We start from the raw sequence: 144,179 nt of genomic DNA on the forward strand, positions 1-144,179 counted from the left end.
TGTATAGCAATCTCCTGTAAAGAAATAGCCATGTGATAACAATCGATAATCTGATTTAATGTTATTGAGGACGACCCTTCCTGCTGTGTACAGAATAGTACCACAGTGCCCATTATGTCCATGTGCATTTAATTTAATTTTTTATTTTAATCATTTAATTAAGCAGCATCTCTGAGTCTCCCCCGAATGCTCAGCCTTTATTTTGTGCAGATGTTGGAAATCGTAAATAAACAAAACAAAATGCACTGGATATTCACACCAGGTCAAGCAACATCTATTTCATACTCTCTCATGATAGAGAGGAAGGCCAATCCGCCCATTGAGTCCACAATGTAATTCTGTGCGCGGAGCACAAGTGGTGATGGGGAGAACATGCAAATTCCACAGAAACAGCACCAGAACTCAGAGTCAGTCCCATGAGGCAGCACCATTAACTTCTGTGAAGAGAGAGAGAGAGAGGTGAGAAAGGGGGAAAGGGATGGACTTAAAGAGAGAGAGTGAAAGAGGGGGGAGAGAGTGAGAGATGAAGAAAGGGGGAGAGGGAAGAGAGGAGAGAAAGAGAAAGATAGAGAGGGAGAGATGAATGGATAGAGAGAGTGTGGGAGGGAGGGGAGAGAGAGAGGGAGGGAGAGAGTGAGAGAGGGTTAACCTGTTGGAGTTAGTTTCTTAAAGAGTTATTGACCCAAAATGTTTAAAGAGCTTTTCCTATTTAAATTTTTGGTGCTCAGTCCCTGGAGTGAACTGAACCAAGAACCATTGACCCTGAGATGGGCTCGTTGCCCACCTACTCACACCTGAGTCTCATCGGCGATTGGCCAGAGGGGGACATTCCTGTTTGAAAGGGTGGCCAGGTTGGTGCAAAAGGCAGCCGGGAGGTGGCAAAGCCAGAGGGATTATGGTGAGACACAGGTGCGATGGAAACCAGGATGGGGCAGGGACAGGCAAGGGAATGAGGTGGAGAGGGATGTAGGAGAGATGGAAGGAAAAGAGAATTGGGTCATGTGACTGCTTGAGGCCAAACAGAAGTGGCAGCATCCAGCCCAAGATCCATGGAAAGTCATTGACCTGATTCTTTTTCTGTCTCTGCAGATGTCCACGGTACTCAAGACCACCCAAGGAGGTGCAGATCAATGGGTTATTTGGTCACAGTAAATTGCCCCTAACGTGGGGGTGAGTGGTAGAATCTGCGATAAGATACAATTTATGGTAGTTAAGAGGTATTTACATGGTCATTTTAAAGAGGTGACGAAGGAGACAGTTCTAACATGGGCTGCAATGCAGTAATGTAAATGTGATAGTAGTATTAACGGACATAAAGGTCAGTATGGACTAGATGAGCCAAATGGCCTGTTTCTGTGCTATACACACTGACTCAAATATTAATAGATGATTGAAGGCCAGTATGGAATCAATGAGCTGAAGGGCCTGTTTCTATGTTGTCTTTCATTCTGACTTTTCCATTGGGGGAGCAGGTTTGAGGAATCCATGGGCCAGCTCCTAATTCACCTGTTCCACCTGTCCTTTTCTCCCTCATTCTCTGAATGGACCTTGCACAAATATTTCAGCTCAGGCATGTGGGGAAAGCAATGGAAGTGAATAGTGGGCAGTGAAGAAAAGCCACCACACAGCCCCTTCCCTGCTCTGAGCTCAGATCTGTGACAGCAGATCGTGATGCAATCCAGACAGTGCTCATTAGAGCTTGCAAAGGGAATCATCTTCGAATGTTCAATTAGTTGCTGTTGTTTCCCTGATCCCTGGAGGGAGGGAGGGGTGGGGGGTGGTATCCCAGTGTTTGGTTTACGGGTTCCTCGGCTCTTTGTCCCTGGAGACCTCAGTCTCGAGTGACAGCGTGTTAGGTCAGTGCTTTATAATTGCAGTCACGTCCCCAGTGCTTATGGCCCCAGTGACTGAGTGAATGAAAGCACCAGGCTTTATTTAGCAGCTTGCACATTTTCATAATCGATCTTGTGTGTGAAGTCACCTGTCTCCTGCAGGACAAACACAGCGTTTGTTTTTATCACTCTCCACCCCAGAACTCTGAAAGCTGTCAAAATCATGGAATAGACCCATTATAGCACAGAAGCAGGCCATTTGGCCCATTGAGGCCATACCTACACTAATATAGACTTCTCTGGTTTTCGTTAACCTCCCCCTCCACCCACTTCTTCCCCCCCCCCCCCTCCCCATGTTATCTGTCCTTTCCTTGTCTCCTTTTATGATAAATTCTATCTAGTCCTTTATCTTATCCAATTAACACCTTTGGTTGGACTGGATTCCTCCCCCATTGTTTGAATTCTTTCTGATAGATCTTGCTTCCACCTTTTCTGAATTTTCCTTGAAGAAGGACTCAGGCCCAAAACATCAGCAATATTATCTTTGTCTCCTACAGATGCTGAAATGACCAGCTGAGTTCCTCCAGCATTTTGGTGTGTTTAATATTAATCACTTAACCTGAACCACTACAATGGATGTGGTTGCTTATGGGAGCTTAGAACATGGAAGAGTGTAGCACAGGAATGGGCTCTTCACCCGGCCTACCTGCGCCCGGCAGGATGCCAAAATTAAACTCAAACTCTGCTGCATGGTTGAAGGCGTTATACCTGGATGTGATCTTTAAACCATCCAAACAAACCATCCACAACTGAAAAAACCTGCCCTCTGTAGTGATATCATTTTGTTGCACTCCCTTTAGTCTGGTGTATGAAGAAAGAATGGGTAGATTAGGAATATAACACCATCATCCCCTCAAAACTGATCAGCAAACTCCAAGACCTGGGAATCAACACCCTACTGTGTAATTGGATCATGATTTCCTCACCTCCAGACAACAATCTGTGAAGACTGCTAAGAAGATCTCCACAGTATTGGAGCATCACAGGGCTGTGTTCTTAGCCCCCTGCTCTACTCACTTTACACCTACAACTGTGTGGTTCGGTACAACAATAACACCATCTACAAATTTGCCGATGATAACACCGTAGTGGGTTGTATAAAGGAAGGGGATGAGTCAAGATAATGGATGGAGAATGAAAACTTGGCTGAATGGTGCACCAACAACAACCTTATATTCAATGTCACCAAAACTAAGGAGCTGATTGCTGACTTTAAGAAAGGAAAGCCAGAGATTTACAGTCCAGTCATCATTGAGGGGATCAGAGGGGGAGAGGGTGAGCAAATAACACACTAATAGCATTGTGAAGAATGGCTGCCAGCACTTCTACTTGCTCGGGAGTTTTCAAAGGTTTGGAATGACACCAGAAACCTTGGCAAATTTCTACAGATATATGGTGGAAAGTGCGCTGACCAGCTGCATCATGGTCTGGTATGGGGACACCATTACCCCTGACCTCCAAAAGGTAGTAGACACAGCCCATGACATCACAGGCAAAATCCTCCCAACCATCAAGAACATTCACAGGGAACCCTGCTGTCAGAGAGCAGCAGCAATCATCAAGGATCCACACCACCCAGCACACTCTCTGTTCTCACTGCTGCCATCAGGAAAGAGGTGTAGGTGCCACAAGACTCGCACCACCAGGTTCAGGAACAGCTGCTACCTCTCCACCATCAGACTCCTCAACAACAAACACAACCAGGGACTCATTTAAGGACTCTTACTTGTGCACTTTATTGATTTTTAAAATTCTCTCTGTATTGCATTTACATTCATAATCTCTTTACAGTTCTTTATTTGTTTACATGGATTCGCTGTGTACAGATATTTTACATTACCAATGAGTGATAATTCTACCTTGTGCGCAGGGAAAAGAATCCAGGGTTGTATGTGATGTCATGTATGTACTCTGACAATAAATCTGAATTTAGAAGATTGAGAAGGAATCTCATTGAGACATAAAATCTTGTCAGGACTGGACAGGTTAGAAACAGGAAGAAAGTTCATGATGTTGGGCAAGTCCAGAACAAGGGGTCACAATTTAAGAAGAGGGTAAGTCATTTCAGACAGAGATGAGGAGGAACTTTTCCCTTCACTGAGTTGTAAACTTGAGGTACTCCCCACCACACAAAGTTGATGAGGCCGATCCATTAGATATATTCACAAGGGAGATGGATGTGGCCTTTTTGGCTGAAGGGATTAAATTGTTGGGAGAGAAAGCAGGAATAGGGCACAGAAGTCGTTTGATCCGCCATGATGGTACCAAATGGTGGAGTGTGCTTGAAGGGCTGAAGGGCCTTCTCAAGCCTGATTTTCAGTGTTTGGCACAAGATTGATAGCCTAACAAAAAGTCTCCTGACAGTTGGAGGTGGTAGAGGTTAGTGCAATGCTTTTACAGTGCCAGCATTGGGACTAGGGGTCGAATCCCGGGCTGTCTGTCATTAGTTGGTACATTTTCCCAGTGTCTGCGTGTGTTTTCCCAGGGGGCTCCAGTTCCCTCCCCCTGTTCCAAACATACTGGGCGGTGTAGGTTAATTGGGTGTAAATTGGATGGCACGGACTAGTGGGCTGAAATGGCCTGTTACCATGCTGCACGTCTGAATTTAAATTTTTAAAAGTTAATTTTCTTTTGATGCTGAAGTGAACTTGGGAACAAAAGACAACTTTTCCCTTCTGGATTTTGACATGACATCTGTCTTTTTGCTTTCACCACCACTGAAGTCCTGCTTATATTTATGATGTAGCAAGTCACAAGGAAAAGATGCTACCCACGGCGAGCAGTCATTTCATCACAGTCATTGATGATCCAGAGGGATTGTCCTGACTGAAGGCATTGTCCTCCCCTCCTTCTAACACATCTACACTTCGATTGATCACGTCACCTTCCAGGCTACAAAGAGCTGAGTGAAAACTATCGACAGCGGCTGAGAAGCTGGATCTTGTCAAGCTCTTCGTTCAGCACATCCGGACTTAAAATTGACTGGGAGCTGACAAAATGACAGCTGCCACGAGTTTTGGATACTGTGATAGAAATTCGACCCATTGTTGCTGCCTTGTTCCTCTACCCCCCCACCCCTCCACTCTCTACTTCAACGTGTCATTTCGTGTCAGGGGAGGAAGTGAACGAGGTTCTGCGAGTGATCACTAATTGATGGGCGATGCTTGCTCCTGGAACAGCTGTGCTTTATTATCAAAAGTGCTGGAGAAACTCAGCAGGTCACGCAGTGTCTATAGGAAGTAAAGGGTAACTGGCATTTCGGGCCTGGATCCTTCGACAAGGTAGGAATGAAAACCAGGCCGCGTCTGAATAAAAAGGTGGAGGGAGGAGTGGTGAGGATGGAAGAAGGGGCAGGGAGAGGAAGGGGCAGGGGGAAGAGGACAGGCTAACAGGTAAGAAGTCGTAGGTGGTTATGGGTGGGAGAGTAGAAGAGAAAACTGAGGTGCGAGGAGAAGGGGATAGCTCTCTGAATGGAAAGAGAAGGGAAGGGAATGGGGAGCTAGAGGAAAGGACACAGAGGGATAGAGAGCGATTCGAGGAAGGGGTTTAATGGAAACATGAAAATCGGTTAATGCCGTCTGTTTGGAGATTGCCCAGACAGAAAATTAGGTGTTGTTCCTCCAATTTGCTGGTAGCCTCAGTTTAGTAGTTAGACAGGTCGGTGTGGGGAGGTTATTATTGCAGCGGACAGTGCGAAGGTGCTCAATGAAATGATCTGCCGGTCTGTGTCCAGCCTCCAATGTGGGGGAGACCACTATGGGGAGCACCAGATGCAGTACACGGCCCCTGCAGTTTCACAAGTGAACAGTTGCTTCACTTAGAATTTCTTTCTTGGGCCCCGAATGGCGATGCTGGTCCCCGAAGATGGCAGCGTCCAAGGTGGCAGCCCTCATGGCCCGCACATAGTAGTGCTGGGTAGAGGTGGTTTGGACTTACACACCCTCGTGTAGCGTCTTTTCCCGCAGCTGGAGCAAACCGTGTCCTTCGCTGTGCAGCGTTTCCTTGGATGCTTGCCCAGGCCACAGAAGTAGCACTTTGGGTGGTCACGAGTACAGCAGCCGTGGCAGTAGTGGTGTTTGGTGCTCATGGAATGTGGCTGCCGTGGTCTGATTGCTGGTGGGACGCGATAGTGGTCCCAAGATGGCGGCGTCTGGGGTAAATCACGAGGTGGCCACGTTGTCGGCCGAGTAGGCCTCCATATTCTCGAAGGCCACCTCCAGTGTGCCTGCCATTTCAACCACCCTCTGCAGGTTGAGCTCACTTTGTTCCGGCAGTCTCTGCCAGATGTAGTTTGACCTAATGCCTGCGACATGCGCAACACTAATCAGGTCCTCGATGTTCTCTGTGGCCGTCACAGACAGCCTTGCATTCGCAGGCCTGTCCGAGGATTCACAGGGCCCAGAAGTACCCTGCGCTGCATTCCCCGGGTCGTTGTCTTCAGGTTAACAGGAGGTGTCTTGCATAGACCTCGTTTACCTTCCTCAGGTACTGTGCTGGCCTTTCAAGATGTCCATAGCCTCCGGATATGACGCGGTGTCCCTGATCATTGAGTAGACCAGGCGCCCTACTCGGTGAGTGCAGTACCTGTAGCTTGTCATTCACTGTTCAAACGATGACCAATGATGCCTGTAGAATTCAAAGCCACACAGCCAGAATTCGATGTTGATAGAAGCCTCAGGTGATTGAGGGTCAAGTTCCAGCTTTCTTCGGCTTCAGGGTTTGCTCCATCGTCAAAATTTATTGCGAATACAATTGATGCAATGTAGCGGCCCGCGGCAACCAGCAGTACCTCACACGGGCTGAGACGCCCGTTTCCATAGGCCGCTAGTGGAGCAGTGAAACTGGCGGATTGCAGGGGGCCCAATCGGGACCTGGATACTGGAACCGACCAATCAGTGGCCGGCCAGCTCCAGCCATGATGTGGTGATGCAGCCAAGCTCACTATAAAAGGCAGAGCTGCCCCTTGAATAAACTCAGGGTCGAACACACTCTACCGGCGTGCGTGTCTTCTTTCCTCTCCAATTTTTGTGCTACAGCCCAGGAGCTATAACCACTGGCTGTAGCAGGAGAAACCCTGCTACAGTAACTCCAACAGACTAGATGTTATGCAAAACTGAGAGGCTTTTATTCACAATAGAATGGAGTCATGTTCATACTGGTCGAATGTTCTGAACTGGGGAGGGGCCTGTGGAACAGTCACCTTTATTCAGGAGTCTGTGGGAGGGGCCACAGGTACAGTTTGCCCATGGGGGTGCCCAGTCACACAAATATACAATGGTTTACCACACTCCTTACATACAGTGCAGAATTCGAATCCCAGTCCCGATCGCCGGTGCTGTAAAGGTGTTCCACTAACCGCTATACCAACTGTGTTGCCCATCCATGCATCCATCCCAAATGTTTCTTTGATGTTTGGATAGTACTTGCCTCAAGATTCAAATATTGTCATGTAATGATACAGAACATGTAATATTACACAAAATTGCTTTCTGCTTGCTGTGAGGCAGGCAAAGGGTCACCATGAATGTTGCTTGGCACTTCTTACAGTACGAGAGAGAGAAGCAAGAGAGAGTCCCTTCAGTTACTGAGTGCCCGTGGATTTGCCTCCAGAGCCCCCGCAAAGACTCCTGATTGATCCATCGGTAACCCGAGATCCATATTCAAACCTCCAAACTGGGGGGCGTGGCAAGATGACGTAAGGATCAGACTTCCCTTCCAGTCCTCTCCTGACTCTATCTTATTGTTTTGTCTAGAAATGCCCGTTAAAATTCTTTAAAAGTTTAGATAATTTCAGTGCTGTTAATTTAACTTATGATGGTACAATTGGTGGAAAAGAGCAAAAAAAAAACGACAACAGATCATCAAAAAACTACATTTTCCAAAAGTTCAAGTTTTGGAGCCTACCTACAGGAAAGACACCGGGACTCAGCGTGAAATGGATCCCAGGAGAGAGGTACAGTGTTCGGATGTAGAGCTCTATGTTACATCGGTAGAGCCCCCTAAAGAAGGCGCCAAACGGCCTTTAGAACAAAGAGTTACTCAAAGGCATTTGTCAACTGTAGAGGTGGTGCTGCAAACTGCATCTCTTGAGATAGAAAAACCTATACAACTTGATGTACTGGGAGAACTTAATACATTATGGACTGGGGAAAACCCCGGCCAGCGACCTCCAGTCATTGCTGGAGAGGCTGTGGCTGGGGTTTCCACACGCAGTCATACTATAAGGAAGGCAACCAGAATGAAGGAAGGAACAGAAGATCCTTTGGTTATGCAGAAGAAGCAGGAATTTGTTGAGCCAAAATCTCTTCCAATTGAAAAGATTTTTGTGAATCTTGAATCTAAGATTATTGGTTTGCCGGAAGGTATGGAGGGACCAGACCCAAGAAAATTTTTTACTGAATGGATTCCGCAGGTGCTGGGTCAAGAACATTTCCTGGAAGGTATAATACTGGAACGTGCTCACAGAGCCTTGCGTAGAAGACCTATTTCAGGTCAAAGTCCAAGACCTGTTTTGGTTCGTTGCTTGAATTATTATGACAGAGAAATAATTTTACGAGTGGCTATTAGAAATGCACAACAGAGAAAATCATCCTTGATGATTCAAAATAATCGAGTTTTCTTCTATGCGGATTTGAGTCAAGAAGTTATGTTCCAACGACGGGAATTCAATCCTGCTAAAGAGTTGTTGTGGAAGAAAGGTTACAAGGCAACCTTTAGATATCCAGCTGTTTTGAAGGTTTTTCAAGATGGTTGCCAACCAAAGTTCTTTGATTCTCCAAAGGAAGCTATAGCATTTGCTCAAGATCTGCCAATTACTCAGTTTCAACAGAGACATAGTCCGCCGCGATCTCTAAGGAGACAAGAGATGAAAGAAAAGAGCCGTGCTCCAAAAAGGAATGGTTGTAATGGTGACTCGGCAGTTGGAGCTGATTAAAAGAAGAGTTGTCCTTTTTTTTCTAATTTTTTTTAAAAAAAAGGGATATTAAATAATGATGATGTTAGTTTAAGATGAAGTGAGAGTTGGGGGAGAGAACTGGATAGGCACTATTTCCTGAAAGTCATCTGCTACGTGTGAGTTATCTCACACCCATTTTTTTATTTGGGAGTTACCGCATTGCGCGGTTTAGACGGGAGGGGGTATTTTTAACCTCCTACCCATTTTTTTTCCTTTTTTTTGTATTATTAGATTAAAGAGTGAAGGGTTTTTTTTATAAAAAAAAGCATAAGAAAGTATTTGATTGTTTAAAAAACTAAAAATTGATGTGGTTTTTTTTGTAAAGTTTATTCAGTAGATAAGGAATATTTGAAATTTAAATGTGAATGGGATGGATAAGTTTTTTTTTATATTTTTTCTTTAACTTTAAGGTGAAAAGAGTGGTAATTCTGGTGTATATTATTTTGCTATTTTAGTTATAGAATGAATTTTTTTCATTTTTTTTCATGCTACAATTTTGTTTAAGAATTGATTATTGTTTAAGAATTTTTGATAGATAATGTTACTAACTTTACTAATTTTTTATATTAAGTTTGAGTTAAATATATGTTTCATCTTAACTCCGTTTGTTAAATATATGCATTTAAGTTTGATTTAAATATGTTTTTTAAGTCTGATATTTTAGTATTAATTACTTTTCTTTTTGTTAGTATTTTAATCGGTTATGTTTTTGTTTTTTTTGTAAGTGGGTTTTTTTTCTCACATATATTAACTTTATTAATTCTTCACTCTTTATTTTGGGGGGGAAAGGGGGGGTTGGACTAATTTGAGTTGGGTTATTAATGTGTAATAATTATTGGGGAGGGTATAGTTTATTTAGATTACTGATATTGTATTGTAATTTTATTATTTTATTCTTAATTTTAAAAAAAATTTAATCCTATATGTTATTCATGTTATAAAATCTTAAATAAAGTTTAAAAAAAACCTCCAAACTGATCAGGAAGCCTTCAGTGCCAGAGGCCCTGTACGAGTCCCTCAGCCGCTGAGCTCCTTGAATGCTGCAATCCCGGTGGAGCAGCTGGCACTAGGACCAGGCGGTTGAACCCTTCAGAGAAGGGCAGTACCTCCTCTCTCCTGGGTCCACACCTGCGTAATTACCTACTCCGTCGGCTTGCCTACCACCTTCTGTGTTAAAAAAAACCCCACAGGTTCCTGTCCACTCTCACCTAAAACCTATCCCCTCTAGTTACCAATTCCCCTACTCTTGGCCAAAGACTCTGTGTTCACCTGATCTCCAACTCTGTACACTCTGCGAGATCACCCCTCATGCTCCTGGGCTCCAAGGAATAAGCCCTGACCTGCTCAGCTCAGTCTGAGTGATAGGTGGAACCAGATTGGGTGAGGATGGTGAGCAGATTGAAACAGGTGGGGAAGGGGATGGGAGAACTGGGCAAAGGGCACAGGAAGCTTAGTGAACAGGTGAGTATGTGTGAAAGGAGAGCACCAGGGATGTTGGGCATCTGAAATTGGAAAATCTATTCATACCACTGGGTTGTACTATCCAAGTGGAATTTGACACCTACATTCCAAGTTGGTTCTGTCTGCCCATCTTCTCCTTCTTGTTTGGTTCCACCCATCACCAACAAGCAGGAAGGGTCCTTGCAAAGAATTGCAAAACATTATTCACATTATTAAACACATTATTCTAAAATCCGAAAAAAATCCAAAATCAGAAACACTCTGGTCCCATGCATTTCGGATAAGGGTACTCAACCTGTACAAACAAACATATGATACACTTCAATTTTTGTCTGCTGTAAGGCAAATAAAAGCCCCTTTTCCACTGGCACCCTGTCCCAGGAGTTAACTGGGAATTTACTGAGGCAGGGTCCAATGGAAAAGGAACACTGTCCGAACGCTGGGGTCAAATGATGTCATTTCATGCTGGGGATTAACTCCCTTTACCCTTACTCCTATCCCCGGCGTTTGCTGACGCCGGGATGCTGATAAAACCAGTGGAAAAGGGACAGCAGAAAGTCACCCGTTTCCATTTGAAGGTAGAACACTCTGATCCCCAGGGATGAATGTGTTCAGTTGAAAAGCAATTAGTGTCCCAGTTAAGGGTGGCCCCAGCGAAATGGCACAAAGGGCTTCCTATCCTGGGACACTGCAAGCCCAATTAACTGGGATGCCAGTGGAAAAGGGGCTTGAGAGTTGCCATGAGCACCTAACAATAGGAGAAAGAGAAACAAGAATCCCTTCAGAGACTCTGAGTGTCCATGGATTTATCTCCTGCACTCCCGCAGACTATTGGCAACCTGAGCTCCAGATTCAAACCTCCAACACTATCAGGAAGCCTTCAGCGCCCGAGGCCCTTCAGGAACCCTTCTTGCCCTCAGCACCCTCTCGAATCCTGGCTCCGGTGACTGGTTCCCGGTGCAATGGTCAGAATTTTCCACCTGCTTCAAAGGGCCATCCATCATTCTGGTGCCCAAGAGCAAGGTGACCTGCCTCAGTGACTGCCAGCTGGTGGGAGAGGCTGGCAGGTGACAAGAAAAAGGTTCAGTTATTGTGGGCAGTCGGCCATCCATCAGTCAGCCATGGGTTTCATACCCTGCTTTGCCCTGCCCCTCAGTGGACAACCTTGGAATTACAGGCTCATTGTTGACGGTGAAAAACAAGTTCTTGTGGCGGCTCACCACAAGGCAGGCGAACCGGTGGGGCAGCTGGCCAAAATGGTGCCGTCGGGGTTTCTCTTTCTTCCAGCACAGGGCTCAGAAACCCACGCTGGGGGACCACATGATGCCCTGGTGACATCAGCGCCCTCCAGTGCTGTTCTCAGCCAGGTCCGGACTGAGAGTATAAGTACAGCCCAGCAGCCTGCAATAAACCAGTCTGCTCACTGAGCTCAACCCGTCTGGTTGTGTGTGTTATTGCAGGAGCAGTGTAGCTGCCGCTACAATTGGTGACCCCGATTGGTTCAAACGTCTTTGAAACCATCATGAGCGAGCCTGGGATCAGCGCTATAGGGGTGAAACTGCCTGAATTCTGGGTTCAGGAGCTGGAGACCTGGTTCGGCCACACGGAGGCTCAGTTTCACCTCCGCCACATTTCATCCGACACGACCAAATTCTATATGTGGTTGCTGCCCTGGACCAGGCCACTGCCAGACATGTGCTGCACCTTGTGCAGCACCCACCCACCGAGGACAAAAACGAGACCATCAAGTGAGTGCTTACCGGGTCCCTCAGACTATCCAGACATCAGCGTGCCGATCGGATGCTGCACCTCAACGCCCTGGGGGACCGGTCCCTGATGGAGCTGATGGACGAGATGCTCGCACTCATGGGTGAGAGCTCCAACTGCCCACTCTTTGAGTGCATCTTCTTCCCAGCCTGGACCTGGTTGAGAACTGCGCTGGAGGGCGGCGCTGACGTCACCGGGCGTCACGTGGTCCCCCAGCATGGGTTTCTGAGCCCCGTGCTGGAAGGAAGGGAAACCCCTGACGGCGCCATTTTAGCCGGCTGCCCCACTGGTTCGCCTGGTGAGCCGCCGCAAGAACTTGTTTTTCACTGTCAACAATGATCCTGTAATTCCAAGGTTGGCCACTGAGGGGCAGGGCAGAGCAAGGTATGAAACCCATGGCTGACTGATGGATGGCCGACTGCCCACAATAACTGAACCTTTTTCTTCTCACCCGCCAGCCTCTCCCACCAGCTGGCAGTCATTGAGGCAGGTCACCTTGCTCTTGGGCACCAGAATGATGGATGGCCCTTTGAAGCAGGTGGGAAACTCTGACCACTGCACCGGGAAGATGCCTGGGGACATCTGGCCGCTGTTAATCCAGGAGAGCTTCACCGACCCTTGGAAGGTTTACCAGAAGGCCCAAGAGCTATGGCTCACATAATTCCCGTGGTCCAGCAGGTCATGAGGCATGGGCACGACCACGCCAAGGCTGCCCCTAGCACTGCGGTAGAGCAACCGGCCCCTTCAGGGGCCCCCAAGAACGTAACCAAAGCCACAGCATCTGTTCCAGACCTTTGCTTCTACCACCAGTGCTGGGAAGCCAAGATTCGGAAGTGTCATCAGCCCTGCTCGTTCCAGGGAAACGACCAGGCTGGCTGCTATTAATGGCTGTGGCGACTGGCCAACGACACAGCCTCCTCTAACTGCGGGACTCAGTCAGCGGCCGGCGGTTCCTCATTGACACTGGAGCCCAGATTAGTGTCATCCCGGCCACGGCCGTCGAGTCCAGGAACCGACCTCATGGACTTCCCCTCCATGTGGCCAAAGCAACGGCAATACGGACGTACAGAGACAAGACAGTCCACTTCCAGATCGGCCAACGGAATTTTGCGTGGAGGTTCACCATATCGACCCTCCCAACTGCCATCCTGGGTGCAGACTTCCTCCTCGCACATGGGCTTCTGGTGGGCATTCGAGGTAGGCGCCTGGTGGACGCCCGTACCTTACAGGCCATTCACCTCGACACCTCCTGCTCAGAGCAAACACAAGTAGCCACAATATGCCCAGAGATGAGTTCCAGCAAATCCTGGACGAGTTCCCGACTCTCCTCAAGCCACAGTTCTCTGCTGTCTCGCCGCGCCATGGAGTGTTCCACCACATCCCCACCCAGGGCCCACCAGTTCACGCCAAGGCATGCCGTCTCCCGCCTGACAAGCTCCAGCTAATGAAGGAGGAGTTTTCACACCTGTTGGAGATGGGGATTATTCGGTGGTCCGACAGCCCGTGGGCCTCGCCACTCCACCTGGTCCTGAAAGCCTCTGGCGGCTGGTGTCCCTGCAGAGACTATTGACGGTTCAATGAGGCAACAATTCCTGACCGTTACCCCATCCCTCACATCCAAGACTTTATGGCCAACCTGTATGGTGCGAGGGTTTTCTCCAAGGTTGAACTGGTGTGCGGATATCACCAGATCCCAGTGCACCCTGAGGACATACACAAGACAGCCATCATCACCCCCTTTGGCTCGTTCGAATTTCTGTGCATACTGTTCAGGCTCAAGAATGCCACTCAGACCTAGGTCGAGGTGGGATCATTGGTTACATTTAAGGAAAGACTGGATAGTTACATGGATAGGAGAGGACTGGAGGGGTATGGACCAGGTGCTGGTCAGTGGGACTAGGAGGGTGGGGATTTGTTATGGCATGGTCTAGTAGGGCCGAACTGGCCTGTTCTGTGCTGTAAGTGGTTATATGGTTATATGGTTATATGGTTATTTGGATAACATCCTCATTGCCAGCAAGGACCAGGCACAACACAAGGCCCACCTACGTGCCCTTTTCTCCCGCTGGCCGACTTCAGCCTTACCATCAACCCGGGCAAGTGCCAGTTCGGGAAAGAGTCCATGCAGTTCTTGGGCCATACCATCATGACTGAAGGAACCACGCCCGCCGCTGTGAAGGTCACCGCTATCAAGGAGTTCCCACGCCCGGACAGCCTCAAGGGGCTGCAGGAGTTCGTGGGTATGGTCAACTTTTACAACCGCTTCATCCCGGGAGCTGCGAACATCATGCAGCCGCTATTCACCCTCATCGGGGCCAAACACAAGACGCTCGCTTGGAACCCAGAAGCCTGTACTGCATTCGAGGCCACCAAGGACGCCCTCGCGAAGGCCACCATGCTCACCCACCTGCACACCGACCTGCATATGGCATTCTCTGTCGATGCCTCTGCCACAGCTGATGGTGCCATCCTGGAGCAGCAGGTAAATGGACATTGGAAGCCACTGGCATTCTTCAGTCGCCTGCCGGAACGCAAGTATAGTGCCTTCGACCGCGAATTACTGGGCATGTACCTGGAGGTGCAGCATTTCCGCTATTTTTTGGAGGGGAGGACTTTTACCATCTTCACCAACCACAAACCCCTTACCCAGCCGATTGTGATGGCAAAGGATCCCTGGTCGGACCACCAGCAGCGTCACCTCTCCTTCATGTTGGAGTTTACCACTGACATTCGGCACAAGGCGGGGAAGGACAATATGGTTGCCGATGCACTCTCTCGACTGGCCATCTGCGTGCTGACGCCCAGCCTCGACTTCGACCAGCTTGCTTGGGACCAGGAATCTGATGAGGAGATGAGGGCCTTCAAGACCGCCATCACGGGCCAGCAGTTCCGAGACCCCCCGACTCCGAGCGGCGAAGGCACCATCCTGAGCGATGTCTCTTTGTGCTCCCCGTGGCCAGTGGATCCCCAGCAGTGGCACAGGCAGGTCTTCCGTCACATCCATGACCTTTCACATCCATCCATCAGGTCCACAGTCCGGATGGTGGCAGAACGGTTCATATGGCATGGGCTGCCGAAACAGATCACGGGCTAAGCCAGAACAAGCACCAATTGCCAGATGTCCAAGGTGCACAGGCACACCAGGGTGCCCGTACAGGAGTTTGAGCACGTCCAGGAACGGTTCAGCCACATTCACGTGGACATCGTCGGGCCCTTTCACATTTCCTGGGGAAACCATTACCTGTTTACAGTAGTGGACCGCACCACTCGCTGGCCCGAGGTGATCCCGATGCCAGATGCCTCCACCGACTCCTGTTCCTGAGCACTGTGGCATGGTTGGGTCACCCAGTTCGGTGTCCCGGGTCACTTCACCAGCGATCAGGGCACCCAGTTCACATCTGCGCTCTGGGCACTGCTCGCCAACAGGTTGGGGATCCAGCTGCACCACACCACAGCCTACCACCCACAGGCCAATGGACTGGTCAAATGTCTGCACCACCACCTTAAGTTGGCGCTCATGGCCCGCCTCACCGGTCCTGACTGGGCGGACAAACTGCCTTGGGTGCTCCTGGGCATCTGCTCCACTCCCAAGGAAGATCTGCAGGCGTCATCAGCTGAGCTGGCACTACCTGGTGAGTTTGTCAACGCACCTCACAATCCCCAGCGGTCGCCGCATGAAGTACTTCCTCATCTCATGGCACGCTTGGACTTGTTTGAACCCCCACTGCCGCCCAGGCATGGCACCCACCCGACTCACGTTCCCGGCGAACTGCTTTCCACGGAGTACATTTTCGTTCGATGGGGACCAACTGTGGCACCTTTGCAGCGACCATGCGAGGGGCCATACAGGGTTTTACAGCATTCCAGCACGACGTTCACGCTGGATATTGGCGGCAGGCGGGAGCTGTTTACCATGGATAGGTGAAGCCAGCGCACCTCAATCCCACTGAGCCCGTGGTTGTTGCCCAGCCCAAGAAGCGAGGCTGCCCAGCGAAAAAGGACATTGGCGCCGGTTCTGGGGGGGACTGTGTGGTGGCTCACCACAAGGCAGGTGAACCGGCCCTGCTTGTAAGTCACGTGGCAGGGCCCCCGGCCTAAATGATGCCATCGGGGGTTTCCCTTCCTTCCAGCATGGGGCTCAGAAACCCACGTTGGGGGACCACGTGACACCCGGTTGACATCAGCGCCCTCCAGTGCGTTTCTCAGCCAGGTCCGGCTGGGAGTATAAGTGCAGCCCAGCAGCCTGCAATAAACCAGTCTGCTCACTGAGCTCAACCCGTCTGGTTGTGTGTGTGTTATTGCTACATTCTGCCCATACTTTCTACAAAGCCAAATGTCATGCTGCTTGTACCTGGCATATAATTCACTCCTGGTGGAATATTAATAGTCAGAAAACCAAAAACCTTTCTGATCAGTAAAAAGGTAAGAAATAGGTGTAGGGCCTTGATTTAAGGTGAGAGGTGAACATTTTAAAAGGGTCCCCTTGATGGAGCACATGTGGAATTAGCTGCCTGAGGGAGTGGAGGGAAGCACAATTATAACACTTAAGACAGGTATGTGGATAGGAGAGTTTTAAAGGGATATTGGCCAAACACAGCATGGTGATATGTAATTACATCACATGGTCACCAGGGGTCACCCCGGTGACCTTGTATATAAAGCAGTCCAGAGCTACAGTCTCGCCTTCCAGGTTCGTCTTGCAGGGAGACAAGACCTCTTAGTGTACATATTAGTTTATTAAAGCTGTCTTATACTCGCACTGGTGGTGTGGTTATTTTCAGTACACACAGGCAAATGGCAGACAACATGGACAAGATGGGCTGAAGGGCCTGCTTCTGTGCTGCATTCAGTGGACTGGTTCATTCTTTTGTAAGATCACAATGAAGGAGAGTGTCCCATCCACCAGGTCGTCAGAGCCCTCACTGCTGGTCGTTCTCAGGTGGCTTACAGTTCCCCAGCTGGGGATGACCCCTTCAGTATCAGGTTGCTTGGAACTGCAGGATGAGAACAATGGACAAGCATCACTGCTGTTTAAACAAGGCACTGCACAATCGTTTGACAGGAAACAGGATGCGGTAAACCGTGAGACTACCTGCTAGTGAACGGGGTGAGAGTGGCCCACAGAAATGCAGCATGGAGGCAATCAGCCCCTCAAAAGCAAACTATGCAATCGTTCACATGCTCTCGATGAGGAGTTCATTCACAGGCCAACCAAGTTCAGATGAGTTCCATGTCTCTTACACAAATACCTCTTGGAGCGTAACAGTCATAACATGGGAAACTCTGCTTTGTGTTGGACAACGAGCTAATAACGACGAGTAAGTGTTAAATATCGGACAGGACAAAGATAACTCATCTTAGCATAATGTGGAGTTTTTGTATCCACCGATGATCCTGATAAGGCCTCAGTTCGATGACTCAGCTCAATGAAAGAGCAACTCCCTCCACCATCTCAGGAAACTGTTCACACACACACACACACACACACACACACACACACACACACACACACACACACACACACACACACACACACACACACACACACACACTCACTCATATACATACGCCCCACTGTGGTGCACTACAGTGAGAAAGGTGTATTCTTATACGCTTACACCTGCAGCTGACGTGGACATTTACCCCCTCCATAAATCTTCGTCCGCGAAGCCAAGCCAAAGAAAGAAACAAAATAGTTCACATTATCCTGATTAAAGACAGCCATCACAGTGGTACCTTACTCCCGGCTCTATTGTGCCTCATGTCAGCCCCTCAATGCCTGGTAATGGAAGGACTCTAGACTGTGGTCCCTCAAGCACCAACCCTAAGTTATTTGGTAGCATGGCCAACATTCAGCAGCACCAAGACTCAGGACTAAGTCAGGCAGTACTCCAAGTGCCAGAGAAACTCAGCAGGTCACACAGCATCCCCAGAAAGTAAAAGGCCTGAGCCCTTCCTTAGGAATGTGCAAAATCAGGCCTGACGAAAAAGTTGGGGAGGTATGGAGGAGAGGAGAAGAAAGGGGAGGGGGGAACCACAGACTAATAGGTAAGAAGTAGATACAGGTGAAGTGGGGGGGGGGGGGGGTGTGGAAGAGATAGAGGCTGATAGGGGGAGAGGGGACAGACTGAGAAAGATAGAAGGGGTGGGAGCTGGAGGAAGGGAGTCAGAGGGATGAGGGAAAGAGAGAGACTGGGGAGGGGGGGTTTAAAGGAAGCTGTACGTCGATATTTATGCCGTCTGGTTGGAGACCGCTGAGATGGAATGCAAGGTGTTGTTCCTCCATTTTGTGGGTGGCCTCCATTTGAAAGTACCAGGCCACGGACAGACATGTCAGCGTGGCAATTGTACACAACAGTCTCAGTATCTTCGCTGGCTCCACATGTCTGACTGTCCCCGAAGGGGCCGGCTCGAGTCTTTATACGGGCCGGTGATTGACAGCGACAGGTGGGGCCAGCCTCCTGGGTTGCTTTCCTGCAGGAACAGTGGTTGCCCCCTGCAGTAGGTTGGTGGGAGTATGGCCAGTGTAGTGGTTGTATCACCACATCAATGAACCGATCTCCCAATCTGAGTCTCAGGGCTGTATGTGATGTCAAGTATGTACTCTGACAATAAATCTGAATCTAAACGCTGCTTCATTTGGAAGGACTATTTATGTCCTGACTTCCAAAATCTTGTTTACCCAGTCTCACATTTTGCAAATAAGTTTTAAACTATCTGTAAAGTCTAGTCAAGTTGTGAAGTTGGAAGAGTGATTATACAATCACATTTACAGAATTCTCCAGAAGATGATGGAAGTGTTCTGTTAATGGTTCTCGAATTCCAATGAGTTAGGGTCTCTGCCACTCAGATCCTGACCACAAGGGGGCAACACTGAGGATTGTTAGCAGCTCGGTAGCACTACTCACAGGACCACAGTGGAACTGCAGCTCTTTCACCTGCCTGGAGAGTTCCTCGGGAGTGGAAGTTAATGTGATATTTCTTCTATTTTGATAAAGAAACTTGGATTCTTTATTATCAACTCACGACCTTGTGAGACACATCCATTTTATGCATCTAACATAAGGTTTGGCGCATTCTGTCTGCGATGCCCTCTAGTGGTCAGGAGGATCACTAACTCTCGATCACCACATCCCTTTCCTTAAGATGTTCAATCAAGCAACACTACACGGTAATACAGTAAAATTAAACACAAGCTGAAAGACAAACATCAAACAACACAAATTTTTTAAGTGTGCAGTTCTTTTTCTTTTAGAGATTCAGCCTGTCAGGTGCTTTGATTATGCCTGTGGATTTTCTCAACACAGGTGCATGTGCCAGCTCCACTGGTCCACTACTGTCTGGCACTGGTGGTGTTTCCTTTGTTGCTGCACAGGCTGGATCATCTGCATTTGTCTGTTCCTGCAGTGCCCCTTGCGCTTTCAGCAAGCTCTTTTGATTCCTCCTCAGTATTTGAGCCTCCTCTGTTCTGAGACAGTGAAGGATTTTGGATTTACTTCCTCTGGAACAGTGGCCTTCTTGTCCCAGGTTTTGGAACCTCTGAGTCTCACTGTGTTGTGTTGTGCCAGTGGCCCTGAGCTTCTTGCTGACTTGTCATAGTTTGCTTTTTGTCTCCATTGCAGATACTTTTGATTCTGTTTGACATCTCTGCTCTTGTTTGGGTCTGCAGAGTAGGGATGTCCCATCAGGAGTTCAGCAGGTGACATGCCATGTTCAAGTGCTGAAGTTCAGTAACTCAACAGAGCTAGATACGGATCAGAGCCACTGTCTAGTGCTTTCTTGAGCAGCGGTTTCTCCTTTCCATCCGCTTCCTAGGTATAAAGGGGCTCGCGTGATCTTCCAGTTCCCACCGCTTTCAGCTGCGGTGGTGGAAAGAACCAGCGAGGAGGACACAGACAGAGAGAATGGGATTCACCAAGGCTGAGAACCCAGGGCTGAAGAAGTCAGTGGGTCATGACGGAAGGGACAGCGGAGCGGACAAGGCGACTGGGAGCAGGAGGAAGCAGCACTGACTGCTCCCGGGGGGGGGGGGGGGGGGACGGAGGGGAGGGGGTGTGGCACCACCCACTTTGGGAATGACTGCTGTAGACCATTTGAGGAATTCCATGTCTTGCAAAGATCGATTGACGTATCTGATCACGCAAGCTGCAGTCACGTTGGGAAGCAGTGTCAGCTCAGGATAGTTCAATAGATAGTCAATAGCCACAGGTAATTCTTTCCACCCAGGTGGAACAGATCAGTCCCAACTTTCGGCCATGGCTCTTCTGGTGTGTCAGTTATAGTCATGGGTTCCTTTTCCTGCTTTGCATGATGATTCAGACAGGGCTTACATCTTGAGTCCATCCTGTCACCGTTTCTCTTTGGCCAATAAACAGCAGTTCTGGCCCTCCTCTTGCATTTTTCCATTCCCAGGTGTCCCTTATGCACCCTTTTCAGCATCTCTTGTCACAGCGATTGAGGTATGATGATTCTGCTCTATCTGAGTAGATGCCCATCGACAACACTCAGCTCAGCTCTGATGTTGTAGTGTGGCTGACATTCACCTCTAGACCATCCTTCATTCAGATTCTTGATGACCTTCTGTAGGACTGTGTCCTTTTCTGTTTCAGCTGTGATCTGCTTGGGTTTCATGTCAGATGTGGAAAAGATTCAGTGATCAGGTTCACATGGAGATTCACATCTGTCTCTGTGGAACTCTCATTGTGTGCTTCACTCTGCATCATTGCCCTGGATAACGCATCAGCCAACACAATAAGTTTCCCTGGTGTGTACAACAATTCCAAGTCATAATGTTGTAGCCTCATCATCAGTCTTTGGATTCATAGCAACATTTCACTGAAGTTTTTCTTGATTATCGCTATTAATGGGTTGTGGTCTGTTTCTGCCATGAATGTTGGTAGATCAAACACATAGCTGTGGAATTTCTGGCACTCTTTTTCTATCTGCGCATATTAACCTTCAGATGTGGTCATTGTCCTTGATCCTTGATGTGTTTGCAACTGGCATCCAATCTTCTCCCACAGCCTGAAGTAGTATGGCACCAATTCCATCTTTTGAAGGATAAGTGGATATTTTCGTCCATCTGGATGGGTCAAAGAACATCAAAAGCACCAGATCTGTAGTTAGAATGGTCTTCAGTCCATTCTTCCTTGTGGTTGGCTGTCCACTTGAATTCACATTTGTCCTGTAACAACTTCCTCAGGTACATTGTTTTGGAAGATGGGTTTGGAATGAATTTCCCAATAAAATTGAAAATTCCCAGCACTCTCAATATGCCTTTTCTGTCTGTGGGTCTGGGCATCTCTAAAATTGTTTTCACTTGCTCTTGTCTGGCTCCACACCTGCTTCCAACAGCTTATCTCCCAGAAAGGTGATTTCCTTCACATCAAACTGACATTTTCCTCTGTTTAACTTTAATCCATACTTCTAGATGTGTTGTAGCATCCTGTGTGAATCCCTATAGGATCATGTCATTCATGTACACACATACCCCATTTATGCCTTCTGTGATGTGCTCCATTGTCCTGCAGAACACTTCCAGAACTGAGGAGATTCCAAAAGGCATCCTCAGACAGGAGTATCGGCCAAACGATGTACTAAATGTACAGTATTTTGTGCTATCTTCATGCAGTTTTGTTTGCCAGAAGCCCTGGGATGCATCCAATTTAGTGAAAAAATTTTGCACCGGCCGTCTCACTTGTAATTTCAACCCTTGTTGGAATCTGATAATGTCCCCTCTTTATATTGGCATTCAGGACTTTTAGGTCCACGCACACGCATGGTAGGTCACCGTTATTCTTTTTGACACACACCATTGAATTCACCCATTCTGTGGGCTCCTCCACTCTCTTTATGACCCCCTAGTGATGTCATTTGGTTGAGTTCCTGTTTGAGCTATTCTTTTAGTGGTGCTGGAACCCACCTAGGGCATGAACTACTGGCTGAGCATCCTCCTTTAACTGTTTCTTATAGGTGAATGGTAGAACTCCAAACCCCTTGAAGATGTCTGGGAATTGATCCAGTATTTCCTCTACACTGTTCTGAGCATGGCCTCTGTTAATGCAATACACCCTCTTGACTAGACCCAAATTTTCACAGGCTTTGTCACCAAGCTGTCATGCCAATCTGGGACTACTGCAAACATGAGCCAATGCTCTTTACCTTTACCTTTCACCTTGAGTGTATATGTGCCTTTTGTGTCAATGCGCTGTCCATTGTAGGCTTTAAACTTTACACTCACAGATTAAATTGGCCTTTGCTCCTGTGTCCAGCTTGAAAAGAATATCAGCTCCATCTGCATACAATGGCATCATCCACTTTGTCCTGTTCAACTCTGTTCACTCTTGGCTGTTCAGTGTCAGTTGGTTTGAAACCTTCCAGCGCTACCATGCCCACAAAAAATGTATCACTGAGGCCTGATTCTTCTATGGTGCACGTTTTCATTTCTGTTTTGTTTCCCTTTGGAAAAACATTGCTTTATCTAGTGATTCTGCACTTTGCACTTATTACAGACTTTTCCATCGGCTGGGCATTGTTTTGGTAGATGTTGAGCACCACGTTGTTTACAATTGACTATCTCTCTGTCTTTTTGTTGTTTCCTGTGTCTCATTCTCTATTTATGTGTTCATCCAGACACTGTGGCTATGGCTGTGCCTTCATTTTCACCGGCCCTTGGACTCTCACCAAACGTTTTTCGCCTGATGTTTCTTCTATTATGATAAAGAAACTTGGGTTTTTTGTATTACTTATATTTTATTATCATCAACTTACAACTTTGTGGTTCACATCCATTTCATGCATCTAACCCAAAGTGGGACATTCCATCTCCAATGCCCTCTAGTGTTCAGGAGGATCACCAACTCCCAATCACCTCAGTTAATCCACAATTTGTTTTAATGACAGGTTAACATTTATTTCACTTAAGGGTGGAATGCAGGAACTTTAACAGAAATGAGTGTGTGACCTCTTGCCATGTATTCTTCACTGGAATCTCGTAGCGACCCCACTGAGTTTCCATATGAACATCAGCATCTCTGGTCACAAGCTAGGTGTTGTGTTGGGAAGAATATCAAGTTTTTGGTGGGTACACAGAGAGATGCGTTTGGACATGTGTTACAATGACATGTAACTTTAATTTACACACGGGAGACAAACATGGGAAAACATTAAATGGTATTCGATTACTATTTCACTTAAGCAACAATATAGACATTCACCTTGGACCTAGGTTGGACTCCGACAATAGTGAACCTATACTTGACATACTCACACTTGAGTACACACACTGCAGACAGTGACTCTTACATACACCCTGTTCCTTGTTGCTCTCTGCAAGTATTGATCTATCGCAATATTACAGCTCAGGTTCAGTGCAGTGCACACCTTTCCCACAACACTTCCAGCGATGTCCACAGTAGCGTCCTGGTGTGGAGCGAAGTCTGGGGCTTGGATCACGAGGCAGAGAGAAAGAAATGTGCTATGCATCAATGTTTTATACAGTTTTGATCTGGACATCTAGCCAATAATGACCCCAGGTGATTTAAATTAGCTAACGGCAAGGTATGCACTAATGGGTGGTCTGAGTCCAACCTTGATTGACAGGTGATGGTACTTCCATATAAGTTTCAGATGGGGAGGACACGTGACCACCCACAATATACACATTCCTGACAGGCAGTAAGGCCATGTTTCCCCCACACACAACACTAGATCACTGACCTGAAATGCTAACTCCACAGACGCTGCCCAACTTGCTGAGTTTCTCCAGCACCTTCTGTTTTTATTTCAATAATATTAATGCAGCATTTCCTTCTTCATTTTATGCAGTTACCTCTACCTTGCCTGTGGCTCAGTGATATCTCTTGAGTCTGAAGGATATAGGTTTAAGCCAGAGCAGGGGTGCATCTACGCAAAATAGTGCCTATGGCAGGGGTGGCCAATGCTTCAAAATAAATGGCGACAAGGAGGTCTCTCAAGAGCTGGCCTTGGTGGCCGCCATGTTGTATTTGGCGTTATACAAGTTGAGAGCGAATGCTAGGACAAGGAAGGAGGATGAGTGGATTGAGCATAGAAGAAACAGGGTTTCGGCAATGGCAACACGGGAGGGGGGTCCTCAAGTGGCGCCCCCTTCAAATGGCACCCCCCTTCAAGTGGCACCCCCTTCAAATGGCACCCCCTTCGAGTGGCAACCTCTTCAAGTGGTGCCCCCTTCAAATGGCGCGCCTTTTCAAATGGAACGCCCCTTCTAGTGGAACCCCCAGCATGTGTCATGCCTCCCATACCCTAGATTCCCTAGAGATACCCTAGAGATAGACTCAGAAAACCCAGGCGGCGTCTCCAGCGCAAAAGTAAATACAGGTCGTGTGGAAACAAGGGCTGCCCTGAAGGAGAACTGGGAACTGCTTACTGTTACCCCGGCCTCTGATACTCAGCCAATGGGATCTTCTCTGCATACACTGGTTTCCACTCATCCAACAACAACCTACTTCAAATAACTTTGCTGGCTGTTACAGTCTAAGAAACAACTATAGTCGTTGGCTGGGTGTGTCCCCGAAATCATGGCACCTGGTTAAAAATGAATCAAGCTCAGAAAGTTCAGGTTCAAGTTCCTTTATTGTCCTGTATGTAACACACATTTGTTTCCTTTTTTTTTGCCCACAGAGGCACCTCTAGCCCAGTGCTCCTTCCGAGAAGAGAAAGAGAACCAGAAGAGAGCTGGAGACGATCAGCAATGATCAAATTCTCGCTGCAGGCAGTTAAGGAAAGAAGTGACTAAATACTACAACTCAAGAAAAAGGAGTTGATTGAAGCTTGGAAGTAGGGTGTTTGGGCCAATAAATAACAGTGATGTGGCCTGGGGAGTTAATGTATTGAGGAAATTCCCCTGACTGGCAACAGCATCACTCCTCTCTACTTCAGATTTCAGTGCATTTTTTGGTTTTTATGTAAAATAAAATCGTATCGCCTGCTGTTTGCTCAGGTTCGGAAGCACGAGAAAGCATGCGGTGCAGTTGGCCGAGTTTCTGCCAAACAGGCAAAGGAATTACTGGACCCCACCATCTGCAGACCTTCGTGTCCAACTCCCGTTTTAAGCCATGCCCTTCACCACTACCAGTGTAGCTCCAGTGTGCTTTTGCTCAACTTCAGCAGGTTCTCAAGATCTGGAAAACCATGTCCCACCCAAAACAACAAACTCACAGCCTGTGGGTTTTTTTTTCTTAAAGCAGAAATTTATGTGCAAGTCTGGAGTCAGTGTCATTGTTTTCCCATTGGACATGCTTCATTGTTAGAATATTTCCATATCCCTGCATAGCAAACCTAATTGTCCTAGAGAAGGTAGTGGTGATCCGCCCCCTCGAACTGCTTCAGTTCTGCTGGCGAAGCTACCTCCACAGTTGGAATGGACAGGAACTCCCAGGATTGGGGTCTAGAGTGGGGAAGAGCCAGCCCTCTACCTCCAGGTCAAGAGAGTGGGTGGCCTGGAGGGGAATCTGCAGGTAGTGGTGCTCCCAAGCACTTGCTGCGATTATCCATCTGAAAGAGTGGAGGAGGAGGGTTCACAAGATGCTGTCAGAGAAACCTGGGCAAGTAACTGCAGGATGTTTCATTTTGTTGCAGGTCCACACTGCAGTCAGTGCGGCCCATGGTGAAGGGAATGAAGTGGAATGGGTGGGAGACCAAGCGAACAGGCTGTTTTGTTCCTGGGTGGTGTTGAGCTTCTTCAGAGTTGCTGGAACCGTACTCATACAGGCAGGGGGAAGTATTCCGTCACCCTCCTGACTTCTGTCTTGTCAATGGAGAAGATCCATTGGGGTGTCAGGAGTTGAGATACCTGCCTCTAGATACTCAGTCCCTGAGCAGTGTCGGTCAGTCTTTAGTCAGTGGTGAACCCTAGGATCCAGCAGTGATGACAGGATGTAGCACAGAGGTGAACTGGAGGTTGTAGACCTTCAGTGGGTTGTTGGAAGTGGGGGTATCTGATGTTCGAGTCCTGCAGGTCAGCACCAGAAATAATTCCCGGCGGAAAGGCTTGCTGACAACGCAGTAGAGGAGGAAATTAATGGCGGAGTTGAGCCACTGCAGCATAATGGCAATGTCAGCGAAGATGTTGATAAGCTGGCTGTAGTCATCGCGATCGTGCTCTGGCCGGTTGTAGGCCGTTCTCAGGATGCAGTAGGTGACAAAGCGAGGGAGGGTGAGCAGTACGAAGGTGAAAGAGATGGTGAAGAGGATGAGGATCGACTTCCTCATCAGGGCCCGGGTGGTGACGCCATTTATTGACTTCAGCTGCTCCTGGGTGAACATCTTGGAGGCTGCGTAAAGCTGGTGGCCAATGAGGACGTTGAAGAGGATGAGGAGGACGTAGGGGATTCCTCCCGAGACCAGGGTGTGAAACCAAACCACAGCAGTGGAAAAGAAACTGCGGTTGTAAACACAGACGTGGACCTGCTCGGTCTGGTTGGGCAGGGTGGAGTTTTGCAGCTTGGAGCCATAGATCCAGTAGGCTGGGATAGCCACCAAGTGGGAGACAAGGGCGATGCTCAGAATGACCCCGACGGTAACTCTGGTCTGGGAGCAGGGCTGCCTGGGTCGGGTTCTGCTGAGCACCAGGTAACGTTCCAAGGTGAAGACGATGACGATCCACGTGGAAGTGAAGACAGAGCCGAACTCGAGCACCGTGAGCAACTCGCACCAGGGTGAGCTGGACCAGAAGGGGTTGGGGTCCCACCACAGCAGGCTCAGGTCGATCAGTGAGCCCCAGAACAGGCACAGTGTGTCTGCGATGGCCAGGGAAATCAGGTAGAGCCTGGCAATGGTGGACATCCCACAGCGTCGACTGTAGATGGTGTAGGCAGTGAGGAGGTTGGCTGCGGTGAAACAGAGAATACACAATGTTAGGCATCTTGCAGCCACACAGATTCAATAAACATCCAGCCACTATCATAAAACAAGGGGGCGTGGCAAGATGGCGTAAGGATCAGACGTGCCTTCCAGTCCTCTCCTGACTCTATCTTATTGTCTAGAAATGCCCGTCAAAATTCTTTAAAAGTTTAGATAACTTCAGTGCTGTTAATTTAACTTCTGATGGTACAATTGGTGAAAAAGAGCAAAAAAAAAACGACAACAGATCATCAAAAAACTACATTTTCCATAAGTTCAAGTTTTGGAGCCTACCTACAGAAAAAACATCGGGACTCAGCCTGAAATGGATCCCAGGAGAGAGGTACAGCTTTCGGATGTAGAGATCAATGTTACATCGGTAGAGCCCCCTAAAGAGGGCGCCAAACAGCCTTTAGAACAAAGAGTTACTCAGGTTCGCACATGTGCAGTAGCATCTGACGGCAATGTTATGAATGAACCACTTGTAGTAACATCAGTTGAAGTACCGGCTGGGGAAGGACATTTGTCAACTGTAGCGGTGGCACTGCAAACTGCACCTCTTGAGATAAAAGAACCTATACAACTTGATGTACTGGGAGAAATTAATACACTATGGACTGGGGAAAATCCCGGCCAGCGTCCTCCAGTCACTGCTGGAAAGGCTGTGGCTGGGGTTTCCACACACAGTTATACTACAAGGAAGGCAACTAGAATGAAGGAAGCAACAGAAGACCCTTTGGTTATGCAGAAGAAGCAGGAATCTGTTGAGCCAGAATTTCTTCCAATTGAAAAGATTCTTGTGAATCTTGAATCTAAATTATCTTATACAATGCAGGGATTATCTAAGATTATGACTGAACTTGGTACTAGGTTCAATACTCTGATGGAAATAAATTCTCAACAAATGGCTGAGTTTGGAGCTTTTAAGCTTGAAGTGAGAGATAAATTTAATTCGTGTGAAGAAGATATAGACGAAATATGAGATCAAGTTTCAGATGTGACCAAAATGGTCGAAGACTTACAAATTCAAAATAAAAATTTGGTGAAAAAGATTGATTATTTGGAAAACCAATTCAGACGGAACAATATAAAGATTATTGGTTTGCCGGAAGGAATGGAGGGACCAGACCCAAGAAAATTTTTTACTGAATGGATTCCGCAGGTGCTGGGTCAAGAACATTTCCCGGAAGGTATAAAACTGGAACGTGCTCACAGAGCCTTGCGTAGAAGACCTATTTCAGGTCAAAGTCCAAGACCTGTTTTGGTTCGTTGCTTGAATTATTACGACAGAGAAATAATTTTACGAGTGGCTATTAGAAATGCACAACAGAGAAAATCACCCTTGATGATTCAAAATAATCGAGTTTTCTTCTATGCGGATTTGAGTCAAGAAGTTATGTTCCAACGACGGGAATTCAACCCTGCTAAAGAGTTGTTGTGGAAGAAAGGTTATAAGGCAACCTTTAGATATCCAGCTGTTTTAAAGGTTTTTCAAGATGGTTACCAACCAAAGTTCTTTGATTCTCCAAAGGAAGCTATAGCATTTGCTCAAGAGCTACCAATCACTGTTTCAACAGAGACATAGTCCGCCGCAATCTCCAAGGAGACAAGAGATGAAAGAAAAGAGCCGTGCTCCAAGAAGGAATGGTCGTAACGGTGACTCGGCAGTTGGAGCTGATTAAAAGAAGAGTTGTCCTTTTTTCTTTTCTAATGCTTTTTTTTTAAAAAAGGGATATTAAATAATGATGATGTTAGTTTAAGATGAAGTGAGAGTTGGGGGAGAGAACTGGATAGGCACTATTTTCTGAAAGTCATCTGCTACGTGTGAGTTATCTCACACCCATTTTTTTTTGGGAGTTACTGCATTGTGCGGTTTAGATGGGAGGGGGTATTTTTAACCTCCTACCCGTTTTTTTCTTTTTTTTTGTATTATTAGATTAAAGAGTGAAGGGTTTTTTTTTGTTAATATAATTTTTTTTTTCTTTTTCTTTCTCCTTTCCTTTTTTTTCTCTTCTTTCTTTTTTTTTCTTTTTTTTGTTGTATTAAGAGAGGGTAAGGGGGTAAGAGTTTGGGTTTTTTTTTTCCTAATTGTTGTAAGACATGTTGAAATTTAAATTTGCTTCTCTTAATGTTCAGGGTTTGAATAATCCTATAAAGCGTAAGAAAGTACTTGCTTATTTAAAAAAAATTAAAGTAGATGTGGCCTTTTTACAGGAAACTCATTTGACGGATAAAGAACACTTGAAACTTAAGCGGGACTGGGTTGGACAAGTCTTCTATTCTTCATTTAATTCAAAGGCAAAAGGAATTGCGGTTTTGGTACATAAGAATTTACCGTTTCAATTGCAAGATGAGGAGAAAAATGGAGGAAGACTACTTAAGTTGAATTGTATGATTTCTAATGAAGCCTGGACTTTGATTGATGTTTATGCTCCAAATGTTGAAGACACTGCTTTTATTACAGAAATATCTTTATTATTGGGACAAGCTAATTCCAATGTGATGATTGGGGGGGATTTAAATATGGTATTAGAACCGTTATTGGATAAGTATCTTGGTGTGAGCAAGACACAAGAGAAACTTGTCCGTGAACTACTCTTTGCAGATGATGCCGCTTTAGTTGCCCATTCAGAGCCAGCTCTTCAGCGCTTGACGTCCTGCTTTGCGGAAACTGCCAAAATGTTTGGCCTGGAAGTCAGCCTGAAGAAAACTGAGGTCCTCCATCAGCCAGCTCCCCACCATGACTACCAGCCCCCCCACATCTCCATCGGGCACACAAAACTCAAAACGGTCAACCAGTTTACCTATCTCGGCTGCACCATTTCATCAGATGCAAGGATCGACAATGAGATAGACAACAGACTCGCCAAGGCAAATAGCGCCTTTGGAAGACTACACAAAAGAGTCTGGAAAAACAACCAACTGAAAAACCTCACAAAGATAAGCGTATACAGAGCCGTTGTCATACCCACACTCCTGTTCGGCTCCGAATCATGGGTCCTCTACCGGCACCACCTACGGCTCCTAGAACGCTTCCACCAGCGTTGTCTCCGCTCCATCCTCAACATCCATTGGAGCGCTCACACCCCTAACGTCGAGGTACTCAAGAGGGCAGAGGTCGACAGCATCGAGTCCACGCTGCTGAAGATCCAGCTGCGCTGGATGGGTCACGTCTCCAGAATGGAGGACCATCGCCTTCCCAAGATCGTATTATATGGCGAGCTTTCCACTGGCCACCGTGACAGAGGTGCACCAAAGAAAAGGTACAAGGACTGCCTAAAGAAATCTCTTGGTGCCTGCCACATTGACCACCGCCAGTGGGCTGATAACGCCTCAAACCGTGCATCTTGGCGCCTCACAGTTTGGCGGGCAGCAGCCTCCTTTGAAGAAGACCGCAGAGCCCACCTCACTGACAAAAGGCAAAGGAGGAAAAACCCAACACCCAACCCCAACCAACCAATTTTCCCTTGCAACCGCTGCAATCGTGTCTGCCTGTCCCGCATCGGACTGGTCAGCCACAAACGAGCCTGCAGCTGACGTGGACTTTTTACCCCCTCCATAAATCTTCGTCCGCGAAGCCAAGCCAAAGAAAAGAAGGATAAGTATCCAAAGGTAATTAAGAAATCTAAGATGGCGATACATATGGCTAATATGATGAAAGATTTGAATTTAGTTGATATTTGGCGTAGATTTAACCCTACACAGAAAGACTTTTCTTTTAATTCTTCTCGACATAATTCTTTTTCAAGACTTGATTATTTTTTAATTTCGGCACATTTACAGGATAAGGTTATATCTGTGGATATAAGGTTATATCTGTGGCAAGGTTAGTTTCGGATCATTCATTGTTATTATTGGAATATCAAAGTTCTCAAGTTACACAACATACTTTAAGATGGAGATTTAATGCTATGTTATTACAAAAGCCAGAATTTATTTTTTATTTGAGAAAACAAATTGAGGATTTCATTGCTAATAATGTTCACTCTGTTTCTGATCAGTTTGTTTTGTGGGATGCAATGAAAGCTTTTTTACGAGGTCAAATGATCAGTTATGCTTCTAAACTGAAGAAAGAGAGAGTTAGAGAAATTGAGGATTTGGAGAAGAAAATAACAATCTGTGAAAAAGAATTTCAAAAGAAAGCTACTGAATTCCAAAAGATCCAAATAACTAATTTAAAGTTGAAGTATAATAAGTTCCAGTCATATCGATTTGAATGTTTGTTGAATCGTTCAAAAAATAAATTTTATGAATGGGTTGAGAAAGCTCATAAAGTATTAGCTTGGCAGTTAAAAAAAAGAACAGTTATCTAGGATTATACCAGCTATTAGAAATAAATCGGGTATTACTTTTAGTCAAAAAGAAATTAACGATGAATTTTGTAATTTTTATAAAAAACTTTATTTGATTGAATGTAAAGAGATAAAAGAAGATGCAATAGACTCTTTTTTGAAAAATATTAATTTACCACTGTTATCTCAAGAAGATACACAAGAGTTAGATAAACTTTTTACGGATAGTGAAATTGAAATGGCTATAAAAGATATGCCAAATGGAAAAGCGCCTGGTGGAGATGGTTTTTCTATTGAGTTTTACAAGACTTTTTATGTTGATATATCTTCTTTATTTAAGAATGTAATACAACAACTTTATGATACTTTTCAATTACCTGAGTCTTGTTCTAATGCTATAATTACAGTTATACCAAAAAAAGATAAAGATCCTTTACAGGTAGCTTCTTATCGTCCTATATCTTTGTTAAATGTAGATTATAAAATAGTGGCTAAAGTTATGGCTAATAGGTTGGGTCAGTATTTACCAAAGATAATACATTGTGATCAAACAGGTTTTATAAAAAAATAGGTATGCTTCGGATAATATTCTACGATTAATTACTTTGATAAATAGATCTAAATCTCAGAAGAATTATCCAATGGTGGTTTCATTGGATGCAGAAAAGGCATTCGATAGAGTAGAATGGAAGTTTTTATTTAAAGTACTTGAAAAGTTTTTGTTTGGTCTCTCATTTATTGGTATGATTAGGGCTTTGTATAATGGTCTGAAAGCTAGAGTTGTTACTAATGGTTTGCTTTCAGAATCCTTTAATTTAACAAGGTCTACTAGACAAGGATGTCCATTATCACCTGCCTTGTTTGCTTTAGTTATTGAACCTTTAGCACAATTAATACGTCAGAATGATAGTATTAAAGGCATGAGAGTCTTGAATGAAGTTTATAAAATAAATTTATTTGCGGATGATGTTTTGCTGTATTTGGTGGATCCTGATGTTTCTCTGCCAGCACTTCAAGATTCCTTAGAGATTTATGGTCAATTATCTGGTTATAAGGTTAATTGGACTAAAAGTGAAATTTTATCAATTAGTAAAGATGATTATTCAATGTTTAGAAATATTACGAATTTGAAGTGGACGAAACAAATTAAATATTTGGGAATTAATGTTAATACTGACAACCAAAATTTATATTCACTTAATTATCTTCCTTTAATGAAGAAGATTAAGGCAGATTTAGTTAAATGGAAAGATTTACCTTTGGGTTTATTAGGAAGAATTAATACTATAAAAATGAATATTTTTCCTCGTATACAATATTTATTTCAATCAATTCCCTATTGTTTACAAAAAAGATTTTTAAAGGATCTATATAAAGTAATTAGGGATTTTTTGTGGAAAGGAAAATTTCCTAGGGTGGCGTTGAAAAAATTGATGTGGGATTTTCAATTTGGAGGGTTACGGCTACCTAACTTTCAATTTTATTATGAAGCAGCTCAATTTAGATTTCTTAGCACATTAATGGCCACACAAGATACGCCTAGTTGGGCACAGATAGAATTGGCAGTTATTTCTGAAAAATTTTTGAATGAATTTTTATTTCGATGGAATAAAAATTTGTTACGAACTTATGATGTACCAATATTGAAACATTTAATGAACTTATGGACAAGTAAATTACACAAAATGGGATTGAAAAATAAGTGGTCGGGAAGATTACCATTATATAATAATCAACTTGTTCCTTTCACAGTATCTAATACTATTTTGAAACAATGGGAGGAGAAAGGAATACATAATTTATCTGACTGTTTTTTAGAAGATCATTTTTGTTCTTTTGTAGAATTGCAAAAGAGATTTGATATAAGTGGTCATTCTATATTTGTGTATTATCAGTTAAGATCTTTTGTAAAACAGGTATGCGGTCGTCAAATGAATTTACTGTCTGAAACTGATTTTGAGAAATACGTGTTCTCATTTCCAAAAAAGGGTTATATATCAGGTTTGTATCGTATTTTGTTGGAAAATGAAAGTAAAATAGATTGGGATAAAGATAAAATGAAATGGGAAAAAGATTTAAATTTAACAATAACTGAAGAAGATTGGTCTGAAATTTGCCGTAATAGTGTTCGAAAATTGATTAATGCTAGATTGGCGATGATTAATTATAGTTTTATACATCAATTATATTTAACACCTGAAAAATTTAAAAAAATTGGTTTTAGTAAGTCAGATCTTTGTTTTCGTTGTGATCAGGTTTCTGGTACTTTTTTTACATGCTGTTTGGTTGTGTGATCGGTTACAACAATTTTGGAAAGGTATTCAATCTGTATTTAATAATCTATATAATCTTCATATTGTATTAGACCCTGATATATTTTTATTAGGGAATATGCAACCATTGATTGATTTAGAATTAGGTAATTACCAGATCTCTTTTATTTACTTAGCGCTGGCAGTGGCCAAGAAATGTATAGCGATTACTTGGAAGAATAGAAATGTATTGTCTTTAGATAGGTGGTATTCAGAGATGAAGTTTTGTTTGGTTATGGAAAGAATATCTTTTTCTATAGAAGATAAGATGTCTTTTTATGAGGTAAAGAGGATCCCATTTATTGATTATATACAATTTAAATAAGTTTGAATTAATTATTTTCGTTTAAGTTCTTTTTGTTTTTGTTTTTTCATATATATTTTTATATAATAAAAAAAATTTGGATTAATAATTAATACTTAATTAATGCCTTTTTTTGTTTTTTTTTGTTTGTTTTTATATATATATTGATCTTTTTTTAAAGATATATATTTTTTATTTTTTTTATTATTATACTAATAGTATTAATTCTTCACTCTTTATCATGGGGATGGGGAGGGGGGGTTTAGGGGTTAAAAATAGTTTTTTTTTCTTAGTCTTAGTTTTTAGTTGTTAGGGGGAAGATGCCGAGATTGGTATTGTATTAACTATGTTATTTTATACTTGTATTACTTTATTTTGTATTTTTTCTGTACGTGTATTACTTACTTTCTTTATATGTTAAAATTAATAAATAAAGTTTCGAAAAAAAAAAACTATCATAAAACAAGGGAGACTACCCACTGAGAGAAAAAACATCAAATGACACACAATATTCAGCACTGAAAATAAGAAAAAGGAGCAGGAGTTGGCCCATCTGGTCCGTCAAGCCTGTACCGCCATTCAATGAGGTCATGGCTGATCGGATAATGGGCTCATCTCCACCGACCTGCCTTTTCTCCATATTCCTTAATTTCCCTTCTACATAAAAATCTATCCAACCTAGTCTTAAATGTGAAGTAAAACATGAAAGTCTGCAGACACCATGGTTGAAATAAAAACACAAAGCTGGAGAAACTCAGCAGGCCTTTATACAGCAAAGGTAAAAGCTTGTCACCGATGTTTCGGCTTCAGCTCTTCATCAAGGTTTGGGAAAATGCCGGCAGGCATTGAACAAAAGGCAGGAGTTGATAGATGGAGAAGGGAGGGTGGGGACAGCAGAGATCAAGAGGAGGAGGGATGGCTAGGGGAAGGGAAGGGGTGAGGGGGAAGAGGGAGAACAGGTTAGCAAAAACCAGAAAAGTCGATGTTAATGCCTCGCGGCTGGAGAGGGCCCAGACGGAAAATCAGGTGTTGTTCCTCCAATTTACAGGTGGTCTTGGTGGGATGGTACATGAGGCCATGGACTGATATGTGAGTGTGGGAGTGTGACGCAGAACAGAAACGGTTGGCCACTAGGAAATCTCTATTACTGGTGCGGGCAGAGTGAAGGTGATTGCTTCTCTGAGCCCCTTCTCTCCGCCTGCGCCAGTAACAGAGACTTCCCAGTGGCCAACCATTTCAGTTCTGCGTCATACTCCCACACTCACATGCCTTTCATAATTTCATAATTTTATACATTTTTACGGGCCATACTTGTGCTCTATACCATCTAATGTCTTCTTGCCCCGACTGGAAATCCTTCAGATTCCTTTCTCCCGAATGTGCTTCCCTGAATTCCCATACCTCTGCTCTGCCTGATAGCTAATCCATCCAGCATTCCACATTCCCTCTGTAGTTACAGTATTACAACATAGAAACAGGCCTTTGGCCCATGCATTCCATGCCCATCAATTACCCTTGTCTCATTTTATTCTCCCTTATCAACTTCTCCTGGGATATTTTTTTCAAAATATATTTATTATGCATCTAAACAACTTCATACACATAATACAGATGTATTTTATGCTCCTTTTTTTTTAAGCAGAAAAACCAACACACCTATACACAAATGCTCACATACACCCTCAGGTACATGCCTGGACACCCCTCCCCCCACCCCAACTCCCTGACCACCTTGGCACCTTTGGTGACAGTATCATCGGAGTATTACTGATTGTACTGGTACAACCGTTTCACCACTGGTCTCCTACTCCATAAGCACTCGTAATGGAGAAACAAACACACACAAAGGCTTGCCATTTATGGGCAAATTTTCAAGGTGGACCCTCTTAATGTGTATTTGGTTTTCTCCAGTTTAATAAATAAACTGATATCCTAAATCCAATGTGTAACAGAAGGACCTCGATCAGACTTCCAGTGTAACAAGATGAGACACTTGGCTAATAGGGATGTAAATGCTATTGCATCTTTCTGCAGGGAACTTAGGGCATTGTTGGGGGATTCTGAATATTGCAGACAACTGGCAAGGTTACAAATTAAATTTAAATATTTTGGTTAGTGTGCTAAAGGCTTCGCTCCTTGTATTTTGGGGCACTGATAAAACATTTGACTTTGGTGGCAAGTGGAGCCATTACACCGATTGCATTTGTCTTCTATTCCAGGATAAATGGCTGTCAGTCTGGATTTGGAAAAGTGGACCCTGTGCAGCAACTTGAACTGAATTCCCCCTGATTCTATGACTTACGGTTATCTGTTAATCTACTAATTTCTCCCAAATTCTTACGTCATGGATTTTGTTTGTGCCAGCTTCCTGGGTTCAGAATTTCCAATTCAGTCATGATTCACAGAGCTTTCAGTTACATCAATTTGTACTCACAATAATGCAGGTGTATAATCCAATAGAGGGCCTCTGTGTCCTCATAAGGATCCACAGTTCAGCAATTCAGCTTTAAAGAAGTTCTTCTGGAAACGGGGTTAACAATAACAGGATTCTAATCAAGTTCCAAGTGAATCAAGTCAGTCAATCGAGGTTCATTTGAACTGTCTGCTGCTAAGTATTTGCTGTCGAAAACTTACTGAGGTCATCCATACCAGTACTGAGCAAATCCCCTCCTTTGCTTGTTCAGGTGTGCACCGTATATGCACGTGTAATAGTCGATACCATGTAAAAGTTGACCCCTATATTCTTGGCCCCAAAATCTGGTATTTTCCATATATGGGATGTAAAAGATGACCCCACTAATTTTGGCCACAGCTTCCTGCTCACTGGAGACTCTCACCTTGGTCACGGCTGCCTGCCCATCCAAGCTCCTGACCCCTTGACTGCGGACTCACTAAGGCTCCGGATGGCTGCCCATCCAAGCCCCTAATGCGGGCTCTCGCTGAGGAACAGGCTGTCCGGCTGCAGGAACTCTCACCTCGGCCCCGGCCAACCACCCATCTGAGCTCCCAAAGCCCCAAGTGGAGATTCTCGCCCAGACCCCAGCCGCATGCCCAACTGAGCTCCTGACACGCTGACCATGGACTCTCTCATAGGCCCGGGCTACATGCCCATCTGAGCTCTCTACGCACAAGCTTTCCTTTTAAAGTCTCAATGAGAATGTGCATATACATTTATTTTAGTTAGCTTCCTAATTCTCCTGGTTTGGAGATGCTGGAATGGCCAGCCTTCTTGCTTAATCTGAGGTGATCCATCTTATAAATGCCATAATCTCAATGCCACACTGCAACATCGGATTTGCTCAACTGTAAAATTTATCTAACTCATCTGTTGGGCAGAACGGGAAACGTGTTAATGGAGCTGACTAATCTTGATAAATTACTTCTGTCACATCTCAACCAACAAATTAGGTGCCACATTTTATTTATATAAAATACATTAAAGCCCTTGGAACAGATTTAACCTGGATTTGTGAATATTATGGAATGAATGCTGGAGTCAATGTCAAGTGAGTCACTGAAAGGGTGTTGAAGAGTGTTTAAGTCCCCGGGTGACATGACTCACTGAGGCAAGGATTGAATTCTAAGCAGATGATTAGCACAATTCATTACATTTGGAATGTTAATTTTTGTTCAAAAAATAATTTGCCACATTTGTTTCAACCCAAAGACCATCAGGCCAAATACAGTAACTGAGCATTTGAGGTTTCATCAGTGGATTTGTGTGTTAGTGAATCGTTGCACTTTTTATTCATTGAGACTTTAACCCCTTCTTTTTTATTCAATTGAACCTTGGCTCGGTGATCGCTGGTTTTGCTTTCAGTGAGTTTACAGCTTTGCCTGGGATCTCTGCAGAGTTACCAATGCACTACTGGGTAAGGCAGGACATGCTTGTCCACTCTTGATGCAAACAGCAGGAGTTCCAGAACCATTGACCTAAAGACATTGGTTTGAGTGCCACAAAAGCGATGGAGCAATTTAAGTTCAAGCATTTAAATAAAGCTGGATTACAGAGTTGTGGAGTTAAACGGCAGGGATATAAGCCCATCTAACCACAAAGTCAGTGCCACCATCAAGCTCCCAATTACACCAATCCAATTTTAATTATAAAAAAGCTTGCTTTGAGAAAGGATTGTTGGGCACTCCATAATATTCACGAGTCCAGGTTAAATCTGTTTTAATGCATTTTACATAAATAAATTGCGACATCTAATTTGTTAGTTAAGTTGTGGCATAAGTAATTTATCAAGATTAGTCAACTCCATTAGCACGGTTTTCCATTCCAGAAACATGAGAAATATGAGGAGGAGGAGGCCATCCAGCCCATCGAGCTTGTTTTGCCGTTCAATGTGATCTTGGCTGATCAAACTCCTTAACAACAAACTCAATCAGGGACGTATTCAAGGCCTCTTACTTTTGCACCTTATTGATTTATTTTCTCCTCTCTGTATTGCAGTTTGTTTACATTTCTTTATTTGTATACATGTGTTCTTTGAGTCAGTTTTTTTTGCATTATCAATAAGTGGTAATTCTGCCTCGCCCACAGGAAAAAGAATCTCAGGGTTGTATGTGATGCCATGTATGTACTCTGACAATAAATCTGAAATCTCCACCTACCAGCCTTTTCCCCACATCCCTTAATTCTCCTATTATGTAAAAATCTATCCAACCTTGTCTTAAATATATTTACTGAGATACCCTCCACTACATCACTGGGTAGCGAATTCCACAGAATCAGAATATATTGTCATTGAAGAAGGTTCATTACTTCATGTTTTGTTCATGTTCCTTGCTTTCCAATTATTGGGAAAGTATCTTCCATACCTTAGCAGTGTGGCCGCTGGTATGGATCCACGGGAAGCGAGGGAACAGAGATGCAGCGCTCCTGTGGGGTCCAGCCACCCAGTTGACTGCCGTCAGCTCCACAAGGGCTTCAAATGGCCCGCTGAAGGAGCCGATGGTGGTTTTAGTTGAAATCCTGTGACTGCGCGTCTGCGCCAAAGATGGTGGCACCTATTAATCGACAGCAGCCACGAGGGGGTGCAGACTTTGGGGAAGCGGAAGGCTGGAGCAGGGCACCAGAGGACGGGAAGATCACTCACCATCTGAGAGGGAGAAGCGGAGGAGACGACCCACGGGGACGGTGACCATGGCAGCACACCAGTAAGGGGACTCTGAGGGACCATTGCATGTGGCAGCCTGCTGGCGTCTTGCGGTGAGGAACCCATAGAAGCTGTGGGCCGCTGGAGACTGATGTTGAGAGACTCACATCGGGCTGGGACTGCAAGAGACTGCCTCGAACTGGCTGGAAGGGCACCAGATATCGGAACCGGGATGGGAGGAGGTGCCGACGGTTCTGAAGGGATCCTGACCGTGTCGGAGGTTTGGATCTGGGGCTCAGATTACCAAAGGTTTGGACTGGTGTGGCTGCGGGGGCTGTGGAAGCACTGGAAGTGAATCTACAGACACTCAGTGACTCTGAGGGGGACTCACTTTTGCTTCTCCCTCTCTCTGACTGTAACAGGTGCTTAGGCAATTCCTGCCAGTGGCGAATCTGTCTGTCTTTCAGCTGGCAAAAGAAATATATGACACTGTTTTATTATTATGACAACAAATTTAATCTTGAATCTTAATATTAATTTGGCTTTTCTTGCCCTATTTGGAGGAAGTAAATCAGCTGATTTAATTTTGTCTGGGCTACAATCCCATGCAGTTGCCAGAGGAGCAGTACTAATGAGACAGATAGATGCTGTCTCTCCTACACACACTCAATGCTTAACTGATGTGATGGCATGGTTGACTCTGGAAAAAAATTAGGTGCTCTACTAATGTAATGAACCTTAATTTTCTAAATTTATGGGGTCCTTTCCTTGATTATTTTCAGAATTTTAAAATAGTTTTTGTTTTAAAAACATTTTGTTTCTTTTTGTCTCTTTCATAGGTTGTTTACAGCTATTTGTTAATATGCTTTTACTTTGTTGGATTTATATTCTTGTTTTATATATATAACTCAATAAAAATATTGGGAGGAGTTTTATTGTCATGAACAAATCACAGAATTCATTGTCTGTGGCTGCATCACGGTAAAAACGTTCATATAAACTCGCTTAGAAAATAAATAAAAATCGTGCACAACCCTCTGAGAAAAGCAGTTCCTCCCCAATCTTCTACCCTGAATCTTGAGGCGATGTCCTCTAGTTCTGGTCTCCCCCATCAATAGAAACTTACCAGTACCTACCTCTATCTTATCTACACCTTTCATGATTTTATAGGTTTCTATAAGATCCCCTCTTATTCTTCCAGTGAGTACAGTCCTCAGACGACTCAATCTCTCCTCATAAGCCAACTCCCCATCTCTGGAATCAACCTGGTGAACCTCCTCTGCCTTCAAAGCCAGTACATCCATCCTCAAGTAAGGAGATCAGAACTTCACTCAGATGTGGTCTCACCTGTGCCTTGTTCAGTTGCAACATAATCCCTCTAGCAATGAAGGCCAACATTTAATTCCCTTTCTTGATAGCCTTGGAAGGAGATTGGCTGTCCTACTGCTAACCCCTTCAGGGTATATCTTACCATCCTGAGACTCATTCAGATGAGCTTTTGTTGCACTTCCTCAATGATGTGCATTCTTTGGACAGGATAATGATGATGGGAATGAGATTATTGACATACACAAAAGTACAACACGCGGATGTACTGAAATCCTTACTTGCTGCAGCCAAATAGGTACTTATTTTGTTCCGGCCCCTGCTGACATTTTTCCGTACCTTGATGAAGGGCTCAAGCCTGAAACGTTGGTTATATATCTTTATCTTTGCTACGTGAAGTGCACTGTTTGACCTGCTGAGTTTCTCCAGCTTTCTGTTAGGTACTTCTAAAATAAAAAAAAACCTATAATGGTGTACATTAAATTGCCCCAGCATAGAAAGAGATGATAAACAAAAAGAGATATGTAAATAAGTATTCACGGTTTCTGTTAGTCCAGAAAATAAGTGATGTTTCAATGACATGGACATGTCTTTTTGTGGTGCCTGAGTAGTTTATGGTTAGCTAAGTAGGGGAGGTTCAAGAGTCTGATAGAAACCAGAGTTCCATGTTAATGCCATCTGGTTGGAGGGTTCCCAGACAGAATTTGCAGGTGGCCTTGGTTTGACAGTGCACGAGGCCATACATAGAAATATCGGCATAATTGAAATGGTTGGCCACTGGGAAGACCCCACTATTGCAGCAGACAGAGTGAAGGTGTTCATCGAAGCCATCTCTCAGTCTGCGTCCAGTCTCTCCGATGTAGAGTAGGCCACAGTGGAAGCACCAGATGCAGATGGCCCCCCCCGCAGATTCGCAAGTTGCTTCACTTGGAAGGAATGTTTGGGACCGCAAAAGGTGGCGAGGGAGGAGGTGTGGGCACAAGTGGAGCAGTTCCAGTGCCACAGGGTAGGTACCAAGGTGGGAAGGGATGAGTGGATGTGGGAGTCATGGAGGGAGATAGGTGCAGCAAGGGAACTTTGAAGAGCCTGATAGCTGTTGGAAAGAAAATGTTCTTCAACCTAGAGATGCTGGACTTCAGGCTTCTGCCCAAAGGTAGAAGTGAGAAGAGCTTGTGACCAAGGTGATAGGGGTCCTTTATGATGTGGCTGCCTTCTTAAGGCAGCGCCTTCTATAAATGTCTTCAATGGCTTGGAGATGGGAGCCTGTGATGGACCTGGCTATGTTTACTATATTCTGCAGCTCTCTGAATTCCTGGGCACTCAAATGACCAAACAATTCTCTTCCTTCATCCAACTCCTGATAGAATGAATATTTGAGGCCCAAATGTTGACCACCACAATGCCTCATTAATTAACATTGATAACCCACTTATTTCTATCTTCTCTTTCTTGCTTGTCAACCAATCTTCAACACACACCATTGAAAACCAAAAGATCTGCAGATGTTGGAGTTCTGACAAAGGGCCTGCAACAGAGCAGGACACACTCTGTTCTCGCTGCTGCCATCAGAAAAAAAGGCACAGGTGCTACAAGACTCTCTGACTGGAGGCCTGTGACTAGTGGTAGGTTTCAAGTCTTTGTCCTTTGTTGTTTGTCATAGAAAATAGATGTAGGAGTAGGCCATTTGGCCCTTCAAGCCTACACCACCATTCATTTTGATCATGGCTGATCATCCACTCAGTATCCTGTTCCAGCTCTCTCTCCATACCCCCTGATCCCCTAGTCACAAGTACTAAATCTAACTCTCTCTTAAATATAGCTATGGAACCGGCCTCAATCACTTCCTGTGGCAGAGAATTCCATAAATTCACCACCCTCTGAGTGAAAAAATTCTTCCTCATCTCAGTCCTAAAGGACTTCCCCTTTATCCTTAAACTGTGACCCCTGGTTCTAGACTTGCTCAACATTGGGAACAATCTATAACAATGATCTCGATGATAATGTGTGCAAATGATACAAAGATTGGAGGGGTAGTGGACAGTGAAGTAAGGTTTCAAAGCTTGCAAAGGGATCTGAATCAAATTTTTCCACCTGGGCTGCAAAATAGCAGATAGAATTTAATGCGGACAAGAGCGAGGTGTTGCGTTTTGGATGGACAAACCAAGGCAGGCCATACATAGTTAACTGTAGGGCACTGAGGAGTGCAGTAGAACAGAGGGATCTGGGAATACAGACACATAATTCCCTGAAAGTGGCATCACAGGATCGTAAAGAGAACTTTTGGCCCATTGGTCTTCATATTGGAATGGTAAAGTTGTATGAGACATTGGTGAGGCCAAATTTGTGTGCAGTTTTGGTCACTTAACTGCAGGAATGATATCATTAAAATATAAAAGGTGCAGAGAAGATTTACTAGGATGTTGCTGAGACTTGAGGAACTGAGTTACAGTGAAAGATTAGACAGGTTAGGACTTTAGTCACTGGAAAGTAGAAGAATGAAGAGAGATTCAATAGAGGTATACAAAATTCTGAGGGGATATATGTATAGAGTAAATGCAAGTAGGCTTTTTCCACTGAGGGTAGGTGAGATACAAATCAGAGAACATGCTAAGGGTGAAAGGAGAGGAGATTAGGGGTAACAATTGGGTGAATTTCTTCAGAGAGTGGTGGGACTGTGGAACGAGCTGCAGCTGAAGTGGTGAAAGGTGACTCAATTTTAACATTAAAAAAATGTGGACAGGCATATGGACAGGAGTAGTATGGAGGGATATGGTCCAGGTAAAGGTCAGTGGGACTAGGCAGAATAATAGTTTGGCACAGACTAGAAAGGACAAAGGGCCTGTTTTCTATGCTTTAATGTTCTATGGTTCATGTATGTACTAATGACGATACATTTGAACTAGAAATGCCAAGTTTGTTTCTTATTCCTTGGTGCTGCCTGACCTCCTAAGTGTTTCTAGTATTTTCAGTGCATGTGAATATATTACCTCAACAATGAAGACTCTGTTTACATCCGGTACTGCACGGATGGCAGTCTCTTCAATCTGAGGCGCCTGCAAGCTCACACCAAGACACAAGAGCAACTTGTCCGTGAACTACTCTTTGCAGACGATGCCGCTTTAGTTGCCCATTCAGAGCCAGCTCTTCAGCGCTTGACGTTCTGTTTTGCGGAAACTGCCAAAATGTTTGACCTGGAAGGCAGCCTGAAGAAAACTGAGGTCCTCCATCAGCCAGCTCCCCACCATGACTACCAGCCCCCCCACATCTCCATTGGGCACACAAAACTCAAAACGGTCAACCAGTTTACCTATCTCGGCTGCACCATTTCATCGGATGCAAGGATCGACAACGAGATAGACAACAGACTTGCCAAGGCAAATAGCGCCTTTGGAAGACTACACAAAAGAGTCTGGAAAAACAACCAACTGAAAAACCTCACAAAGATTAGCGTATACAGAGCCATTGTCATACCCACACTCCTGTTCGGCTCCGAATCATGGGTCCTCTACCGGCATCACCTACAGCTCCTAGAAAGCTTCCATCAGCTTTGTCTCCACTCCATCCTCAACATTCATTGGAGCGACTTCATCTCCAACATCGAAGTACTCGAGATGGCAGAGGCATCGAATCCACGCTGCTGAAGATCCAACTGCGCTGGGTAGGTCATGTCTCCAGAATGGAGGACCATCACCTTCCCAAGATCGTATTATATGGCGAGCTCTCCACTGGCCACCGAGACAGAGGTGCATCAAAGAAGAGGTGCAAGGACTGCCTAAAGAAATCTCTTGGTGCCTGTCACATTGACCACCGCCAGTGGGCTGATATCGCCTCAAACCGTGCATCTTGGCGCCTCACAGTTCGGCGGGCAGCAACCTCCTTTGAAGAAGACTGCAGAGCCCACCTCACTGACAAAAGACAAAGGAGGAAAAACCCAACACCCAACCCCAACCAACCAATTTTCCCTTGCAACCGCTGCAACCGTATCTGCCTGTCCTGCATCGGACTTGTCAGCCACAAACAAGCCTGCAGCTGACGTGGACATTACCCCTCCATAAATCTTCATCCGCGAAGCCAAGCCAAAGAAAGAAAGAAGAAAGAAGAATGTAATTTGTTTGTTTTGCATGCTAGTGTTTGGCAGGGAACTTTATCAAAGGTTTATCTACACCATATCCACTGGTTTCTCCTTATCTCTTCTACCAGTTACATTCTCACAATAAACTACAGTGGGTTTATCAAGCCTTGCCCTGCTGCATGGTGCTGCACCAGGTAGAGTTGCCTGGGTCCAGGGACCCAATTTCAATGCTGACCTCTGGTTCTGTGTATGTGGAGCTCGTAAGTTCACTCCATGAACATTGGGTCAGATACCTGGCCATTCTTCTTGCTCCTCCCCATCCTGAACTGCCATTCTTGTGACTATCCCCTTGTGCCAACCTCCTTCCAATAGTCCTTTCCCATCTCCCAGGACCACCCTGCTCTCAAGTCTTGCCAATTCATTCTTGATCATCTTTCTCCATCTCTCCTACTTTGAAGTGACCCCTTCTTTGTGCTTCCTTGCCTTTCTCCACAACCCAGCGTTCCAACCTCAATTTCCCATCTCCTTTAACCTTGCCACATCACTTTCACTTATATTAATCAATAGCAGTCATCCTGCAAGTACCGTATTTCCCTCCCTTGATCAAATGAAAGATATATTACCCACAGGACACTTAACATTTTCACATGAAACATTATTACTTACATTACAGTAGAAGCCAATTTCATCAATTTAAACCCGTGCCACCAAAATGCCCCCATTAACCTACAACCCTGTACGTTTTGGAAGGTGGGAGGAAACTGAAGCATACAAGTCATGGGGAGAACGTACAAACTCCTTTCAGACAGCGCTGGATTCGAACCCAAGTCACTGGCACTGGAATGGTGTTATTAGTGCTCTTGCTCACACCAAACAATTTTTCTTGAATGTTAGTTTATCAGTGCCTATCTCTTTGACTCTCCTCTGATTCTTTCTCCCTCTCCATCATCTATGACACTCCCACCCTTGATGCTGGCAGATCACACCCAACACTTGCTAAAAACTGTTGCATCATTTTTAGCTAAAAGTGCTGAATAAATTATGTATTTCAGCTGCCTTCTGTGGTTCATCCTGCCCTCACAGCAGCGACCCTCAACTGATTCCAGTGACTACATGTAATTCCACAAATATTCATCTGGTCCAGAAAGCACTGTTTCATCGGGTTGTACTTGATACCCTACAAGGGCAGAGAACTGCACTCCTTATACAGACTGGCCTACACGTGACCACAGACCTTGGTACAGACTGGTTGATATGTGACTGCACACCCTTACGCATGCCAGTCGCCATGTAACTCCAGACCACCAGCACAGTTGTCTCCTTCGTTCAGAGACAATTAAGTAGTGGTATGACCAGCAGTGTCCCTCAATGTAATAAAGCAGTAGATATAAATGACTCACTCACTGACACTCTATATTTTCCTTACATCCATGTGTCTGCCTAATAGTCTTTTAAATGTCCCTCTTGTACCAGCTTCCAACCCTGGCATTACATTCCAGGCACCCACTTCTTCTTCTTTCTTCTTTGGCTTGGCTTCGCGGACGAAGATTTATGGAGGGGGTAAAAGTCCACGTCAGCTGCAGGCTCGTTTGTGGCTGACAAGTCCGATGCGGGACAGGCAGACACGGTTGCAGGGGAAAATTGGTTGGTTGGGGTTGGGTGTTGGGTTTTTCCTCCTTTGCCTTTTGTCAGTGAGGTGGGCTCTGCGGTCTTCTTCAAAGGAGGTTGCTGCCCGCCAAACTGTGAGGCGCCAAGATGCACGGTTTGAGGCGTTATCAGCCCACTGGCGGTGGTCAATGTGGCAGGCACCAAGAGATTTCTTTAGGCAGTCCTTGTACCTTTTCTTTGGTGCACCTCTGTCACGGTGGCCAGTGGAGAGCTCGCCATATAACACGATCTTGGGAAGGCGATGGTCCTCCGCCCTGCTCCAGCTCCCTCAACAGCCCCTAAGGCTAGAGCTGGATGAGGTTCCCACCCTGGATGAGACATATAAGGCACCCACTACCCACCACTGAAATGTACCTCTGACTTCTCCCTTAAATTTTCCTCCCCTCACTTTGTACAGATGTCCTCTGGTATTTGCACTTTATTATTGTGAAGTGTCACTTAACAACTTCTACAACTCAACAGCATTGACAATAATCTGTTAGGGTGCAAAGGTCGGGAACTGCACCTCTCAGGACTACAACAACTGAGGAGGGTGGTCACACAACATCCACAGAAAGTAAAAGGCACTCAATGTTTCAGGCCTGAGCACTTCCTCGGGAATGACGTTCTCAGGTAATGCTGCCTGATCTGCTGAGTTTCTCCAGCACTTTTGCTTGCTCCATTAGACCCCAGCATCTGCCGATCTTCTTGGTTAACTATAATTATGTTATTTTTTCTCTGCACCAACTCTGTAACTCTGCGCTTCCCATACTTGGTGTACAATGTATGGGATGTCCAGATGGAGTGCTCACAAAACGACCTCTGTCACTGCACACGTAGTATGTGACAATAAACTTGAACTTGAAGCTACTTCGAAGAGAAGTACAGCCTCCACATTAAAAGTTGGCCCGTCTTCCTGCTCTCACATTAGTAACATTCTCTTTACACCTCTGGTCTTAATCAAAATAATCATATGGCTTAACTAAAACAAAGATGCATAGAGAGGATTAAATCCACCAATCATTATTCATCCTGCATTGTCTGTGCAAGGCCAGAACTGGAGACAGTTACTTCATCATCCATGAGGAGAGTTTAAAAAATATTCCTGGTTTATGGTAGTCAGGAACATAGAAAAGCATTTCCTAAGAATATACAGTTTTGCAAGAGATGAGAGGCTGTAACTGGCATCTAGGCTTCTGACTAGAGAGTACCCAGGTGTCACTTCTCACTGACGAATAACCAGGTGTCACTTCTCACTAATGAATAACCAGGTGTCACGTTTCACTAATGTGGAACCAGGTGTCACTTCTCACTATAGTGTAACCAGGTGTCACTTCTCACTGACGAATAACCAGGTGTCACTTCTCACTGACGAATAACCAGGTGTCACGTTTCACTAATGTGGAACCAGGTGTCACTTCTCACAAACGAATAACCAGGTGTCACGTTTCACTAATGTGGAACCAGGTGTCACTTCTCACTATCGTGTAACCAGGTGTCACTTCTCACAAACAAATAATCAGGTGTCATGTTTCACTAATGTGGAACCAGGTGTCATTTCTCACAAACGAATAACCAGGTGTCACTTTTCACTAATGTGCAACCAGGTGTCACTTCTCACTATCGTGTAACCAGGTGTCACTTCTCACTATCGTGTAACCAGGTGTCACTTCTCACTAATGCGTAAACAGGTGTCACTTCGCACTAACGTGTAACCAGGTGTGACTTGTCACTAGTGAGTGACCAAGGGTAATCTCACTGGCAAGTAACCAGGCATCTAGGTCTGGAGTGAGGCTACTCCTGGATGACTCTGTTCAGTTTTGCATCTCCTATTGAAGGAAGAACATGTTGGCAATGTGTTAGTTCAACAGAGACTTAGTCGTTGAAGTTCTTGGATGGAAAAGTTGTACTATCAGCAGAGGTTAATGAATTTAGATTTATTCTTTTTGGAGTTTTAGAAGAATGAAGAGTATAATGATTGGACCAGATGGTACCAATGAGGGGAGGGGCAAGGGGAGGAGAAAGAATCTGGGGAAATGTGGTTGGAAGAGGATGGATCTAGAAAGGGAACCACATGAGAATGGATGGGTTCTGCATGAGGAATTGGATAAAAATGACCTGGTGGAAGTAGTTGGGATGAAGAGAGAGACGATGTTGTTCCCTGACACTGGAAAATTCAATGTTCACACAATTGGGCTAGTGCCATCTGACCTTCCTCACAGGGTCTTCTGCAATAGCTATCATGATCCCACTATTATCACCTTCGTTTCTTAATTCATTCCATCATCCAGAGCCATTGTCTCACCCCATTCCACTCTCTATGTCTTACTCCACCTGATCCCTCTTATTCTCTTACTCCTCTCTTCCTTCATTTGGCACCAAGAAACACACTTAACTGAATTGGAGTACAAGAAATTAAAGAGAGATTGGGTAGGACATGTAACAGCAGCATCGTATAATTCAAAAGCAAGAGGAGTGCTATATTAATTAGTAAAAATGTGCCATTTAAAATAGAAGAGGAAATAATAGATCCAGCAGGGAGATATGTAATGATAAAATGTCAGATATATTCGGAGTTTTGGAATCTACTCAATGTATATTCACCTAACGAAGAAGATCAAAAGTTTATGCAAGATATCTTTTTGAAGGTAGCAAATACGCAAGGGAACATATTAATAGGAGGGGATTTCAACCTGAATTTGGATTCAAATATGGATAAAACTGGGAAAAAAAATTAACAGAAAGAACAAAGTAACCAAATTTATAATTAAATCAATGGTAGAAATGCAACTTTTGGATATATGGAGGAAACAAAACCCAAAAGAAAAGGAATATTCATATTAGTCGGCTAGACATAAAACATACTCAAGAATAGACCTATTTTTGTTATCAGCTAGTATGCAAGATAGAGTAAGAAAAACAGAATATAAAGCTAGAATACTATCGGACCATTCACCCTTAATATTGACAGTAAAGCTAGAGGACATCCCTCCAAGAATGTATAGATGGAGATTAAACCCCATGTTACTTAAAAGGCAGGATTTTAGAGAATTTATTGAAAAACAAATAAAAATGTATTTTGAAATAAATACGGAATCAGTGGAAGATAAGTTTATACTATGGGATGCAATGAAAGCATTCATTAGAGGGCAAATAATAAGTTATGTAACCAAGATGAAGAAGGACTATAATCAGGAAACAGAGCAGTTGGAAAGGGAAATAGTAAATATAGAAAAAAAATTAGCAATGAAGGAAGATACAACTAAAAGAAGAGAATTGGCAGATAAAAAAATAAAATATGAAACATTACAAACATATAAGGTGGAGAAGAACATAATGAAGACAAAACAGAAATATTATGAACTAGGGGAAAAAACGCACAAAATCCTAGCATGGCAGCTTAAGACAGAACAAGCTAAGAAAATGGTATTGGCATCAAGGAAAAAAGACAAACAAATTACATATAATCCAAAAGAAATTAAGGAAAACTTTAGAGAATTCTATGAACAATTATACCGAACTGAAAACGAAGGGAAAGAAGGGAAAATAGATGAATTTCTGACTAAAATTGAACTACCAAAACTACAAATAGAGGAACAAAATACATTAACAGAACCATTTGGAATAGTAGAAATACAAGAGATAATAAAAAAATTACCAAATAATAAGACACCAGGAGAGGATGGATTCCCAATAGAATTCTACAAAACATTTAAAGACTTATTAATTCCGCCCCTCCTGGATGTAATCAACCAGATTGATGAAACACAAAGCTTACCAGATTCATGTAAAACAGCAATAATTACAGTAATACTAAAGCAAGGGAAAGATCCACTTCACCAGCATCATATAGACCAATATCTTTACTAAACACAGATGATAAGATAATAGCTAAACTATTAGCAAACAGATTAGCAGAGCATGTACCGAAAATGGTAAATTTAGACCAAACTGGATTTATCAAAAAAAGACGCACAACAGACAATATTTGTAAATTTATTAACTTAATTCATGCAGTAGAAGGGAGTAAAGCGCCAACAGTAGCAGTTGCTTTAGACGCAGAGAAGGCCTTTGACAGAGTAGAATGGAATTATTTGTTCAAAGTATTGCAAAAATTCAGTTTACCGGAGAAGTATATTAATTGGATTAAAGCATTATATAAGGGACCGTTAGTGAAAGTGACAGTAAATGGACATGTATCAAAGTAATTTAACTTAAGCAGGTCAACGCGGCAGGGATGCCCATTATCACCTTTATTGTTTGCATTAGCTATAGAACCACTAGCAGAATTGATAAGAATAGATAATAATATAAAAGGAATAAAAATAAAAGACAAGGAATATAAAATCAGACTATTTGCGGATGATGTTATAGTGTACTTAACAGAACCAGAACTATCAATAAAAGAATTATATAAGAAATTGAAGGAATATGGAGAAGTGTCAGGTTACAAGATAAACGTAAATAAAAGTGAAGCAATGCCTATGAATAATGCGGATTTCTCAAAATTTAAGAAGGAATCTCCATTTAGATGGCAAATGCAGGCAATAAGATACCTAGGTGTACAAATAAACAAAAATCTCGGCCAACTATATAAACTCAATTATTATCCACTAATGAAAAAATTACAGGACGATTTAGAGCATTGGAAAGATTTGCCACTAACACTAATAGGAAGGATAAACTGTATTAAAATGAACATTTTTCCAAGGATATTATACTTATTTCAGGCATTGCCAATACAACTGACAGAAAAATTCTTCAAGGAGTTGAAGAAAATAATAAGAAAATTTTTATGGAGAGGGGGGAAACCGAGGATAGCGCTAGATAAATTAACAGAATGGTATAAACAAGGAGGCTTACAACTGCCAAACTTTAAAAATTATTATAGAGTCGCACAATTAAGATACCTATCAGATTTTTATCAAACAAGGGAAAAACCAGACTGGACGAGATTAGAATTAGATAAAATAGGGGAAAAGATACCTGAACACATATTATATAAATGGGATGAAAAATTGGTACAACATAGAACTTCTCCAGTATTACATCATCTCCTCAATATTTGGAAGAAGATTCATGTAGAAAGAAATAAAACAAATTATCAATTACCAAAACTAATATTGACGCAAAACAAGTTACTCCCTTTTACAATAGATAACCTTTCCTTTAGAGAATGGGGAAAAAAAAGGGATTAAAAGAATAGAAAATTGTTTTTCAGGAAATAGATTCTTATCCTTTGAACAAATGAAAGATAAGTACAATATAACTCAAGATACAGCGCTGGCATATTACCAATTGAGATCCTACTTGAAGGATAAATTAGGAAGCAGTTTGAGTTTGCCAGAGGCAAGTAACCTTGAATATGTGATTACAGATACAATGATAATCAAAAGATTTATAACAAATATGTATATTAAACTGCAAGAAAAGGAGAATGAGGAAACAAATGGTAAAACTAAACAAAAATGGGAACAAGATTTAAATATAAAGATAAAAAAGGAAACATGGGAGAAATTATGTTCTGGAACGATGAGAAATACAATAAATACGAGGCTACGTATGATACAATATAACTGGATACACAGACTATACATTACACCTCAAAAGTTAAATAAATGGGACCCAACAGTATCTGATAGATGTTTTCGATGTAAAAAAGAAATGGGAACAACAATTCATGCAATCTGGACATGTGAGAAAGTAGAAAAATTTTGGGAAGATCTCAATCAGATATTAAATAAAATAACAGAAAACAACATACCAAAGAATCCAGAGATCTTTCTCCTAAGTATCATAAAAAACAAAGAATTTGGAATTGATTTGGAGGATGCACAAAAAAGATTTGTTAAGATAGCTCTAGCCGTAGCAAAAAATGTATTATGTCAACCTGGAAATTGGAAGATAATTTGAAAATACAACAATGGTATATAGAAATGAATAAATGTATTCCATTAGAAAAAATAACATATAGTTTAAGAAATAATATTGAAATATTCGAACAAATATGGGAGCCTTACATTAAATACAATAGCGAAAACCTACCGGGGACAATCATTACCTAAGTTGATGGAAGGAGAAGGAAAGAAAAGAATGGACTCAGTAGAATTTCTGGTGTATTTTTGTTGAGTGACAACATTGTCTGACTGGTTTAATGTATCCTAGATTGTATACCTTAAATGGATGGGAGGGGGGGAGTGGGTTGGGAGGAGGGAGGTGGGGGGGGGAGAAAATGTCACTGTATATGTGTTAAAAGGAAAAAGTGTGTATCATGGTTAATGTGATTTATGGTGTGAAAAATAAAATATTTTAAAAAAAAGAAAATTGTTATGGGCATTTTGGTTTGATGGGGCATAGATCTATGGTGTGAGCAAAGCACAATGTGCATTCACTGACACTGGGGATCTATCAAAGGATTTGTACTGTGGCAAAGCCTATACCCACATTGGCTAAGATGCTTAGCCAATGTGCTTGCCTTAAGATCAGAGAAAGTTATAATTGGAAAATTGAGATGCCTTGACAGGGTAGACAGAGGGATCCCCCCCCCCCCCCGCCCCCAGACTAAAATGTCAAATGCATCCACTTAAAGTTGGGAGGAGAAGTTTAAAGAAGATGTACAGGGCAACTGTTTTACCGGAGAGTGGTAGGTACTTGGAATATGGGGGTGGGAGCAATAAAAGGAATATCTCTGATAGAGTGAGACTAAATGATATATGTGGTAGTCAAGAAGCAGTTAAAATCAGAATAGGCCTCTTTGTATTCTGGGACTTTACCAACAGTCCAAACTGTATATACAAAAATTTAAAGTGACAGCAGGCAAAAAAGATACAGAAAGAAAGAGTGAGAATTTAAAGTTGGAGAATTTGATATCAAGTCCTCAGACAGAGGAAATTATATGATTATAAACATTTATTATCATAGAGCCTGTGCCAGACTATTATTCTGCCTTGTCCCATTGACCTGTACTTGGAACATATCCCCTCCCATCCATGTACCTGTCCAAATTTTTCTTAAATGTCAAAATAGAGTCCACATTCACCACTTCATCTGGAAGCTCATTCCACATGCCCACCACTCCCTATGTGAAGAAGATCCCCCTACCCGACTCCCAACTAAATGTGGAAATGCATTCCCCTGGAGAAAATTACGTACAATCTAAGGCAAAAACATAACACATTCATTGGGGTTGGGCAACCTTACCTGAGATATATCGGCACTCAGATAGATTAGTCCCCCCACCTCGAAATAAAGATACTGTAACAATCTGTCCCCAGTAGGGAAAGGGGTGTGACTAGTGAAACAGGATATGGCACCGACAACCTGTTGCTTTTTCTTTTCCTTTGTTCTGGGTTTTATTTAAGTCTCCTTTTTCATGTTTTAATCTTTGTTTCTTAATCATTATCATTCCTAGGTTTTTTTTCTTTTTTTCTCTGTTTCTGCCCCATTGATGTCTGTACGAACATAAATTACTTGACCATATGTTAAATTGTATATGGGGGGTAGGGTGGAGAGGGGATAAATACACACCCTGTATATGCACAAGAATGTTGGAAAGATTGAATGGTTTGTTGAGTTTAGTGAGTCTATGAAAATCATAAATGAAATATTCAAAAAAATGTTCTCCTTACACATCCAACCTTTCACCCTTAACCCATGTCCTCTAGTTCTTGTCTCACCAGGAAAAAGCCTGCTTGCATTTACTCTATTCCCCCTCACAATCGTAAACACAGGTAAATCCCACTTTATGAATACTTGCTTTATGCAAATTCACTTATATGAAGAAACCTGTGTTCACTTTTACAAAGAAATTATAATGGGTGGGGTGCGTGGCCAGTGAGGGACTTAGATGCATTTTGATTGAGCTCTCTGTGAAGAGTACTAAATAGATGGTCAAAACTTGAAAATCAACATTTTCTTCATCAAAAATGGATAAAACTTGCACAAAGAAGCCAAGGCAGCCGAGAACAGAGTGAAGAAGCTGCTATTCAACCAGGAACATCAGGTGGAAGTCTGAAAGGGAGCTGTGCGAAAATAGCGATGGGACTGGCAGAACCTGGTAAAACTGGGGACTCAGGTCAAGAGTTGAGCATCGTCCTGGAAAAATTAGAGAATTTGGGTAACCAATTCATGTGTTGAAACAGTGATGAGAGATATGATGGAGAAAATGACTGAAATAAGAGAGATTGCTGAAGACCGTGAGGATTAAAGGAAAGGTTAGAAACTGGAGGGAGCCTTGGTTTTCAAAAGATATTGGGAACTTGGTGTACAACGGGTATAAACAGCAGGGAATGGATGAACTGCTTGAGGAATATGAGGAGTGTAAAAAAAAATCTTAAGAAAGAAATTAAAAAGGCTAAAAGGAGACATGAACCTGCTTTGGCAGGCAAATAAAAAATAAATCCAAAGGGGTTCTATAGGAACATTGAAAGTAAAAGAATAGTGAGAGATAAAATTGGACCCCCTTGAAGATGAGGGTGTAGGCTCCGTGAGAAGCCAGAGGAGATGGGTTAAATTTTAAACAATTTTTTTTTTCAGTATTCACTAAGGAAAAGAATATTGATCCAGATGAAGTGAAGAAATATGGTAGGAAGGTCATGGATTATATAAGAATTAATGAGGAGGTAGTGTTGGCGATATTGAAAAAGATCAAGGTAGATAAATCTCCAGGTCCTGAAAAAAATATTCCCTAGGAGGTTAGTGAGGACATTGACAGAAATATTTAAAATGTCAATGGCCATGGGGGAAGTGCCAGAGGACTGGAGGGTGGCTTATGTTGTTCCGCTGTTCAAAAAAGGATCCAAAAGTAAACTTGGTAATTATAGGCCTGTAAGTTTGACATCAGTGGCGGATAAAATTAATGGAAGTGTTCTTAGAGATGGTATATACAACTATTTGAAAAGAAAGGGATTGATTTGGAGTAGTCAGCATGGCTTTGTACGAGGTAGATCATGTCTAACAAATCTTAGAGAGTTTTTTGAGGAGGTTACTAAAAAAGTTGATGAGGGGAAGGCTGTGGATGTTGTCTATTTGGACTTTAGTAAGGCTTTTGATAAGGTTCCCCATAAGAGGTTAGTAAGGAAGGTGGAAGCATTAGGTATTAATGATGAAGCAGTGAAATGGATTCAACGATGGTTGGATGGGAGATGCCAGAGAGTAGTGGTGGAAAATTGTTTGTCGAATTGGAGGCTGGTGACAAGTGGAGTGCCTCAGGGATCGGTACTGGGTCCACTGCTGTTAGTTAAATATACTAACGATCTAGATAATAGGGTGGCAAATTGGATTAGTGAATTTGCAGATGATACAAAGGTTGGCGGTGTTGTAGACAATGAGGAAGATTATCAAAGCTTAAAGGGTGATATAGGACAGTTAGAAAAGTGGGCTGAAAGATGGCAGATGGAGTTTAATACTGATAAATGTGAGGTGCTACATTTTGGTGGGACCAATCAAAATAGGCCATACATGTTAAATGGTAGACAACTGAGGAATGCAGTGGAACAAAGGGATTTAAGAGTCATGGCACATAATTCCTTGAAAGTTGAATCACATGTGGATAGGGTGGTGAAGAAGGCATTTAGTGTGTTAGGTATAGATTACAGGAGTTGGGATGTTATGTTAAAATTGTATAAGGCATTGGTGAGGCCAAATTTGGAATATTGTGTGCAGTTTTGGCCACTGAATTACAGGAAGGATATAAACAGTACAGAGAGAGTGCAGAGGAGGTTTACGAGAATGTTGGTGGGGTTTCATGGTTTGAGTTACAGGGGAAGGTTGAGCAGGCTGGGACTTTATTTCCTGGAGCGTTGAAGGTCAAGGAGTGATTTGATAGAGGTATTCAAAATTATAAGGGGGACAGATAGAGTCAATGTAGATAGGCTTTCTCCACTGAGGGTTGGGGAGATTCAAACAAGATGGCATGAATTAAGAGTAAAAGGGGAAAAGTTTAAGGGAAACATAAGGGGGAATTTCTTCATGCAGAGGGTAGTGGGGGTATGGAATGAACTTCCAGCAGTGGTGGTATAAGTGAGATTGATGTTAATATTCAAGGAAAGGTTGGATAGGTATATGGATGTGAGAGGTGTGGAGGGTTATGGGCCAAATGTGGGTCAGTGGAACTAGGTGGGAGATGGTGTTCGGCACAGACTAGTAGGGCAAAACTGGCCTATTTCTGTGCTGTAAATGGTTATATGAAGAGAATGGGTCGAGCAGAGATTGAACTGACGAAAACACATGAAAAACTAAGGAATAGGAAAACACCGATGGAAGGGGGGCTCAGCCGAGGAGTGGGCAACCAAGCGCGACCAGCTGAGGGATGCCTGACACTAGGGCTCTCAGCTGGAAGAAGAGGAAAGCGGCAGGAGAGGGAGTGAAGTACCAAGTGAGAAAGAAAGTCGACTGGGTGAACAGCAAGAGGAGCAGCAACAGGAGGCTCAACAGATGAGCAACTCAGAAGAAGAGGACCAACAGCAAGAGGCCAAGCAAGAAGAGGCCCAACAAATTGAGACAAGCAACTCATCGGGAAAGTCAGAAGAGATATAGATACAAAGAAGAGAAGACACAAACACAGGTATAGACACAGAAGAAGAGGAAGAAGATCAAGATCTTCACAGAGAAATAGAAGGTAAAACAGATGGACAGAATATAGATAAAGCTTTTTTTCAAGAACAAATGAGAGCATTAAAAGAATGGTTGTCATTAGAAATGAGTGCAATTAAAAGAAAAATGAAAAGAACAGAAAATAACATGCAAAGATTAGAACTAGTCATGACAGAAATAGCGAAAAGAGTAGAAAATGTGGAAGAATGAGAAATGGCTGTAGAAATGGAAGTAAATGATAAAAAAATGAAAGAGTCACAAGAGTTGTTAGCTCAGAATATTGATATGTTGGAAAATTATAGTAGGCGAAACAACATAAAAATAGTGGGCCTAAAGGAAGATGAAGAAGGCACAGATATGAAGGAATTTATAAAAGGATGGATCCCGAAGGACCTGGGAATGACAGAAATGCAGGAAGGAATGGAAATAGAAAGGGCACACAGAACATTAGCTCTGAAAACACAGACACATCAAAAACCAAGATCCATTTTAGTAAAATTTTTCAGATATACAACAAGAGAAAATATACCGGAGTGAGCAAGGAATAAAACTAAAGAAGACAATAAACAATACAAGGGTCAAAAAATATTTTTTTACCCAGACATAAGTTTTGAACTCTTAAAGGAGTTTAATACAGCAAAATCAATCCTATGGAAAAAAAGGTTATAAATTTATGTTAAGACATCCAGCTATGCTTAAAATATTTATCCCTGGAGATCAAAACAGACTGTTCTCGGATCCGGAGGAAGCACAAGAATTTGCAGAACGCTTGCAGGACAGAAGGAGAGATGAAGAGATGTAACAAGAATGAAGAATGGTGATAAAATATATATAAAGATGTAAAAACAATGTATATGTAAAGAACTAAAGAAAGGAAAGAGAAGGGAAGGAAGAAAGTAAGGGGGAAAAAAAGAACTTTGTTATATGTGTAAAAAAAAGTGTTTTCTGGGGGGGGGGGTTGGGGGGAAGAATAACCGTCACTGCGAAATCAGTTGACGCTTGTGAGCAGGTTTGCAATCCAAATGGATAGGGGAGTTGTGGTTGCCTGGCAAGGGATAAAGGGCAACTCAGAGAGGGGGGATATTTGGGGTTAAGGGAATATTGGATTTGGGAGTTGTTGGAGTATTTTATGTTTTAAATGTGTTGTCATACATTGAGTTTAAAAAGGGAAAACTGAGAGTTGAAAATGGGGAAAAGGGGGATGGTGCTGGTGAGGAACCAGAAATGAGGTGTAAACAGGATGTGAGATGGCCATGTTGAACTATATGACTATAAACATTAATGGAATACATAATCAAATTAAAAGGAAGAGGTTATTAAATTTACTGAAAAAAGAAAAAATAGATATAGCATAAGTGAAAATGTTTTGGGAAGATCTAAATCAGATATTAAATAAAATCACAAAAAATAACATACCAAAAAATACAGAGATCTTTCTTCTAAGTAATATAAGTAAGGAATTAGGCCTCAAATTGGATAAAGTGCAAAAAAGATTTATTATGATAGCCTTAGCAGTAGCAAAAAAATGTAAAATGACAACTTGGAAAATGGAAGAGAGCATGAGAATACAGCAATGGGACATGGAAATGAATAAATGTATTCCATTGGAAAAAATAACATAATTTAAAAAATAAAGTCACATTATTTGAACAAATTTGGGAACCATACATGGAACATTTCAGAGAGGGCTTGCCTACGACCTCCACCCCCTAAAATGATAAGAAGACAAGACGACTTCATCCAGTGTGTAAAAGTAGATGACACATTTTCCTTGTTTATTTTTCATTGTGTGATGACATTGTTTAATGGTTTTATTGTATTGTATATGTTGAATATTTATTGGTTTTGGAGGGGGTGGGAAGGGGGGGAGGGAAGGTAGGGGGAAAAAAGGGAGAAAATGCCACTGTGTATATTTAATGAGAAACATTTGTATATATTTTGGTTGATATGCTTCACAGTGTGAAAAATAAAAAAATTTAAAAAAAAAACGTTGGAAACATTCGGTATAAGTAGAACATTTATAAATTGGATAAAAACTCTTTATCATGTCACAAGCTAAAATTATAACTAATAACCAAATGTCACCTATTTTTTCCTTGAGTAGATTGAGTAGACAGAGGTGTCCCCATCACCAGCACTTTTTATACTAACTATTGAACCACTGGCGGAGATTATAAGAAGGGATCCGGATATTAAGAGCTTCAAATAAGAAGAACATAAAATTCGTTTATTTGCTGATGACGTCTGTCCCAGCTGAATCATTGATAAGATTATAACAGTATGAGAAAAATATTGGGATATTATAAGAATATTAGAAGAATATAGGGATATAAAATAAATATTGATAAAAGTGAGATAATGCCATTGCAATACTTTGATTATGAAAGATACCAAAAAGATAGAAGATTTAAATAGAATAAAGATGGAATTAAACACTTAGCAATAATGACAGAAAATAATTTACAATATTTATATAAACTTTATTATACCCCTTCATTAGAAAAAATAGAAATGGAAAGATCTGCCAATTACATTAGTAGGAATGGTAAATTGTATAAAAATGAAGGTAATGCCAAGACTCTTTCAATCATTACTATTGTACTAACTAAAAATTCCTTTTATTATGATATAATTGTATAAGACTATTCCTATAGAATAACAAAGTACCAAGAATTGCACTGGAAAAGTTAACATGGGACTATAAACTGGGAGGACTTAGACTCTCGGATTTTAAGAAGTATTATCTTTCAGCATAAGCAAAAATTATTTTTTATCATCTTTCTTTGAAATAAAAACAGTTCCCCCTTCATGGATTTGAAAGGAACTGAATTCAATCAAAGAGGAGACATTGAAGGACTTTATTTTTAAGTGGAATGTTAAGTCAATAACAAAAAAGACGGACAATCCTATATTAATTCATATAATTAGAATATGGCAAGAAAAATGAATGTATTGGGGAAAAAAGCAGCTAAGTCACTGAGGACACTATTATGTAAAAAAGAGTAGTGAATGTTTGGAATTCTCTAACCAGGGAAGGTTGCCTCATTAAACATATTTAAAATTCAGTTAGATAAATTTTTACATGATAGAGGAATTCTGGGATATGGGGAGAAGGCAGGTAGGTGGAGTTAGGTCATAAATTAGATCAGCCATGATCGTATTGAATGGCGGAGCAGGCTCGATGGGCCTTTTTTGGCCTACTCCTGTTCCTACTTCCTATGTTCCTATTCAAATGCTTTTAGCACATTCGTGACATTATGAGATTCATTGAAGGCAATTATGTCACATAGCATGTGACATGAGAAATGGACTGGAAATATATTATCGAAATGAGAGACAATCAGTTCAGTTTGGAGAGTACAAAAAAACCCTATGACACACAAAAGGGTTGGAACCTTGTGAAAGACACGGTTGAATTTCAGTAACCAGAATATATGCTGTTGTGTGTTACTCCTGGTAAAAGGGGAACACAGAATAAGTGGCTTTTGAAATAAGGAAGACCACTTTGCTGTCTCTTTGAAAAGAAGACTGAATTCTACTGGGTCCATTTTTGTACGGCCAATTCATTTAACCCTTGTCTGGGTTTGTGAATTATTTGCAGAAGAAAACAGCCACATTCGCTGTCTCTCTGAAAAGAGGGCGGATTCTTCATGTGAAAAACAGATTCCAAAATCTTTAGTAAAAAGAAGATTTGATCCTGGAAAGACAAGCATTGCATTCTCCTTTTCACAGGAGATACATCGATAGCTCAAAAGATGGCCACTTCTATTTAAAGAATATCTCTCAAGACATCTCATCAAAAGAATTGTGAGTAAAAAGGCCTGAAGATATGATGTTTAAAAGTGATTTATAATTATTTCTGAACTGGGAATTTAAGACCTTCAAGCAACACTAAAATGGTGCTGAAATTTTTAAAATTGACTTTTCAGAGTGTGACTTTAATCTCTCTCTAAAACACACACACATGCTTTTGCGCATAGTGGGGTTAAATTTAGAGATAAGTAAGAAATGTTATGTTATTGATAATTTAATAAAAACTGTTATTTTGAATTTGTCATTGTCTGGTGAATTTTCTATTGCTGTTCCTTTGTTTGTGCTAACAAAGTCCCTTTAGTCTCAAACAAAATTAATAGGGTTGTTAGTTCATAACTGTGGTATGACAAAGGAATAAGATATATTGATGATAGTTATATGGAAGGATCTCATGTCTTTTGAAGTATGGAAGTAGCTAATGGACATTCTCTTGCTTTCTCCAGTTAAGAATGTTCATAAAAGAAAGATGGGGATTAAACTTGGCCCCTCCTGAAATTAGTGAGATAGAATGAATGATTTGGGTGGGGAACACATCTAAATTTATTTCTAAGATGTACTTTGCTCTCTAAAATGAAAGTGCAAAACCAGGTTTACAAAGATCGAGAGAGAGATGGGAGTTGGATTTAAGAGTTGCAATAATGGAAAGATGTTAGTCTGATTGGTGTTTGGATAGTATGAAACATAATTTTCTTCACCAATTATACCTTACACCACAGAAACTACATAAATCAAAATCGGAAATAGTGGAGATGTGTTTTAGATGTGGAACAGAAATAGGAGTGATTGAACATGTTATGTTATCATGTGCAAAGGTGAGACTTTTCTGACAGGATATAATTGAAATACTAACAAGGATAATAACGGTGGCCTTCGTGGACAACTCGGATGGAGGTTCATCTTTTGGGCAATTTGATTGCAATAAGTAATAAACTAACTAAATTCCAAATTTAATTTGTTAAAATGGCTTTAGCTGTGGCTAAGAAATGTATTGCAATTACTTGGAAATCTGACCCCCCTCTAGATAGCACAATGGAAGACAGAGATGAACAGTTGTATACCTATGGAGAAAATCACATACAATCTAAAAAACAAATTTGATGTATTTATAAAAATATGCCAACTATATTTAGATTACATAGGGGCCCAAATATAAATAAGTAAGTGCTATTATGATAAAAATGTGATCTCCTCAATAAAGAAAATCTTTTGTTAACCCAATTGTAAGCCCTGACGGTGTACCAATTTATAGTCTGGAGGGTGGGGGTAAAGGGGGGGGGTGCTTGTGTTTTGTTTTGTAAGAAAAAGTTATGCACATATATACAGACACACACACAAACCCATCTCGTAAATGGGAAATTTTTATATGTATATTTATAGAAAAAATTTAAAAAAAGAAAATTATAATGGGTTTATAATGGGTTCTCGCTATTACGAAAATTGCCTCCAATAATAGTCAATGAGTCTTCATTTATGGATTTTCATTTTACCAACAGTTTCTTAGGAACTCTCTACCTTTGTAAAATGGGGTGTACCTGTACCTCTATCAAATCTCCCCTTATTCTTCTATGCTCCAGGGAATAAAGTCCTTACCTGTTTAACCTTTCCCTGTAACTCAGTTCCTCAAGGCCCGGCAACATTCTTGTAACTCTTCTTTTCAATCTCATATATATAAGTGCAATCTATAGATGCACTAAAACATGTTACTTGAGGGGATGAGATGCTGTCCTTATACTTCAAGTTGGGGCTCGTTTTACCGGTACAAAAAGCTGCAGACAGGAAGAACAAAATGCGAGTGGGATGGTGAATTCAAGAGGAAGGCCTTTGGAAGCCTGGCAGGCTCTCCTGTGGACTGAGTGAAGGTGCTCCACTATCTGATTATGCAATCTGCACTTGGTTTCTCCAATGTAGATGATGCGCTATCAATAACTTAAAAGACTAGAGTTACAGAACTTGAAGTGTTTCCCATGCTGTGACCCCGGCATCAATTTAAAAAAAAGAGATGCAGAAAAGGTTCTTTAGCCAGAGTGTCGCGAGTCTGTGGAACTTGTCACATAGGTGGCACTGGAAACGAGGTATTTGATTAGTCATGGCATCAAGAGTTTTGGGGAGAAAGTCAGGGAGTGGGGCTGAGTGGGTGGATGGATCAGCTCATGATTAGAATGGTGGAATAGACTCAATGGGCCAATGGGTCCACTTAGATCTTGTGATAATAAATATTTATAGTTACCATTGTGCAAGAGAAACAAAAGTGGAGTCAAAACAGTGCAGACAGGACAGGTCGTAGTCTAACCAGCAGTGTGGGTGAATCAGCCTTTGAGAATATCCACCCCACAGGGTCTTTTATTCCGCTGAATGTTTAAAGCACTGGTTGGGAAGAGATGGACCCCTCACCAAGCCATGAAGTCACAAGATAGTGTATGTATCCAGGGCTTCCAACCATCCACATTGTCAACCAGCATGGGTGTACTATCAGGTGGCCTCTTGAATCCTGGCATGCATATCTACACTTACTATCCTTGTGGAGTCTTGTCATCCCAAACCAATTGGAGTGATAGACATCAATCAATAATAGAATGATTCTTGACTTGTTCATCAAATTGGAAATTTCCCCTCCCCAATATTTATTAGCAATAAATGTTAAAGATGTCCTCTCCAAATACTTTTCATTTCCCTTCACATTGTAGTGGAGCACAATACTCTTTTCTTGGAGCCTGGGTGTGTGGCAACCCATTTCAAGGTCCAATTCCAACAAAAAGCTGGCTGTCAGGAAAGAACAAGAAACCACATGGTTGTGTAATTACATTTCACAAAATAAGAGATTTTGCCCTTAACTCATTGACTGCACAGCATTGTGTAATGGTCTGAGTTCTGATTGAATTCAAGGAAGGATCCTGTAGTTATCTGGCATCTTTGGGAACAAGACAGGAAGTGACTCCTCATGGAGATCAAGCTAACAGCACATAGAACATAAATGATCTGCCCAGAGAAAATGGCAATAGAGAAACACCATTGCAAAATAATGAGCAAGATGGGTGAAGTAGGCCATTTAGCCCCTCATTGCTGATCGCTACTTCAACCCCATTTCATGGAATTGTTACAGTATAGAACAAAGCAATTAGAACTATGGAATCATAGAACATTATAGCACAGAAACAGGCCCCTTCAGCCCTTCTCATCTGTGCTGATCCATTTTCCTGCCGAGTCCCGTTCCATGTACCTCTCCCATCCATGTACCTGTCCAAACTCATCTTAAAATGTTATAATTGAGCCTGCATTCACCACTTTAGCTGGCAGCTCATTCCACATTCCCACTACTCCATGTGAAGAAATTCCCCCTTATGTTTCCCCTAAACTCTTCCCCTTTCATCCTTAACCCATGTTCTCTGGTTTGTATCTCACCTAACCTCAGCGGAAAAAGTCTACCTATATTTACTCTGTCTATCCCCCTCATAATTTTAAATACCTCTATCAAATCTCTCCTCATTCTTCTATGGTCCAGGGAATAAAGTCCTAACCTGTTTTACCTTTCCCTGTAACTCAGTAACATCCTAATAGATCTTCTCTGCATTTTTTTCTATCTTATTGATATCTTTCCTGTAGTTAAGTGACCAAAGCTGCACACAAAACTCCAAATTTGGCCTCACCAACATCTTATACAAATTTACCACAACAACCCAACTACTTTACTCAATACTTTGATTTATGAAGGCCAATATGCCAAAAGTTCTTTTTACAACCCTATCCATCTGTGGTGCACTTTCAGGGAATTATGTATCTGTATTCCCAGATCCTTCTGTTCTACTGGACTTCTCAGTGCCCTACCATTTACCGTGTATGTCCTTTTTTGGTTTATCCTTCCGAAATGCAACACCCCACACTTGTCTGCATTAAATTCCATCTGCCATTTTTCACCCCATTTTTCCAACTGGCTCAGATCTCTTTGCAAGCTTTGAAAACCTCCTTCACCATCCACAACCCCTCCAATCTTAGTGTCATCTGCAAACCTGTTGATTCAAATGTTGGCTGACATTTTTGTCGTCCTTTTGTCATACCTTGTTGAAGGGCTCAAGCCCGAAACTTTGGTTATGTATTTTTTTATCTTTGCTACACCAAGTCCAGTGTTTGACCAGCAGAGTTTCTCCAGCATTGCGTTTTTACTTCAACCACGGTGTCTGCAGACTTTCGTGTTTTGATAAAAGAGTGTGCAGATACTGAGGTTCGGTGCAATATACGAAAGTGCTGGAGAAACTCAGCAGGTCGTGCATCATTAATAAGAATCAAAGGGTAACCAATGTTTCAGGCCTGGGCTAGTCATCAGATGTTCCATTTGCCTTGCTTCCATTTGCCCCTTGTAATGCTTTGGTAGAAGCTAAATCATCAGGACTTACCTGTGATTCCGACAACACTCAGTGATGGATAATAGATTTTCTGTACAGTGACAAAGGCATTTTTGAGGCTGGAGGCCATGCCTGGTGGGTTAGTTTTCTTCTTTGGGAACTATTCAAGACACCTCATTCAGCACCTGTAAAGATCACGACTCGGTGTTAATATATGTACACTCACTACCTCATAACTGCAGCAACTGAGCTTTCCTCGAAGTGAAGGAAACCTAAGCTTTATCTTTTTAAATTTTACATACAATCAGCTACAAAAACTTGAATCCTGCAACAGAACAAAAATTCCTGGCTGACAACAAACCCAACCCAATTTGATGTACTATAGGGAGAAAAACAGATAACACATGGTTTTGCTTTAGAGGCGGGTTTTAGGAATGTTTTAACAGAAGAGAGCGAGAAGTAGATGAACAGAAAAGGGGATTCTAGAGATTTTGGCCTTGGCAGTTGAAGGCAAAACATATCCACAACCTCAACTGTAAGAGCAAATGAAGATGGATAAGAGGCCAGAATGAAGGGATTGTAGAGGGCTAGGACAGTGAGGGGAGGGCTTGACGAGACCACAGAGTTGCAATCAACTCTTTTTGGTTGCATTTTGTTCCATAGTATTGATGCTCAGAAGCAAGAGAATATGCTCTACTCAATACTACTGATGATGAAGGTGAAATTAGTTTGGTGACTTTTCACTGGACTTGATCAATCAATTTGAAAGGATAAGAACATAAGAATAAGGAACAGCAGTTGGCCACCTGGCCCATTGAGCATCCTCTGACGCTCAATAACATCATGGATGATTTGTCCATGGACTCAACTCCACATACGTGCCTTTTCCCCGTAACCCCTACTTGTCCTACTTTGCAAAACTCAAACTCCATGTTAAATGCATTTGTTGAGGCAGCATCTAATGTTTCCCTGTGCAGGTAATTCCACAGATACACTACTCTCTGTAAAAAGTAGTTTTTTTCCTCATCTCTGTCCTACATCATCTCTCCTGAATCTTGTGACTATATCTCCTAGTTCTCTCACATGGAACAATTCCCCTACTTCTATCTTACTTATCCCTTACATAATTTTAAATGCTTTTTTTTAAGATCCCATATCATTCTTCTGAATTGCAGCGACTCAATCTCTCCTCACAGGCTAATTCCCTCATCAATGGCATCAACCTGGTAAACCTCCTCTGCACTGACTCCAAACCTAGTGCATCTTTTCTCAAGTAAGGAGACCAGGACTGTATGTAATCTTGCTACACCTCCATTCTCCACATTGAAAGTTTCAAAACCCTTTGCTTCTTTATCAACAACATATCCAACCAGTTTTCCTCACCACCACCCTCCTCTGCCTGACAGAACTTGCTCTCACCTTCAATAACTTCTCCTTTGACTCATCCCATTTTTTCCAATGCATGGGTCCCAGCTATACCTGCCTTTTTGCTGGCTATGTGTGGCAACCATGCTACAAATCTATAAAGGCAAGGCTCCTTAACTCTTCCTCTGGAACATTGGTGGTGCCTCATGCATGCATGATGAGCTCACCAACTTCATCCACTTTGCTGCTAACATTCACCCCAACCTCAATTCACTTGGTCCATCTCTGGTGACACTCTCCCCTTTCTCAAACTCTTTGTCTCCATCTCGGGAGACAAACTTCTACAGATATTTTCTACAAACCACCAACTCCCACAACTACCTCGACTACACCTCTTCACTCCCTGTCCCCTGCAAGTATTCTATTCTTTTCTCTCAATTCCTCCGTATCCGTCACATCTGCTCCCAGGATAAGGTCTTCCATTTCAGATAATCTGAAATATCATCCTTCAATAATGTGCCTTCCCCTCAGACACCTTCAACTCAGCCCTTACTTATATCTCCTCCATTTTCTGCAAATCTGCCCTGGCTCTCTCTGTTCCCAGACACAACAAGGACAAGATTTCCTTTGCCTTCTCCTAACACCCCACCAGCAATTTTCATAACCTACAACATGATCCCAACTCCAGACACACCTTTCCCTCTCCTTGATTCTCTGCCTTTCACAAGGACCACTCCCTTGCCCCCTTGGCACCTTCCCCTGTGACTCCAGGAAATGCCACACTTGTACCCACACTTCCTCCCTCACCACTATTAGGGGCATCAAACAGTCCTTCCAAGTAAAGCCACACTTCACTTGTGAACCTGCAGGAGTCATCTACTGCATCTGGTGCTCCCGTTCTGACCTTCTCTACATTGGAAAGGTTGGACTTCGACTGGGTGATCAATTTGTCGAGCACTTTAGCTCAGTCCGCTGCAATGGCAGGGATCTCCCAGTGGCCATCCATTTTAATTCTGCGCCCCATTCACGCGCCAACATGACTGTCCATGGCCTCAAGTATTTTCAAATCGAGACCACCCGTAAATTGCAGGAGCAATATTCCATCTGGGCACTCTTCACCTGGATGGAGTTAACATCAACTTCACTGCTTTCTATTAGGCCACTCCAATATCTCCTTCTCTTCTCCATCCCTCTGTCTCCTTTCCTCCAGCTCTCCACCCACTTCCCTCTCCATTCAGAGAGCTAACCACCTCCCCATCACTTCTCAGCTTTTACACTCTTCTGCCCTCCCACCCATATCCACCTCTGACCTCTTGCGTGTGGGCCTGTGCTCCTCCCCCTAACCTTCCCCTCACCATTATATTCAGACACCAGCCTGCTTTTTGCTCGTACTTTGATGAAGGGTTCAGGCCCAAATCGTTGGCTCCGCATTTTTATCTTTGCTACATGAAGAATGCTGTGTGACTCGCTGAGTTTTTCCAGCATCTTTGTGTAAACATGGTGTACTGTGAAAAATCCATTTGAAATTTCTCCATCAATCCTCATATGTCCCACCATATAACCTGTGCTCACAGTCTACACTTGCCAACCCCTCCATCATCCCATTGTTGTCTTCCTTATGCTGGTTTTAGATCCAAGTATTTGCACCCACCATTAGTAAAAGTTGTTAACTCATACTGTGATCACTCTTTCCAAAAGGTTCCCCAACAACAAGATCATTAATTTTACCTGTCACAATGTACAGGACCAGATTTAAGACAGCAACTAATAGATTATTTTTCCTGGATACCGTTGCAGAAACTTTGAAAGTAAAGCTTCAGAAAGAGTTCTGAGGATAGGTGAGGTACAAAACAAAGCACAAAATGTAGAGAGACACAGACATCGGAATCCAGAGCCGACTAAGGATTGATGGTGGATGCTGATAGAAGTGGTCAGGGTGGTAAATCAATGGATTATTTTTGCACAGGTGGTTGTGGAGGCCAAGTCATTGGGTGATAGGTCTTTGATTAGGCATCAAAGATTATGGGGAGAAGGCCGGGCAGTGGGGCTGAGTGGGATAATGGATCAGGTCATGGTTGAATGGCAGGGCAGACTCGATGGGCTGAATAGCCTATTTCTGGCCCTATGGTTGTATGGTTAACAGTTCAGGCTCAGACCCAGACCCAAGTCCAGATCCTGATGGTCCAGACTCGAAACGCTGATTGACCATTTCTGCCCATGGATGGCATCTGATGTTGAGTTTCTCCAGCAATTCTTTGCCTATCAAAGCACAAAATATGTCAGGGATGTATAAATGTCTATAACAAAGGGAGAAATAATTAACTCAATAGAAACACTGAGGTCCAGGGACAGTTTGACCAAGTCTTTGTGAAAGGTATAAATGATTTGCATGAAAATGTAAATGTAAATTTTCAGACTATAGATCAGCTTAAAAAAGGCAGAGAAATGGAAGATGGAGTTTAATTCAGACAAGTGCACTTTGGGAGGTCAAGTATAAATGGTGGGTCCTTTAGGGACTTTGTTATACAAAGGGATTGTGAGGTTCAAATGCATTGCTCCCTATCAAGAAGGCAAATGGAATTGCTAGAGGGATTGAATTTAGAAGCAGGGAGGTACTGGTGAGATTATGTCTGGAGTACTGTGTGCAGTTCTGGTCTCCTGACTTGAGAAAGGATGTACTGGCTTTGGTTGATTCCAGGGATGAAGGGGTTGGCTGGCCTATGAGGAGAGATTGAATTGTCTGGGACTGTACTGATGAGAGGGGATCTTAAAGAAATGCATAAAATTATGAAAGGCATAGATAAGATAGAGGTAGGTAAGTTGTTTCCATTAGTAGGGGAGAGCAGAACTAAGGGATATAGTCTCAAAATTTAGGGTGGTAGATTTAGGACAGAGATGAGGAGGAGCTGCTTTTTCCAGAGGGTGGTAAATCTGTGGAATTCACTTCCCATTGTAGCAGTGAAGTCTACCTCAGTAAATATGTTTAAGACAAGGTTGGATAGATTTTTACACAGTAGGGGAATTAAGGGATATGGGGAAAAGGAGGTAAGTGGAGATGAGCCCATCATCAGATCAGCCATGGTCTCATTGAATGGCGGAGCAGGTTCAACAGGCCGGATGGCCGACTCCTGCTCCTATTTCTTATGTACTTATTAACACAAGTAGATAGGGTGGTAAAGAAGATGTACGACATACCGACCTTTATCAGCTGGGTCCTTAAGTATAAAAGTTAGCAAGTTATTTACTGCTGTTAAAACTTTGATTGGGCCGTGTTTGGAGTTTTGAGTGCAGCTCTGGTCGCTGCATTACAGGAGGTTTTGGAGAGGGTGCAGAATTTCCTAAAGTACAATGTTTATTTCAAACATTACCGATAATGATACCACAAATTTTTTTTTCTTCAAGAATTAAATAAATGCATTAGAAATTTTCTTTGGAAAGGCAAGATGGTGAGAGTTTCTTTGGATAAATTTGCATGGATATTTGGGTTTACAATGACCAAATTTCAAAAATTATTACAAGGCAGCTCAACTGAGATTTTTGACCTTTTTTGATGAGGAAGAAAAACCAGCCTGGGTTAAACTAGAAAATTGATAAAATAGGAGAGAGGAAATTGAAAGATTTTATATACAAGTGGGAATCAGAATTATTATCTGGGGAAAGGGACGCACCCTTGATTAAATATTTTGAATAAGGTAAACAACGAAATTGGAATAAGGAATGCTTCCCTACCTAAAATGTCTTTGATTCAAAATCAACTTAGTCCACCGGATAACTTAATCAACTGGATAATCAGATTTTAAATATTTGATCTCGGAAAGGAATTAGATGTATAGAAGATTGTTATGCAGGAAGGAATTTAATGTCACTTGAACAATTAAAAAATAAATATGGGATACAAAATAACACACTCTTTTGTTAATATCAATTATGGGCTTATTTAAGAGATAAATTGGGTCCTACAATGTTGTTACAGAAATGTGGTGACGTAGAAATGTTGATATGTAGTAGATACATCAAGAAATTTATTTCAGCTATGTATACTTTATTGCAGAAGGGGACTTTTAATCAGGGGATACATAGGTCCGGACAATTTTGGGAGACAAATCTAAATATTAATATGAGGTGTTTTCACACTGCAGGCAAGCGGTGACCCTTCTTTGTCCCGGAGAAATTCCCAGGAATTCAGGTCCTCCCAGGCCTTTCACAACGTGGTCCAAACACCTGGGAATTTGCCCTCCTTGGCAATTTAGAGGCAGTCCTGCCCACAACCGAAGACATGTTACACACTGACAGGAGTAAGCTCCCCCCACCGGCTGTCGATTGCCCGCCCGTCCATCGCTCCCTCCCTGCCCGTCCATCGCTCGCCCACTCCCTCCCTCCCGTTGGTCAGTTGTTTGGTTGGTGGCTTGCCTGCTGCCTCTCCTTCCCTCCCTCCCCCCTGCTTGACTTTCGGTCACTTGCCTGCCTGCCTGCTCCCCTCTCAAATGTCTGTCGGTTGCTCGCCCACCTGCTCCCTCCCATCAGTAGATCGGTCGCTCGCCCACTCCCTCCGTCCTGGCCGTTTCTTCGGTCACTCAGCTGCCCACTCCTTCCTTCCTGTTGGTACATCAGTCGCTCGCCTGCCTGCTCCCTCCCTGTCCTCCCACCACTGGCCGTCCGTCAGTCGCCTTCCCCCTCCTGTCAGTAGGTAGGTTGGCCGCTCGCCTGTCCACTCTCTCCCTCCGCCCCCAGCCACCCGTTGGTCAGTCACCTGCCCAAACACCCCCCCCCCCCACTTCAGGGCCACTTTGGCATGTCATGATGGTGGCACAATGTAGGATGAATGGCCGACATTGTTCCCCATAATCCCTCACGCAGCTGGAACCACTCTGGGAAATACAGCTGCATGAGGGATTACGGTTAACGAGGACGGCCATTGTGCTGCCATTGCAGCTGGCTGTTGTCTGGGGATAAGTATCTTATAATTTTAATCGCCTACATGCTGCAGCATGCAAGTGCTGACGTCACAAGGCTTCCCTGCTTGGCCATTTGGTTTGGTGGTCCGAGAAATTTTCTCAGGGCCGTGGCCCTACGTACAAGGTACGGCCATGGTCCTGTTTAAAATGCCCGGGACGACCTTTTCACACACTGCAGGTTCTTGGGAGAGTTCCCAGGTAAATTTCTGAGGAATCTCCATTTTACAATGTGGTGTGAAAAGGCCTATTGATGAATCAAACTGGTCAGATTTGTGCCAGAATAATATGATAAATACTATAAATGTTATAAGTTCAATATAATTTTTTTACACCAATTATACCTTACACCACAAAAGTTAAATAAATTGAAGTTGGATTTATCAGATCAATGTTTTAGGAGATGGGCACTTTCTTACATTCTACTGATGGGTTACATCTTAATCCCAGTGGGACCAGTCTCCTGGCGGGGGCATTTGTTAGGGCTGTTGATGGGGGGGGGGTGGTTTAAACTAGTATGGTTGGGGACAGGGTTTCAAGTTAGGTAGGTCAGCAGGATGAAAGTTTGTAGGTTAAGGAAAGAGACAAGTTTAAATAATTTGAGGGAGGAAAAGCAGGAAGTAGTAAAAAGATGTTGTAGTGAAAATTATGAGAATGTTAGAGAGGAGGATATGCAGAAATTAGGATGTAGGAGATCCCTGAGATGTATTTATTTTAATGTGAGGAGCGTAATAAGGAAGCTGGATGAGCTAAAGGTGTGGATTGACATGTGGCATTATGATGTTGTGGCCATTAGCGAGACGTGGTTGAAAGAAGATTGTGACCGGCAGTTTAATGTTCCAGGATTTCGCTGCTTTAGATGCGACAGAGTTGGTGGATTAAGAGGGGGAAGTGTGGCATTACTTGCAGGGAGAATATTACAGCAGAGCTGAGGCAAGATAGACTGGAGGGCTCGTCGAGGGAGGCAGTGTGGGTTGAGTCGAAAAATAAAAAGGGTGAGGTTACTATTATGGGGGTATATTATTGGCCTCCAAATAGGGAAAGGGAATTAGAAGAGCAAATGTGCAAGGAAATAGGTGAGATGTGCAGTAGAAATAGGGTGGTGTTGATTGGGGATTTCAATTTTCCAAATGTGCAAGGAAATTTGGGGGGCATTTAGGGGTGAGATTTTGACAGTACAGGATCTTTATATTCCAGTCAGGCCAAAGGGGAAGACTAAAGTTTCAAGGGAGCCATGGTTTTCTGGTGAAATTAAGAAGTTGGTTTGGGACAAGAGGGAGGCCTATACCAAATATAAAAAACAAGGGATTGAGGAGATGCATGGTCATTACTTAGATTGCAGGAAGAACCTTAAGAGGGAAATTAGAACAGCAAAAAGAAGGTACGAGATGTCCATAGCTAATAAGGCGAAGGTGAATCCTAAGGGTTTTTACAGATATGTGAACAGTAAAAGGAGGGTTAAGGATAGAATAGGTCCACTGGATGATGGAACCGATGAACTCTGTAAGGAACCGTATGAGATGGGAGAAATATTAAACAATTTTTTCTCATCCGTATTCATGAGGGAAAGGGACATTGGGCTATATGAGATAAGATAAGAGAGGCAAAGGGCTTAGTTATGGAAAGGATAGGGATTAGTAAAACGAGAGGGATTAGTAAAACAAGAGTTTTGGAGCTTCTAGGGTAAGTCTCCTGGTCCTGATGGGATTTTTCCCAGGACTTTAAGGGAGGTCAGGGAACAAATAGCAGGGGCACTGACAGTGATTTTTCAAAGATCACTGGAGGAGGGGGTGGTACCTCAGGATTAGAGGGTTGCAAATGGCGTTCCATTGTTCAAAAAAGGCAGTAAGTGTAGGCCAAGTAATTATCGGCCGGTAAGTTTGACTTCAGTGGTGGGGAAGGTTATGGAGGGTATTCTTCGAGATAGTATATATGCATATCTGGATAGGCAGGGATTGATTAGGGGCACCCAGCATGGGTTTGTAAAAGTAAAGTCATGTTTGACGAACCTTGTTGAGTTTTTTGAGGAAGTGTCAAAAAAAGTGGATGAAGGTAGAGCGGTGTATGTGATCTATTTGGATTTTAGTAAGGCTTTTGATAAGGTTCCGCGTGGAAGGTTAATAAGGAAGGTTCAGTCACTAGGAATTAGGAGAGAGATTGTGATGTGGGTTCAGAGGTGGCTGGGAGATAGACCGCAGAGAGTCATGGTGGACAATTGTATGTCAGGTTGGAAGCCTGTGACAAGCGGGGTGTCTCAGGGATTGGTGCTGAGTCCCTTGTTGTTTATCATTTATATTAATGATTTAGAGGAGGGTGTGGTTAACTGGGTAAGAAAATATGCAGATGATACGAAAATAGGGGGAGTGGTGGATAGTGAGGTTGATTTTCTTGGATTTCAGAAGGATTTGGTTTGTTTGGAAGAGTTGGCTGAAAGATGGCAGATGGAATTCAATGTAGACAAGTGTGAGGTGCTGCATTTTGGTAAAAATAACCAGAATAGGACATATACAGTTAAGGGGAGGGCATTGAGGTACGCAGGGGAACAGAGGGATCTTGGGGTTATGTGACAGAGTTCACTGAAGGTGGATTCCCATGTAGACAGGGTGGTTAAGAAGGCATATGGTATGCTGGCCTTCATAAATCATAGTATAGAGTATAGGAGCTGGGATGTGATGCTGCAGCTGTTTAAGGCATTGGTGAGCCCAGGTTTGGAGTGCTGGGCTCAGTTCTGGTCTCCACATTATAGAAAGGATATAGATAAGGTGGAGAGGGTGCAGAGAGGGTTTACAAGGATGTTGCCTGGCTTACAGCATCTGGATTACAGGGAGAGATTAAGGAGACTGGGACTTTATTCATTGGAACGTAGACAACTGAGAGGAGACTTGATAGAGGTATTTAAAATTATGAAAGGAATAGATAGACTAGACATAAACAGACTCTTTCCTCTGAGGGCAGGGGGCATTGGAACAAGAGGCCATGAGTTAAGGGTAAGGGGGCAACACTTTAGGAGAAATATTAGAGGTGGCTTTTTCACTCAGCGAGTGGTGGCAGAGTGGAATGATCTTCTGAATGAGATAGTTGCGGCAGGGTCCTTTCTGTCATTTAAGAGAAGGTTGGATGTGTACATGGAGGTGAGGGGGTTGGAGGGTTATGGGCGGAGAGCGGGAGGTTTGAGCTCATGGAGTTGTTCGAGTGAAAGGCCGACATGGCCTGTTTCCGCTCCGTAAATGGTTATATGGTTACTTGTCTTGCCCCAAAGTGAAACCTTTTTAGTCAAATTGGTCGAGTTATTTATAACGAGTTATAGGAATTAAATTCCCACAACATCCAATTATATTTTTATTATGTAATATTGAAGGGATAAGACCCAAATTGAAACTATTTACCTCTCAAAAAGAATTTCTAAAGATTGCTTTAGCAGTAGCAAGAAAATGTATAGCAGTGACATGGAAATCGGACACCCACCTGGGTATGGAGCAGTGGGATGCAGAGATGCACAGCTATGTTTCTTTGGAGATTACTTAAAATCTGAGAAATAAGTATGATATATTTTATGAAAATTTGATGCTCATATCTACAAATTGAGGGAATTAATTTATAACTCTTTTCCTTAAGCTTTGACCCTCCTTTAGATGTATTTTCTTTTGTTATTGGGGTTTATTTTGTGGGGGGGGGGGTTTACATCATCATGTAATGGATTTAATATTGATTTTTTATCACTATATATTTTGTATCTGGCTATGATTACATGTATGGAAAATGTTTAAATAAATTTTTCAGAAAAGGAGAGGGTCCACCACGATGGTCAGCTGGAGGAATTCAATGGGCCAAGTACCACCTGTGGAGGCAAGGGGATGGTGGACATTGTGGGTCAAGGCCCTGTCTCAGGAACATCAGAATCCAGCATTTGCAGCCTCTTCTATCTCCATCTCACCAGAACTTTGCCTGGTTTAAAGAGTTAGACTCGTAAGGAGAGTTTGGTCAGGCTTGGATTATTTTCTCTGGAGCATCAGAGACAGAGGGAAGACCTGAAAGACAATTATAAAACAACGAGAGGCACAGATGGGGTAGGCAGTCATAGTCTTTTCCTCAGGGTGGAAATAACAAATATTTAAGAGGCATTTAGACATGACCAGGTAAGGGATTGTGCAAAATAGACAATGTGCAGACTGATGAGGTTAGTTTACATTGGCATCATTCTTGGTGCAGACATTATGGGTGAAAGGGCATGTTGCTGGGCTGTTGGGTTCTGATAGTGTCAAGGGGAATTAGAGAGTGGAGGAGATAAGAATCTTTGAAGGGAGGTTTGGGTCTGAGATTGAGGAGGTGGTTGGTTTTGGGGTAGGGTCAACAGAGGGGAGGAATCTTAGGGAACAGAAGACAGCTGGAACATCTTGGAGTGTCAAACAAATGGCTGGAGTGAGTCCCAGTATTCTTGGTCACCAAGTAGCCGAGAAAGAAGATGGGGCAAGGGAGGAGGGTTGAAGGAATAGGAATGACATGGGGCCTGGCAGAGTGTGAGGACCTGACCTTACTGTGACCTGCATTAGTGAGGCTGACTGAAGTTGAATTTCCAACCAGACACACTCGTTCCCTTGTCTGTCAGTGTGTCTGGCAAACCACTGCCCATTGGGCGCCTGAACACAAATAGGACATTACCTCATTGTTTCTGAATTGTGTCTAAACTGCCCATGAACCCTGGCACCAGACAACAGCCATCTTCCGCTCTCAATTTAAAACAATACATCAGATCAAATTTTTTTCTCAGGAAAACACAAGCTGAAGCGTCATTTCTCGAAAAGAGCCTGATTAACTGCATCATAACTTATCAAATCAGTCAAGCCAATGGAAGAAAATATCATGTGTAACATCATCTTCACCATAACCCAGGTAGCAGCAAGTTCACTTATCAGGATATCCAGGTAACAGCAAGATATAATTTCACAATTACTTAGTAAAGGCCAGGATCATTTATTAGCAGAGCCTTATTATGGGAACATGACCAAAACAATCAAAATAACATTTCAAAATGAATTATGCTATTGTTTTGTTAACAGCAACATACGTTATTAGTAGCAACAACTTAATCTCAGGTATTACCAGTATTTTATAGTTAACAATGGGTGCCTAATCAACACCATCTGTTTTACAGTAGTTAATATTATTAGCGTTACTGGCGGATAATGCAAAATGCATTGTTAATGTAAGTAAGACAGTAAATAACAGACTACCTTCATCAACCTAACATGGATACCAAATCAGTAATGTTTCCACCACCTAGATAATATGTTGATATTGGCGCAGACCAGTTAACATAATATGTTATGAATAGTCAATGCAAAATTATGTTACAACCACATCCCAGTTGAGTGGATGATAGATTACCAGTGTAATCTTCTACTTAGTTACTGATTTTGTTTTCATTATTACTTTATTAGCATTAGGCTCATGATCAGAATAATGTATTTTACAAATAATTAACATTACCATCATAACCTAATGAACAGTAGGATACTTTATCAGAATTGGGGAGGAAAGGGGGGGGTGGTGAGGTCTGGGCCTGGCGTCCCACTCAACCATGCGTAATACATCGCCTCTCCTTTCTCAGTGTAGTGATTGCCGCGTGACTGCTGTCTGGCTTTCCAGGCAGGAGGTCACTGCAAATGGCGTCTGCAGCGTCTTTTCGTCAGGGTCCCCCGTTTTCACTGAGCTTGCTATGTCATGGCGTGACCGGGTGTCCGACGGTATAACTGGATGGGTGGGCTGGGCTCATTAGCCTTGGTTGGCAGCCAGCCTAAAAGAAGGAAAATCCTGATTTCAAACCCGGGCAGAAGGGGCTGGTTAACCTCGTCAGGCCATCCATCCAGGAGAAGGGCACTCTGACATAACACCTACGACCCAAGGACCTGGCTATCACCAGCCCAGCTTGCTGGGTCGTGGCAGATAAACCCCGGTGGTAAAGGCACTCCACATAAAATATCCACTGAGCAAGCTCAAAGGACATGCCCACATCTATGATCCTTTCTAAATCTTCGTCTGCGAAGCCAAGCCATGATACATTATCAGTAAGTCTATGATATTGACAGATTACAGTTTTACTAAGAATGCAGTCAACAGCAAGGTACACTTCAGTTAATGGCATGCAAGCTAGTCAATGGTAGGATGCAGTATCCTTGCAACATGTTAACAGCAGTCAGTTTGGATTGGTGAAGGGTAGGTTCTATCCTTGACTCATTCAAGGAAGCCACCACTTCTCATCCACTGGAAAGGCCAGTGACACTGTGTACTTCTCCGTCTCAAGGCTTACGACAACATTTCACACAGAAGGCTACTAATTAACCCAGTCTGTGCAAACTCACTGATGCTAAGATGGATAAGAGATTGATTAAAAGGTAGGAAACAACAAGTACTCATTAGAGGTAGTATTTTGGGAGTGAGGTTGGGGGTTAAGTACTGTGTGTAACACCTCAGGGCTCAATGATGGGACTAGTGATTCTGTGTAATCAGAGTGGGAGAGGCAATGGAATCAGAGGAGCTCAGAAACCAGAGAAGAAGCTGGACAACATTCACACTGGACAGGAAATAGTTGCAGCACAATTAAAGGCCTATGGGCCAGAGTCAGAGCCAACTATCAACCACCCATTTACACAAATCGTACATTGATCTCATTTCTATTTGGCTCGTGCTCTCACCAACTCCACCAGATTCTAGCAGGCCTTGCTATTAAAATGCCCTTGGTGTGTAGATGGGTGGTGGGATTTCTGGGCACTTTTTTAAAAAATTTTTTTATTTTTTATTTTTCACACCATAAATCGCATTAACCATGATACACACTTTTTCCTTTTCACACATATACAGTGCCATTTTCTCCCCCCCCTCCCTCCTCCCATCCCACCCTCCCTACCTCCCCCCTCCCGTCCATTTAAGGTATAAAATCTAGGATACATTAAACCAGTCAGACAATGTTGTCATTCAATAAAAATACACCAGAAATTCCACTGAGCCCATTCTTTTCATTTCCTTTTCCTTCCGTTAACTTAGGTAGTGATTGTCCCCGGTAGGTTTTCGCTATTATGTTTAATGTAAGGCTCCCATATTTGTTCGAATATTTCAATATTATTTCTTAAACTATATGTTATTTTTTCTAATGGAATACATTTATTCATTTCTATATACCATTGTTGTATTTTCAAATTATCTTCCAATTTCCAGGTTGACATAATACATTTTTTTGCTATGGCTAGAGCTATCTTAACAAATCTTTTTTGTGCATCCTCCAAATCAATTCCAAATTCTTTGTTTTTTATGTTACTTAGGAGGAAGATCTCTGGATTCTTTGGTATATTGTTTTCTGTTATTTTATTTAATATCTGATTTAGATCTTCCCAAAATTTTTCTACTTTCTCACATGTCCAGATTGCATGAATTGTTGTTCCCATTTCTTTTTTACATCGAAAACATCTGTCAGATACTGTTGGGTCCCATTTATTTAACTTTTGTGGTGTAATGTATAGCCTGGGTATCCAGTTATATTGTATCATACGTAATAAATACCTCGTATTTATTGTATTTCTCATCGTCCCAGAGCATAACTTCTCCCATGTTTCCTTTTTTTCTTTATATTTAAATCTTGTTCCCATTTTTGTTTAGTTTTACCATTTGTTTCCTCATTCTCCTTTTCTTGCAGTTTAATATACATATTTGTTATAAATCTTTTGATTATCATTGTATCTGTAATCACATATTCAAAGTTATTTCCCTCTGGCAAACTCAAACTGCTTCCTAATTTATCCTTCAAGTAGGATCTCAATTGGTAATATGCCAGCGCTGAGGATTTCTGGGCACTTGATGGGAGTGTGGAGAACAGATTGTGTCATGAGCTGGTGTGGACCAAATCGATGTCCTCCTATTTAACTTTATTTCCTGCAGATTAACTTTCCAAATTCAGCAGTCTGGTTTCAGGAATGCGATGGTGAAGTCTGGACCTCGTTCTCTTTTTCCTCTATCAGGTCACCATCTCAAGTTTGCATAATCTACAAGGTGCACTGCAGCAACTCAAAGGTTTCTTCATCTTCCAAATTCCCATCTTAAAAAAAGGTACAACTAGGGAACAAAAACATCACTGAAAGTCCCCAACAATATAGGAACGATTGTCGGCTCTTGGACTGTATCATTGGAGGACTGATGGATGAGCGGGGACCTCATAGAGGCATTTCAAAAGCTGAAAGCCCTGCACAGTGTAGATGTGGTAAGGATGTTTCCTATGGTAAGTGGTTCTAGGACAAGAGGACACAACTTCAGGATAAAAGGATGTCAATTTAAAGCAGAGTGAGGGTATCAAGGGTTACGGGGAGAAAGCCGGGTGTGGGGCTGAGTGGGTGGATGGATCACCTCATGATTAGAATGGCAGAGCAGACTCAATGGGCCAATGGGTCCACTTCTGCTCCTAGATCTTGTGATCCTGTGGGCTTGATGGGGAAATGGCCTCCTTCTGTGACAGAAGGAAATAAGGAATATAACTCCACACAATAATGAATAATAATAACCAATAAGATAGAACCAATATCTCTGCCTGAAACTTAATAGTCCTTAATTTACTCAGATTTGGAAGAATAAAGAGTCAAGTAATATAGCATGGCCATGGGCTAAACAGCCCACTACATACAGAGATCACCCATCTGTACCAATGCTACCTTCCAGCTCTTGGCTGGTGTGATTCAAGTGCTCATCTAGACAAACACTGTCAGTGTCTCTGCTAGATCACACGCTGTGGAGGTGCTCTCATCAAGGTCTTGGTAAAACGTCCTCCACAGATCCCCTCTAAATTTCTTACCCCTTGCCCTAATTCTGTCACCAAAACCAATGAGCTGACTGTTGACTTCAAGAAAGGAAAACCAGAGGTGTACGGTCTACTGATCATTGGGGGGTCAAAGGTGGAAGGGTGAGCAATTTAAGTTCTTGAGAGTCATTCTCTCAGAGGACCTTTCCTGGACCCAACACACTAAAGGCATCGTGAAGGAAGCACGTCAGCATCTCTACTTCCTCACTTTTCAGAGATTTGGCATGACAATGGAAACCCTGGCAAATTTCTACAGATGTGTGATGGAATCTGTGCTGACCAGCTGCATCATGGTCTGGTATGGAAACACCAATGTCCCCGAGCATAAAGCCCTGCAAAAAGTAGTGGACATAGCTCATGGGCAAAACCCTCCCTACCATTGAGAACATCTACAGGGAATGCTGCCATTGAAGAGCAGCTGCAATCATCAGGGATCCACACCACCAAGTACATGCTCTGTTCTCACTGCTACCATCAAGAAAGAGGTGTCAGTGCCACAAGACTCACACCACCAGGTTCAGGAAGAGCTGCTACCCCTCCACTATCAGACTCCTCAACAACAAAATCAACCAGGGATGTATTTAAGGACTCTTACTCTTTATTGTTTCTTTCCATTCCCTCCCCTCGGTATTGTACATAGTTGTTTACATTTCTTTATTTGTTTACATGTGTACATTGAGTCAGTATTTTTTTTGCACTGCCTCACCCGCAGGAAAAAGAATCTCAGGGGGGTTGTATGTGATGTCATGTATGTCCTCTGACGATAAATCTGAATCAAGTGTGTGGGGAATCTGTGGAAGTCTTGACCACAGAAGGCTGTGGAGGCAGGTCACAGGGGGTAGAACATAGAACACAACAGCACAGTACAATGCCTTCAGCCTTCGATGTTGTGCCAACCTATATATTCCTACCAAAAAAAAAGAAACTCTTTATCTCGTAACCCATTTTTCTTTCATCCTGTCCAAGATTCTTTTAAATGCCTTGTTTCAGCCTCCATCACCACCCCAGCAATGCATTCCAGGCACCCACAACTTTCTGTGTAAAAAAAACTTACCCCTGATGTCTCTCATAAACTCGCTCCCTCTGGTGTCCTCTGATGTTTGCTACTTCCTGTCCTGTGAAAAAGGTGCTGGCTCTCTACCTTATCTATACCTCTCAGAATCTTGTAGACTTCTATTAAATCTCCTCTCTTCCTTCTACGCTCCAAAGAGAAAAGTCCCAGCTCTGCTAACCTTGCCTCATGAGATATACTCCAATCCAGGCAACATCCTAGAAAATCTCCTACCAGATATGTTTCCAGACACAAAGGACACCATGGGATTTGGGAGAGGGAGAGAATGTGGCCTTGAGAATCAACCATGATGGTTTTGATTGAAAAAAGCAGGGTTGAATGTGTCTATATCCTTTTTTACCAATTGATTAGCACAATGTTTGAAATACTCTAAGTGAATTAATTGAGTTGTGTCTTCTGCAGTTAATTGTGTCACAGGACGGTGCACAGACTTCTGCTTCCCGAGTAAGAGGAAAGGTAACAGACCATCATCTCATAATCTCTCGACTGTGCAGTCTGACGCACTTACATTTCCTGTTGATTTCCCATTTCTGGAGAAGACTGCTGGCCAATTTTCAACTACAAAGCAGATTGAAGCAGAGAAAACACAGAAGCTGCAAATGCCGGAACCTTGAGCAGGCAAAGAATTTCCACAGGAACTCAGTGGGACTGACAGCATCCATGGGTAGAAATGGTTGGTCAACATTTCAAGGATGGATCCTTTATCCAATGCACCCTCCCAGGCACAGATCATGTGGTGTAGCTGCTCTTCGTTCATCGTGACTGTGTTCACTTGCAGGAATTTACACATAGGGGTGCTGATCTGTGGATGTCTTCCCAAGTGGGGAGAACTTGGTTTCAAAAACATAACTGAGGCCACCAAGCAACGAGCCTCCTCTCTACCGATTCTGTCTACACTTCCTGCTGCTTTGGGGAAGCATCAACATATTAAAGGTAGATTTCCCACCTTGGACACACTCTCCTTTCCCCTCTCAGACAGAATGTTCACCAGCCAAGGGCAGCACAGTTAGTGTAGTGGTTAGTGCAATGCCGTTTCACAGCCAACTGGGATAGGGGTTCGAATCTGGCACTGTGTGTAAAGAGTTTGTACATTCTCCCTACGACTGCGTGGGTTTCCTCCAGGTGCTTCAGTTTCATCCCACCCTTCAAAAACATACCAGGGCATGTAATTAAACAGCACAGGCTCATGGTCTGAAAGGGCCTGTTACCCTGCTGTATGTCTAAAATTTAAAAATAAATTAAAACTTGAAGTCACCAGTTTCAAGGATAGTTTATTTCCTGCTTTTATTAGACTCTTGAATATTTATTCTCATCAAAAAGGACAATCTTTTGTTTTCACTAAACCCTATGTCATCATGACCCTTGTACTGTTCCTTAACTACACTTTTCCCTAGGACACTAAATTCTGTTTTATTTTCTGCTCTATTTGTGGTTCTTAAGAATGCGTGGACTTGCCTGGATAGCATGCAAAACAGGTTATTTCACTGCATCTCTCTACCTGTGACAATGTACAATTCAATTCAATTCCACTTGAGATGAAGGCAATGAGGAATTTCTTCTCTCAGAGAGTTAGGAATCTTTGGGAGTGGTGGAATTTGAGTCACTAAGTCCATTCAGGATGGAGATAGATTATTGGGGAATCAAAGTGGAGAGTTGAAGAAGTTAGTGAACAGTGGAGTTGGCCTTGTAGGGCACACATAGCATCTCCCTTCTCCTGCTCCTGCTTTTTAATAACTTGATGGCAGCTGCTCCTCTGACAAGTGGGGTGTCAGTAACCCTGGGCTTCATTCTTGTCAGGCCTCACCCACCAGAATTTCTCATGGTCACTGTTAAAATTAAAACTCCTTCTTTCCCAGTATTTACTATTAGAGGTAGACTCATCCCATTTTATTCTCTCCACATCCCCCTCAACTTCCCCGATCTGACCACTCTCTGGAGGCAATTGAGAGTGGCCATTTACCCATGCCTACACACATCTTTAAGTTTGTGGGAGGAAATTGGAGCATCTTAAGGAAAGCCACAGGGAAAAACTGTAAAGCTTATATGGACAGTGCAAGAGGGTCAGACACAGAAATGCTGGAAGAACTCAGCTGGTCTATAGGAGGTGAAGATATACAGCAACATTTCAGGCCTGGGTGAAAAAGGACAGGCATCCAAATTAATGGCTGGGGAAAGAAAGGGGGAAGAATGGGAGGGGGAGGCTCTGTGAAAGGAGACAGACGGAAAAGGGAAGAGAGAGAGCATGCTAGAGGAAAGGAGCCTAGAACTTGAGAGAAGGACAGAATTGGACCCAGGTTATGGGAACTGTGCAGCACAAGCTGTGCCACTGAGCCAGATCCAGATGTATTTGCACCTCTTGAACATTAGAAGAACAAATTTACCCAATCAACCGTAACGCTGTGGGCTACAAAGGCAGAGATTCTTTCTCCATTCACTGGATGCTGACAAGATTTTATTGCTCATCTCCAATTGCCTTGACTGGATGGCATGTAGCTACCTTGTTCTGTGCCAAACCAGCTGACAAAGGTGCTCTCACGGAGTGGCTAAAACCCACAGCTCACCAACCTTGGCCAGTAAATATGTTATTGAGTGGAAATAACACAGAGCTCCTTTCACTCTATTGGATCTCAGCTTCATCTGTCAAATAATGATTTCTAATACAAACATCTGGACTGAATTAGCCACTAATTATCAACCAATTATGATGCTCCTGTCTGGAATTAGTACTTGAGATAATCCATTACAAAATGGTTTAGGTTCTACACGCATCATTGATGACAGATTCAGATTTATTGTCAGAGTACCTGCATGACATCACATACAAACCTGAGATTCCTTTCCCTGCGGGTGAGGCAGAATTAGTGCAAAAAAATGTACTCAGCGTAAACATGTAAACAAAGAACCGTAAACAGATAAATGAATTTAAACAAATTGATTGTGCAATACAGAGAGAACAAAAAGAAAATCAATGAGAGAAGTTAGTGAGGAAATAGCGGAGGCTCTGGCAGTGATTTTTCAAATGTAATTAGAGATAGGTATAGTGCCGGAGGATTGGCGTGTTCCTTTGTTTAAAATGGGTTCGAGGAGCAAGTCTAGCAATTATCGGCCTGTATGTTTGACGTCTGTGGTAGGTAAATTGATGGACAGCGTTCTTAGAGATAGTATATATTAGTATATGGAGGGACAGGGTCTGATCAGGGACACTCAACGCGGATTTGTGCGTGGAAGGTCGTGTTTGACCAATCTTGTTGAATTTTTTGAAGAGGTGACTAGGAATGTTGATGAGGGTAAAGCAGTGGATGTTGTCTATATGGACCTCAGTAAGGCCTTCGTTAAGGTTCCGCATGGGAGGTTAGTTAGGAAGCCTAAGTCCTTGGGTATTAATTTGGAGATAGTCAAATAGATTCAACAGTGGCTGGAAGGAAGGTGCCAGGGAGTAGTAGTAGATAATTGCTTGTCAGGATGGAGGCCGGTGACAAGCGGTGTACCTCAGGGTTCGGTATTGGGACCATTGCTGTTTGTCATATATATTAATGATCTGGAGGATGGGGCGGTAAACTGGATTAGTAAATATGCAAATACTAAAATAGGGGGAATTGTGGATGATGAAGAGGGTTTTCAAAGATTGCAGAGGGATTTAAACTGCTTCGAGGAGTGGGCAGAAAGATGGCAGATGGAGTTTAATGCTGATAAGTGTGAGGTGCTTCATTTTGGAAAGAATAATCAAACCGAGACATATGTGGTAAATGGGAGGGCATTGAAGAATGCAGTGGAGCAGAAAGATCTAGGAATAATGGTGCATTGTTCCCTGAAGGTAGGAGCGCATGTGGATAGGGTGGTGAAGAAGGCCTTTAGTATGCTTGTCTATATAAATCAGTGCATAGAATATAGGAGTTGGGAAGTAATGATGAAACTGTACAAGGCATTGGTGAGGCCAAATTTGGAGTACTGTGTGCAGTTCTGATCACCAATTTATAGGAAGGATATTAACAAGATAGGGAGAGTGCAGAGAAGATTTACAAAAATGTTGCCTGCGTTTCAGCATCTAGAATACAAGGAAAGATTGAGCAAATTAGGTCTTTATTCCTTGGAACGTAGAAGGCTGAGAGAGGATTTGATAGAGGTGTTTAAGATAATGAGAGGGATAGATAGAGTTGGTGTGGAAAGGTTTTTCCCATTGCGAGTAAGAGAGATGGATACAAGAGGTCATGGGTTGAGAGTTGACGGGCAAAGGTTTAGGAGTAACATGAGGGGGAACTTCTTTACTCAGAGAGTGGTTAATGTGTGGAATGGGCTTCCGGGAAAGGTGGTGGAGGCAGGGTCAATTTTGTCATTTAAGAAAAGGTTAGTTAAGTATATGAATGGGAGATGGATGGAGGGATATGGGCAGAGTGCTGGTAAGTGGGAATAGAGGAGGGTACTTTGATCAGTGCAAACAAGAAGAGCCAAATTGGCCTTTTTCCGTGCTGTAATTATTATATGGTTATAATAAAGTGCACAAGTAAGAGTCCTTAAATGAGTCTCTGATTGAGTTTGTCGTTAAGGAGTCTGATGGTGGAGGGGTAGTAGCTGTTCCTGAACCTGGAAGTATGAGTCTTGTGGCACTTAGACCTCTTTCCTGATGGCAGTCGTGAGAACCGAGCGTATGCTAGGGTGGTGTGTATTTTTAATGATTGCTGCTGCTCTCCGATGACTGCATTTCCTGTAGACGTTGTCGATAGTGGGGAAGGTTTGGGGCTGCGTCCACTACCTTTTGGAGAGCTTTACGCTCAGGGGTATTGGTGTCCCCATATGCAGCTAATCAGCTCACTTTCTATTACACCTCTAGAAACTTGCCAGGGTTTCAGGTGTCACACCAAACCTCCGCAAACTCCTGAGGAAGTAGAGACACTGACATGCTTTTTCATGATGCCATTGGTGTGTTGGGTCCAGGAAAGATGCTCCAAGAATAGTGACTCCCAAGAACTTAAATGTGCTCACCCTCTCCACCACTGCTCCTCTAATGATCACTGGATTGTAAACCTCTGGTTTTCCCTTCCTGAAGTTAACAATCAGCTTCTTAGTTTTGGTGAGGAGGAATTTGGAATAAATGATGCAACTTCAGCATCATCTTTTCACAACATCTCCCACTGCTTTCTAGTCAACCATCTCCTGAGGTGTAGCAAACTGAAAGTGATACAGGTAGCATTGGTGCCAGAATGACTGTTATGGGAGGGCACTAGCATGGGGGTTACCATAATCTGCCCCTCCGATGTAGGTACTGAGACCGCTGCTTTAATGGCGTCAAGAGTCCCTAGATGCTCGTGATGCTTGATGCACGCTAGTGACGTGGCCTGGGGCGGGTGGAGAGTCATTAGCGTATCACACTAGACACTAGTGACACTTGATGCACGCTAGTGACGCTAGAGGGGGTGGGGGTGGTCTGTCAGCGAGCGATGGCCGCAACCTAATGGAGGGGCACAGCACCTCATTTTGGGGGGGGGGGCAATGCCTGCAGATACCCTTCCTTGGCACTGATCCTGGGTCCAGGAATTAATTTATAGGATGTCTCAACATCAATGATATAGAACGACCAGGCAATCTGTTGATTGATTGAATGATACTGGGAGAATTCTTCAAGTAATAGGAAGGGAGGACCTGGGATTACCTACATTCAGAGGAGGCACTTCTGGGAGGTGTTCTCCAACTTGCACCCACCCCCATTGGTGAGGTATGTTGAACAGTTGCCATTGCTCGCAACATGTCTGAGCCTACTGTAGCCGATCCTGGAGAACATCAGATAAACAAGAAGGGTGCAGCTGCAGAAAGTCTGGAGCAACACACGAGGACAGCACTGGTCAGCCAGCATTGGCACAAAGCAGCAGACAGTTGACATTTCAGGATGAAAGCCCTTCATTGGGAGTAGTAAGAAATGGCCAGAGGCCTGGATAAAAGTTAGAGTGAGGGAAAGGTGAAGAGCAAGGGCTGCCAGGTGATGGGTGAATACGGATGGGAGAGGGAAGCATAGGAAGGAGCTGAGGTGATGGGGGAAGGGGCAGAGGCCCGAGAATGGTGCAGTCAGACAGGAGGAAGGGCGTGGGCTGGGAGATTGGAGGAAGGAAGTTACAGATGTGGTTGGGGGGGGGAAGAGAAGGAGGAATGGGGCTGGAGAGATAGGGGAAAGTGGGGGAAAGAGAGCAACCAGAAATTAGATATGATTATTGATGCTATCTGGTTGGAAACTGCCGGGACAGAATAAAAGGTGTTCCTCCAGTTTGCAGTGGCCTCAACATGAGACCGTGGTCAGACATGTCAGTGTGGTAATGGTGGGTGGAATTAAAATGGTTGGCTTCTGGGATGTCCTTGTTGTTCCGCAGACAGAGCGAAAATGCTCAGTGAAGTGAACTTCCTACTAACCTGTGTACCATTTCCTCATGTAAACTCCTGGGTAGAGGAGTTTACATGAGGAGCAGTGAGTACAGTCAATGATCCATAAACATCCACAGGCAGTGCTACCTTACTAGGAAGGACTATTTGGGGCCCCGAATGGTAGTGAGGGCAGAAATGGAGGTAGCACCTTTTTTGCAGCCTGGAGGAGGAGGGTGGGGTGGTGAAAAGTAGGAAGGAATGAGTGGACGAAGGAGTGTTGAAGAGAGCTGGAGAGCATCAGCATCTATTCATTCACAACGAGTATCTGTACACAATGGCAGAGTCCAATTTTTTTGATGGGGTTCATTTTCGGAATTAGATGATGGAAACGCCGTTCAGGCGTGTTTCAGTCTGCTTGACTGCTATTCTTGTGATGTAAAGTCACTCATTATGTTGGCTTCGTGGCAAATAATAAGGTGCTCAGCAAAGCACATTGTGGTAAGAGACCCATTCATGCATTTTCCTTGTCTTGGCTTTTGCGTTTACTCTGGTGGATGGGGGGTGCATTGCTTTGACATCTCATCCAAAAGCAGCATCTGTGGATGAGCCTTGCCCAGATCTGCACTACGTTTGGACAATGAAGAGGGCAGCCCACGTGCTCAGCATATCCCAACTCTCCCTCCAGCTGGATGAAGTACTTCATCAGGGAGGAAAGATGATCACTGATCCTTGCACTGCAAGTACCCACAGAATGACCAGGTATCATGGTTGAGGTGAACAAAAGAAATAGGAGCAGGAGTCGGCCATCGGCCCGTCAAGTCTGCTCCGCTTTTCAATGAGATCATGGCTGATCTGATGGTCGGCTCATCTCCACCTACCTTCCTTTTCCTCATATTCCTTAATTCCTCTACTTTTAAAAATCTATCCAACCCTGTCTTAAATAAATTTACTGAGGTAGGCTCCGCTGTTTCATTGGGCAGAGAATTCCATAGATTCACTACTCTGGGAAGAACAGATCTCCTCATCTCTGTCCTAAATCTACTACCCTGAATCTTGAGGCTATGTCCCCTAGTTCTAGTCTCCCCCACCAATGGAAACAACTTACCTACTTCTATCTTATCTATGCCTTTCATAATTTTATTCATCTCTATAAGATCCTCTCTCATTCTTCTAAATTCCATAAAGTACAGTCCCAGAAGACTCAATCTCTCCTCAAAGGCCAACCCCCTCATCTCTGGAATCAATCTGATGAACCTCCTCTGCACCGCCTCCAAAACCAGTACATCCTTCCTCAAGGAAGGAGACTGAAGCCCCAGCCCAGAATTTAGGCTGGCACTACTGAAACAGGAGAGTCCAGAAGCAAAGCCAGTACATCCTTCCTCAAGTAAGGAGACTAGAACTATACGCAGTACTCCAAGTGCGGTAGGTTATGGGGAGGTTGTATAATCTTATAGTGGCTCTATTGATTGACTTGATGAGGAAAGACTTAACTGTGGCTTTGGAGAGGCTGCAGGAGAGATTTACCAGGACAATGCCTGTATTGGAGAATATGTCATAGGAAGCAAGGATGACAGAGCTTGGGTTTTTCTCTTTTGAGTAATGAAGGATGAGAGGTGACTTAATAAGATTATGGGTGGCTTAGATAGGGTGGACACTGAGCACCTTTTTCCTCTGATGACAATAGCAAATACCATAGGACATCTATTTAAGGTGAGCAGAGGAAATTTTACAGGAGGTGTCAGAGGTATGTTTTTTTAATTTTAGCAGTTCGGCATGGTAACAGGCTCTTCCAGCCCATGAACCTGTGCCACCCAGCGATACCAATTAAATTACCAACTGCATCCATTTTTGGAGCGTGGGAGCACCCGGAGGAAAACCACGCAGGCACAGGGAGAACGTACAAACTCCTTACAGATGATGATGGAATTTGAACCCGGGTTACTGGTGCTGTAAGCTAACTGTGCCACCCAGAGAGTGGTGGGATCCCGGAATGCATTGCCGGGGTGCTGGTGAAGGCTGGTAAAATTTGAAAGACAGTTAGAAAGGCACATGATATAAGAAAAATAGAGGATTACTGATGTGTGATAGGGAAAAAATTAGATTGTTGTGGAGTCAGTTGACCCAACATGGTGGGCCGAAGGGTCTATTCCTTGCTGAGACGCTCTATCTTCTATGGGACAATGGCATGTGTTTTGTGGCCCTATATAAATGCAATCTGTGGTGGTTGTTCTGCCTGATGTAATCTTCTCTTGTGATAACTTGTACAGCCTCTGAGTCAGAAGAAGAATGGAGATTGAAGCCCCAGCCCAGAATATAGGCTGGCATTACTGTAACAGGAGGGTCCAGAACCAAAGGGCACAGCAACCCTGGCATACAGCTATTAGAGTGACAGGAATTGACCGAGAACAATGGGACAGTTCTGTGTATGTTTGTGCATAGTTGAGGCTGGCTCTGGTAATGTACTACATCTGACTGAGCTACATGACCACACCACGCAAGAGAAGGGGTTTGATGGTTCTCTAATTCAGCCATTCTCAATAGGGGGGGTGCCCACAGCTCATTTAAGGAGGGCCACGGACTGAAATCATAAAATTTTTTTTTAAGGAGTCGGAGGGAGAAGAGTGCAGAAGAAGCCAACTAAACTTGACTGCTTCACAGGGAAGGGAGCCCATAAACTCTGAGTAGAGTCCTCAGGGGGCCATACCCAAAAAAAGGTTGAGAATAGCTAATCTAATTAACATAGAAACATAGAAGATAGGAGCAGGAGTAGGTCTTTCGGCCCTTCGAGCCTGCTCCGCCATTCAACGAGATCATGGCTGATCTTAAAGTTCAGTACCCCATCCCCGCCTTCTCTCCGTAACCCCTAATTCCCTTATACTGAAGAAATATATCTAATTCCCTCTTAAATATATTCAATGAACCTGGCTCTACTGTCCTCTGTGGCAATGAATTCCACAGATTCACCACCCTTTGGGTAAAGAAATTCCTCCTCATCTCGGGCCTAAATGGTATGCCAATTATCCTCGAACCATGGCCCCGGGTTCTGGACTCCCCCACCATTGGAAACATCCCCTCCGCATCCATTCTGTCCAGTCCTGGCAGAATTTTATAGGTCTCTATGAGATCCCTTCTCAATCTTCTAAACTCCAGTGAGTACAATCCCAAATTGTGCAATCTTTCCTCATAAGTTATTCTTATAATTGACTCCGCACTAATTGTGGCTGCTGCCATGGCGATAATTGTACTGTATGCCTGGTTACACCCACTGCCAAAAGGAAATTCCAGAGATATGGACAAGCCACATATTCTCAGCATACAGTCTATGGAGTCCACAAATTTTACCAAGTGCAGCAGATATTTAATATTGGCAGAGGATTACTCAATCCACAAAATCTATGTCAGTTCACAGAGTAATCCTGACCCTGACTTTCTTTTCTTGTTACCCAAACCCCTCCCCGCCAATTCTCTCACCAACCACCCGCACATGGTAGTCAGACAACCCTTGTGTCTTTGGGATGTAAGAAAGAAACTGAGCACAGAAAGAAACCCAGGCGGTCGCAAAGAAAACATGCAAACTCCACCCAGACAGGCAACCAGAGTCAAGGATCAAACCCAGGTTGCTTGGGAGACAGCAACACAGACTGAGACGGCAGCATGCAGCTCGTCAAACGACATCCCCTGTGGCCCATTTATAAATAATGCATTCTAATTAATAAGAGGAGAGAGAAAAACAAACAAACTGGGGGTCAGCTAGCATGACTACAGCGGCAGGGAAAACGCCAGAATATTACAATGGACATAGCAACAGGGCTCTAATATGATTAAAGGCAGAGTCAACAGTCTCGTACAAAAGAGACATCGTGTTTGACAAGCCTATTAGTTCTTTAAGTGTGTAACTGCACAACAGGGAGACCAGGGAATGTGGTGTGTGTTTGAATTTCAACAACTTTCAAATATGTGTCCCAAAACGAAACAGTCCTGGGGTCTCAACATCTTATAATTTACATATAGGACTTAGATGAAAGCACCAAAAGTTTGGTTCTACATTTGCAGATGACACAAAGATATGCAGGAAAGTAAATTGTGAAGGGATGATCCAAAGGGATATTTTTGCTCCATAAGAAGCTATTCAGATAGTGTAATAATCATAGAGTAGATTTCAAAGTATTGGCCCTCACTGAAATGATTCCTTAGATGGCATGACTACATAACAAATCCGAAGTTCGAAACCGGCGCTGTCTAAAAAGAGTTGGACGTTTTCCCTGTGTCTGAGTGGGTTTCCTCTGGGCGCTCCAGTTTCCTCCCACCATTCAAAATGTACCGGGGTTGTAAGGTCAATTGGGTGTAATTTGGCAGCACAGGGTTGTGGGCCGAAAGGGCCTGTTACCGTGCTGTACGTATAAATTTAAATTAGAAGCAAGTTATACCAGATTGAGGATTAATGGAGGAGATCGAAGCAGGGGAGCAGGACTGGGGAGAAGGAAGAAAGGGGAGAGAAAGAGGATGAGAATTGAGGATGGAGTGAGAAAAGAAAGGGGGGGCAGGGCAAAAGAAAATCACAGATAGAGCAAAAGAAATGAGGAGAGGGAAGATGAAGGAGGGTGAGTAGAGAGAGAGAGAGGGAGGAGAGTAGGAAAGGAGAGGAAAATCGAGGTGTTAAGAGGAGAGAGGATGAGAAGTGGTGGGGAAGAAGTGGAGAGATTGAGGAGAGCCAAGGAGAATACAAAATAGAGAGTGGGAGGACTGGGAAAGGAGGAGAGAAATGAAGAAGAGGAGAGAGGTAGGTGAGAGAAGAGCAAAGGAGAGTGTGGTAAAGAGACTACAGATGGGGGGCAGTGAACAGGAGGCACAGGCGGTGAGGAAAACACAGGGAAAGGCTCTGAAAGAGGGAAAAGAAAGAGAAAGGTAGGCAGACGGAGTGTGAGAAATGTAAGGATGAGAAGGGGAGAGCATGAGTGACTGCTAGTAGACTGATAGGAGATCGTTTGGGTGAAGAGAAGAAGGGGACAGGAGAGAAAGTGTGAGAGAGATAGCAGGAGAGAATGACAGAGAGAATACAAGAGAAAGGAAGCATAAAAGGTAGAAAGACAGAGAGAATGGAAACCTCGGAGAGCATTGATAATTAATTTATTGTCATAAACATTGCTCAATGTACATATGAACTATCATTCTTACTGCACATTTTAAAAAAATCAACTGCAAAACAACCATAAGCCACCAAATGCCGTACTTAACCGATGTTTGGCAAAATGTTGACGGCCTTTTACTTCCCATGGATGCTGCACGAACTGCTGAATTTCTCAGCACTTTTGTGTACCGCACTAAACCCCAGTATCTGTACATCTACTTGTTTAGCCACTCCCAACTGCTTCCAACGCATTAGCCAGTCCTGATGTGCAGTATTGCCCCAATACATTGACCAACCCTTTTACCTCATAGATGCTGCCTGACCCACTGAGTTCCTGGTGTTTTGTTCCAAGATCTGCATTTTCCTGTGTCCTAGCTTTTTTTTCTGGAGCCAGATACCACTTTAGCTTCTCGTGATTCAATTTGGATAATGAAGAACCTTTAACATGCTGGATTAACCAGGATTGGATCCCACACACGCTTTCCAATTGTCCTTCATCCATGACTTCATAAACTCTGAAATTTTGTCTTCTTCTGCACTTCCTCAGTATGCACTGACTCGTAAGGGGCACCAGGCAATACTAAGGGTGACTTTTTGTCTGCTTTATGGCAGGCAAAAGTTAAAATATTTCAGGTATGTTGCATTTTAATGTGTTATTATGTGAACATCAAAGGAACTTGTCTGGATAGAATGAAAAACAACATTTTCACTGTATCTCCCCACAATAAACAATTCAATATCCTTGAGAAGGAATGATGGAGTGTCTCCCCTGTACAAAACCCTTCCATAAATGGGACATTCTGTATTCTTCTCAAGGTTAATTTTGAAACTAAAGAATCCCAGATGAGTTCCGTGAGGAGATTTGCTGCTGCACCCTGTAATCAGATGAAGGATTATGTATGCACTTTGTCACCAAGTGGAGAAATAAAATGCTGGAGGCATAATGTTAGCCTTTGAATTTTAACAGTATGTTTATAGTCCCTGGACTGGAATTCACAAGGTAGCCTTATTACTAGAATTTATTACTTGGCTCTCACCTGCCTGCAATTAAATATTATCTCTTCCCATTTGTTTGCAAAAATCCACTCAGTAGAAAAATCATTGCAAGGTGGCAATAGAAAAGTGATTACCTTGTGTTCAATCATGTACATTACATAATCATGTAATCTGAGAGAAGAGGAAACAAATCTTTGAACCAATAATTCAATCCCCTATCTCCTTCATCCACTCCCTCGAATCGCCCCCTCGGTACCCTACTCTGTAATCACAAGAAATGCTACATTTACACCCACATTTCCTCCCTCCCCACCATTCAGGGCCCCAAACTCTTCCAAGTAAGGGAACACTTCATGGGAATCTGAAGTGCCATCCAGTCCTCCCACTGTGGTCTCCTCTGCATCAGTGCGTCTGGATGCAGACTGGGAGTACTTTCAATCTATCTGCTGCATCAGCAAGGACCTCCCAGTAGTCAACCATTTCAATACCACACACCATTCCCCTCACTGTGAAACCAAGGCCACCTGCAAATTGGAGGAACAACACCTTGTATCTTGGCACTCTCCAACCAGATGGATTTAACATCAATTTCTCCAAATTCTGTATACTCACCCCCTCGAGTCTCTCACTTTCCCCGTTCCTCGGTCTCCTTCCCTGCAGCTCCGCGGCCACTTCTCTTCCCTCTCTGTTCAGACCTATCCAGTCCTATCACTTCTCAGCTCTTTCCCCTTCTGCTCTCCTACCCATATCCCCCTGCTCCTTTCTCCCTCCTCTCCTCCCACCTCCATCTTTTTATTCAGACACCTGCCTGCTTTTTGATCATACCTTGATGAAGGGCTCAAACTTTCCCATTTAACTCTTTACATTGGTCTTGGTTTTCGACCGTGCATATAATAGAATTGAAATAGACTCCAATCAAGTTTTAGCTTTGAGCTGTGTGCCTGTGTGCAGAACACCATTAAATTGCTTGTTTATATTAAAGGCAATAGAACTACCAGCCACAGTCAAAGTAATCTTCAGATGATAACAGATAAAAGAAGACAGAAAACAGAGGGGGGAGTTAAATGGATTATTTTCAGATTGGCAAATGGTAACAAGTGGGACACGACAAAGGTCAGTGCTGGGGCATCAAGTATTTAGAGCCTATATTAATGTCTTGTTTTTAACTGTGAATTGTCTGCATCCAAATTAGGTGGGTTAGCAGGTTGTCAACAGGACATAAAGAATTAGTAAAATTATGAGTGGCAAAGGGTTGGCAAATGAAGCATGTGGAAAAATGTGAAGTGTTCTGCTGTGGAAGGAAGAATGAGAAAGCAAGTTATTTTCTAAGTGGAGTGAGCCTAGAAAATGTGCTGGTACAACAGGATCTGGGGTTCCCAGCACACGAAGCACAAATCGGTAACCTACAGACACAGCAAGTAACTACAATTTCTGGAGGAATGGTGGCTTTTTATTAACGAGGCTAAGATCTATAGAAGTAGGGAAGTTTTGATGTAACTTTGTGGTGGCACCGTGAGTACTGTGCACAGTATTGATTTCCTTATGTAACGAATGATAATACTAGAAATGGAAACCAGGCACAGTTTACTTATCCTTATAGATAAATAGATAATATAGAAGCAGAGAGGGTGTTTGCATTAGACCCTAAGATGTTGGAGCAGAATTAAGCCATTCGGCCCATCAAGGCTGCTCTGCTATTTAAATCACGACTGATGTAATTTTCCTCTCAACCCCATTCTCCTGCCTTCTCCCCACAAATGTTGACATCCTTACTAATCAAAAAGATATCAACCTCCACTTTAAATATTTCAACTGGCAGTTGAGACTGGAACTATGTATCATAGCTTCAAGATTCAGGAGTGGAATTAAGGCAGAGATGAGGAGGAACTGTTTCTCCAAGAGAATGAATCTGAGGAATTCTCTGCCCAAGGAAGCAGCAAAGCCTGCTCATTATCTGCATTGAACGTACATTTTTGAATACAGTAAATGGGGAATTAAGGGTTATGGAGAATTAAAGGGAACAGATAGGTAATATGCACAAAATGGTGGCGCTGCCAGACCTGCTGTAAAAGCAGCACTGCCGCTGGGGGTGGACCTGTGGGAAGCGAGGCGAGGAAATACCATAAGCACCGTATAGGCTTTGAACAGCCATTAAAGGAGCCAGTGGTAGTTTTATTTAAAATCCCGCGACCATGGGGTCTGAGCCCAAGGTAGCGGCGCCTATGATCAGTGGCAGCCACGAGGGGTTGCAGACTCCAGGGGAGTGGAGGACTGGTGTAGGACCCTCCAAAAATGGGGAGACCCCCATGCCCCATCTGAAAAGGAGAAGCAGAGGAGACAAGTCATGGGATGGTGACAACCCCCCCCCCCCCCCCCCCCCCCCCCACGGTGGCAGACCAGTGAGAGGGCTCTGAGGCTGAAAGGACTGCTGGCAAATCAAGGCAAGGAACCCACGGAGGCTGAGGGCTGCTGGAGACTGCTGTCAGGAGACTCGCGCAGGGCTGCAGATGCTGTAGACTGGTTGAAGGGGTACTAGGTATCAGAACCGGGATGCGAGAGGGCACTGAGGGGTTCCTTCCTGACCATGCCGGAGGTTCGGATCTGGAGCTCGGGTTGCCAATGGTTTGGACTGGCAGAAGCGCAGGAGGAGAATCTGGTGACTCGGGGGTGGGGGAGGGTCCCTCTTTTGCTTCTCTTTCTTTGGCTGTTAGAGGTGCTTCAAGCAATTTCTGCCAATGGCGAATCTGTCTGCCTTACCACTGGCAAAAGCAATTTCATGTAATAGGACACTGTTTTATTACAATGACAATAAATTGAATCTTGAAGTGGACCTGATTCCGTAGCCAGATCAGCCATGGGCTTAACAGCCTAGATGCCTAAATCCTGCTCCTAATTCTCATGCTCTTTCTTACCTCTAGGTTTAATCTATGGTTGAACCAATGAATCTTATATTCATTAGACTTTAAAAGAATGACAAGATCCTATTGAAACATATTAGGTTCTGAGGGAAACTCATGGGATAGATGATAAGAGAATGGCTTCCCTGGTAGGAAATCTTGCTTCAGAGTAAGGGGACACTCATTTCAGACCGAGGTGAGAAGGATATTTTTTTTCTCTCAGAAGATTGCGACTCTTTGGAATTCTCTACCCCCGAGAGATGCGGAGTGTGGGTCATCAAATACAGCCAGGCTGGAGATGAATGCACATTGGAAAAGCAAGGGAGTAAGGAGGTATGAACAGAGGAGAGCAGTGATAAGCCAATATTGATTCAGCCATCAAGTTTCCACATATACTGATCCCATTTACTAGCACTTAGTTCATTATCTTGATGATTCATGTGTTTGTCCAGATGCTTCAATGTTTTGAGAGGACCTGCCTTTGCCTTCTCAGATCATGTTTTCAGATTACAACACCCCGTCAGATGCTATTTAAGCCCTTTGCTCTTCACTTGGATTTTTTTTTTTAAAACGCAGAAACCAGAATTATCCTGGAAAAAAATGAGCATACTTACCTCCGGTGTGTCCTGGAGTGGTTGTTTACGCAGGGGCACTTTTACCCAGCCTTCCTGTGTTGTGGAGTTTGTCGGAGGGGGAACTTCGTATTCATTAGGCTTCTTTCTTATGGAGTGGCTGCGGTCATTTTACACTGCAGCCGCTCCGTAAAAATGCGTAGGGGTGGAAGTGGAAAAAAAATCATGGGATGGAATTTGCATTAAAAAAATTACGTCCCAACATTTTTACTTACACAGCCACCGGCCGGAGCAGAAATTTTCTTGATATTTTCTGCTATTTAGTAACTGCATAAAAGTGTCTAGCATAAACCCACACTCTTTGGTTTTGGGTATCTTTTTTATGGGCAGTTCCATACAGTCCATTCTATCTTTAACTTTCCTCATTCTGCAAACTCTACCAGGATTCTTTCAACCTCCTCTGCTCCATTAAAACCAAATCCAGTCTATCCAGTGTCTCCTCAGAATGGAAAATGCTCTATCGAAGCCACAACATCCCAGTAAATTTCTCCAGTGCAATCGTCTCCTTCTTGGGTGCATTCCAGCAGCATCGATGGAGAACTTTGGTTGTAGGTCTTCCAGTCGATCTACAGATTTTGTTTCTATTTCATACAAAACCCATGTTGCCATTGTGTAAAAACTTTGGTTAGGCTTCATTTGGAGTATTGTGTGCAATTCTGGTCACCCCATTGGAGGAAGGATGTGGAGCCTTTCAAAAGGGCATAGAAGGGACCATAAAGCACAGGAGTAGAATTAGGTCATTTGCCCATCGTCTGCTCTGCCATGGCTGATGTAGTTTTTCTCTCAACCCTATTCTCCTGCCTTCTCCCCTGACCCCCCCCAGGATACTGCATGGATTCAAGGGTATGAGCTTTAATAAGAGGCTGGATACATATTGGTTGTTTTCTCTGGAGCATTAGAAGCTGATAGATGTTTATAAAATTATATGACATGTGTTACGGGTTATATTATATATTTATATTATATATAAATATGTTTTTTAAAAGATAGATTGTGGGGAGGGGGTTCAGTGTAGATCACTTCTTAAACAAATACTTACACTTCACATCTCATTTAAAATGCAAGAGCTTTTCTGAAGCTAGACATTCGGGCATCATTCAGGCTTTGCCAAAAGACAATGGAACTGCTTTGGAAGGAACTTCAGAAGTAGGTTCAAATGGCACAATATACAGGAAGAAGCTGATAAGATCTTTCAAGGATTGGGTTTAGAGCCCTGCAAGAAGTTCTGGTTTTTACAAGCAGAAAGAGAAGAAAGAACAAACAGGATTTATCTTGGAGAGAGAGAGAACTGAGTTCTACAGTAGCTTTTGAGGCGGCAACATGGCAAGCTGGTGGGCTTGTTGAAACACCCATTTTAAAGATGGGCTGTGAGTTCTGAGTTCAGCCTGTTGAAAACCGTGTGGTCCTTACAGGAGGAAATGTCTGGCTAGTGTTTTTTCGTGAAATAAGGGAAACAAGAGGAACTTTGTGGTGACCTGGAAGAAGAGGTTATCATTTGGAAAACCCATGATGGGGCAAGTTTCTTTGGCAAGATACTGAAGTGACTGATTGGAGGAAATCAGTTTGTGTGTGTGTGGGTCCAATGAGTAACAAATACCTCTCTCTGAAACCAACAAGAACCTTCCCGAGTGGTAACCATTTAACTTTAAGCACCAGAGCCTGGTGAAAATTCATAGATGTTAAATTCTATGCACAATATAAGAATTGCCTGATACAAATGAACTTGGAGAAGTAAAAAGTGAATGATTGGACTGTGAAACAAAGAACTTACCTGAACATATACACATTACATACACATTCACTTAGAATTAGAAGGGGGTTAAGTTAATAGTAATAAGTTAAAGTTTGGTCCTGTTTTTATATATAAAGAAAATTAAAAACAACTTTTGTTTAAGTAACCATTAGTCTTGGTGAATTTCTATTGCTGCTGGACTTTGTGGTCCTCTGGGCTTGTAACACGTGCTAATAGGCTCGACTGTCAGAATCTTTTTTCCTGGAGTAAAAATGTCACATACTTGAGGACATGCATTTAAGATGGGGGTGGAGAGTGAGGGTGGGGGGTGGGGAGGGAATGTTTAAGGGAGATGTGTAAGGTAAAGGTTTTTGACAGAAAGTGGTAGATGCCTGGAACAGGCTCTCAGAGATCATGTGATAACATGAGTTTATTGTCATATACTTAGGAACAATGTACAGATGCCCCCCAAATACATTCTCACTGCAGCCAAACAACACAATATGCCACCAGACAGAAAAGGATAATAACATCTAAACGAATAAATTTAAAAAATCACAGTTGCAGTTGTAGTGGAAGCAGATACCATAGTAGTTTGGACAGGTACATGAATGGGAGGGTGCGGTCAATAGTTCAGCACAAACTAGATGGGCCGAAGGGCCTGTTTCTGAGTGATAAGTTCTATAGCGTTTCAAAAGCACGAATGTACAGGGAACGAGGGGTATGGAAATGGAGATTTTGTTGAGTTTGGTGTGGGGTTCGGTGCAGACATGGTGGACAGACCTGCCTGATACAGGAGCTGCCACGGACGCAGCTACGATCACTCCTGATAAAATGTTGACATGAAAGTTGAACTGCCGCGGGGAGCAGTTCAGGACAGCCCTGAAGTGTCCAAAAGCCTGAGTGCAGACATCCCACAGTGGAACCACTCAACAGGCAAGCACCAGCCTGAATTCCTCTCATCCTGTCACCACAGAACCAGACGAAGCATCCAACTTGAAGGCCGGGGAGTTCACTCTGGGGTCCGTAAATTGGTCTCCTTGCCAAATTCCGGAGACCCATCCTCCTTGACCCTTGGGGCATTTCTTTGCCTTGCTTCTCCGAAACCGGCATTCTTTCTCGGGGTGTCCATCATTAGTAAACGGGGAGGGCTGGGGGAGCGGAGACTGCACAGCAGCAGACACACGGGAACGGAACAGCTGAGGAGCAGGAGACAAGAAACTGGCCGCGCTCACCAGGACCTCACAGTTTAACCCTCACCTACCCCTGTCCCACAAACAGCCCACACGCTGGAGACTCAAGGCACTGGAATCTGAATCTAAACACCATCTGCTGGATGAACTCGGACGAGGTGACTACAAGTGGGCTGTATAACACACGCACAATCAATAGATGGACACAGGCAGATACATACGTGTACACTGAGACATAGATACATGCACATTGATACACACGCACAGATCCACACACACACAGATTGATCCACAAACACACACACACAGATCCACATACACACACACATATAGAGATCCACACACTCAGAGATCCACACACTCAGAGATCCACACACACAGATAGATCCACAGAGATTCACACACATACAGAGATCCACACACTCAGAGATCCACACACTCAGAGATCCACACACTCAGAGATCCACACACTCAGAGATCCACACACTCAGAGATCCACACACTCAGAGATCCACACACTCAGAGATCCACACACACAGAGATCCACACACACAGAGATCCACACACACAGAGATCCACACACACAGAGATCCACACACTCAGAGATCCACACACTCAGAGATCCACACACTCAGAGATCCACACACTCAGAGATCCACACACTCAGAGATCCACACACTCAGAGATCCACACACATACAGAGATCCACACACACAGAGATCCACACACATACAGAGATCCACACACTCAGAGATCCACACACTCAGAGATCCACACACTCAGAGATCCACACACTCAGAGATCCACACACTCAGAGATCCACACACTCAGAGATCCACACACTCAGAGATCCACACACTCAGAGATCCACACACACAGAGATCCACACACACAGAGATCCACACACACAGAGATCCACACACACAGAGATCCACACACATACAGAGATCCACACACTCAGAGATCCACACACTCAGAGATCCACACACTCAGAGATCCACACACTCAGAGATCCACACACTCAGAGATCCACACACTCAGAGATCCACACACACAGAGATCCACACACACAGAGATCCACACACACAGAGATCCACACACATACAGAGATCCACACACACAGAGATCCACACACATACAGAGATCCACACACTCAGAGATCCACACACTCAGAGATCCACACACTCAGAGATCCACACACTCAGAGATCCACACACTCAGAGATCCACACACTCAGAGATCCACACACACAGAGATCCACACACACAGAGATCCACACACACAGAGATCCACACACACAGAGATCCACACACATACAGAGATCCACACACTCAGAGATCCACACACTCAGAGATCCACACACTCAGAGATCCACACACTCAGAGATCCACACACTCAGAGATCCACACACTCAGAGATCCACACACTCAGAGATCCACACACACAGAGATCCACACACACAGAGATCCACACACATACAGAGATCCACACACTCAGAGATCCACACACTCAGAGATCCACACACTCAGAGATCCACACACTCAGAGATCCACACACTCAGAGATCCACACACTCAGAGATCCACACACACAGAGATCCACACACACAGAGATCCACACACATACAGAGATCCACACACTCAGAGATCCACACACTCAGAGATCCACACACTCAGAGATCCACACACTCAGAGATCCACACACTCAGAGATCCACACACTCAGAGATCCACACACACAGAGATCCACACACACAGAGATCCACACACACAGAGATCCACACACATTGATCCACACAGGCACCCACAGACACAAACACCCAGAGGCTGGGCGCTGGTTCGAGCCCCATTCCTCTGCCAAGCCTTCGCTCCCGTTGACGTTGCGGTGGAGACGGACAGCACTGAAAGGCATGAACCCCAGTGCCTCTGGCCCGTTTCATGGCTCGCGTTTCCATTTCTACCCCATTCCGCCCCCTTGTCGGGGTTAGTGGCGCTGATCTTTACCTGTTGCCGCGGTTGAGTGGAGATGCAGGACGGCCACTGCTCCTCGTTTGGCGACCCAGAGAGAGAGAGAGAACCGTCACACGGATCCTTGCCCCTCCCTCTCCGGCCAGTCACCCACCACCGGCGGGAGTGGTCCAAGCACGTGCACGCCGGGTGGTTTTCCCCCCCGTCCCGTTCCCCCCCCCCCCCCGTCTCGGAGCGAGTTGTCAGAATCTGTCCCGGTTGGAGCGGGTGGCCCGCGGCTGCGAAGAGAGAGGGGCCGCTCCCCCCCGCCACTGATGGTCACGACACGGCGAGGAAAGTTGAATCATTGGGGCATCTCGCCAGGGCCCTTCATACAGCAAAGGGGCCACGTTCCGGGGCTCGGACCCCGACGAAGGGCTCAAGCCCGAAACGTTGGTGACAAAGGGATCCTTATCTTTGCTGCGTGTCCTGCTGAGTTTCCCCCGCACTGTGTGTTGACAGTGAGAAGGGTCCGTGTCGTGAGCAGTTCAGTCAGTTCACTCCACACAGGAGCCCAATGGAGAAGGCAGGCGCGTAATACCCGGGGGGAATGGGAGGAGAGGGGGAAGGGAGGAGAGGGAGGGGAGGAAGGGGGAGGGGAGGGGAAGGGAAGAGGGGGAAGGGAGGAGGGGGAAGGGAGGAGGGGGAGGGGAGGAGGGGGAGGGGAGGAAGGGGGAGGGGAGGGGAAGGGAAGGGAGGGGAAGGGAGGAGGGGAGAGGAGGAGAGGGGGAGGGGAGAAAGGGGGAGGGGAAGGGGGGGAGGGGGAAGGGGAGGGGGGAAGGGGGAGGGGAAGGGAAGGGAGGAGGGGGAGGGGAGGAAGGGGGAGGGGAGGAAGGGGAGGGGAGGGGAAGGGAGGGGGAAGGGAGGAGGGGGAAGGGAGGAGGGGAGGGGAGGAGAGGGGGAGGGGAGAAAGGGGGAGGGGAGGGGGAAGGGGAGGGGGAGGGGAAGGGAAGGGAGGGGGAAGGGAGGAGGGGGAGGGGAGGAGAGGGGGAGGGTAAGGGAGGGGAGAGGAAGGGAGGGGAAGGGGGGAGGGGGAGGGGGAGGGGAAAGGGGAGGGGGAAGGGGGAAGGGGAGGGGGAGGGGGGAAGGGGGAGGGTGAGAGGAGAGGAGGGGGGGAATGAATTCCTGCGTCCTTCCCATTGCTGGGAGTTCCGGAGAGTAGGCGGCCTGGATCACACTAACACTCCGCTAATTTCCCTGCTTGCCCATGCCATGGCGAGCCACGTTGCACCAGTGAGAGTACCGGCTCGGACCATTCGGTCGCGGCCGACCATATTTCTGCGGGTCGCCCCTGGTGCGGAGGGTCACAGTGAAGGTCGCAGGGCAGCAGGAGACCAGCAATTGTGAGGTTTGTTTGGGAGCTGGACGGGCGCAGGGAAGAACCCAAACCTCTTCCACTCTTAATCCTTCTCCCCAACGGGCCCAATGAGAAGAGAGTGGCCAGGGTGGGAAATCTCACAATGGGCATCATTCAGACTGGTCTGGAGGTGGGGAGGATGTTTCCTCTGGATGGGGCTCCTGCATCAAGCATCACAGTAAAGCCTTTGATTGACTTGAGTAGAAATTTCTTCTCTCAGCCACTGGTGAATGGGTGGAATATTCCTCAGACAGTGAGTATTTAAAAATTAAATTTGTGGGGGCAAAAGGCATCAAGGGGTGCAGGGAGGGGAGGTGTGCAGTACTGAGGTTGAAGATCAGACATGATTGTACAGAATGGTGGAACAGAGTCCAAGGGGACGAATAGCCCACTCCCACTCTAATGCCAAGGTTCAAGATTCCTTTATTGTTGTGTGCACCAATGGACATTTACTTTGTTTGCTTATTATGGTACACAGAGAAACACAAGCCCAGCACCCCTATCAGGAAGAGAAAGGGAAGTGCAGAGAGACGTTTCCCCCCCCCCCCCATCTCCTCCGATGCTTCCACCACCTGTGCTCCCCTAACCTCTGTAGCTTCCACCACCTGTGCTCCTCCTAACCTCCGTAGCTTCCACCACCTGTGCTCCCCTAACTTCCGTAGCTTCCACCAACTGTGCTTCCCCTTAACCTCTGTAGCTTCCACCACCTGTGCTCCCCCTAACCTCCGTAGCTTCCACCACCTGTGCTCCCCCTAACCTCCGTAGCTTCCACCACCTGTGCTCCCCTAACCTCCGTAGCTTCCACCACCTGTGCTCCCCTAACCTCCGTAGCTTCCACCACCTGTGCTTCCCCTTAACCTCCGTAGCTTCCACCACCTGTGCTCCCCCTAACCTCCGTAGTTTCCACCACCTGTGCTCCCCCTAACCTCTGTAGGTACACGGTTTCTTGTCCATTCCAGAGAAGAACATATTTTCTATGTTCCCAGATTTCTATGATTTAAAATATGACTTAGTTAAAATGAAGTACATTTCGAGAGGAGTGGTTTTCAAATCTTGGAAGCCTCAAAAACGATTCAGATGAGAAATTGACATACCACTGATTTACAAGTCAAGTGGCTGTAAACTGGGAACTTGCTGGTATTGACATAATGGAGCCAATGGCCTCTTTCCATGGCATAAAATGACCTGGGCACTATAATTCTTTGGAAGTCAAATCCTGATTATGATATACAGTGAATGCTTGAAGCATTATCTACTACAATAAACAATAGTACTTTATTTGTTTACAATTTTTAACCCACTATTCAGCCTTAATGCTGTGTGGGAGGGAGCAGCAAGGAGGATGGATTCTAAGAGATACATTTAAAGTTTACTCTGTAGAATATGTGAAACATCTCTGGGAGAAAAGTGGTCAAAACTCTCATGAAGAGTTTTGGCACGAAATGTCAACCATTCTTTTTTCTTCCACTAATATTGCTGACCCATGGGTTCATCCAGCAGATTGTGTTTGCCTTCAGATTCCAGCATCTGCTATCTCCCACACGTCTCCATGTGAAACATCTCACGAGGTTACTGCACACACGACTCACAAAGGATGTGGGCCGAATGCAGGCCTACGGGGCAGGCTTGGTGGCATGGACCTTGGGCCAAGTGGCCTGTTTCTGTGTTATGAGACTCTACGACACCATTATAATTTTGGTGATATTGGTAGCTAGCCATATTTGTTAAAGTTATCTTAACACATATTTCATCTACTGATTTAATGGAAGTTTAAAATATTTGAGGGATTTACTAAGAAGAAAAAAAACAGCCATTCAAGTTAAAGCATGTTTATTATCATTTGATTAAAGATATACATCCCAATGTAACAGATGGGTCATGGTGCACACACAAAAACCTTGAATACCAGTTATAACCAGAGTGCAGCAGCCTTTCATTTCCCTCTGGTTCAAATCCACCTGCTGATTACTTTCCTGAATTTGTGTATTGGTTATTAAAATTGTTGGGAGTGCAGCCCTGGATGGATTCGCTGTGACCTTACCGCAGTTCTGCTTTCTGGCTCACTGCTTCCAATGACCTCTTCCCCGAGTTTCAGTAGTAGCCTTCAGCTTGGTGTTTGGGTTCACTGTCTTCATTAAATCATATTCACACAGCACCTTTATGATCTCGTCCGACAGACCTGCTGGTTTTGGGTTCTTTGCATTTAGCAGTGTTTTCCATTCATAGGCAAGATGGACAGGACGAGAAACTGCATCTTTGGATCTGGAGTGGGCACTCTAACCACCTGCACTGCCATTTCACTTACCTCGTCCTACCATTTGAAAGATGAACTAGTGGAGAAGAAATGTGGCTTGTGGGAAAGGAAAGAGAGGCTGAATTTTTGTCCTCCTGGATGAACCTTGACTTAGCTTTTCCATTCGTTGTTACGTTATCTACTGATAATGACTTTTCATGTTCTGCCTTTCCCCACTAATACTGTTCCACTAGACGTGATGTGGGTGGCCAGCTCGAGATAACCACAGGAATTCAACTGGTAAACCTTTACAAAATTTATTTTCCAATGTAATCTTTGCAGAAGTACACAAATTGGTCCATTGTGGTGACACGCTGTCATAACATCTTAGAAATGGGATTCTCGGTGTCATTTATTCATGATATGCCCTGGGATCCATTGCTGGTGGTGGAGGAACATGTAAAAAACTCTTGGGTAGAAACATGGATGTAAGAAAACTAGACTGTGAGGGAGGAAAGGGTTAGATGGATCATGCATTATCCAAGGCTGTGAGCCAAAGGGTCTGAACTGAGCTCTATTTTACTATATAATGTCCATGATGATCATCAAATACCCAACCATATGAATCCTACTTACCAACACTTGGTCCACGATTTTCTATCTTCTTGGTGAGAAAAGTGGTATCCGATGGTTTTTAAATGATGTGGGAGTACCTGTCACTGCCACTTCTCAGCCGGTGTGTTCCAGATTGCAAATACTTGGGATACAGATCCATGGATCACTGAAAGTGAAAACACAAATGGGATAAGATGTTAGTGAAGACGTGGAATGCTTACCTTCATTGTTTGAGACGTGGCTGGGGCATCATTCTACATCTTGCCTGGGTCAGCCCACATCCGGAGAATTGGCTTGTCATATCATGGGAAGGGCATGACTGCATTTGAGAGGGTGCAGAGAAAATTCACCAGGATGTTATCTGGATTGGAGCACTGTAGATGCAAGGAGAGACTAGATTTGATGTCCCTGGAAGAGGCTGAGGAGTAACCTCACAGTGGTATATAAATAATGAGAGGGAATAAATAGAATAGATAATAATGACTTTTTTTTCCCAATGCTAGGATAGCCAAGAGATAAGGTGAGAGATAGGAAGTTTCTGTGGTGGGATTTTTTGACACTGAGATTAGTTGAAGTCTGTGAAGCTCTGCCTGTAAAATATTTGAGGCAAAGGTTCTCACATCATTTAAAATCTACCAATGGTTCTCAACCTTTTTTTTTCCCACTCACATACCACTTTAAGTAATCCCTATTCCATTGGTCCTCTGTGATTAATGAGGTCAAGAAGCATTGCTTTAGACCCAATATTTTGCTTGAGAAAAATTGTCATTGGTCCATTTCCTTTGGAGTTTTGAAACCATGCACATAACGAGTCAATTAGGTACGATTAAAACAGTGACTTTCAAACTTTTTCTTTCCACCCACATACCACCTTAAGCAATCCCTTACTAATCACAGAGCACCGATGGCATAGGGAATACTTAAAGTGGTATGTGAGTGGAAAGAAAAAGGTTGAGAACCACTGATCTAGACAAACATCTGAAGGGTTTTACAAAGGTCAAACATGAGAGAGAGCATTTAATGTTGCTGGGACAGGGTGGGGGAGTTTAAAGGAGATGTATGCAGGACTTTTTTTTTTAACACAATAGCCTGGAACAGGCTGCCTGATGTAGTGGTGAAAGTAATACAATTGTAGTGTTCAAGAGGTTTCTAGATTGAAACATAAATATGCAGAGAATAGGAGGATATGCAAAGAGCAGAGATTTAATTCAATTGGGAATCAGGTTTGGCACGGTACCTTTGCTGTACTGTTCTATAATCTATGTATGTTCTATGTTGTCAGATATTTAAATTGACAAAGCAGAGAATGGTGTGGAATTGATGTGGGTAAATGGAATTGGTCTAGGTACCGTGGGCAGCATTGATGTAGAGCCAAGGTGCCTGCTTCCGTGCTGACCATGGAAAAGCGGTATCAGGGCTACTACAATCCATCATTGCTGGCTGATTATTGTTAGACACTGACATGAGAGACATCAGGTGCTGAGTACAGATGAAAATCAACAGCAAAACATGTGTAGGTGACTTTGACTTTTTTCTATGACTTTTATCAGATGTGATTTTCCGTTCACACATCCAAGTTGATTCTGCCCAATCCTGTTATTGTTTTTGAAGTGTCCTGTTATTACTTCCTCATGACAGAATTCTCATTTATCAAGTATTTATGTATCTTGAATTTTCATGCAATTGGCAACAATTTCTAAGAACTCTGTGCAGACAGAGTACATAATAAGTGTGAAAAAACATTTTCAGTTTATGTCCATTTATACGTCAGGGCAGTGTTGTTGAAGGCTGATTGATAGCAAGATCCTCAGAAGATGTGGCAGCTCAGATGGCGAGGCCAACCTCCAAAAATCATTTGGGGTTTGGTGTAATTGGGCCCCACGGGTTTCCTATTGTGCAGTATTGATAAATTAAATTGAATTTTTGTTACTATTTACATTAATGGTAGTTTGCATTGTAAAATATTCATTTTAATTTAGACATACACGAGCTTGTGCTGTCCAAATACCCCAATTAACCTATGACCCCTGCGCATTTTGAAGGGTGAGAGGAAACCCACGCATTCACGGGGAGAATGTACAAACTCTACAGACAGTATCGGATTAAATCAGGTCACTGGTGCTGCCATATTGTTGTTTAAAAGGGTAAGGACACATATAGTTTGGCAATTTATTTTGTTCATGTTCAAGTGTCAACTAATTGTATCAGTACAAATCGGTGAATCAGCATTTTGCTGTCCACAGCACAAACACATACAGACATAACGCACATACAGACAAATGATACATATAAGACTAGGGGGCATAGGAGCAGGAAAAGGCTATTCAGCCCATCGAGTCTGCCCCACCATTCAATCATGAGCAGATCCATTTTCCCACAGCCCCACTGCCAAGCCTTCTCCTCATAACCTTTGATGTCTTGGTTAATCAAGAACCTATCAATCTCTGCCTTAAATACACCTCATGGCCTGACCTCCACAACCACCTTTGGCAAAAAGATTCCACAGATATATCACCCTCTGGCAAAAGATATATCTCTGCCCTTTAATCCTGAAGTTGTGCCCTCTTGTCACAGACTCTTCCACCATGGGAAAGATCCTTTCTACCTCTACTCTGTTCCTGACTATCATCTTTCAAAATGTTTCACTGAGATCCCCCTCATTCTCCTAAATTCCAATGAGGCCAAGGGCTGTCAAATGCTCCTCATATAACTCTTTATTTTGCAGAATCATCCTTGTGAACCTCCTTTGAACCCTCTCCAACGACAGCACATCCTTTCTTAAATGAGGAGCCCAAAACTGCTCTCGGTACTCAAAGTGAGGTTTCACCATAGCTTATAAAGCCTCAACATCACATCACAGTATTACATATATTAAAATAAATATTATTAATAACTAGTAGAGTCATGGAGAGTTATTTAAATGTTTCTTCATGGAATGGGCAACTCGGTTAGTGTAGCAGTTGGCCCAGCACCTTTACAGCGCCAGCCAGCAATTGGGACTGGACCTGGATTAGGATCCTGTGCTGTCCATAAGGAGTTTGTATGTTCTCCCTATCTCAACTTGGGTTTTCTCTGGGGGCTCTGGTTTCCTCCCCCCATTTGAATTGTACCAGGGGTGTAGGTTAATGGGGTGTAAATAGGGTGGCATGGACTCGTAGGGCCGAATTGGCCTGTTGCAGTGCTGTTTACATTTTTTTTTAAACCTAAATTTAAATTAAAACATTTTAAAAAATTAGTGTGTGATGTACAGGAAAGTTTTTGTTTAGCAACTCATGCTACCAGTACCATCCATTCCTGTGGATGTAAATTTTGCAATGGTGACTTTCTATTCATGCTAATTTATTGGCCATGGCACTACTTTGAGGACCAGCAATGGTGTAAGGGCCTGAATTCTGGCCAACATTTGTCCTTTAGTCAACATTCTTAAGAATAATTAGCTGACCATTGTCCCATTAGTTTTCATCAATCAGCTTCCAGATTTCCTAAAACATGGAGCACCCTGGCTCGACTTTGAAGGCTCTTCCACTGGCTGAAAAGCACTTTGGAACATAGATGACCACAAAAAGCGCAAGGTAAATCCAGCAAAAGCAAAAACAGTTTCAATGGGTCAGGCAGCATTTGTAAATGGAGGTGCAGGTAATGTCTTTGGCCAGGGATACTTTGTCAGATCTGGCAAAGAGAGAAAAACAAATTAGTTTTCAATTAGACAGAAAGGAAGTGGGGGAGGGATGACCCAACGCACAAATGGCATCACGAAGAAAGCATGCCAGCACCTCTACTTCCTCAGGAGTTGGTGGTGGTTTGGCACAACACCAGAAACCCTGGCAAATTTCTACAGAGGGGTGGTGGAAAGTGCACTGACCTGCTGCATCACTGTCTGGTCTGGGGGATGCCATTACCCCTGAGCATAAACCCTTCCAAAAGGTAGCCCAGGATATCACAGGCAAAACACTCCCCGCTATCGAGAACATCTACAGGGAACGCGGTTGTCGGAGAGCAGGAGCCACACCACCCCAGCACACACTCTGTTCTCGCTGCTGCCATCAGGAAAGAGGTGTGGGTGCCACAAGACTTGCACCACCAGGTTCAGGAAGAGCTGCTACACCCCTCCCCCACCTTCAGACTCTTCAACAACAAACTCAATCAGGGACTCCTTTAAGGACTCATTCACTTTATTGATTTTTTAAAATTCTCTCTGTATTGCATAGCTTGTTTACATTCGATACCTGTTTACATTTCTTTATCTGTTTACATGTGTACGTTGTGTTCAGTTTTTTTTTAACTAACCACTACTAATTCTGAACCCATGTCCACCATAAATTTTTGCTGGGACAACTGGTCCCATACATACAGTAGGCTTGCAGGTTTCTTTGCCAACCGCAGGAAAAAGAACCTCAGGGTTCCATGTGATGTCATGTATGTTCTCTGACAATAAATCTGAAGTCAATTACATCCTTTAGCCATGGCTTCATGGTGGCCACAACATCGGACCTGCCAATCTGCAGCTCTACTACAAAGTCATCATTTCATTTCTTATGCTGTATGCTTTCACTCTGTGAAATAGTAAAAATTCCTAACATCTGATATTGCTCCAATAGACCGAGCTTTTAAGGAAGAAAATAGCTTCCTCAATGAGTAAGATCTTGTTCAGTCTTTGACAAATGGAAGTGAAGTATTTAAACATCGTCCTAAGTTCTTAAGCACGAGGTGCTACCAATGAATGATGCAATGAACAGTAAAAAACTGAAAGGGATGCGATGAACCCTCTGTATCGTCCAATCACTGAAGTGCCAAAATCAGTGGCACAGGTGACTATGCTCTCGAGTGGAATACTATTCTTGTTCATGTAATTCTTAACTTCATTGAAAAGGGTCAGTTCCTTGTTATCTGTTATAATCCTTCAGGAAAACACATCTCTTCCATCGGCTCATTTCCATTCCACACGCTGGCAATAAACCAAGAGAAGTCTTGATCTCTTGTCATCAATTCTTTGAAACAGTGGAATTACTGAAAGGAATTGCCTGTATAGTTTCTTTCATGATGTCAGAAATTATTATGGACACTCAGTGACATTATGAGCATTTCCACTTTTAGCAATCAATTCACTTATCGTGTCTAAGTTCAAGTTTATTTGTTATCCGATTATACCAAAACAGCATTCTCCAGTCCACAGTGCAGACACACGCACAAACATAACATATAAACAAACAAAACATGTACACAGTACAAATATTAATTTACCGTCATGAAACCCTTTAAAAATTCTCAAAAAGGGGGACGACTTGTACACCGGATAGACTTTTGAGACCTTAAATTCATTGAGAAATCCAGATTGACGTCAATTTGGCATATAAGTCAATGATCTCCCCACCACCGGGCATCGCCATAACCGCTCCTACCTGGGACCCTGAGGTCGCCGTCGCTGCTGCTGTTGGGGGCACAATTTTGGTGTTCCAGCTCCATGGGCCATCACTGCTGCTGCCTGGTAGGGCAAGGTTTTTATTTAATGTTCTTAATTTACACCTTTGATCCTTATGATTGGGGCGCTGTGCGAATGATTCTGATGCACAGTCCACAGACTGTACAGGCTTTAATTACCTTAAACTTTGTACACCAGTCTTAGTATCTTTGCTGGCTCCATGTCTGACTGTCCCCTGAAGGGGGCGGCTCGAGTCTTTATACAGGCTGGTGATTGAAGCCGGAAGGTGGGGCCAGCCTCCCAGGTTGCCTACATGCAGGTAGAGTGGTTGCCCCCTGTAGAAGGCCAGTGTACTGGTTGTACCATTACATCCTGGGAGGCCCGGACAGTGGTAGAGGCACTATGGCGGCAGTACAACTTGCAGGAGGCATCGAAGCAGCCATGTGACGTCAGTGTGTGATGTCGTCAGCATATGATTCTGGCTTTTAAAAGGTTGCACGGGTGATGAAGAGTAAATTCGTTTGATTCACTCTAGAAATGCCTTGTGTGGTTATTTTGCCTTGTCCACTGCCATTCCAGTGGCCACAATTGGTGACCCCGTTGAGTCCAAAAACTGCAGCCGTTGCTGTGAAGCTACCACCTTTCTGGACAGCTGAGCCTGAACTGTGGTTCCAACAGGCAATTTCACCTTTGCCACTTATTACTATCTTGTCGGTGACTTCCTACAGGATCCACCACAGACCAGCAGGTATGATGCTTTAAAAGCACTTTTATTACGTATATAAGGTATACCTGCAGAGAAAGGGCGGTCAAACTACTACATTTCGATGGGTTGGGAGACCACACCCCTTCAGAACTAATGGATGAAATTATGTTCTTGGCAGTTGTCGAAAGGCCCAATACGTTATCCGAGCAGCTCTTTTTAGAGTGAATGCCAGATGATGATAGGCTCTTGTTATCCAAGGTTCATTTGAAGACCCAAGGGCTGTAATGGCAGAGGCAGACATTCTATGGCTAGCTAAAACCACAGCAAGGAAAAACAAGTCTTCACAACCAACCCCTCTGATATTGATCCAATGTTACACTCTAGTGCTCTTAGCACATCGCTCCCTACAAGCAGGCAACACCCCAAGACAAGCAAGCAGCCTGTGGACACCTTGTCTTGGTGTTATTACCACACCCATTGGGGAGTAAATGCCTGCAAGTGCTTTCCACCCTGCCCATTTGTGGGAAACACCCAGGCCAACCGCCAGTAAGGGCTGTGGCGGTTGGCAAGAAACCTCCAAGCCTACTGTATGTATGGGACCAGTTGTCCCAGTGAAAATTTCTGGTGGACACAGGTTCAGAAGTTAGTGTATTTTCACCCACCAGTTTTGACACACGCCATCCTACCACAGACCTGCAACTAAGAGCAGTTAACAGTTCCAACAATCCAACCTTTGGCACCAGGAAGATGAATGTCAAGTTTGAGAATCATCTCTACACTTGACCACTTATTATAGCAGCAGTATCCCGATCTTGGTGCAGATTTTCTTTAGGCTCATTCATTCCTCATCGACTTAAAATGGCGCCGGCTAATAGATAGGACTGCTTTACAGACCATTCCTCTGGCAGACGCCTATATCCCTGCTCTGTGCCTTCAAATATTAAGTAAACAAGTAGATGAATTCTCCAAGCTGTTGGAAGATTTCCCTGAGATTACTACTCTACAATTTTCTGCCTCCACTGTAAAGCACGATGTTACTCACCACCTTTGTACTAAGGGCTCTCCTATCCATACTAAAGCACCCCACTTGCCTCCAGAGAAGCTGTGATTAGCTAAGGAAGAGTTTGCCAAGATGGAGTAACTAGGCATAATTCATAGGTCCGAGAGTCCCTGGGCATCTCCATTACATTTGGTCCTGAAACACAGTGGAGCTTGGCGATCTTGTGGAGATTACAGGTGGCTTAATGACTCCACCATCCAGGATTGTTATCTGATACCTTATATTCAGGATTTCTTGGCTAATTTGCATGGAGCGAAGATCTTCTCCAAAATAGTCTTGGTGTGTGGCCATCACCAAGTCCCAGTAGAGCCGGAAAACTCCAAAAACAGCAATAATTACCCCGTTTGGGTTGTTCAAATTTTTACAAATGCCATTCGGATTAATGAATGCCGCTCAGTCATTTCAATGGGTGATGGATACTTTAGTACATATAACCATATAACCATTTACAGACATGGTATGACCAATGTCTTCATTTACGTCGACGACCTTTTAGTGGCCAGTGGAACTAAGGAAAAGCATTTGGAACATCTTACACTTTTTATTCATCTTCAAAAGTTTGGACTGACCATGAATCTAGACAAATGTATTTTTGGACAAGAAATGATCAATTTCTTGGGCCATAGGATTACTCAGGAAGGCGTGACTCCATTGCAATCCAAAGTTGAGGCCATTTTCAAGTACTCAAGACCTGCTACTGTTGAAAGCCTGCAGAAATTCTTTGGAATATTTAATTTTTACTGTCGGCTTCTTTCGGGAACACCTCATATCATGAAGCCTCTTTTCAATTTACTGTCCAGAAATGCCAGAACCATCCACTGGACTGAAGAAGGAAACAATGCCTTCTTGAAGACGGAAGATTTGCTGACTATGCTCAGCTACCCAGTTTTAAATTAAGCCACTGCCCTTTCTACAGACGCTTCCAGTATGGCCATAAGAGGTGCCTTTCATCAATATGTCAATGGGCAGAGGAAACCATTAGCATTCTTCAGCCGTCATCTTCGTGAAGCAGAGAAGAAATACAGTGCTTTTGATAAGGAGCTTTTGGCCATTTACTTGTCTATTCAACATTTCTGTTATGTTTTGGAGAGCATTACTATGTACACCAACCACAAGCCCTTAACATTTGCATTTTCCACAGTCACAAAGCCCTTGTCAACTCAACAACAATGGCAATTATTATTCATTTCAGAATTCTCCACAAAAATACTACATATATCTGGAAAAGACAATGTAGTAGCTGATGGACTTTCCCGCTCTGCTCCACTTGAGGTTTCATCTGTAGATCAAGGTATTGACTACACAGCTTTGGCCTCAGCCCAAGAACATGATCATGAGAAGAATGCTTATCGGACTGCAATCATGAACCTACAATTGAAAGATGTCCAGTTTGGAGTTCATGGCAAACTACTCCTCTGTGATATATCAACAGGACACCTACGCTCAGTAGTTTCAGCATCATGGAAACGTCGAGTATTCAACTCTGTGTATGGGTTTCTCACATCCATTGATTAGATCAAGTGTTCGAATGGTTTCGTTCAGGTTCATGTGGCATGGACTTAAAAAAGACATTACACAAATGGCGAGGTCCTGCATTGCCTACCAGAAAGCAAAAGTTTGACGGCCATACTAAGGCACCACTGTAATTCTTCCCAGCAGTTACTCAGCATTTTGCTCATGTCCATGTGGACATCATTGGTTTGCTTTCTGTTTAAAGAGGATACTATTATCTTTTTACAGTAATAGACAGGTTTACACAGAGGACCGAGGTTTTGCCTATGATAAATGCTACTACAGACACTTGTGCTTGGGCGTTCCTCAGTTCCTGGGTGTCTTGTTTTGGTTTACCAGTGCATTTTACTTCGGATAGAGGCCCACAATTAACTTTCTCACTGTGATCTTGCCTCGCTTGCTTAGTACAACAATTCATCATACGAATGCCTATCATCCCCATGCCGAAGGAATGGTGGAAAGATTTGATCGACATCTCAAGTCAGCCTTGATGGCTCGGTTAGAGGGCCTGAACTGGGCTGATGAGCTGCCCTGGGTATTACTGGGCATTAGAACAACTCCAAAGGAGGACCTCCAAGCTTCATCTGTGGAGTTCATGTACCAGGCACCGTTGGTGATTCCAGGGGTGTTCGTCCCCTATCATTCCAACTCCAACGATGATCCTAAGGAACTGTTGAACAGGCTAAGGGAGACTGTAGGACCCCTATACCACCATCGTTGCATGGAGAACACTCTTCTTTGTGCCTGAAGATCTCAAAAACTGTGAATATGTCTTTGTTCGAAGGGGAACACTTGGTGAACCTTTACAGATGCCCTCTACAAAGGACCTTATAGGATACTCAGACAAATAGGTTGACCTGTATTTTGGACATTGGACAGTCTTTCATTATTGACAAGCTTAAACCAGCTTATGTGGACAAGTCTTTCCCACTGCAGCAGCCAATAGTCTGTTGCAGAGTTCAACCACCTGAAAGATAGACAAACCTTTCTGCTGGTTCTAGGGGTGGGGTGGGGGAGCAGCAGCGTGTAACGGTGCTATGGCAGCACTACAACTCCCAGGAGGCATCGAACTGACCATGTGACATCAGTGCATGATGATGTCAGTGCATGTTGAGCGTGTGATTCTGGCTTTTAAAAGGCTGCGCAGGTGATGAAGAATAAATCCATTTGATTCACTTGGGAAATGCCTTGTGTGGTTATTTCATTGTGTCCAGTGGCCACAGAATCAACCTATATGCCAGATATTCCATAAAACCGTTAAAATTAGGCTGAAAATTGGGGGTAGACGTACTCCGGTTGACTTATTTGCTGAAATATATGATAAATATTATTGATAAATAGCAGGGTCATCGAAAGTTGGTTTATGATGCAAGAAAACCCTTTTGTAATTCTTGTGATGTTTCAGTAATCATCTGTTTAAGTGTTGGCTTCTCTTGAAATTATTTCAAAGGGTTTTGTAGTAATTCAAGGAATTACCTTTCTTCTCTTTATTACCATATCAGCTTGCTTGGTTGTAATTCAAACAAATTAAACACATGGGCATAGAAGAGTTTTGTGGAGATGTAATGAAACCATACAACAAGTATGCCACCAAATACCTGCCAGCACTTCTTTATCGCGAAGGAACCCATGGGCAAAGTTGTTTCTGAACGGAACAAAATTTAACTACTACAAATTGAAAGCACTTCTTTCAAAAGTTAGGTCAGAAGTTGGTTTAAATTTTATGGAATGAGCCATCTGTACCTTCTTCAGTAAAAAGCTACCAGGAGGGGAAACATATTCACTACTTGTAATGAAAACTCAAAGCTAAATATTGCACTTGTGGACTTGAGAAATATGGAGCAAAGCTTTTTGGCTTGGATGCTTATTTTCTGGGATTGAAGGCAATAGAACAAAAGAGGAAAATAACATGGAAGGCAATTCATTGCTAAAGCTGGTTCCATGCCAGTCAAACACAAACACGTAGAAGCAAGGAAAGCTCTGAAAACATTGCTCATTTTCTGCATTTATCTAGGTCATTCTAGGCTGTCTCCAAATGCCTCCAATAAAGCATGAAAGTCTGCACAGATGCCTCCAACCTTGATTAAATCTTGCATTCCTTGGAACTATCAGCAAAGTCCTTACCTTCCCAAAAAAATATTTAATTCGTTCAGCTCCCTCCCCCCCATACACCTTGCCCCCCCCCACCCCCCATATTAAGGATTGCAGTTCATGGCTCTCCTTAAATGTACTGTGACCTCAAAGAGGGACGTATACCCCCCCTCCCTCCTTGAGAATAGCTGATCTAGTTAAAAACTTTGCTAATTTGCAGTGTTGTTTAGGCATTTTCTTTGTTTTATCAGCTTTTATTTGCATTTTCTTTAGTTACAGATATTCTTCAAATGCTCAATTTTGCTAATTTTCTTTTTCCAATTGTGGAGTCACTGAGTTTTACAACATTGAAACAGGCCCTTTGGCCCATCCAGTCCAGGCTGACCAGGTTGCTTGCATTTGGCCCCATCTTCTAAATCTTTCCTAAATGTCTAAATGTATTTTTTTTTCTCTCTCTCTCTGATTTTCCCTGCTTTTGTGATTCAAAGGTTCATCCAGATATGATTTACCAGATATGAAAGTGTTTATCTCCACCAGCTTTCCAGGCAATGTGTTCCACATTGCAAACATCCTCCAAATGTTGTAATTGACCCCACTTCTATAGTTTCTCTGGCAGTTCATTCCAGATACCCATCACCCTCTGTCTTCAGTTACCTTTTTAATAATTCCCTTCTCACCTTAAACCTATGCCCTCCAGTTTTAGACATGATTTATACAGTAAATCCCCTAGTATCTGTCACTTAAGGGGAATGGTAGATGCAGTAAGTGAATTTTCCGGTTGCTTGAGGTTGCATTAGATTGGCAAGATCATTGTTTAAAGTGGGCTCACAAAATCATTGAGGATCCCTTCCACTCTGCACACAGCATCTTTCAGCTCCTCCTGTCAGGAAAGAGATACAGGAGTATCAGACCCAAAACCACCAGGCTGAGAAACAACTTCTTCCTACAGTCAGTGAGACTGCTGAACGCTTGTAGATCTGCTAAAACAACTCTTCAAGACTCGCTGTATAATTAATAATATTTATTTGAATACTGTATATGTATATATGTACAGAGTATATGTATCAATTACCTGTATGTGTGTTATGTCTGCATGTAGGTTTGCAGTGCAGACCGGAGAACACTGTTTCGTCAGTTTGTTCTGGGACAATCAAATGATAAATGAACTTGAATTACATTAATTCTGTTCTCTCCACAGCTGCTGCAAGTCCACTGAAGATTACCAGCATTTTCTTTTTTTATTCCAATTGCTTCTCAGAATATTTGTGATTTAAAACAAAGATGATTAAAAAGCACCAGTTTTTGCAGGTCCTCACCCTTCTCACTCATTAAGCATTGACTACATTCTAGATGTCATTCAGACGGGAAAATCTGTAACACTTAATGAAGCTGTGGATTTCAATGCACAAATTTGGGCAATTGAAAAAATGATGCCTTTGCGCTGCAATTCTAACACATTACTACTCCATGACTTTTGCAATGATCTCTACCAACTGCTTAATGTAGAATAAACATTTTGTGGTTACGTCTCTGAACATTTCAATGTTTTGGAAAACTAAGCATGACTTGATGGCTTGGTATTCATTGACATCATGTTAAAACTTTAAAACAGAAAACACGCAAGCCATTCATCATATGATGGCAAGAGAGTAAAGGATGCTATCAGGGGATCTTGGGGAATAGTGTTGATCAACTGGCCAAATGTTAGAATTTCAATGTTTAGGTTAATCTACTTCCAATGGAAAATAATTTAGTCCACAAAAACTGGATTCAAAAATGTTTTGAGTCAAGTTCTAAGGCAGGGAAATAGACAACTTCTCCATCTCAGCCAAGTTGTCCAATTTGCATGCATGTGGCTCACGTCCCTCTAAACCTTTTCTATCCATGTACCTGCCTAAGTATCTTTTAAAAGATACAATTTGTCCCTGCCTCTACCACTTCCTCTGGTAGTTTGTTCCACATACCCACCTTCCTCTGTGTGAAGGAGATGTCCCGGGGGTGGGGGGGGGGTGGTGGGGGTATGGCGTGATGGCATAGGGAGAAGGCGTGAAAAGACACCTCCCTAGCAGAACTATTAAAAACCTGACGTTTAAAGTTTTTATAACTTTTTAGAAAATATTGGATATACAGTTGATATACTCTGGAAAGCAACTATGAGGAAAACAAAAGCACAAGCAGTTAAAAAGATGACTTCTAAACAGTTATCAAGTATGGAAGAACTTGGGCCTTCCTTCGAAGTGGAGCCTGCAGAGTCAATTCCTCCTCACCCAAGACCGCAACGGCAGTCCCTGGGTAAGACACATTTGATTCTGGTGCTGACTCCAAACAGCGTCGTGGAAGATGGTGCCGGAACCTGAAGACCACCTCCTCCAGGTCACGAGGAGCAGCTGCACATGCGCGAAACTTCATGTATGCATGCTATACTGAGCTCGGCCCGAACTCCCATCTTCTCTCGGCTCAGCAATGCTGGACTGACAGGAGAGGGGATCCGAACCAGCAGTCGAGTTGAAATGCCATCTGTATTGCCGGAGGAGGAAGAAGGTGACATCGGAGGGGGACTGGAAGAAGAAAAAATTTACCCAGGTACGGAGGAGGAAGAAACTATAATATACAAGGGTTGGTCCATATCTAAACAGTTTAAATCTGACCCTCATTACTCAGATCCACCATCACAAGTTGATATATCTAGAGGATTTGGCAACTCAGATGGGTCAAGGTTTTTCATCTATGAAGGAACAACTTGCTGATATGAAGGGGGAGAAATCATCTATAAAAAGATGGATGTGCCAAAGTGTGTGAAATTGGTGGATAAGGTTCAAGATAAAGTTTGAATAAAAGATTGAAGAAGATTTTCTTGACTGTAAGGATGATGTGCAACAATATAAAGAAAAGATGGGTCAGATGGAGAATTCATTCACTGGTTGGGAAATTCAGAGAAATTATTTATTGAAGAAAATTGATGCGTTGGAGAATCAAAGTCGAAGGAATAATGTTAAGATTGTTGGTCTTCTGGAAGATTTTGAGGGTCCGGACCCGGTTCAATTTTTCCAGAAGTTTTGGGAAAGAATATTTTCCAAATGGTTTGGAATTGGAGAGAGCTCACAGAGCAATAAGAAGGAGATCTCTTCCTGGTCAACCTCCATGTTCTATCCTGATTAGATGTTTACACTATCAAGAAAGAGAATTGTTTAAGAGTTGCTGTTCAAAGTGCGAGAAGTAATCAAGGCCCCCTGGTAGTTAGGAATAATAGAGTTTTCTTTTGTACTGATTTGAGTCAAGTTGTTATTAAATGATGTAAAGAATTAATTCTGCCAAAGCCATTTTGTGGAAGAAAGGATACAAATTTGCTTTTCAATATCCTGATGTACTTAAAGTTTTTTATGGAGACTTTCAATCTCAGTTCTTTACTGACGATGCCGAAACTCTCACATTTGCTCATTCTTTACCATTCTTTACTCTTGGTGCCTGCCACATTGACCACCGCCAGTGGGCTGATAACGCCTCAAACCGTGCATCTTGGCGCCTCACAGTTTGGCGGGCAGCAGCCTCCTTTGAAGAAGACCGCAGAGCCCACCTCACTGACAAAAGGCAAAGGAGGAAAAACCCAACACCCAACCCCAACCAACCAATTTTCCCTTGCAACCGCTGCAATCGTGTCTGCCTGTCCCGCATCGGACTGGTCAGCCACAAACGAGCCTGCAGCTGACGTGGACTTTTTACCCCCTCCATAAATCTTCGTCCGCGAAGCCAAGCCAAAGAAAAAAAAAAAAACCAGATAATAAACAGATGAAAAGTCAGGAAAGTTTTTTTCAACAGCCTGCACCATTCCAGAAGGAGAAGAATAATGGAGGGCGAGAGAAAAAAATCTCAGCAGTTGATTGATATTGATATCGGCAATGATCGTTAATAGAGATCTGGAGGAAGCATATCATACTTGAAATGATTTGTTGATTGTTCATTTTTTTTGTTCTGTTTGGGGGGATCTGGTTTGACTACTGTGACAGAATATAGATATGTTTTTTGGAGATAAATTGGGGGTAGATTTGTTAGATCACGAACAGACAGATCTTATTTAAAATACTGGAGCTCTGCTAATGCTTGACATATCAGGGCCTCAGAGCCTTTGCAAAAGCTTTGGAAAGTGCCCAAGAGACTTCACTAATGGATTATTGTTTACAAAAAAACAACAAATGAAAGAGCTTGTCAGAGCTGCATTCTGTTTGGAGTGGAACCAGAGAGATTCAAACAGTCTTTCTATATGTGTGTGTGTGTGTGTGTGTGCGTGCGCGTGTGCGTGTGCGTGTGCGTGTGTGTGTGTGTGTGTGTGTGTGAAGAGAGAGAGACACACACACACACACAGATAGGTTCTACAGCTTTAGAGTCAGCAGGAGCAACTGGGACTGGAACAGGACAAGCTAGCAAGCTTGTGGAAAACCCCATTTTGGAAGACAGTGCTTAGTTCAGCCTGGTCAAAGCCCTTGTGGTTCATGCAAGAGGACAGGACTGGCTTGTCTTTGGTAAACTTATACCTCTCATTATACCTTATACCTTTCATTTTAGATTGGTCACAGTGTTAGAGCTACTGAAAGAAAATAGACATACACCGAGAGCAGTTCAGTTTATACAAATGTTTATTACAAATTCAAAAGCTGATTTCAAAATACAATATGCTAGCCCTTCCCAACTATACTCATCAACGCCTGGACTGGTCCCAACTGCCGAAGCGAGGCAACAACTGCACACTTGTAGTAGGTTGTCAGGGCGCTGGTAGCAGCTTCTCCACCTCCCCCGACCGGGACGTTGGCTGGACTCTAGAAGTTCTTCTTGCTGAGAGATGTTGCCACCTCTCAGAGAGTCTCAAACTTCAGAAGCGGGACCACGGCTTATATTACCCAAAAACTGCTTACCCAAGCACCTATTCCCAGCACAGCAAGAAAGATAAGCGAGCAAGCTAGCATGTTAGGCTTCTATCGAATAACATAATTTTCAGCTTATCACTTTGAATACAATGGTTTATTTTGCATCAAGGCTAGGCCTCTGACAGTCTGTGACCAAAACAAGCAGGAAGATTAAATGTTCTTGGTACACAGATGTCCTTTCATCAGATAACAGCATCTCTGGCCCCTCGGTGGAATTTAGCTTATGTCTGCTGATTCTAAAAAACAAGCAGGTTCTCAGCCTTCCAGAAGCAAAGGCTGCAAAAGTAAGAAACACGATTAGAATCTTCCATTACATGCCTGTCTAATGTTTCACTTGAAATGGGAGAAACAAAAAGGCACTCTGTGGTGACCTGAAAGAAAGAGGTTATCATCTGGAGAACCCTGAGGGGGAAAGTTTTGTCAGCAAGACACCGGAGTGGCTGATTAGAAGGGATCAGTTTGTACCCAGGAACAACAAATCTCTCTCTGAAAACCGACAGACACCTTCCTGAGCGGTAATCATTTAACTTTCAAGCACCAACGCCTGGTGAACTTTATAAATGTTAAATTCTGTGCACAGTATAGGAATTGCTGCAACCAGTGAACTTGGAGGAATGAAAAGTGAGATTCCACTGTGAACCAAAGAACTTTTCTGAACTTACACATACAATACATATATCTGTGCTTAGAATTAGAAGGGGGTTAAGTTAGGTTAAGTATGTCAATAGCGATAAGTTAAGGTTTGATTCTATTTTCATGTTTAAGGATAATTAAAAGCAACTTTTGTTTAAGTAACCATTTGTCTTGGAGAATATCTATTGCTGCTGGGTTTTGGGGTCCTCTGGGCTCCTAACACTACTGACCCTTCTAAAATCATTGACCACTTTGTGTCATTGGTCACAATTGAGGGAAGTAATACAGCATTTTTTCCTTTTTTTTGGGTTTTGTTGTATTTGGGTTTTTATTTTTATTTTTCTTTTGAGGAGATTTTCTAGTTTTCTTTGTATGGTTGCCATGAAGAGTTCCATCATGTGTGTTAAGGTGGTCTTTGAAATGAAGTGCAATGATAGCTAATTTAAATTTTGCTACTTTTAATGTTAACGGGCGTAATAATCCAATTAAGAGAAAAAGAGTATTGGCGCATATTAAAAAGTTGAAGGTTGATGTTACTTTTTTGTAAGAAACACATTTGACTGAGAAGAAACATCAGAAATTGAAAAGAGATTGTGTTGGTCAAGTTATAGCGTCTTCGCTTAATTCAAAAGCAAGAGGAGTAGCTATTTTGATTAATAAAAACTTATATTTTAAATTGGAATCAGTTGTTAGACTTTAGTTGTTAATTGTAAGAAAAATTCTGAATCTTGGACTTTAATTAATGTTTATGCTCCTAATATAGGTGAGAAATTTATGTTGGATTTTTTTCTTAATTTAAATCAAGCGTATGAAAAAATTATGGTAGGAGGTGATTTTAATTGTTGTTTGGACCCATTACTAGATAAATCTCCAAAAGCAGTAGTTAGGACTAAAATGGCTAAACAGTTGATACGTTAATGGAAGATATGAATTTAGTAGATATATAGAGATTAAATCCTAAAGAGAAAGATTTTTCATTTTATTCATTTCAACATGATTCTTATTCTAGAATAGATTTATTTTTGGTATCAGCACAATTGCAAGGCCGGGTATTGAAGGCTGAATATAAGAGCAGGATTTTGTCTGATCATTCTTTGTTATTAATAACATCTACAGGTTCAGAGAGAATTGATAATATATATCGATGGAGATTTAATTCTTTGTTGTTGAAAAATGCAGAATTTTGTAATTTTATCAGAGATCAAATACAGTTGTTTTTGAAAATAAATATGGACTTAGTTAACAGTAAATTTGTTTTATAGGATGCTTTAAAAACATATTTGAGGGGATAAATTATTAGTTTTACTGCTAAAATTAATAAATAACATGTAGGTGATGTAACTATATTAGAGAAGGAGATAGAGATATTAGAAAAAGTTTTTCAGTAGAATTCAATGGAGGTTAAGAAAATATGTTTAACTAATATGAAATTGTGATATAATTCATTACAAACTTATAAGTTTGAGAAGTTATTACAGAGAACTTGACAAAGGTATTATGAATTAGGGGAAAAGCTTATACAGTTTTAGCTTGGCAGTTAAATATGGAACAAGTCTCAAGAACAATAAACGTTATTAGGGATGATTCAATGATTATAAACCTCAGGAGATTAATGATGTGTTTAGAGAATTTTATGAAAAACTGAATACTTCTGAAGTAGTGGAGGATGAGGTTAAAATTAAAAATTTTAAAATCTGATCTGGATTTACCTTTTTTGAGTGGTAAGGATGTTAAAGATTTGAATGCTCCTTTTACAGCTAAAGAAGTAATAGATGCACTTCAATCCATGCCAAATGGCAAGTTCCAGCAGACGATGGATTTACTACTGAATTTTATAAAAAATTTCAGGACTTATTAATTCTGTTATTGATGGAACCAAAGAACTTTTCTGAACTTACACATACATTACATACACGTGCACTTAGAATTAGAAGGGGGTGTATGAAGCACTCAGTACTACTGAACAGGCATTTTGTTACCTTCGATGTCCATAATTGAGCGCCCGAGTCCATGGGGAATGTCCCTTTTTAAAGTGGTGGATGCTAGGACCATCTCAGGGTCCGAGTCGCTGCTCATTGATGGATGAGGTGAGTAATGGCCAGAAGCTTCCTTCCAAGGTGTGGGGTGCATGGGATGAGTGATTGGGTATATACCCATTTTGACCATGTCGTCCTGTTGATGTGCAGTTGGGGTCTGGCTGGCCCAAGATGGCTGTGCCCAATGGACACATGTGGTGTCGGTGAGATTGGGCGACCTGACTGCCAGCGAAGCGGGAGATGATGTCATCAATACTGATGGAATTGATGTCTTCGGTGTGGGTGGAAGTCGTTTGGGGGAAGATGGCGGTGCCCAGGGCGAGCACACTGCAGTGGTGAGGGTCAATGGCTGGGCCAGAAGTGACATCAGCGGTGAGGGCAGAAGTGGTGGATGAGTAATGATGTCGCCTGGTCTTTGCACGTGGCAGCATTTGGGAGGGCTCCCAGCTGGTCGCAGGGGTCTGCAGTGCTCCTGAAGGGCCTGGAAAGGCACACCTTAGTGAAGAGGCCTTTCTTCTCACATAGGGAGTGATGCGAGTTCCTTGCTGGGCAACCTTCGTGGGATCGCCTGTCTGACCCACACTGGGACCCGCAGTACTTACAGGGGCGAGCTGTGCCGGCAGCTGCGATCGTCTCCTCTACATAGGTCATTTGCATCTGCCAGGCCGGGGGTTGGGGGAGTCAGGCATTGAAGACCTCTGCATGATGAGCTGCAGCTTCCAGGGAGCAGACCACCTCCATTGTCCTGGTAAGGGGGACAATGTTTTCCTCCAGCAGCTTCTGTCGGGCCCTCCTCAAGTGCAGCCCTCGCATGCAGGCGTCCCGGATCAGTCGCTCCACTTCCCCTTCGGTCACCCCAGTCTCGGCCAGGCATGAGTCGGCTAGCTCACTCAGGGCCCCCAGATAGGCATCTGCCATCTCACCTGGCTGCTGGGACCTGATGCTGAGCAGGTACAGGGTGTAGACCATGTTTATCAGGGGCTTGTACATACTCTCCAGGATAGCTTTCGCAGGTTCGTAGTCCGTGCAATCTCTGATGGCTTGGAATGTGCATGAGCCCAGCTTGGTGCAGAACCCCATGAGCTGTTTCTGGTTGGCGTTGATCACCTCAGCCTGTGTTAGGATGATCCCCTCAATCGCATGCTTCCAGATCTCGAAGAGTGCCTGGGCATCCAGGTGTTGGGGGTCGATCTCCAGACTCCCGATCATCAGAAACTTCTCCATGGTCTCTCTTTAAAATTTTTTACTGGAATAAATTGTGGTGTGTTGATGTAACAGCAAGCAAGCACAAACTCGAAAGACTGCACAACAGCCTTTATTCCAGTAAAAATCTGAACACCAGTTCAAGGCTTGGTGGCTTCCCATGTGACTGGGTCAGGAGGGGCCAGCTCAGGTCTATATTCAGGTCGGCTGATTGACAGCCAGCCAGGTGGAATCAGCCCCTTAGGTGGTCTTCCTGCAAGTACAGAGATCGCCCCCTGCAGAAGGCTGGTGGTCGTATCACCACACAAACTTTCCTCACATAATAACTCTTTCATTCCCAGAATCAACCATGTGAACCTCCTCTGAACCCTCTCCAACTTCAGAACATCCTTTTTTTAAATGAGGAGCCCAAAACTACTCACAATATTCCAAGTGAGGTCTCACCAGTGCCTAATAGAGCCTCAACATCACATCTCTGCTCTTATATTCTCTTCCTCTTGAAATGAATGCCAGCATTTGTTACATGTGGAATGTGGAGAAACATGTGGTCTCCCTACCTGTCTGGAAAGATTGTGGATTGTGGGTGGTCATGTGACCTCCCTGACTGAAACTTATTCGGAAGTTGCATCACCTGCCAATCAAAGTTGGACAGCGGCCACCCATTCATGCACACCTCATTTAAATTACCTTGGGACATCTTTGGCAAGACACCCAACTCAGAACTGCATAAAACATCTAGGCATAGCACATTTCTTTCCCTCTGCCTCATCGTCCAAGCCCCGGACATTGTTCCATGCCAGGTCACTACCATGGACAATGCTGGAAGTGTCATGGGTAAGGTGTGCTCTGCACTTAAGCTGAGCCATAATAATGTGATGGATCAGTGTCTGCAGAGAGCCACACACCTTTTGGTACAGGGAACTGGGAGTGTGTTTGAAAGTCCCTATCTGGAGAGTGCATACACGTGCAGGAGCCTGTAGAAGATAGGCGGCCACTGGTATTGGAGTTCAACCAGGGTCCAATGTGAATGTCTATTGTTCAGTAGTAAAGTAATTAAGTATCATTTGACATCTCCCCCCCCCCCACCCCCGCACCCACCATTTGTCTCCCATGTGTTCCATCAAGTTACCTTTGATTGGAAAATCTGGACCTGAGCACATGGGAGCTAACTCACTATTCTGGAGTCTTGCAGCCACAGAATCTCTTATCTGTTCCCCTGACTATTGAATCCCCTATGACTATTCCTCTACTTTCCCTTCTCTGGCTCAGAGCCAACCAAAGTGCTATTGGTTTGGCTGTTGCCTTGCCCAGATAGGTCAATACTGCTGTTGCCTCAGCAGTATCCAAAGGAGTAACCTTGTTGCTGAGGGGAATGGCCACAAGGTGACCCCCTCCCCCCCACTGCACTGACCTCTTTCTCCCTTTACCTTTCTCAGTGTTCACCTGTCTACTGGCTGAATCCTGCACTTTGGGTGTAACCATGGTCAAAAGTTTTATCGATGACCTGCTCAGCCTCTTGGATAATCCTCAATTCATCCAACTTAAGTTGCACTTTGGGTGTAACCATGGTCAAAAGTTTTATCGATGACCTGCTCAGCCTCTTTGGATAATCCTCATTTCATCCAACTCAAGCTCCAAGTGTAAAGTGAGCAGAGCAGCTGTGTGATGCTCCGGTCCTGATGGAGATTGTGGAGGAGATGTTCTTGCCAATTCGCACTGATTGGTGTCTGGAGGTGAGGAAATCCAGGATCCAATTGCATAGTGGGGTATTGACGCAGGCCTTGGAGTTTGCTGATCAGTTTTGAGGGGATGAATTCAAAACTGCAGACAATGAAGAGCATCTTGTTGTGTGCATCTTTGCTGTGCATGTGGTCCTGGGCTTTGTGTGGAGCCACTGAGATCTGCGATAGACCTGTTGCTGCGGTAGGCAAATGGGAACAGATTCATGTTGCCACTCAGACAGGAGTTGAAGTGCTTCAACACCAGCCTCTCAAAACACTTCATCACTGTGGATGTGAGGGCCACTGGTCAGTAGTTGTTTAGGCAGGTTGCCACACTCTTCCAACCATCTTTTCCCTACCTCAGTGGGATTTTCCCCATAATATCTATTCCTAATTTACTCTCTCCAGATTTTGTCTAATCCCATTGTAATTAGAACTTCCCCAATTAAACATTTTCCTCTTGTCTGTTTTTATCCTTGTCCATAGCTATACTAAAGCTTAGGGAGTTCAGGTCACCATCACTGAAATACTCCCCCTCCGAGAGGCCCGTCAACTAACCAGGTTCATTACCCAGTACTAGTTCCACACACTCTATCAGGAATCCTTCTTGAACACATCTGACAAATTCTGCCCTCTCTATCCCACTTGCAGTAAGAAGGTGCCAGTCAATATTTGGGAAGTTTAAGTTTCCCGTAACAACAACCCTGTTATTTTTATCTGCACCTCTGTACCTCAAGGGCGATTTGAGGGCCTACAGATTATTTTTAAAACAGGGATCACTCCCTGTTTCTGATGTCCACCTACATTCACCCAGTAGGCAGTCCCTCCACAACGTCCTCCCTCTGATATTATCCCTGACCAGTAATGCTAAGCACCCCCCCACCCCTGCCAATCCATATCTTTAACCTCTCCAGGGCTGCATTTTAAAGGGCCCCTGCGTTTATGACAGTTCTATGAATGATGAACTTAAACATTTTCATTATCATCTTTGTGTGGTGGCTATGAGATACCACACAGATAGCGAGTTTAGCCAATTATCACCTTTAATAGGGGTTATTAACACAGACTATGGGTGTGTTGTATCTCATCGCTGTCCATTGCACGCCCACCCACTCCCCATATCTAACTACTGACACAGCAGCAGGGATGCAGTGATGCCAGAGTTCACCAGAGTGCCGCTCCGGTATCTGATTGGGCCTCTTCAGGACTGCCCCGGTAGCTCACGGAGATGGCTCAATGCAGGAGCAATGACTGTCTTTGTCACCCATAATCCCCCATGCAGCCGGAACCGCTATGCCAGCGTCAATGCCAGGGAAACAGAGCAGTTTCAGATGTGTGAGGGATTATGGGTAACAAAGACAGCCATTGATCCCACATTGTGCCAGGTGCTGTAAGTTTTGTTTTAATGTGGGACACGACCACCGCCAAGGGAAGGCATTCATGAGCATGGCCCCTCCTTGCGAGGTGCAGTGTCTCCATATGCTCGTGGCATCGCTCACCTTTAGACCCGCCCCCGCCCGCATCACTAGCGTCCAGGTTGAAACATGCTAGTGACTCTTCTTGCAATAAAAGCAACGCTTCCAGCTGCTACATCAGAGGGACAGAGGAGGTTTATAGCTGCTTGGCAGGTAGGCCAACTCCAGCATCCCCCACCCTCCACTGATGAAGTCCATGACTGCCGTACTGTGCCCCACCTGATTAATGCCCTCCTCTAAGACTAGTTCTGGAACTGACCCTGGTGTGGGAGATTTTTTTTACGGTGATGAATGTTGAAGTGTTGTCTCCTTGCCATACTCTCTCGCCAGTTTCTGGTTACCTGGAAGAGTTAGTGGTGAAAAGTTGTTTACAACAAACAGGAATAACGAGACAGCAAACCAATAACATGACACCTCCCAATACTTAGCAAAAAGAGACACAGCTCAATGCAGACGGAGGCAAATGTGCGACTGAGGTTAATCCAGGAGGTGTGATATTATTACTTAATTATTAGCTGCAATAATCTGCTTGAAGATGTGAACGGGCTTTTTTTTTCCTCCTGGAGTCAATAAGGTCCAATCAGTCTGACGAGGAGTCCATTGCACCTATGACCAGGGAGCTATTCGAGAATCTGGATTGCTTAATCAAGGGGGCGCCACAAAAATGCCAAGAGAACCAGTAGCAACAAAATAGACGATACCAGGCAGGCGGGAGGTTATCCGGTTTGAAAATGCGATGCAGACCTTAGTTGATCGTAAGAAATCTTTCCCTCTATTCCTGACTTTTGGTGATGAATTCACAGATGGCTAATTATTCAAACTCTTGCATTTGCTGTTTATTTACACAGTCAAAGCATAACATTGAGAGAGTTGCCACAAATATCCATTTTAAAAATAAAAATATTCCATATAAGGATAATCAACCCGCCAATGTTAATAAATGAATATCTAAACATGGTGTATGCTGGAAATGTTGTTGCTTTAAAGGATTCTAATCTCCAGCTTCGTTTTACAGTACAAAATAGTAGTAATGGCCCAAAATTAGTTCCTCCAACCTTGTCTTTGTGCTGCTGTCACACTTCCCCCTCACCACCCCTGCGCCAGTCAGCACAATTTTTGGGCCCCTTTAAAATATATGCTGCGGGCCCCACACAACCTTGATACCTTTTAAATTTAGACATACATCATGATTACAGGCCATTTCAGCCCATGTGGCACCCAATTTACATCCAATTAACCTGGTACATTTTGAATGGTGGGAGGAAACCGGAACCCCCCCCCCCCAACTGGGGAAAACCCATGCTGACACAGGGAGAACGTACAAACTCTTTATAGACAGCATGGGATTCGAAACCCGGTCCCTATCGCTGGCACTGTAGAGGCATTGTGCCAATCGTGCCACTGTATCTAAACAGATAAACCCCAATACCTGCAACAGCCAATGCTGTTCTTGCATCAGTCTCTGTAACGGCCCAAACATTGTCATTCCATGTACTGATCGATCCATGCTCGAAGTTCATCTCCTTTTTTCCTAATACTTCATGCATTGAAGTAAACACATGTCAATCCTTCCAACTGATTGTGTACTGACAATAACCACACCAGCATTGTATAAGGCAGCTTTAATAAACTAATATGTACACTAAGAGGTCTTGTCTCTCCACAAGACGAACCTGGAAGGCTAGACTAGAGCTCTGGACTGCTTTATATACAAGGTCACCAGGATGACCCCTGGTGGCCTAGTGATGTAATTACATATCACCTCAGTTATGAGGCAGGATCCTGGTGAGATCACACCTCGAGTACAGTTTTGGTGCTTTTTACCTTAAAAAGGATATAGTAATATTAGAAGCAGCCTAAAAAAAAGATTCACGTGGCTAATTCCTGTGATGTTTCATGAGCAGCTGAAGAATCTATGTTTATTCTTATGAGTTTGATTCAAAGATTGGTGGAAATGAGAGTGTAAAGGGGTGTCAAAGGATACAATAGATTATGGGCTGTTACAGATCTGGACAGAGATTTGGAAAGTGGGTTTTAATCTAGACCAGTGTGAGGTATTGCACTTCTGGAGGTCAAATGTGAGAGGATAAGGTACACTCATGGCAGAATTCTTAGAAGGATTCTATGGATCCAAGTCCTTAGCCCCCTGAAAGTGGCCACGCAAGTATGTCGGGTGGTAAAGAAGGTGTAGGGGATGCTTGCCTTCATTGGGTGGGGCATTGAGTATAAAAGTGAGGACGCCACACTATAGCTATATCAAACTTTGGTTAGGCGCACTTGGAGTTGTGTTCACTTCTGGTCTCCCCATTACAGGAAGGATGTGGAGGCTTTGGAAAAGGGACCATAGAGATTTAGCAGGATGTTGTGTGGATTAGATGGCATGAGCTATGAGGAGAGGCTGGACAAACATGGATTATTTGCTCCGGTGGAATATTGGAGGCTAAGAGGAGACCTGTTAGAAGTTTTTATTATAAGAGGCATAGATAGGGTTGATAGAACCTTTTTTGCCCAGGGTGAATATGTCAAACACTTGAGGACATATGCACAAAGGTTTAAAGTGAGTGGTGAGTGGGGAGGGAGTTTACAGATGTGTGGGGTACTTGTTTTGGTGTGGAGAAAAGCAGGTGACTGTAACAGGCTGCCAGGAGAAATGGTGGAAGCAGATAAGATAGTAGAGTTTAAAAGGTTTCTAGATGCGCACATGAATATTCAGGGAACAGAGGAATATTGATCACTTGCAAGCAGCAGTGATTTTGCTTAAGTTAGCATCATGTTTGATGCCGTCATTGTGGGCCCAAGGGCCTGTTCATGCACTGCACTGTTCTTTGTTTAGACCAGGGGTCCCTAAACTTTTTAGACTATTAACCCCTTCATGGAATCCTTGATTCCTCATAGACTCCCCAGCCATATTCAAAAATAAGAAAGTAAATAAATACATAAACAGAGAGATAAATACATAAATAAATAATAATTAAGTAAACATGCAGTTTCCATATGCATTAGTGAAGAAAACTGGATACCATGTGCATAGTGTCCGGGTCTCCCAGCAACAATCCAAACTTTGTTACAACACTCAATCGCCAAGTAACAAATCTGTAAATTAATCAAACAAATGATTACAATAACAGTAAAAAAAAACCTTTGCTTCTGGCTGGAAAGATGCCAAACGGAGCTGGGCCTAAGTCTTCAGCATTGGTGACGGCAACTCCATTCTCAACATCGGGTGTTGTGCCATCCGCATCGAAGAAGTCACCTTGGGCTCCCAGCAGGGAGCTTTGGTTCCCAGGCAGGAGTAGGAACCTCGGGCTCCTGGTAGGAATGAGGATCTCAGGCTACCGGATAGGAGTGGGACCCTTGGGCTACTGGTAGGAACGGGGACCTCAGGCTCCTGGCAGGAGCAGGGACCTTGGGCTCCCAGGCAGGAGTAGGAACCTCAAACTCCCGGCAGAAATGGAGACCTCGAACTCCCGAGCAGGAGCGAGGACCTTGTGCTCTACAATTCTTTCAACCCCAAATGTTCAATCAGCCCCCTGGCATTTATCAACCTCCTTTCAGACCCAGCATTTTTCAAACCCTTGGATAGTCCCATCAACACCACCCCCCCACCCCCCAGCGGTTGACATCAACCACTTTGGAGACCCCGAGTTTAGAAGAACAAAGGATGATCATATTGAAGCATATAAGATCATACCATGACAGAATAAGTAGAACCTTCTGACTGTAACTTACATCAACTCCCCTTCCTATTCCTGCCCTGACTTGTCTGTCTTCAGCCTTCCCACTGCCAGTGTGAGGCCAGATGCAAACCAGAACTGCACCTCATATTCCACTTGGGTAACCTACAGCTCCATGGGATAAAGATGGAATTTTCTAATGTCAGGTAATCCACATCCTCTGTGTGTCATTCTCACTCTCACCATTCTACATGGGCTCTCTTTCCCTTTCCTTCCACCCTCATCACTTATTATCTGGACTCATCATCCTCCTCCACCTGGTTATATTTGTACATATACCTATGTATCCCAGTTTCTCCTCCCTTCTTTCCACTTTTCTATCTCCTCCCCTGTCCCCTCCCCTCACCTAGTTCCGTCTACTCCATCATCCCTCCCTTACTATTTCTACTGCTCTTCTCCAACCTCACCTAGCTCCATCTACCTATCATCCCTCCTTTACCCAGTTCCACTATCATCTACCAGCCCATCTCCACACTTCCTTTCCCTTACCAATTTCCATCTGCTCATCATCTCTCCTTTACCTGCTTCCACCTATCACCCACCAGCCCATCTCTACCCCTTCCCCCATGAGCTCCATCTGTCCATCATCCCTCCTTTACCTAGTTCCACCTATCAACCACTGGCCCATCTCCACTCCTTCTGCCACCAAGCTCCATCTGCCCATCATTCTAATTGAATGACTTGGTAAAAACTGGTCCAATGGAATTGAACTTGGGAATGCACAAGGTCATGTGCTTCAATAGGAGAAATCGAAGGCAGATTGTATAATTTTCCAAGTATAGATTGGGAAACCCATTCTGTGAAAGGGCTGGATGGTTTGGAGTTTGTAAAATGTGTGCAGGATAGTTTTTTTTACAGCAATACGTAAAGGTACCAACTAGAGAAGGGGCAGATGATGGAGGTATGTTTGGGAAGCACTTCAGATCCAGTGGTCATAGTGCCATTAGCTTCAAAGTAATTTTGGAAAGGAATAGGTCAGGGCCTAGGGTTGAGGTTTTCAAGTGGGGAAAAGCTAGATTTGAGGAGATGTGAAAGGATTTACGAGAAGTGGATTGGGAAGATTTGTTTTATGGGCAGGATGTAGTAGAGAAATGGAGATCTTTTAAAGGTGAGATTTTGAGGGTACAAATTCTTTATGTTCCTGTTAGGTGAAAAGGCAGGGTTAAAAGTTTGAGAGAGCCATGGTTTTCAAGGAATATTAGAAACTTGGTTCAAAAAAAGTGGAGACCTACAATAAATATAAGAAACAAGGAATAAAGGAGATGTTCGGAGAATACATTGAATATAAAAGAATCTTAAGAAAGAAATTAGAAAAGCTAAAAGAAGGTAGGAGGTGGCTATAGCATGTATGTTCTCCTTGTGTCTGCATGGTTTTTCCCGAGGTTCTCCACTTGCTACCACCGTTCAAAATGTACTGGCAGTGTAGGCTAATTGGGTGTGATTTGGGTGGGACGGACACATGGTCCGAAATGGCCTGTTACCTTGATGAACGTCTAAAGAAATTTAAAACCACGAAACACTGCAGTGTAGCAAAGTGCTACTCACTGAGCTATGAAAGGAAGTGATGTACATGTTGTAGAGCAGAGTTCAAGACTGATTAATTCAGGCCTTTACTCTGCGCTTTCATACTCTTCCATTCCCGGCACTCGGGCCGGAAGTGATGTCATCGGATAGGACAAAAACCCGTCACGTGCGCAGGCTGTTTTCCGCACTTGTAGCAGTGCAGTCACCATTTTGGGAGTTGGTTCACTTGTTGGTAAATGGGTTGCCACACCAGCACAGAAATAGGCCCTTCTGTCCTACTTGTCTGTGCTGAATTATTATTCTGTCTCGTCTCAATGACCTGCCCTCCAAACCCCTCTAATCCTGTCTAAGTTTTTCAAAATCGAGCCCACATTCAGCTGGCAGTTCATTTCACATTCTCAATACTCTCTACGTGAAGAAATTCCCCCTAATTTGTGCGGAATGTTGTCCTCAGGCGAACACATAAAGCCTGACACACGTCAAGTGAATTATCAAGTAACAGGTGGAAATGCTCTGTCCAATTTCAAAGGGAAAGGATTGCAAATGATATCTCCTCTGGGCTTTATTGAATAGAAAATAGATTCATATTTCAGATTTATTGTTAGAGTACATACATGAATCACATACAGCCCTGAGATTCTTTTTTCCTGTGGGTGAGGCAGAATTACCACCTATTGGTAGTGAAAAAAAAAACTACTTAACGTACACAAGCTGTGCTCAACATATACAAATAAAGAAATGTAAACAAACTGACTGTGCAATACAGAGAGAATAAAATGTGCAAAAGTAAGTCCTTATATTGAGCCTCTCTTTCCTGATGGTAGTAGCAATAACAGAGTGTGTGCTGGGCAGTGTGGATCCTTGATGATTGCTGCTGCTCTCCGACGGCAACGTTCCCTAGAGATGTTCTCAATGCTGTAAAGGGGCCTGTCAGTGATGTCTTGGGCTGTGTCCACTACCTTTTGCAGGGCTTTATGCTTAGGGGGACTGGTAGCCCTAATCCAGAAAAAAAATTGGCGCTACTGCTGGAGGTGCTGTAATGGCACCAATCCCGCTGGTGCGGTCCCATGGAGAACGGGGAGCAGATTAACAGCGCTCCTGCAGGGCCCAACTGCATAGTCCAATTGCCATTGGCTCAGTTAAAGATTTCAGGCTTTGAACGGGCCATTTAACGGGCTGACAGTAGTTTTATTTAAAATCCTGCGACTGTGAGGACTGGACTCAAGATGGAGCCATGATTGGCAGTGGCCACGAGGGGTTCCAGACTCCATGAAACTGGAGGATTGGCGCAGGACACCAGAAAATGGGGAGACTACCCCTGTCTGAGAAGGAGAAACGGAGGAGACAACCCATGGGTCGGTGACCATGTGAGGGGTTCTGCAGCAGAATAAACCACACAGGCGGTGGGCTTCTGGCAACTCAAGATGAGGAGCCCATGGAGGCAGTGGGCTGCTAGATACTGTGCTCAAGGGATGTGCACCAGGCTGCGGACTGCTGGAGACTGGCTCAAAACTGGCTAAAGGGATACCAGGTATCGGAACTGGGATGTAAGAGGGTGCCAAAGGTGCTGAATCATGTCGGAGGTTCGAATCTGGGGCGCGGGTTGCCGATGGTTTTGATTGGGCTCTTTCTGGGTGGGGAGGCTGCAGGAGCACTGGGGCGAATCCATGGACACTCGATGTCTATGGGGGTGATCTCTCATTTGCTTCTCTTTCTCCGACTGTAAGAGACGCTTCAGGCAATTTCTGCCAATGGCGTACCTGCCTGCTTTACAGCAGGCAAAAGCAATTTCAGTGTTTATTACATGACAATAAATTGAATGTTGAATCTTGAGACCATGATGCAGTCAGTCAGCACACTTTCTTCTGCACATCTGTAGAAATTTGCCAGAGTTTCTGATGTCATATCAAACCTCAGCAAACTCTTAAGGAAGCAGGGGGCCCTGATGTGCTTTCTTCACAATACATTTAGTGTGTTGGGTTCAGGAAAGATCGTCTAAGATAGTGACTCCCAAGAATTTAAATGTACTCACCCTCTCCACCTTTGATCCCTCAATAATCAATGGATCATATACATCTGGTTTTCCCTTCCTGAAGTCAACAATCAGCTCCTTGGATTTGGTGAAATTGAATGCAAGGTTGTTATTGGTGCACCATTCGGCCAAGTTTTCAATCTCCATCCTGTATGCAGAGGTTTTCTCGGCAAATTTGTAGATGGTGTTGCAGTCGTACCGAGCCACACAGTCATAGGTGTAAAGCAAGTAGAGCAGGATCTAAGAACTCAGCCCTGCAGTGCCCTGGTACTGATGGAGATTGTGGAGGAGAAGTTCTTACTAATCTTCACTGATTGTGGTCTGGAGGTGAGGAAATCCATGATCCAATTACACAGTGGGGTGTTAACTCCCAGATCATGCAGTTTGCTGATCAGTTTTGAGGGGATGATGGTGTTCAATGCTAAACTGTAGTCAATAAAGAGCATCCTGATGTAAGTATTTTTGCTGTCCAATCAATTCAATTTTTGGCCTTATGTGTATCAAATCAACCCTTTGTAGTGATGTAATGTATTATGTGACTGCTTGCTCAGTATCAGCGCTTGTGCTCTTCTTCTTCTTCTTCTTACTCCTCTGATCACCACGAGTGCCAGATGTCGACTCTCTAGCTCGGCAAGCTCTGGCCCAATGGCCTTTCTCAATGCACAGGTACCTTGCCGTGCAGGGGCACCGGTTATGGGCATGTAGCGCCATGCTGTTGAAGTAGCACTTCGGGGACTGGCTTTTGTGTCACGGTTTTGTTGCGAATCTTCAGTACGGGTTGGTCTGAGGGGTGCCGCCTCTGCACGAATGCTTTCGCCCCTTGTAGCACCGTTAGAAGCATTTTCACTTGTTGCAGAGCTCCATTAAAGGTCAAGCCTGAAGTCTCTAGTAGACGCTGTCTAACATATCCAGATTCCAGACCGCTTATGAATGTGTCTAACTTCAGGGACTTACAGTAGGATTCAGCCATGACGGCAGCGTGGGCACAGTCCCTGGATAGCCCTTTTAGGGTGAGCGTGAAAACATCTACGCTCTCACCTCCTTGTTGCTTCTGAATGTGAAGCTGGTGTCTTGCGAACAGGGTGTTCTGAGGCCTATCATAATAGGCTTTAAGGAGATTCACTACGTTCTGATAGCCAACTACTCTCTGTCCACAGAGTAGGGGACATCTCCGATGAGAGCCACGAGATGGTCCATTTTCTCGACGTTTTGTACGACATTGTTCTTTCACATGTACGCTTCAAAACACTGGAGCCAGTGGTGGAACTTTTCTTCGGCTCGGGTGGCATCCTGATCTATCTCGAGACTTCCAGGTTTCAGGGAAGTCTCCATAATTTTCTTCTGTTAATAAAATTGAGATGCCATAAGGAAGGACCAGATATAGAATATCATTCTATATATTAACAGAGGAAACCACCTCTACTGACCAGTGGGATAAGTTGCACCATCTGTTATACCAGTAGGGTGGAGCCAATCTACAGTCATAACCAATAGCAAGCAGTCACCATAATACATGACATCACTACACCCCTACTCTTGACAAACCTTTAGGATAGAGGATGACATTATCCCAAAAAGTGTGGTCTGGGAAACAATCCCAGTCATCCCTGCTGTCACCAGATGCAGTCAAAAATGCTACTGGGTCTGATGGTTGCTCAAAGCAAATAACAAACATAATTGAGCAGTTTGTTCTTGTGTGAATGAGGCACATTTTTTCCAGCATTTTTTCCCATTTATTTCTGTCCATTGGCCTTTGCAGATGTTTTTGTGTTTTATTTTAGAAAATACATTTACGACCCCTGGATCTGTGACCCAGTGGAGTAGGGGAATGCATGACAGTGACTTTTGTGAAAGGACATACAAAGAAATTACATAATTTTACATGAAAAGATTCATCCACTGGGTGTTCAGTTTCCTGAATGTATCCTTTTTTATATAAAATTCTAATTTCCTCGATCAGAGCTTCAATGCAGTAAAATCCCAGTTCTCTGGAATTCAACCACCCGGCAACCTCAAGCAACAGGCACAAAAAATCATGAAAAATAAATACAAACGTTTATAATTGATGAGCCCCCCCCCCCCCCAATGGTCAGTTCACAAATCACATAATATGTAATCTCAAGCAAACAGCAAATTCACTTATCCAGCATCTACCCACAGGTGCTGGATACTGTATAACATTAACGTACCTGTACAGGTATGGCTGATGTTCCATTTACCTTTCCTTCCAAGTTCTGTCATTGAACTGCGTGGTTACATACTTGATCTCTTTTGTCTTTACAAAACAAAATAAACCCAAGAGCAGAGTTAAAGATGAGCAAGAACATTCCCGTGTTCTGGAACAGACATGGAAGATTCCGAATGTGATAATCATCTGTAATGTAATTTGGCATCAAATTGAAGTTGCATGTGGATTTGATCTCTGCCTTCAGGTTATACCAGAAACACTTTGTTCGTACAGTGGGTCAGGGGTTGAAAGACAAATGGAAAGTACGTGCATCAGCTCCCAACTGATTTGCAGGGCCCACTCAGATAATGCATGTTCCCACATTGAACAAAGAACAGTAGAGCACAGGAACAGAGCCCTGGGCCTCCATGGTGCCAAATTATACTAAATCTCCTCTGCCTGCACATCATCCAGATCCCTCTTCTTTATTAATCTTTAAAAGCTTCTTAAATACTACCATTGAACCTGCTTTCACCACTAATTCTGTCAGCACATTCTAGGAACCACCACTCTGTTTAAAAAAAACTGTGGTCGAAGTAAAAACACCACTCTGGAGAAAGTCAGTAGGTCAAGCAGTGTCCTTGACCAGGGATGTCCATTATCTCCAGCTCTCTTTATTTTGGCTATAGAACCGCTGGCAGAAGTTATTCACCAAGATTCAGACATTATGGGATTCTGGGTAAACCAGGAAGAACATAAGATTAATCTATTTGCAGATGATGTGTTGATATATCAGACAGACCCAGCAATTTCATTGGTAACCGTGCACTCTAAACTGGACAATTATGGGAAGATCTCGAGATACAAGATAACTTGGGGAAAAAAGGAAAATTCTGCTACTTATGGTAGGGGATTATAGTCAATTTATGTGGATGCAAAATGGGATAATATCTAGGGATTAGAATAGATAATAAGTTACAGAATTTATATAAATTAAATGATCTCCCCTGCTAAGGAAAATTAAGAAGATTTAAACAGGTGGGTGACTAGTAGGCAGAGTTAACTGTATAAAGACAAATGTGATGCCAAAACTTCAATATTTTTTTCATACTTTGCCTTTATTATTGCCTCAGAGGTTTTTTTCAGGATTTAAATAAATGTGTCAGAAAGTTTCTTTGGAATGATAAGGTCGCTGGAGTCTCCATTGAAAAATTAATGTACGATTACCCTCTGGGACTTTAAAAAAAGATTACTGGATAGCCCAGTTGAAGTTTCTCTCCTCTCTCTTTGAGGAAAGGGATAAACCTTCCTGGGCAAAAATTGAATTGCATAAGGTAGGGGAGAGGGATAGGGGGGGGGGGATTTTATATATAAATGGGATATTAAATTGATATCTGGAGTAAAAGACACCACCTATTAAAACATGTAACTGTTCGGCATAAAATAAATCAACAGATTGGATTTGAGGTGGGGTTATCACCAAAAACACCCCTGACTCAAAATAGGTTAATTCCATCAATAATGGATAATAATGAATGGCTGGTCTCAGAAAGGGATCAAGTGTATCGAGGATTGTTATGAGCAGGGGCAGTGTATGTCATGTGACCAGTTAAAAATTAAATATGGTTTGTTAAATAATTCTTTCCTCTGCTATCTTCAATTAAGATCTTATTTAAGGAACAAATTAGGTCCACTCATGGCCTTACCAAAATGCAGTGATGTGGAAACTCTGATTTGAAAGGGGAACATAAAGAAATTTATTTCAGCCACGTATTTCTTACTTCAAGTGGAAACCCCTAAACAAGGGCTACACACATGTGAGAGAGTAGAAAAATTTTGGGATGATCTCAATCAGATATTAAATAAAATAACAGAAAACAATATACCAAAGAATCCAGAGATCTTTCTCCTAAGTAACATAAAAAACAAAGAATTTGGAATTGATTTAGAGGATGCACAAAAAAGATTTGTCAAGATAGCCCTAGCCGTAGCAAAAAAAGGTATTATGTCAACCTGGAAATTGGAAGATATTTTGAAAATACAACAATGGTATATAGAAATGAATAAGTGTATTCCATTAGAAAAAATAACATATAGTTTAAGAAATAATATTGAAATATTCGAACAAGTATGGGAGCCTTACATTAAATACAATAGCGAAAACCTACCGGGGAAAAACATTACCTAAGTTGATGGAAGGAGAAGAAAAGAAAAGAATGGACTCAGTAGAATTTCTGGTGTATTTTTGTTGAATGACAACATTGTCTGACTGAGTTAATGCAACCTAGTTTGTATACCTAAAATGGATGAGAGGGGGGGGTGGGGGGGTGGCTTGGGAGGAGGGAGGGGGGGGGAGAAAAATTCACTGTAAATGTGTGGAAAAGAAAAAGTGTATATCATGGCTATTGTGATTTATGGTGTGAAAAATAAAAAATTTAAAAAAAAAAAAAGAAAAAAACAAGGGCTACACTAATCCAGACAGAGATGGGAATCAGATTTGGATATAATAATTGGTGAACAAAGCTGGTCCAATATATGTCGAGACAGCATGATGTACACAATAAATGTAAGATACAGACTGGAGCCATATAATTGTTTTTGCATCAATTATATCTTACACCTGCAAAAATTAAATAGATTTAAATCAGTAATATCACATCAATGTTTTAGGTGCAGTTCAGAGATAGGAACCTTTCTACATTCAACCTGGTCATGTCCCAAAGTGAGACCCTTCTGGGTAGATTTAGGAAATTTTTTAGAACAAATTACAAGAATTCAATTTCCACTGAACCTAGAATTGTTTTTACCGGGAAATATTGCGGATGCAAGACCTACAATGAGGTTGTCCAAATTCCCAACAGAATTTGTGAAGGTCACATTGGTAGTGGTCGGGAAATGTCTAGCAGCTAGCTGGAAGACTGATTCTCATCAAGGAATGACACGCTGGGACATGGAAATGCATCTCTGTGTTCCCCTTGAGAAAATCACTCATAATCTGAGGAAAAAATTATGACATTTAAAAAAATCTGGCAATCACATTTGCAGCACATTTAGCTGTACCCCACCCCCCTCGCCTCCAAGCCCTTTGTCCGCACCTCTCTCTCATAGATCCGGGGAAGTTAAATATTAAAGCCTATGGGGTAGGTGGTGAACTCCTGATGAAACTTTTTCCTTTTTTTTCTATTCTTCTCTCCTTACTGTTTTCTTTCCCTTTTCTCTTTTTCTAATCTACCTTTCCCTTTTTCCTGTTCTTTTCTTTTTATTTTGGGAGGACAGGGGGATGTAGTCAAACATGTAATATGTGATTAATTGACTAACATGAATAATTACTGAATAATTTTCCTTTGTTTATCATGTTTGACTTTAGAAACTATGAATAAAACATTCAAACATTTTTAAAAAACACTGTACTTTATATAGCAAAGACATAGCCAATACATAGCCAATGCTTTGAGCTTGAACCCTTCAGCAAGGTATGAAGGGCTGAAGCCCGAGTCATTGGTTATGTCATTTTATCTTTGCTGTATAAAGTATAGTCTGACCTGCTGAGTTTCTCCAGCATTGTGCTTTTATTTTGTCCTATCTCTCCACGCAGCTCATACACTCTAAACCAGGCTGCATGCAGGTAAACTTCTTCGTTACCCTTTCCGAACCCCACACATCCATGTAATGGAACTGCAGACGGTGCTCCAGGTGCAATCTAACCAAAGCTTTATATAGCTGTAACATGACCTCCATATGTTTATACTCAAGCCCCACCCAATGAAGGCGCTTTCTTTCACCACCCTATCTGCTTGCAAGAGTGATTGACCTGAACCAACAGCTCCCTCCACACATCGATGCTTTTAGGAATCCTGCTGTTAACTGATTACATTTGATCTCATAAAGTGCAATACCTCGCACATGTCTGGGTTAAACTCCATCTGCCATTTCTCTGCCCAGAACTAAAACTGATCTATTCTTTGATAGTCCTCCTCTAACTGTTCAAAACTCCACCAATCTTTGTCATCCAAATATTTTTAATATTCTTTCTGGGGTTGAGGGAGTTCATGACAAAGCCATCAGTTATTATCCATCCTTAATTTGCTCCTGAGCTGAGTTGGCTATTACATTATTTTGGAAGCCATCCACACCGGTGATTCTGTAGTCACATTTAGCTCAGGACAAAGAGGGATTTCCTTCCCTTCACAGATACACTGAAGAGGGAAAAGAGGTGATTCACCTGGAATAGAGTGTTTCAATTATGAGGACAAATTAGATAGATTGAGTTTTGTTTTGGAGTGCAGGACGCCGAGAGGGAGAATCAAGTTAAGAAGGGGACAGATAGGAAGAAACCTATCCCCACAGCAGAGGTATCTAAAGTTGCAGGAAAGGAGGATGCTACAAAGGCAATATCTGTGATAGAATGAGCTTGGAGTTACCATGGAGATAAACCATCCATGAGGTCATTACATTGAAATGCACAGCACCGTAACAGGTCCTTCCGGCCACCCAATTACATGCAAATGACCTACAATGCCCGTGCGTTTTTGGAACCAAAGCACCTGGAGAAAACCCACTCATTCACAGGGAGAACATACAAACTCCTTACGGACAGTGTGGGATTCGAACCAGGGTCGCTGGTGCTGTAACAGCATTGTGCCAAACGCTACGCTAACCATGCCTTGAACTGGTTGATAAATTAATGGGAGTAGTCAGGGAATGAGATTACAGTCCTTTATTCATAAAAAAAGTTATGAAGCGGGTGGTTAGATAGAGAGAACACAGGAAAATGAATATAACCATATAACCACTTACAGCACAGAACAGGCCAGATCGGCCCTACTAAACCATCCCTACCTCACACCCATAATCCACTATTCTCCTTACATCCATGTGCCCAATATAAAAGGTTTGATTTTTGTAGATTGGCAGGACTTCTCAAGAGAAACATTCTAACAACATGTTTTGACCTGAGATCAGTGATAAGGAAAATACTAGTATCAGTAATGAATGAAGCAAGAACAGAACATCTAGAAAAGAGCGGTGGGACTGTGGAGATTCAGTCAGCTTTCTTTTGAAAAGAAAATCACACTTGGCTAATTTATTGGACGTGACCGTTTGGATAAAGGAAGAACCATTGGATGATCCAACCCTGGACATTGATCAGCAAGCTTACTTATCAGATAATTGTTGGTAGCATGCTGGTATGGACTGGGAATCAGACAGGAAACAAAGAGTGGAATCTTTCTCAACTCAGCAGGCTACAATTAAAGAAATTCAGAGATATTGGAGCTTGGGGCCCAGCATTTCCTACTTCAACCAGAATGGGCCGAATATCATGTACACAAAACTGGACAGGGTCGGAGGACGCAAAAAAGCTCCAGGAATGTAGAAAAGTAAATAGAGAAGGAGAGAAAATTCGCTGATGGAAAATAGGCCGGGTCATCCATTTTGTTACTCAAAACAGAAGATGGAAATTGTGGGAGGTTGGGAACATCAAACATATGGACATTAGGGCACAGTACAGGCCCTTCAGCCCATGAATTTCTACAGGTGTACTGTGGAGAGCATTCTGTCATATTGCATCACTATCTGGTATGCAGGTGAAATGCACAGGACAGAATAAAATCTCTACAGATTTGTTCACTCAGCCAGCAACATCATAGGTACCAGACTTCACTCCGTCGAGGACAAAAGATGGTGTTTTAAGAAAGCAGCCTCTAATCTCAGGCCATGCCCTCTTCACTCTGCTACCATCAGGAAAAAGGTACAGGAGCCTGAAGATGAGCACCCAGCGGCTCAAGGACAGCTTTTTCCCCTCTGCCATCAGATTCCTGAATGGACAGTGAATC

The 144,179-nt window shown here is 43.3% G+C and overlaps 1 protein-coding gene across 2 annotated transcripts; it reads right to left on the bottom strand.

Annotated features, from left to right (window-relative positions):
- Window positions 1–24,668: 24,668 nt before the first annotated feature.
- Window positions 24,669–102,009, bottom strand: LOC138735548 (probable G-protein coupled receptor 139). Of its 2 annotated transcripts, XM_069883574.1 has the most exons (3): window positions 101,906–102,009; window positions 64,802–64,935; window positions 24,669–26,942 (listed from the first exon to the last, which is right to left on the bottom strand). In XM_069883574.1, the coding sequence occupies exons 2-3, from the start codon at window positions 64,878–64,880 to the stop codon at window positions 25,966–25,968; spliced, it is 1,056 nt and encodes a 351-aa protein (XP_069739675.1). In that variant the 5' UTR covers window positions 64,881–64,935; window positions 101,906–102,009; the 3' UTR covers window positions 24,669–25,965. The 2 variants fall into 2 exon arrangements, with proteins under 2 accessions (XP_069739675.1, XP_069739676.1); XM_069883575.1 differs by lacking the exons at window positions 64,802–64,935; window positions 101,906–102,009 and adding an exon at window positions 36,298–36,381.
- Between the last annotated feature and the right edge of the window lie 42,170 nt (window positions 102,010–144,179).

The sequence above is a fragment of the Narcine bancroftii genome, chromosome 6 (genome assembly GCF_036971445.1).
Source record: "Narcine bancroftii isolate sNarBan1 chromosome 6, sNarBan1.hap1, whole genome shotgun sequence".
NCBI classification, from domain to species: Eukaryota; Metazoa; Chordata; class Chondrichthyes; order Torpediniformes; family Narcinidae; genus Narcine; species Narcine bancroftii.

Coding starts and splice junctions, on each gene's coding strand:
- LOC138735548 (XM_069883574.1), bottom strand. CDS start 64,880: ATGGCCTCCAGCCTCAAAAATGCCTTTGTCACTGTACAGAAAATCTAT. Junction 26,943..64,801: donor GAGTGTTGTCGGAATCACAG/GTAAGTCCTGAT, acceptor GTTTCACCGCAG/CCAACCTCCTCACTGCCTAC.